The 144,179-nt window shown below is 41.2% G+C and overlaps 1 protein-coding gene across 2 annotated transcripts; it reads left to right on the top strand.

The window, feature by feature from the left end:
- Nucleotides 1–38,043: 38,043 nt before the first annotated feature.
- tle2b (TLE family member 2, transcriptional corepressor b) lies at nucleotides 38,044–143,006 on the top strand. Of its 2 annotated transcripts, none has more exons than XM_074667550.1 (20): nucleotides 38,044–38,915; nucleotides 52,547–52,644; nucleotides 55,712–55,775; nucleotides 78,618–78,662; nucleotides 105,614–105,676; nucleotides 109,428–109,502; nucleotides 112,365–112,542; nucleotides 115,098–115,114; nucleotides 120,325–120,465; nucleotides 122,450–122,503; nucleotides 128,152–128,319; nucleotides 128,618–128,768; nucleotides 129,274–129,443; nucleotides 129,956–130,032; nucleotides 131,239–131,488; nucleotides 131,592–131,839; nucleotides 132,281–132,428; nucleotides 133,072–133,222; nucleotides 133,316–133,392; nucleotides 138,420–143,006. In XM_074667550.1, exons 1-20 carry the CDS (start codon nucleotides 38,892–38,894, stop codon nucleotides 138,525–138,527), a joined length of 2,307 nt encoding a protein of 768 aa, XP_074523651.1. In that variant the 5' UTR covers nucleotides 38,044–38,891; the 3' UTR covers nucleotides 138,528–143,006. The 2 variants fall into 2 exon arrangements, with proteins under 2 accessions (XP_074523651.1, XP_074523650.1); XM_074667549.1 differs by having other exon boundaries at nucleotides 112,362–112,542.
- The last annotated feature ends 1,173 nt before the right edge of the window (nucleotides 143,007–144,179 follow it).

Genomic DNA, 144,179 nt, shown 5'->3' with positions numbered 1-144,179 from the left:
TGTGTACTGACTGTCTTCTTTTCTGTCCGTCCTTCCTTCTTTCCTTCTTTTCACCTTTCTTTTCTCCTTCCCTTCTATATATCTATCTTTCTTTGTTCATCACTCATTGCCTTAGTACCTGCTAACTAGAGTTTCGGTTTTGCAGAATGTTTGCCTCTTTGCCTAAACAAGATAGGGATAATACCACCGGCTACAGTATGTCTCAGGCCCCGTTTACATAACAACATTTAATCTGAAAACGCTAAAACGCAGTGAAAAAAATCTGTGTTTACACAGAAACACAGAGAAACTGAAAACTCTGTAGTAAGCATGCCAGGCCTATAGTTGGCGCCATAACTGTATTGTCCAGAAGCCGCTTTCAACCAAAGTAGAGTTGAGCTGATCATCTTGTGTATTGGGGAAGTGCAGAAGTAGAGCAACAGGTTCACATTTTGTTGAAAGACAGTCAGCAGATACAGCTGCAGATTGAGCAGCACAAGCACAAACGCTATACAAGCACAGACTGTAAAAAAAAAAAAAGGACGTCATATTGCTTGGCTCGAAGTGAGGTCGCCACAAAAGCTGCTCCCCCTGGTGACCAGATGCAGTATAGGTAAAAAATAATCCAGCTCTCCTGTCATTCCAGATGCGCTGTGGTCAAACTTGAAAAAATTAATACACCTCATAGAAATGTTTCTCAAGTCCGATTGTTGAGGTGATTTGAAGATACTATTTGGCTGCCTTGTATTCAGGTCCCCTTTTTTTCTCTCAAAAGTTTCATTTTCATTAGTTATAAGAGGTAAAAAACGAGGCTTTACGTCACGTTTAATGATGATTGACAGCTGACATCCTTGTGTTTTTTTTGGAGGATTGTAAAATATGTCAGGAGGTAGAGCCAAAAAGTGATTAAGATTATTAAACTCCACTCAGAGTCTCCCAGAATCACTCAGGCTGTTTTCCAAACCACCTACTACATACTACACGTAAACGTAGTATGTAGTAGGCACTACATACTACCTACTGATTTTGCTTGCAGTATTAAGTTTGACTGATCTGTTGGGTCTGATTTGTAGTAAACTACTCTGGTTTCCAGTTTCAGAAGCGGAGCTACAGATGTTGTTTATTTGCCTTCACTATAAATGTAAAAAAAAAGGCAGATATGGGCAGATCTCTGCCTTTAAGTTATTTTATTAATCACATCACACAGAATCACCATACTTAATTTGTAATCTTACACCAAAAGTTAGATTGTTTACTGAAAATAAATCTGAAAGGAGTTTTTATGTTTTACAGCTGATGGAAAAACACTTCTTTATAGTCCACTTATGGTTTAAAAAGTGAATTAGTGGTTTATATGGGCTAATGAGTTTGTAAAAGTAAACACCTCTTTTACATCTGGAAGTGACAAGATTTACTGATGTTTCTTCACATTATTTAACTTCTATCTCACAAACTAGCATTAGTGTTAGTCGTAGTTATAATATCGACTCATTCCAGTAGATGGCAGTAATTCACCAAAGCCTGTTTCCCACATAGACAAACAATGTTAGCGCCGTGCATTGTGAGAAATAGTATGCCATATAGACTGGTCTGTTGCATACTGAGAAATTTTCCTGGATTAGTAGGACATCTGGGGATATTTAGTGCAGATTTTCCAAGTTTTCGCATACTGACTACTACATATGGAATATCAGCCAAAATAGTAGGCACTTCTAGTTTGCAAAACAGCCTCAGTCTCTACTGGGCAGACTCTGGCTTCACAACTGCTACCAATGGCAGCGCCTGTGACGGGGGTATTTTGGCTTCAGACCAGTACAATGGGAAAAGGTGGAGCCACGCTGTCCATTCTATATACAGTCAATGACCATGACCTCTAACACTGATGTATTTTTAGGACACAGTGTGAGTCCAGCAAGATAAAGTGCGACTAGTGTTTAATTTGCCATCACCACTCACCGTGACATCAGTGTGGGTGTAGTGGGATGAAGAAACAGATGATGAGTGTGATGATGGCGAGGCTTCACAACTGCTCTGTTGCAGAGTCAGTGTAAAGACTTATTGATTCACAACTTCTGCAGCTTCTTTAACTGCACACTCCATTTAAGTTATTTTTGTGTCAGCAAAACACAAACTGCCTTTTTACTCCTCTTCTTTTCTTTGTCTTTCATTTCCCTCTTGATTTCTCCCTCCTCTCTTCCCCCTCTGCAGTCTCCCTCTGTAGTCTCTCTACCTCTCTGGTAATGTTGTTCAGCGTGCAGCACTCCCCTGTGTGGTTAGTGGGCTGTTACCCAGCTGCCTCTGATACTTCCTGCCTGTCACTTCCAATCCTGGTGACAGTGTGCCTAATACACACACTCACACACTCACTTACTCAACACACTAACATGTGAAAACACACACACACACACACCTCTTTTCCTGAAACACCAGCGTTAAGGAACATTACTCAGTCGTCTGTCCAAGAGATATGCATAAACAAGCATGATAATGTTTTTCACACACATCCTTGGAAAATCATTTGTGTGCAAAGTTACACACACACAAATATACACACAGAGAGGTACTAAGAAACACACTGACACAAACGTACAGACACACTTTCTGCTGATACACACATGCAAGAGACACACACCCAGGCAACACTTTAACACACACACACACACATCACACATGTTTATATGAGGACATCAGAGTACAAGCAAATACGCTGGCACACACAAACACACTCTCTGTCACACACACGCACTCACACACACTACGGACACAGTAGTGGAGTGGACTCCCTGTTGCTGAAAGCCAAATTCATTTAGTGAGTGCCCTCGCTCTGTCTCTTTTCTTTTCCTCCAGCTCTTTTTCCGGCCACACTGCTCCTCCGCCTCTTTCTCTTCATCTCATGGCCGGCACGGGAGAACGCATGATTTTTTTCGGCATGTGTATTTCTTCTTCTCTGTATTTTATTGTGGATTACAGGCTGCCACCTCTGACAGAAAAAAGTCTATTTATAAAAGTGAACATAAAAGAAACCGATAAGGCTGTATTATCGCAGTTAAACAATTATAAAATGTCAATAAGAAAAAAATCCATTGTCAGACTGACATTCTATGGAGGTCCTGAAGGAAAACTGCATTAATATTTCTAAAAACTCAACTAACTTACAAATGTGTTTCATTTTGTTTTTATGTTTTGTAATTATTTGATGGGTCTGTGATATTTTTGCCTAGTGTGAAATACCTTCCCATTAAATGATATGATTTTCTTGTTTGTAGCGATGGGAATAAATAAGATTTTGTCAATACCGATGCCCTTATCAATTCTGCTTATTGATCTGATTCTTTATCGATTACCTTATCAATTCCTGTTGTGAATTTTTTTGGTACAGAAAGTAGCTTTACAGGTTTTCTGTGTCAACAAAATTTAATTGAGTTTATACTGTAAGTGAATAAAATGTAATTGGTTCCTGAGTCTGGATATTTCTGGACATAATTATACAGAAACAGGTAAAAATCACACACAATGTGACGTTAATGTACTGTGTTGTAACATATCAATAATTAAAGTTGGCCATCTAGTGTCTCAAAGTGGTTATAGCAATGGTATAAGTTGTTTGGAAGCTTTCCGTAGTTATGAAGTCAGCCATGAGCCTTTCAACTGCCTGTTAGCTTTTGATAGTTGAAATTCTCAGTATTTTTTACATAGAGTTGATGTGATATGTTTCTGTGATGAAAGTTGAAATTCTATTCTGAAGTTGAAGTTATATTGATGTATGCAAACTGCTAGCATATCAATGCAGTTTCCCATATATGTTAGCATCAGGCTTGCGCTATTTTGTTATTTTGGTAAATAAGGTGATTTATTCCATTTCAAATGTACTGAATTCATGAGAGAGAGTAATGTACATTTTTTATGAAGTCAGTTCTTCAGTAAAACTTCAAGCTGAAAATCCTGAATCAGAGTTTTCTTGGGAAACGTAATCTAACTGCTAAGCTAAGAAAGCTGCAGCAGACTCGTCGACGTAAGTTCCGGCAGCTCTGGCACGATGTAGAGAATTGATAAGGGAATCGTTAAGCACAAAGGCTAACGACATCGATGGATTGAAACATTTCTTATCGATTCTCAACAGGAACGGGGTTTCGATTCCCATCCCTAGTTGTTGGTAATGTTTTTTTTGTGACTGAGGAATATTTGTGCCGGGCCCCATAGGATCTTGCATCTCAGAAGGAAATTAATTCTCCATTGAAGTACCTTGTCTGTCTTTTGCAAATCAAATCTATCAAAAAAATATCCTTAAATAAGAGTAGGACAAAGCCCATCAGTGTGTAAGATATTGAACAATTATACTGAGAGAATTATTTAGATAATAGGAAAGCTTTACATCATTTTCCCACGAGCAGTGGCTACTGTGTAGCTACATACACTTTGTTTTCTTGGAGGGGTTTAGTTAGTCAGAGAGTTTCTTTGAGACACCTTTAGACTACATCTGTCTGTGACTCACATTTTCCTTCTTTTGTAACCCTATGCCTCTGGTCCAGCGTTTGATGCTCAGAACAGCCACTTCCACAGGGGGTTACAGTGATACTGCATGGACTCTGAAAGACTGATAACTGAATCTGAAGATCAAAAAACACTTTTCCCCTGGTGCCCTGTGACATTTAAGCCACCAGGTTGAGGAGTTTGACTGGATTATGGATTTTTAAACCTTTTCAGAAAATTAAATTTGTGTGAGTTTAACTTCAATATACCTACAACAAGGTTTCTAAAACACTTGCTCTTGATTTAGTCAGGATTTATGTTTTTACTTTTATCATCTTTCAGCAGTTCTGATTTATGTTTCTCTTATGTTTCACTCAACAAGCTTCCTGATTATTTCTCTATTCCTGTTTTTTTCATCTGCTGTTAGTCTTCCATTTTTAAAATGTTGTATGAATTTTTGCTACCATCGCCAAACTGCAACTGTCAAGCTAAAACTGAATAGAAGCTAAAAAACACTAATGATGGTTAATAGTCGGCCGTTCATGGTGACAGCTCTACATAAAGCACTGAAGAGTTGTTGCCAAATGTAATGTGTCTGGACAGTTCATAGGTTTGCGGTTGACCCCGTCCCGTCTATCATCCCATCCTCGCACCCAGGGCGCACCTACTTCTCCCATGTGCCTCGGCTCTGTCTGCTTGACCCTGTTGTTTCTGGAAAGCACTTTCTTCCTGATCCTCATCACTAATTCATCCGCTTACGACCTCCATCCATCAGTGCCAACTCGAGTATGAAAACACCTTGGGCTAACTCACTACAATAGTGGCCTCACTTCCTTTTTCACGCCTAAAACCCACTCCACTTTTTTATAGCTTTAAAGAATATCCATCTTCTGCCCTCACCAGACTTTTTTCTTCTGTGTCTCTCAGCTGATGTTTTTCTGCCTTTTATTTTCTCTGTTTATGATGTTCTTTAAACATTTTTCCTTTTCTCCTCTCTTTTCTGCTGCATTCAATTGCACTCGCCCCTAAAAGCACATTACAGTGAGTGCCAATGACAAGGTAATGGTCTGTTTGTAGTTACTGTCCTCAACACGATAACGCTAATGCCAGATCCTCTCGTTCTGTCTTGTGTGCTTTACAGATAGATTCCTGTCAACATGCACTTAAGTATTATAATCCTGCTTTTTTTCCCCATTCATTATTCTTTTTTTTGTGTACAAAATGTACGTGAGTCTTCTCCTGTCGCTAAAACATTAAGTCTACAAACAGTCTGAGCTGCAGCACGTTCGGATAGATATTTTCAGAAAAATCAGTTTTTTTCAATGTTTTTGAAAGAGACATATTTTCGCCAACGCTGGTCTCTGTTGGATGCATTCGGAGTCTTCTCAATGACTTTGTGAATGCATGGTTGTCAGGACGTAAAATGTTAGGATTGCTCAATTGCTGGAATACTGATTCTTCTGTAATATAAGTGTTTTCAGCTGTCATCTGGGGTACGCTACCCAGAGTTAGCCTGCCAGCCCACATCCCAACATTTAGAAATCAGTTTGAATCTCTGCTCACTGGTTTTTATCCACAGCAGGACCATCTAGCCAGAGATTACAGCTTCTGTCTTTTAGTTGATCATTAGATTAAACCTGAAAAATACTATGTTGGTGCATGTGACACAACAGAAAGGCCATTGTGACAGGTCATGCTTTTCTCCACATTCCTGACTGTGGAGGAGTAGAAGGATAATCAGAGAGTGCTGGAATAGACTGAACTGTTTCTTTTTTTAACTCTGCCAAAATGTGAACACACTATACACTACCAGAATGAAGAAATTATCTCATTGGTTCCACAGCAATTGATTATTTGCTTCTTTGTAATGCTTTTGGTTTTTGGTGTTAAATAAATGATTTATGTACAGTATTAATAAAAGTTTTAAGCTGTAATATTGTTTTGTGCAAGGGGATGTCAACCCTCCCCCACAGTTTCAAAAACACCTGGAGGAAACCCTGGTGGTATGATATAATGTAACATAACATGAAGTAACATAAAGTATGGTAACAAGAAGTAATAGAATAGAATAGAACTTTATTGTCATTGTAACAAGTTCAAAAAAATTGAAGTCACAGCAGCAATCAAGAAAACAAAAGTAAGAAAGTGTATAGAAAGTGCAAAAAGGTCCATAAGAAAATAAATGATGACAGCTTGTCCATCATTCTCCAGTTCAGCCAGCCTCCACCTCCACAGGGTCCAGGACTGAGCTTCTTCAGCAGTCATGCTCCATTTTTGTCTCCTGGATCCTGTCTGCTCACAGCAGGTGAAGCTCTTCCAATGTGGCGTTGGTGTCTGATGTTAGCTCCGTTAGCCATGTCTATGAATAGCATGATGCTACTCTGCCCTCTGGTATTCCCTCTGATGCTGGGTTAGCACAGCTAGTTCATCAATCTTATTGGAGATAGATCTTATGTTCCCAATAACCATGGATGGAAGGACAGGTCCATGTCGTCACTTCTTAGCTCACACCTGAGAACCAACACGCTGTCCTCACCTCTTTCTCCTCACCTTGTGGGGAAACATCAGGCCTCGCACCAGTTAGCATTGACATGCTACAGGCTGCTAACAGCTACTTTCACATGTTAACAATGCAGCCATGGTTACATGTAGGATCTCCAGACAAACACAGGAGAAAAAGTAGTAAAAATATCACTGAAGACACAAAAAGTTTGGTGTCCATGACCAACAATAAGCCATACAAAGTAATGATCCACTCCAAATACAAAGATGACGAAAAAGAGACAGAAAAAATTACAAGAGACAGACAAAGAAGAGAGAGCTGCTGCAAAAGGCAGCCATAGCCAACAGGGTGGCGCCTAGCAACCATGATGTAATGAAATGTAATATGATGGAACAAAATTAGGGCTGGGATGATGAGCTATTCTCATGATTTGATTCTATCACGATTTTTGGCTTGCCAATCCCATTTAAAATGTGATTCTTTGATATTCTCGTTTTTTGTGATTTTTAGTTTGCTATTTCAACACCAGACTATATGAAAAAGTGAAACCACATCTACAGACTATATCAAGAGGCATATTTTCCCATAAAATGCACATCACCGGAGTCAGAAAAAAAACATTTCACCCTCTGCTGGAGAAAAGTGGTCACTTTTTTCCAATCCAGTTTATCAACAAAGACTGAAATGAAGAATATGAATTTGGAAAAAAAAAGATTTTTTGACAAAGACTCCTAAATTTTGACATTGCCAAATAAAAAATCCCCATATATTAATTTACGTTTTTTTTTTCTCTAACTCTTTTCTCTTTTTTCTTCTAACTGTTGATTGCAATCAGTTAAAGTTTTATGTTGGCTTCATACTGATATGGTGTCTGCCTTTGGAGTAATCTTGGGAAACTTGACAGGTTCAGTAACACCGTGCTAACCAACAACACATTTTTGGATCCATGTGAAACTGAGTGCAAACAAATTATGTCCGTCAAAACCCATATTCTACACAAGAGTGGGACATAAATCTGAAATGAATGCACTAGTAGCTTACTCATATAGCTCTGTATCTTACCTGTGAAATATAACAGCCAGAACTGCATGTAGGTGGCTATTAAAATAAATCGTTATTCCTCGGTCAATTCGCTGTCAGCTGAATTACTCAGTTGTCAGGCGTAAATATAGCAGCCTTCACACAGGATGTACATGCAGGGCTACATGTTATGAAAATGCTTAAATTGAGCTTTCTGTCTGTGTTAATGCCTGTGTCCTTCGTCTTTATGTCCCTGCTTGTCTTTCCTCCTCTTTCCTCCCCTGACAGTCTTCAGACAGCAGCACTTCATCCTTCTGGCCTACTCTCCTCCCCTTTGCACCCCTCACTTCCTAACAACCTTGCTTCCTTCTCTTTTCACTTTTGCTCCTTTAAACCCACTACCTGCCATCCCACCTGTCCTCCCTCCCTTCAAACCTGCAATCTCTTCCATTGTTCCTCCGTCCTCTGCTGCTCTCTTTTCTCTGCAGACGTCTGTGTGCAGTGCTGTAAATGGCAGGCTGCTGTGTGGTTGTGATGTGGTCTGACTGGTCTGTTTGCACTGCCACTGAGGTTCTTTTTTGCTTACAAGGCTGCCATTTCACCCTGTCTGGACCCGGTTGGCTGCCTGGCTTGCTGGCCATATGCTTGACTGACTGCTGGGTAATTGAGGCAGCGGCATAAATGCACACATATGCACATTTATACACACTCCCACCACCACAAGCCTGTCATAAACTATCCTCGTGTGTCAGCAGAGACACAGACCAGCCATCAGTGTCCTGATGCTGCTGTGTGCCTGGTTTAATGCTCCCTGCTGTCTAAATATTCTGACAGAAACACCAGACAGCATTTATCATCTGATTACTGGGACCTGCAGAAAGCGAGGCTGTGATAAAGTTGAACATTTTTTTTCATGATGACTTTAAAGTAGAGCTGTCCCAGACGATTACTTTTCAAACACTTAATCTAGTGACTATTTTTTCCATTAATCTAGCTATTATGTTTTTTTATTAAAAGCTTTTTTAGCAGTACTTGATCAGTGTAACTATTCACACAATAAGGATGTCACATTGCGCTTATCATGATAGAAACTCTGGACCACGTTGTAGGACCCTCTTGCACCCAGAGCTGCCTTAATTCTTGGTGGCATAGATTCAACATGGAACTTAAAACATTTCTCTAAGTTCTTTCTTCGTATTGGCATGATAGCATTAGGGATGCACCGATCCAACTTTTCTGGTCCCGATAGTGATACCAACTGATACCGGTACTGATACCGATACCTAGGCTATGAGCATCGACTGATACCAATCCTGATCTGATACCAGTGTTATATAATAACCTTCATGCCCTACTGTGGAGTAAGACTGGTAATGTTTTGAGCAAAAGACATCAAATGGGTACATATAGAATTACTGAGGTTGATATTTGTTTAAACTATAAGTGTTTACATTTTTAACAGTAGTTTGGTAAAAAAAAAAAAAAAAAAAAGCTTTAGAACTTACAGAAATGACAATTCAACTTCGTACCCCGTAGACTAAAATCATAGTTCAGCCTTAGTGTCAAATCTGGACCGATCCTTTCCCATTGATACCTGATCCAGCTATAAGGGTTTTTTTCGGGGCCGATACCGATACCAATACCGGGATCTGATTAGTGCATCCCTAGATAACATCACACAGTTGCAGTAGCAGATTTGTTGACTGCTCATCCATGATGAGAATCTCCCGTTCCACCACATCCCAGAGGAGCTCTACCGGATTGAGATCTGGTGACTGTGAAGATCATTGGAGTTCAGGGAAACCATGTTAAAGGAAGCAGTTTGAGAGGATCTGATCTTTGTGACATAAAGTTATCCTGCTGGAAGTAGCCATCAGAAGATGGGTACACTGTGGTTAGAAAGTGATGGACATGGTCAGAAACAGTACTCTGGTATACTGTGAAGTTCAAACCATGTTCAACTGGTACTAATGTGTGACAAGAAAATATCCCACACTCCATTTCACCAGCAGCAGCCTGATCCACTGATACAAGGCAGGATGGATCCATGTTTTCATGTTGTTGACGCCAAATTCTGACCCTACCATCTGAATGTGGAGCAGAAATCCAGACTCATCAGACCAGGCGATTTTTTCAGATCTTCTGTTGTCCAATTTTGGAGAGCCTGTGTGAATTGTAGCCTCAGTTTCCTGTTCTTAGCTGACAGGACTGTCACCTGGTGTAGTTTTCCGCTGCTGTAGCCCATATGCTTTAAGGCTTGACATGCTGTGTGTTCAGAGATGCTCTCTTGTATAACTTGGTCTAATAAGTGTTTTTTTGAGTTACTTTTGCCTCTCTATCAACCAGTCTGTTTGTTCTCCTTTGACCTCTGGCATCAACCAGGCATTTCAGTCCAAAGAACTGCCATTCACTGGAGATTCTCCCTTTTTCAGAACAATTTCTGTAAACCCTGAAGACGGTTGAGGGTGAAAGTCCCGGTAGATCGGCAGTTTGTGAATACTCAGACCAGCTCACCTGGCAACAACCATCCCTATGTTAAAGGTATGGTTGTTGGTATGCTTAAATCACCTTTTCTCCTCCATTCTGATGCTCAAACTGAATGCAGTTTAACAGGTGTAACTAATAGAGTATCTAATACAAATGTGCTCAGTCTTTCATTGTTAGAAAGTAGCCAAAAAGATTAAAACCATTTCTTGTACCAGATTTTGGAAGTTGGGCGTGCTAATGAGGCCTAAGGAGGTTTAACTTGCTTTTGAAGCCAGCCCTAAGTGGACATGTGAGGAACTGCAGTTTTCTCTCCTACTTTCCATGGAGGTCATAACTCTTGTAGGTTTCTACTTGGTCTAGCTCCATGTCACTAGTAGACAGGCAGTGGTTGAGTGGTTAATAATTAACAAGTAGTGATATGAACGTGTGACAGACACAGAGGGTGACACAAAAGAAAGAAACAGTTAAACACAGAAAGAAAGAGTAAAAGGAGCAGAGTGTTGGAGTTTTTGGGTCAGACAGAGAGGTGGAGTAATACGGTAATGTTTTGTGCTTCAGTGTGTTTCACTGTCTGCGAGGAGGAAGGAGAGGGAAACAGAGTGAGACAGAGACGGAGAGAGGGAGAGGAAGCAGGAGGAGGGGGTGCTGCCAGGGGGTGAATGTAGGAACATAGAGCATGCTGTGTTGATTTGATTAAATTCAGTTCTGTTCTATTTGCAGTAAGCCTAGTTACTCAGCTATATTTGTACAGTGCTGTCTGCTGAGTTTTAACAACACAGACACAGATCTGTATGAGAACAGGAGGCCAGGGATTAAGCTCTAAAAAGCACTTTTAAAAAAGGTACTCTATGTTTTTTTAAGAGATTAGCCCTGTTTGTCAGTTTTATGGTTTAGCCTTTGCCACACGTACTGAATAAATCCACATGTGGCAGGGTGATGCTGCTCACACCTAGACATACACCCTGTAGTAAAAAAGGTAAGTGATATTATTACAATAGGGAAAGATGCATGGAGAAATATGTGATACATAGAGATCATATCATTTTTGAAATAAAATGGATATTATCCCTAATTGGAGATGCTAAGCCTGAACAAGACAGGTGACAAAACTCCTTAGGTGATATTTTGTTTCTGACCTGAAATCCTTTTATGTTGTTTACATCTGAAATTACTGGGAGTCATATTGACAAATATGTCGAACAACAAGATGGTAAGGAAAATATTCAATGTTCAAACCATACAAACATGTTTGAAAAAGGTAAAGGGGTACCTATTAGGGTTGTCAAAAGTATCAATACTTAAAAAAGTATCGATACTAAAATGTTGTATCCAGATACGATACTCACTTTCAAAAGTATCGATACTAACAACCTTGTTGTCCAACCTTTTCTTGTAGAAGCTGAGGGATTTTCTTTTAAGGTGTCTTAAACTTAGTAATTCTTTACTTTGCTTTTCACTTTGGCGCTTTCTGTTCGTGAGGCCATTATTATTTGCATTTCTGAACTGGTTTCAGGAAGAAGGTTCTTGGTTTGAATCCCAGGCTCAACAGGTGCCTTTCTGAGTGAATTTTGTAAGTTCTCCTTGTGCATGTGTAGGTTATTTCCAAGACCTCCAGCTTACTCCACAGTCCAAAAACATGCTTGTTAGTTTGACAGGTAACACTTGCTCATAGTTTTGGTTGTGCATGAATGGTTGTTTGTCTCTAATGTTGGCCCTGTGCTAGGCTGTCCAGTCCAGGGTGTGCCCTGCTTCTTGCCCACAGCTGGGATAGACTGTGACAGCCAAAGCCACAATGGACAGCTGTGACGTCTCACTCCTCCTGTTGTGTCAGACACCTCACATAGGATGATGACATTTGTCAGATGCATCTACAGGTGAAGGATTTGTTTGGTAGCCTATGCAGGGACAATGGGAGCCTAGAGAGTATAGACATCCTTTTAAGCTCTGTTTGTAAAAAGCTTCATCATCCTGACCACTCATTCGTGCATAATATTCAAGGCTACACCTGCATCCCCACTTCACACTACTTTTTTGACTTTCAAGAAAAAAGTCTGCACAAAGTGACATTGGGCAGATTTGGCCGTTTACATTAACTCATCCACCCCTCCTCATTAGTGACAGGAGTTTTTCAGCAGTGCATGTGGGCGCAACAGCTGCTCACAGAATCAGTATCCAGGATGAAACTTGAGAGCAGGAGACGTTTGTTAATGGTAAGTGTTAGCAGCACAAAATTACAAGCCAGTCAGTATCTGAGTCATATAACATTACCTGTCCTCTAAAGCTGCAGTGATTCAGTATATGGAGACAGAGGCAGCAGTGCTGCAGCAGTGAAACTAAAACCTTAATAGAACCAAATGCTTCCTGCTAGAAAGTTCAATAAGCAAATATTTCCCAAAAACAAATCCAATTCCAGACATAACAAGTAACAGATTTGAAAAATATTGCTTTCCAACATAATTCAGTTGAGGGAGCTGAAAAACCAATTTAATTCAGCCCAGTGTGCGATGCAGACTTCCTGAGAGTGTGTTTACGTTTATTTTTTATTTTTTGATGGATGGATGGCTGGAGTTTGGTGAGTCAGTGTGTCGATGCTGAGTGTATAACGGTCTGAGTCAATGTCTGGTGACAGCTTGGGAGCAGTCAGCCAGCCAGCTCCAGTCCCAGAGGACGTTCAGACTAGGTCAGACGCACACACACACACATACACACACACACACACACTGGCATGATGCTCGCTCAATGTCACTTTGACATTTACTCTCCCAGGGAACGCCGTTGTCACTGAGGATGATGTGTCAGAAAAATGAAGGCAAATTTTTTACAAGTTTACTCTGTCGTTAACGCACACAAGTGCACCAAAAACACCTTTTAGATGATCTGTTCATTGTTTTGTTCTCAGATTTAGTGTTTTCCTGTATGTTTGATGCAAAGTTAAAGTTTACGTGTCCTCTACAATCTGTTAATAGTTTCCTTTGGAAGTGATGGATGTGGAACATATTGCAAAAACATATTTAGATGTCCCATGTTTGCTGCCAAAAACTCTTCCAAGCAGACACAGAGCATCTCTTTCCATCAACACACACACACACACACACACACACACACACACACACACACACACACACACACACACACACACACACACACACACACATACACATTATTCATGTTTCTCTAAAAGTTTTTTCAGAGATGCACCTAAAATATTGCTTTTTGTTCCAGTTTAGAAACATAGAGAACCTCTTAATGTCACAGACATACACATTTTTGACACACACTACACACACACACACACACCTCCTGGCTGACCATGGTGTCCCTGCTTCCTGCCAGATGGTGTCATTTGGCCAGACATGGTTGCTGGGCTCCTCTTGTCTGCAGAACACATCCGTCCTCACAAGTTCTTCAAAGGGTCACTGAACCCACATTATCAAAACTATTTAGACCTTTAAGCTGCGGAAAACGCTCGTTAAGAATCTCCTGATATCTCACATTTCTAACTGCCTGCATCTCCTCGACAGACATATTAATTTTGGTTCACACACACAGCACAGAGCCATTTCCTTTCACTTTGCTCTTTTATGATAGAGATGCAGAGGAGATGAGGAGTGATGAAGGAGAGATGCATGTCGAGGAAACTAGGGTAATGTTTGAGGAGGGAGCATGAGTTTGGAGACTAATTTGCATTGTCTGTGTGTGTGTGTCTGTCTCACATGGTTAGCGTTACTGAGGTCACACTGTTTTCAGGTTATGGCGTGTGTGTGTGTGTGTGTGTGTGTGTGTGTGTGTGTGTGTGTGTGTGTGTGTGTGTGTGTGTGTGTGTGTGTGTGTGTGTGTGTGTGTGTGTGTGTGTGTGCCTGTTTGGTCTCAGTTCAGGACAAGGTTAATAATGTGGGCGGGGGTGGAAATCCCAGGTGGAACGCTTTTAGTTTCTGAACTTAATTGGCATGACATAGCCCAGGCACTGTGCCAAATGTGTGTGTGTGTGTGTGTGTGTGTGTGTGTGTGTGTGTGTGTGTGTGTGTGTGTGTGTGTGTGTGTGTGTGTGTGTGTGTGTTTGTGTGTGTGTGTTTGTGTGTTCATGTGTGTGTGTGGGTGTGTGCTCATGTGTGTAATGATGTGTGCACCTGTTTTGATATGTGTGCAAATTCCCCTGCAGTGACAGTGCTCATGCCTACATGTATGTGTACATGTCTGCTCTTCCATTTGCACATGAAAAGTGCATTTCTGTGTGCGTGTTTGTGTTAGTGTGTGTGTGTGTGTGGGTTTGCTCACAGACGCTTGTGTGTGAAGTTTGTGTAAAGATCATTTGTATGTGCAGACATGCGTAACAGGGTATATCGAGGTAAGTCAAGACAGTGTCTGATGTATTTATCTCTGCATGTGCTCAGTTCAAAGCTGAGCCGCAGCAGGGGTTGGTGCGTAAAGCAAATGTAAAGAGGAGCTGATGAAAACTGCTTCAGAGATGACTAAAGGCTGTAACATTCAGGGATGTTCTTACAGCTGTTTGCTTTTATTTTTGTACATATTTAATGTGTCAACGCTTTTGTCTTTACTACAGCAAAATTCTCAGACATTTGTGTTCCTTTATTTTTTTTTCTTTGTTTAAGTTTGCAAAACATCTGCTTCAAAGGTGTACACTGTCTGCATCTGCATAAGGACGTAGCTGTTTTTTACTCTTCTGATGCTGTAGACTAACTTTCTTTTTTTAAAGACAATTTCCTATCATTTATCCTTTGTGATTGAGAAAGGTCATGATAAGGGCTGCAAGATTAGTTGACATAATCAATTAGGTCAACAATAAACATTTCTCATCACAGAATTTGAATAGTCAATACATCGTATTATTATTGTTTTTGTTGTCATATGTTGAAATCCAATACTGGTTGGTTAATGCTCATCTGTGACTTCAGTTCACTGCATGAGGGGCTGTGTTGTTGCATACTTTTATGAAGAAAGGTAGTTAAATTCATACATGGGATAGATTGGTTAGGACCTTGGACAACCTGACAGCTCCTGGTGTTTAGCGCCTAATAACGTGACTCAAAGGAAAACAAGTTAACTCAGGTATTCTCTGCTATCCGTTGTAGACATTAATCTGTTGGACCGCTGTAATTGATTCCTGTTAGTACAACGCTATCTGTCAGTCATATTATATAGTATGTAATTTACTGAGTCATCTGTTTAATTATTTGACAATTTAAAAAAAGATAAATGTTGTTGACATGCACCACCATGTGGTGAGTTTCACAGGTTGAATTATACAGGTGATCACTCTTAAGCCACTGAAGTAAAACTGAGTCCAAACTATATACAAAAATTAATCGTGATTTATTTTATTAAATAGACTGAGGAATGTGGTCGGCCTCTCTGGTACTGTTCTTAACTGGTTCACGTCCTACCTGACTGATCGAAGTTTCTTTGTAAGTATGGATACATGTTCCTCAGGAACCCATAAGATAGAGTGTGGGGTTCCCCAAGGGTCAATTTTAGGTCCAACTCTTTTTAATCTATACATGCTACCCCTTGGGGACATCATCAGGAGGCACGGCATCAGCTTCCATAGCTATGCTGATGATACGCAACTGTACATTGCCGTGTCTCCTGATGATACAGGGCCAATTGATGCCCTTTTTAACTGCATTTTAGACATCAAGTCATGGATGGCAGCTAATTTCCTACAGCTCAACCAGGACAAAACAGAGGTTTTAGTTATTGGTCCTGAAGGCCAGAGAGAGAAACTCTTACCTAAGTTACAGGATTTTAAATCCTCAAAATCTGTAAAAAACTTAGGCGTGATTTTGGACTCTGAGCTCACTTTTATTCCACACATTAAAAACATAACGAAGATAGGTTTCTACCATCTTAAGAATATAGCCAGAGTCCGCCCGTTTCTCTCTCAGGCCAGCATGGAGGTGCTAATGCATGCTTTTATCTCCTGTCGTTTAGACTATTGTAATGCCCTGCTCTCTGGTCTTCCCAAAAAGAACATACACAATTTACAATTATTGCAAAACTCAGCCGCACGAGTGCTGACGAGGACCAGAGGGCGGGAGCACATTACGCCTGTTTTAAAATCGCTGCATTGGCTCCCAGTGCGTTTCAGGATCGATTTTAAGGTTCTCTTATTAGTTTTTAAGTGTCTTAACGGTCTTGGCCCATCTTATCTATCTGAAATACTTTTACCCTATCAACCCTCGCGGACCCTGAGGTCCTCCGGTGCTGGCCTTTTAACAATACCACAAGTAAGAACTAAAACTCACGGGGAGGCGGCATTCTATTATTATGGTCCCCGATTGTGGAATAGCCTCCCGGAGAGCCTCAGGGGCGCAGAGAATGTTGATATTTTTAAAAAGAGGCTCAAGACCCATCTTTTTAATCAGGCTTTTAACTGACTAGATTAACCTCTTTTTATGCTTACCCCTATCTTTACACTTTTTTATTATTACTCTACTTTTTACTATTATTATTAATTCTGTTTTGTTTATTTATTTATTTATTTATTTATCTATTTATTAGATTAGTTTATCCTGTTCTATTATGTTGTTTCATTTCAATGTTGTTTGATGTTTATGTTAGGATAAAGATTTATTTAATCTCTACTGTTTTATTCCTTCAGTTTTAGCTTCTAGACCTTTTATCTCAATCTACTATTTTAGTCCCTCGGTTCTCCAGTGTTTCCTCCTGGGGGTCTGCCACACCGGGAGCTGTTTTTGGCCCACTGATTGGGGCGCTGTCCCATGGATGGCTCCGGCCCTGGTGGCTAGTGAGCTCTACACCTTGGTGTGGAGCCACCTGTCTGCCTGGGCTGGGGTGGTCCCTGGGGTGGCGCCCCTTTCAGCCACGGGCCATGGCCCCTCCCTGTGTGCGCAGCCCCCAAAGGTAGCTTTTTCCTCACCTCAGATCTTGGTGCCCAGCCATGTCTCCTCATCAACAGCCTGTCTATGTGTGTGTGTGTGTGTGTGCGTGTGTGTGTGTGTGCGCGTGTGTGTGTGTGTGCGTGTATGTTTGTGTGTGCCGGTATGTATGTCTATGTATGTGCATGGGTGTTACCGTGTTCAGTGGGTATATTTGTGGGGGTGGGAGGTTTGGGGTTTTAATGGTATTCCTTTGTCTTTGTTTGTTTTGTTTTTTTGGTCTTCCCTTTTGTTTTTATCCTCTGTGAGGCACTTTGTGTTGCAGAAGCATGAAAAGTGCCATACAAATAAAATAAAGTTGAAAGTTGAAGTTGAAAGTTATCGACTAACCAAAAAAAAAAAAAGAAAATTGATAGATTAATCGACAAAAATAATCATTAATTGCAGCTTAAGCTGTGATTTTCAAATGTTCAGATATGCATTAACTTATTGAAAAAATTCAGCAAATTTAATGCAAATATTATCTTAATTTTTCATCACTTTTTTTAAGGAACCCGGTTATAATGCTGCATTTCTGCCAGTGAGGGCTATAGTGCATCTCATAGTTGTTTGCTAACTGCATAAGATAGCAAACAAAATTGCGTTATGAACACAGACTGCATAAAAAATGAATGTAACCTCTGTGACGTCACCCGTCTGTTTCTTTAACCGTGAAATGAAGCCAATCCACGGACGCAGATTTGCTATGACAAATGATTTGCTGTGAGTTTTCTTTCGTAACGCTACTCAACTAAGCTGTGTCTCTGATTGGACAATCAAACGATCCTAATAACTTCTAAACCGCAGAGTTAGAAAAAAATTCACCTACCATACAGTGTGTGCCGATTATGAAATCAGTGTTTAGGACCCAGGCTGTAAATATGCTTTTTAATGCCGTAAAAGTCCATTTTTATGGCTGGGTGTGTACGTGACTTCCGGTCTTTCTGCAGCCAGCCTCGAGCAGATTCTCAATGAACAGCAACTTTTCGCACTTCCTCATAGGCTTCATTTTTACTGACCGGATGTTGCCCCTTGGTTATTAGTAAAAATGCTGGACATATGGGTAAAGTAACTGAAAAGTTTGCAGACTGATAATGACAGTAAAAATCTACACATACACACTATACTTTTGCATCACACTGACACCCCTGTAGTGTTAACTGCGTTGACCACACCTGCAATGTAGACCGTTGAGTGTTCTGTGAGTCGCTGCTGTCTCCAATTCCCTTTTTAAACCAGCTGTCAGATGGCTAAGAAAACAAACTGACTCAAAAACCCAGATCATTACAATTTTGATAGCAGGATCAATCTCAAGAAAAAAAAATATTGAAATTCCAGTTTTATTTAATGTTGATTATTCCTACTCTGCCTGAGTTTGCACAGGGGTGGGTCAATTATGAATAATCACTGACGCCAGTGACCATAGAATAGTATTTTAGTTAAAAATGCCAATTCTTACTTGATGTTTAGGTAAAAAAAAATCCTGTATATGAATGTTACATGTAGAAAAATGAACTTCAACAATAAGCTGGCTGAATAAGCCATACAAATAAAAACATGCAGGACTGATGGCACAAAAAACAGGTGCTTGACCAATAGGAATAAAATATGTTATGTCTTCTCACTCACCTGTCTAAAATGTGTGTTTTAAACAGATGCTTTAAATGTCAATAGATTAGATAGATTGCAGGAATGTGGGCAGAGCGTTCCTGAGTTGACGTGCTATGGCCTGAAGCTTGATCACCGCAGGTCTCAAGGTGTGTGTGTGTGTGTGTGTGGAAAAGGTGGGAAGTATAGCATGTTTGACCTCAGGCAGTGAGTTGACAGGTAAGACTGAATATATTGGAGAGTGAATGTGTAGGTGTTAGTTAGTGATGTAGAAAATGTTTAACTGGATTCATCAGGGAGCCGGTCAAGGGAGAGTGTAGAGCTGTTTGTTTGGCCTGGTCAGGTTTGCAGCATTTTGAAAACAGACTGTATTATCAAAGCCTCTAATTAAAGGAGAGGGATGGAAGGTATGAGTATCTGATGGTCAGCTGTTAAAACAAAAGAGGAGACAGCTGAGGAGAGACCAGAACTGTGCTGAGTGTGGGGATGGCATGCAGCTTCAGGGCTGGATTTGGACTGGGGAGCCACAGCCTCTCTACATGTGACACATACTAAAGATAACTTCATCATCAATACGAAGGCCCATGTCATGCTAGTATTCAAACATGGACTCCAGAATTTAGCTTCAGTTCCAGCTGTTTCCTACATGAGCAGTGATGGTTTGGAACAGGAGCAGTTCATCAGGTTTTGGACCTGATTTGTCTCTTGAGCCTCTTTTTGGCTTTTTAAAACTTGGTTACTAAAAACTCAGAGAAGAAAAAATGAACCAGCTTAGTGTAACTTCTCTCTAAATCATTGCACCAAGCACCCAAACAAAGAAGTCCTCAGGACAGAAAAATAGATCCAAAGCTAAAAACAGTGTATTGACTTTTGGTATAATTGAGCCAACTCTGACTAAGCACACAAAGCTGCAGCGGCTGACTGCAAAAGTAGAACTAGAGTGTAAAATGGGTCTGTAATGAGAACTTGGGCTCATATTCAGCTCTGTGTGAGGCTCTTGGTTTGTCATGCAGGTTGCTGCCAGTTTCCATTACCATGAGCAGAGTCCAAACCTGCTCTGCTCGTGCTTCAGAGTGCTTTGTTCGCTCATATAGCTTTGGTGCTCTATGTGAAGAGCACTTCACTCTGTAAACACTGTAACACTGTGTTACACGGAGTTGGGGTCACGTTGCATCAATACATTATTTAGTCTGCTTTCATAAAGATTCACCAGCAGTGTAACATGAGGGATGGGAGTTTCTGCCTCTTCACTCCATGCAGAAATATTTTCATAAGTGTGATAGGCTGATACTAACAAATGTTGCATGATCATTCATAAAGTGTAAACACCAACTCCAAGAAAGAGGTGCTAGACAGGCGATAGATGTTAAAGTGATACTCCAGGATGGAACAAGTTGGGTCTTATCACAAGGTTTAGGGCAGAAATTACCCCTACAGCATTGTTTTTGTGCAGCAGAAGCCCAGGGCGCTCGCACCAAACACCCCCTCCCTGCTCCTCTGCCGGTTTCCTCTGCACTCAGACGGGGCCATATTTTACTTGACCAAAAACACAAATAAACGGACTCCCACCGAAAAAAGCTGATATCGCTCTGCATTCACGCTTTATTTAGAGAATTTTCAGCGTGTTACTTTCACAAAAAAACACCGCTAAATAAGGCTCTAGTTCTCATCGTGTCGTAAAACGGCGCTACCTCCGCTGCAGAGCCACAGCTGGCTACGAGGCGCTCGCTGCTTAATGTATCAGTCCGCGCGCGGCGTGCCAGATAAATTTATAAACAAACGCAGGTAGTCTGCCAGGACGAAGAGACACGATGAGAACTAGAGTCTTATTTAGCTGTGTTTTTGTGTGAAAGTAACGCACTGAAAATTCTGTAAATAAAGCGTGAATGCAGACCCATATCAGATTTTTTCGGTAGGAGTCCGTTTATTTGTGTTTTTGGTCAAGTAAAAATTGGCGCCGTCTGACTGCAGAGGAAACTTGCAGAGGAGCAGGGAGGGGGTCTTTGGTGCGAGCGCCCTGGGCTTCTGCTGCACAAAAACACTGCTGTAGGGGTAATTTCTGCCCTAAACCTTGTGATAGGACCCAACTTGTTCCATCCCGGAGTATCACTTTAAGGTCAAATCAAATCAAATCTTACTAAACTAACAACAAAACTAACTTTGGTTTACACTCTTATAACTGCTCTAAACATACTAACTGCATTATTTATCATAACTTCCATTCTAAGTCTATGTCATAAAGTTAATATTAATAACCACGCTGGTTGATTTGCTGATCAGTAAGGGCCTGTGTACACTGAAAGTTTTTACACTTGCAGTGACTCTTTTCTCTGCAGTTTTATTTTTTTATCGTCCAGTACCATTGGAGACAAAATGTCCTTGGCATCAGCTGTTATCTGTGCTTCTCATGGTGCATATCCAGTGAAAGGGAACAGAGGGGACTGTGTATTACAATTTTCTACTGAAGCATGCTGGGATATCTAGCTACCAGACCAAGCTACAGAACCACTTTTTAACAGCTTTTCTTCTTTTTTATGTTATACATACTAAAAATTAGGACATGTATCATCTGTGCTTTTTGTGTTAAAGAAATTACATCAACAACAACAAAATTCTGTCAGTGGGGACAGGCCCTATCTCTAGGGTATATTAATCTTTTAACTCATCTGTAAATTCCCACTCTAAAATATGCTTTGAATGTTATGAAATGTAAAAGATCAACTACCACAAATGCAGAACTGTACAAAAGCCCACATACTATTCTCCTGAGCATTTTATGATCCATTCACTTGAAAGTTTCAGTAGATTCTGGCAACTTTGTCAAACAAAGAAACCCCAGAGAGACTCACAAACACATCCCCACAAAGAATAAAACAGAGTGAGGATCAACATAACAAAAAGACTGTTCATTTCTCTTTGTCTGGATTCTGTCTCTTCACATCTTTCCATTTGTTTGACTCCATATCTTTTTTCATACACACACACGCACACACATGGTTGTCCAGAGTGTGTGTATGTGTGTGTTTGTTTGCATGGCATGCTTTCTCTGTAAGGCCACTTGAACAAGAAGATATCCCAGAGGAATCTCCAAACATGGCATCATGAATTTTTCAACACTGACATCCGCCATCTGTACTTCAGCCAACACACACACACACACACACACACACACACACACACACACACACACACACACACACACACACACACATACACACACACACACCGACACACACACACCTAAACTGATCCAGCATTCCTTGCACGCACACATGCATCTGCTCTCCCTCAGTGTGTCTTACCTCTTTCTCTCTCCAGCACGCACGGTGTGTTTTTGAATGCTCTGCATCTGGACACAAAAACTTCTGCCAGAACATTTTACACTTACAAAAAGCATTCGACTGTCAAAACATTTGAAAAACAGAAACTGGTAGAGAGAGGAGGAGGAGGAGGAGGAGGAGGACGGAGTGAAAATGAGTCAAATCCTGTGACGAGCTGAGGTAGACAAAGATAGTGATATCCCAGATTGATTAGCAGTGTTGATGATGCTGTTTTTCCAGTCCAATGAGGCATGATGAAGTTTAATAGAGACCAAACAAAGAGTTTGTGTCAGGGAGATGGAGAGAGAGTGTTGTGTATGCAGGATGTTCAGAGAAACATGCAGAGAGGAAAAACAAAACACTGCTGTGCTGCTGCAGGATGAACAAGCAGTTATCACAAAGTAAAAAGCTGCATGCATTTGTTTGCACCGTGTCGCTGGAAATTATCACAAAAGAAGAAGACAGGGGTACCAATGAAGAAGCTCACACACACACACACACACACACACACACACACACACACACACACACACACTAAGACAATTAGCTTGAAAGGGAATGTTAGCTTTTAATATTCCTCCCTATTAAGAAAAGAAAAAGGTTCATGCATTTTTTGTATGTTTAAGAGACTCCTGAAGTTTCGAGTTTGAGTGTGATGTGATGAAAATGGAGAAATTAAATTTTACCCAATCCTCTTAGAAAAAGAGAATGGGGTGAGTGAGAGGTGGTGAAAGTAATGATTGAAGAAGATATATTTATTCACTGCAGACTGCCTCACTCCCTATTAGTCACACTGTTGGCTTGTGCCAAGCAGCCGATCACAACACAGTCTACTAAAGCCTGGAGTGATTATACACACACACACACACACACACACACACACACACACACACACACACACACACACACACACACACACACACACACACACACACACACACACACATATTTCATACTTCCAGATCCACTTACACAGGCATATGTTGCATTGTTACTCAAAAGGATGAAGTGACTATAAGCATACAAAGAAACAGACCCTCAACACATGACATTCAACCTGAATTTTGGAGTTTTTGCTGCCATACAGGATGGGCCAGAAAGATTCACCCATTGTTTTTTTCCGCACTATCCAAAAATACTTGCAGACAAACATAACAAACACTGAACACAGTTTCTATACTTTATTCTCTGTCACCAAAAAGATTTACATCTCAATATGGCCGCCCTTTGCCTTTATCATAGCCTGGAGACGACCTGGCACTGCCTGGCATGAGCGCTGCACTGTCTCTGCATCAAGTTTTGACCATGACTTCATCAGAGCTGTCTTCAAAGTGGTGACACTGCTGTGAGATACTCTTTAGACCTCCCTCTCAAGGACAGACCAGATCACAAAGTCCATTGGATTAATGTCGGGACTTGACGGAGGCCACATGTTCTTGTCCCAGAAGCCAGGAAAGTGCTGCTTGCACCACGCCTGTGTGACATTGGATGTGTGAGCTGCTGCTCCATCTTGTGTGAAGACATACTGGTTTCCAAACGCATTGGTTCAACAAGGCAACACTTTTTCTTCAAGCATTTGAGGGTACACCTGGCTGTTCACTTTCACACCCTCCTGAATGAAGACCAAAGGAGACTTTGAGCCATCAGATGAAACAGCAGCTCACACCATAACTCCAGCTGGCTTCTGACGACAAAAATGAGCTCTGCAGCCTTCGGGTAGGTGCTGTGCACTCTGTGCATAAAGCCTGTCATTCTGGGAACTGACCACTACCTGAACGGTGAGGATCTTCTCATCAGACCAAACTCTGGATCTCCTGCAGCATCATTTCCCCTGTCAAGCTGGTTTTTCTTAGAAGCGGCTGAAATCAGTTTTCTGTGTTGCATTTTTAGTGCTTTCAGTCTGAGATCCTGTTTGACGATTCTTCTCAGTGAAGTTCTTGAGATGTTTCACTTCCTTTGCTGTTGCCCTCATGCTCCTGCAAGGATTCCTTTGGATTCTCTTCCTCACCATCTCAACCATCCTTTTGGTCCAGACTGAACATTTTCTTCCAGGGATTGGCTTGCTGGTGGTATTTCCAGTCTCCTTGTATTGTTTCATGACATTGTAGACAGTCTTACGACAAACATTCACCTTTTTCATGATTTACATTGTTGTCAGTCCAGCCTCCTTCAAGGCCACAATCTGGTCTCGCTTACCCTTCGATGCCGTACTCAACAATCATTAGGAGTAAACAAATGAACTCAGGTACATCAAAAGCTATGCTTTTTAAGAGAAACTACCAAAATTTTAAGTTTCTAGGACAAAAGCTAAGCAAACAAAATAGAGATATATGATGGGTAAATCTTCCTGGCCCACCCTGTACATGTATACACATGTTTAACAAACCATGCCATTATACTAATCCACTTCACACACAAATACATCTACCTATAAAACTATTTACATTATCTTTCGACATACTGAGGACCAATGCATCACAGGGAAAGGCGGGAATGTAATTCAAACTCAAACTCAGGACATCTGTGAAAACACAGACCGCACATTTATTGGACACAGCCCAGAGATTTATTCTTGATGTTACACTATTATGAAACAGTCTGAAATCAACACTGATGTCTCTGTATGAGCTACCAACACAAACAAGAACATTAGCATGAATACTGATTATTGCTATATAGTTTTTTTTAATGCCTGTAAACACTGCTTAGGGATATGTGTCAGATTGGAGGATTAACAGTGCACTGTAAAAACAGACTTATTTATATATTTGACAGCAAACATTGTACTTAGTGTGGAGAACAAAGCTGAATCTGAGGCACATTATCAGTTAAGATGTGTAATGATGACTATCTACAGGCTGTAAATACTAGCTAATATGCTGGCATGCAAACATCCAATGTAAGATCTTTTTAGAGCTGACTGTATTTCACTTTACATGGCCACAAAATAACAGCACAGTTAAGATTTTAAAAAATCTTTAGGTGGCAAAGGTTGATGTGTCCAAAATTTTGCTCACACTACTAAGATAGATGAGTACAAGTCATACAGTTCATATAGTGGTGTTGTTGATAGGGCTCAAATGAAGCTCCGTCTGTAACAAGGGGTTTAGTTTGGTTCATCTTGTGCATCATGCATTTTGTAGCGTTTTCACAGACTAATCCCAGGACAGAACCTCAAATTACCGAGACGAGTCATTCTACTTTCTGGGACCCTTCTGCTGGGATGCTGGACTTAACCAATGCAATCCAAGAAGGTGGAGCTTCAACACTGCAGACTGTTGATTGGTTGAAAGAATCGCCACTTACCATGTGACAGTGGCTGTATTTCTCCTCGCAGCACACAGCCTTCTCTGAAACAAAGCTTGATTGTGCTTTGTAACAAAAAGCCACATGGAAATCACAGAGATGACAAATCGCTGGATGTCCCCGATCATTGCTCTTTGTTTGCTGTGTTGCGTTTTCTTCTTCATTGGATTTATTAGCGGGGTAAACTGTGTCGCGCTGCTATGGGATCATACTATTATGTAACTGACGCAGCTATTGGCATCCAGCTTTCAAGTCACCTACCACCAGGAGGCACAGTTGGCTGTGGGAACGCAAACAGAATCAGACTTAAAGGGCAACTCCGGTTTTTTGACACCTGGACCTTATTTATAGGTGTGTGCATGCTCATATACTCACTCAGACAAACATCGTGCAGCTCGGAGTCATTCAGGAGTTATTTAGATCCAACCGATTTTAGCAGCACTTAGCGGGGGCCACGGCAAAGGAGCTTAAGCGCGGGACATATCTCTGCAAAATCGCTCATTTCAGCTATATTTTGTCATCCATTGCCAGTGTTATCACAAACACACTCCTCTTCTGTTGCGCACCACCAGTTCGCATTGGGTCGTGGACGTGCTCCTGTTTGTTGTTCTCTCCCTGCATCTTTCTTTCATGGAGCTCCTCGTCCGTGTACTCAGGCTCAAACCGGTAAGGACAACCGTCAAACGTAAGTTTGCCAGGTCAGCTCTGGGTCAGCTGACCCACCTGAAGACGGTAGACGAGCTGACTTTGTGATAACACTGGCGATGGATGAAAAAATCTAGCCGAAATGAGCGATTTTGCAGAGATTATGTCCCGCGCTGAAGCTCCCTTGCCGTGGCCCCCGCTAAGTGCGGCTAAAATCGGTTGGATCTAAATAACTTCTGAAGGACTCTGAGCTGCACGATGTTTGTCTGAGTGAGTATATGAGCATGCACACACCTATGAATAAGGTCCAGGTGTCAAAAAAACAGAGTTACCCTTTAACCCATCAAACCCGTGCCAAACTGTTCTGATCCAAACCGGCATCCCTGGTGGAAACATTGCTTTAGTTGATAAAATATTACAAAATTCTCTGGTGCCCTTAGTGTGGGAAACCCATTCTGCAAAAACTCATTACTAAGCAAGTGTTTCCCTCATTTTTAGTAAAAAATATTGTCCCATTACACTTAAATTGCTTCACATTCACCTGACAAATCCAGGGAAAATGTCTTATTTTCATGACTTTGAAAGAAAAATATTGCCTGAATTGCTTGAAAAATAATTGGGGAGAAATAGAATTTGCTGATCAAATTTCTTGATGAAAAAAGATATCTTGATACAAGAATCTCCTTACCATGTCCTGATAAAATGCTCACAGGGATAGTTTCTATGTTCCCACCACTCCATCACTCCCTGCTTTCACCTGCTAATCAAAACGTATTCTTGCACTTACCCAGCCTTGCTCACCACACTGGTTTTCTGGTGAAGGTTGATTAATAACACCTGTGTGAGTAAACAAAAGATCCAGAAGCTTCAAAGGAGAACTATGCTGCAAGTGACACTTCCATTGGTGTTTTCAGAAAGTTAGCGAGAGTGGGTCCACATCTCGTTTATTCACACATCCTTTTTGAAAATCTGCAGAAAATCAACCATTTGCTCTAGCTCAATTCTGTACAAAACAGATAATTTTACACTCTTTACTGCATTAAACAAGCCCTGGATGATCGATATATGTTCTGTATTTAAATCTTAAGAATTCTTTGAACAGTTCCTTCCATCTTCCTTGTGTCTTGTTTTAGCTTGGGGCTGCTCTGCACCGATGAGCAGTTTGTGTGTTCAGAGCATGTAAAACTGAAAATACTTCACTTCTCTTTGATCCAAGACTTGAATTAAGTGTTTTTTACATAGTTCCTCACAGTTTTTAGCCTTTAGCCCTGGTTTTCCTGACCTCACAGAGGTATAGAAGTTCATAAAGCAGTGACAGTTGAGTCCACATCGAGTAAAAATGGGACAGAAGCAAAAACCGTCCTAAAAGTCAAATCAGCTTATCTTAGATGCAGGACGGTGTAGATTTTGTAAAGATAGAACCATAAAACTTTTTTCATTTGTTCCTTATGCCTTAGGGTACCTAAAAATGTGTTATATATATTCCCACCTTATTTTTTAAATGTTTTTTTAATGTCTTTTAATGTAATTTTAATGTCTTGGAATTCAAATTCTTTATTTTGGGACCTTAAGCAGATATGAGATTAAAATGCGATTAATTAGATTAATTAATTACAAATCCTGTAATTAATTAGATTTTTTTTTAATCACCTGACAGCACTAGTTAAAACGTAAAGATTTTATTGTTTCACAGGTGTTGTTTGATGATTTTCAATAAAATAAGATTGGAACATTGAAGGTATATCCTGTCAGTTATAAAAAATAAAAATCAGTATCGGCTCAAATTGGTATTGGCAGGTCAGGCTTTTTAAAGATCGGTGATCAGCCAGAAAGTTGTGATCAGTGCACCCCTACTATCCTCCCTTTCACAAGCATGCAGTATCACAACCCCAAGGAAGCCTTTGGATCTCACTGGACTATACAATGTCATCAGGCATTTCAAAGCTGTCTACTGCCCCTGTTCTTGGATTTGCTAATCCCAAACAACCTGTGTCTTAAAAGAAAAGCTCCTACCAGGGGGCTCCCATCACCTCACACCGGCCTCAGCCAAGATTTCTTAGGTCTTCTAAACCTCGATATTTGAAAACTTTTGGAATCAGCACTGGTAGCATCATCTGCTACAGAAATCTCCTTTAAAGCTTCTGGGTCTCTCGCTTCCTCACACAGGTGGTATTAATCAACCTTCACCAGAGAACCAGTAAGTCGAGGAGAGTGAGGCAGGACAACATTTTGATTGACAGATGAAAGCAGGAATTAAATGGAGTGGTGGGACCGCATAAACTATCCAAGAGTCACCATTTCATTGGTATTACAATACCCTATTGACAGTTTTTCCTTTTTTACAAGCAATTCAAGCATGATTCTTGTCCTTTTCCTAAAATAAGGCATTTTTCTGGACTTGTCAGGGGGATGTTGCTCAGTTAAAGTTTAAGAAAAAGTTTTACTAAAAGAAGATAAAAAACACTAGCTTAGCTCCTTTAAAGATGGCCAAAGTTAGAAAAGTATGCACAAAAGACAGCCTAAAAAAAAAATCTCACTTTGGCTTGTGGATTTCTCAATCTTTTTTTTGGATGATGGCGATCTGTAACAACTGTTTCAAGGCTCTTATCAGATGGTACAGATCTAGAAGTTACTTTTGGTAATATTATAAAAATTATAAGGACCCTACTTTTAAGTATATTCCTGAGGCCATTTAGATCAAACCTTACTCTTTTGCAATCATCAAAAGTTGACTCTTTTGCAATCATTAAAGTCGTTAGGAAAGCCACACCACATGTGCCAGTATAGTAAAAATTTGTCACTGTCTGCATGTGCACACACACACACACACACACACACACACACACACACACGCACACACACACACACACACACACACACACACACACACACACACACACACACACACACACACACACAAAATAAGTTAGATGAAGCTCATTATTGCTCGGAGTGTTGCAGCACATGTCCCACACCAATGGACCTTCTGCACACGCAGACAGGAAGTCACACAGCTCTTTCAAAAACATATGTAACCTCACTCAGACACGTCAAGCACGCACCAGCAGACACGTAAAGGAAAACACACACACGCACATATATCCATACACAGAATAACCAAATGTTTGCGCTTCAAGGTCAGAGGACCACATGTGTTTGCAGGCTCTCAGGGACTTGTAACACACCTCAGGTACACACACATGGCAGCTTTATTTGCCCCATGTGTGCCTGTGTCTGTGTGCGTGCACATGTTGAGCTTTTCTATTTGAGTGTGTGTCTACCAGTGTGTGAATAGGCGTCTATTTATCCAGCATTAAAACAGGCCAGAGTTTATACAGAGTCCCACATCACAGGGTTAGGGTTTCTCTTCCTGCTGATTCCTATTACTGCATGGATTAGTCACTGCAGATTTGCAGACTGTTACATGACCGACAACTTTGTGTGTGTGAGTTTGAAGTATTTCATTGCTCCTCTCTAAAGATTTATTATTTTAGTAATGAACGCTATAACAGTAAAGAAAACTCGACAGAAAAGCTGGACAAGATAAAATACATAACACACATAAGAAAACACAAGAATTGCGTAAGATGTTCATTACTGCTTATTTCAGTTTTTGAACAGTCATACTTTTTTTTCCATCATTTTCTTTACTTTGCTGTCCTGAAAGCCCATCTGTCTTTGCACTATTCTTGGATGCAACTCATGTTCTCCTTCCTGCATCACATCAAATCAACAATGTACAAAGCACTGATATATGAAATTTGATATCAGCATCTGAGTTTGTATCCAGGATGATACTGACATGCTGCACTTTATCAGGCTACACACTCAGAATTTTAAACAGCGGGCACTTTTTAGGACATTCTACCAAATGCTCATTACTTTAATAGTTCAAATAGTGATGCAAGTATGAAATTTGGCCCTATCTTCCCACAAGAATTTTTGGAAGCACCTTTTTGAAAATGAATGAATAAATGAGTTATTTATCTCAATCAGCAGCAGCAAAATCAGAATCATTACAAGAAAAAATAAAATAAAATTGGCTGATTAAAGAGGGTTTCACCTGAAGCAGAGCTCAGTGATGCCAAACCCTTGATATCATTTACTCAAGTCAGACAAGTAAAACTTCATTTTGGAAAAAAAGTCTTAGAAACATGGGAACATAGGGCTGTACTAACAAAGGCAGGGTCCCCCAAGTCCAGTCGGGACAGCAGCCTCACAGTTTACATGTCTTTGCCATCAGGTAATTTAGAATCTCTCTGTCTGTCAGTTGACAGAGAAGTTTCTTTCCTCTTTCCTTCAGTGAACACTTTTTCATTTTCTGTAAACTTTAGTTATAAGTTTGTCCCCTTGTTTTATTGTCACTGACTGATAACTCACCCTTTTAGGCTGGTAATAATTTGTCTCTTTTGAAGCCTGCAGACTAGACATGCACCGGTCGATCGGTGTGGGGATCGGTGATCAGAGATCAGTGATCGGCCCATCCTTACATATGAAACTGATCTTATATACCTCCAGGAAGGTCTGACAGCCAGCCTTTGTTGCTTTTTGGTCTGAAACCTAAAACTCAGGACACTTTATTGGTTGTTTAAGTTAAAACATAAAGATTTTATTGTTTCACAGGTACTCTACAACGATTTTCAATATAATAAGATTGGGACATTTAAGGTATATCCTGTCAGTTATAGAAAATAAAAAAAGTAAAAATCAGTTTCGGTTTTTAAAAGATTGGTGATTGGTGATTGGTGATCGTCTAGAAAATTGTGATCGGTACACCCCTACTGCAGACCCAATCAAAATGTTCACTTAGACTGACCAGTTTAGCAAAAAAATCATGAGGTAGAGTTGGTCCCAACTGCAGTGTTTGTTAGCCTAGCTCCTTTGTTCGTTCTTCAGTTGGTTTCTCAAACAAAGGGGTCGATATGAAGCTCCATAGATCGAATGGATCAGAATACCCTGAGTGACCTACAATTAACAAGAACCTCATCAACTCCTAAAAAAATAAACAAATAAGCTACCCCTGTTACAGAAGCTGAGAATGGCCATGGATTTTTCTTTCCTTTTTTTAATGCACTGTTATCTCGTGATAGCAGCTCATTATTTTGTTATCTCAACACAAAAAAAAATGTTTTCTCATGATAAAAAATGTAGCAAAACTGTATTTGTCTTGATTTCAACCTACAAAAGCTGCCACGAACGGCTTCCAGCCACTGGTTGTCGCTGTAGCCTCCCGGTAAGTCACACTTCATGTTGGTTTGTTTAGGGCTGCCGGTTAGCAGATGAGAGGCTGACAAAGTCAACAAAGGTATTTTGTTATTCTGTTATTTTGCTGCATTTTTTAAGATTTAAAGGATAAGTTCGGTTTATACAGTTTTTACACTGTTTATAGAATGAAGTAGAACAAAATACTCACCCAGAAGGCTTTCCTGATCCAAGCAGTGCTTTGGGAGATATTTAGATCCAAAATCGTGCAGCGGACGTCAGTATAATGGGATCCATCAGGGCATAGACAGCGCCGCTCCTAAAACTGCATTAATTGTCCAAAAACTCGTGTTTTTCACCAATATTCCATCATGGTCCGCTCCGGGTTAAATATCAATGATCTGCTGAAGTCTGTGTCACTCCAGACAGCGCTGTGTGGTTGTAATGACCTCTGAACTGACGAAGACTTTGTTTACGTTTGTCCCTCAAAGAAAGGACTGCGCATGCGCAGTACTCTCTGGAGAGCCGACTGCTTTCTTTGAGGGACAAACGTAAACAAAGTCTTCGTCAGTTCAGAGGTCATTACAGCCACACAGCGCTGTCTGACTGCAGCAGATGACAAACCCCGAGCGGACTATGCTGGAATATTGGTGAAAAACACGAGTTTTTGGACGATTAATGCAGTTTTAGGAGCGGCGCTGTCTATGCCCCGATGGATCCCATTATACGGACGTCCCCTGCACGATTTCGGATCTAAATATCTCCCGAAGCACTGCTTGGATCAGGAAAGCCTTCTGGGTGAGTATTTTGTTCTACTTCATTCTATAAACAATGTAAAAACTGTATAAACCGAACTTATCCTTTAAAGGGTACAGAAGCAGAGATCGGCCATGTTCAATACCAACATCACTCTTATTTTTAGTTACCCAAACAGCAATCTTAAAAACCAAGTTCTGTTTTTGTTAGACACAGACAGTCAAAGTGATGGTTTCCAGACATCAGTCACAGCACGCGGATGATTAAGAAAGAAAAGGTGACAGTTTCTTCATGAGCAGCAGCTCTAACAGACCTCCTGGTCAACGCACCACATGCAGCTTATTGTTCTTTTCCCACACAGAAAAAGACGTCTCCTCAGGAGAAAAACTCTGTTGCTCACTTTTACCATCACTTAAGTTGCCTACTGAGGAAGACGCACAGTAGTTAAGGCAGGAAGATACCAAAAATACCGATGACATTCATACATTGAACTGTATGAGAGATGACAATGGAGATGTTCCCTTTCAAAGGTCTATGCTCTTTCCCATACATACATGCATATTGCATTTCAATGAAAGGACAGTATGCTCTTTAAGAGGAAATGACCAACATGTTCTTTGTCTTTACTGCTTTATGTCAGCCTCCTAAACAAGTAAAGACAAGATAGTAAGAAAAACGGGGGCTTATTCTATTCCACTGTTGAAGTGCTATAAAATGTGGTCTGTGATGGAAGTCATGAGCAAGAAGAAATGTCACAAAGATTTTATATCTAATACAAGCGCCTACCTCCGGTCTAAAAATATGAGGCAACGCAGAAGTGCTTAAATTTGCTGTTCGTCAAGTGTCTTCTCAACCACATACATACCAAGCCAAAAAAAGAGCTGTTTTTTACTGCAGAAATCAACATGTTAACTGCCTGGTACAAAACATGTCTTCCATCTGAATAGCTAATTTCACTGACAACACACACTGTAGGGGGTGATGATTTTTTCTTTCCTTGGATGGTAAGAAGATATTAAGATGACATTCAGAGGCACAGCTCAGCAGATTGACAGTCCAGTGCCCTATGGCTGTTGATGATTTGCTTCAAAACTCTGTTTAAGAAACAGAGGAGTGGCGCTACAGAGACTGTGTAATACATTTATTATGCAGTATGGTGTGATATAGCCTGCTGGAACAGGAAGAGAGGGGGTAATGTGTGCTGGAATCAGGCACTGCTTGTCTTTGTGTTTCACTGCAATTTCTATTCATGTAAGTAAAAACAGAGCTTCTTATCAGAAAAGAAATAACTTAGGAAAAAACAGTAAAGCGCCTGCAGCATTAGAGAGCACAGACTGAGACTGCAGGTTGTAAGTCACAGTTGACTTCTTATATTCTTATATGCTGTGATTTATGTTGTTCCATATGCCTCATTATTTAATGCTGCCATTGGAAGGCCAACCATTTGCTTATTTTGATTTCAGTGTTTGAAGTGGAATAAAGAAAATTGGCTTTAAAAAATCTTTTGATCTGGACTTCTCTCTCAAGTCTCTCTCTCTCTTTTTCTGTATGTGCGTGTGTGTGCGAGCGCGCGTATGTGTGTGTCCGTATTATGTAGCCTGCGTGTGTGAGCAGCACAAATAGCGGGATTGAAATTAACGGCGGAATTTACTGAGCATTTATGTAGCGTGACTGACAGCGTGCGTAGGCGAGTGCGTGTGTGCGCGCGTGTGTTAAAACTAGTGTGTTTGTGTGTATGTGTGCAGAATAATTGGGACTTCAATGCCCACAATCCCCACAGACTCCTCAGCTACCCCACCGCCCCCCACCCCGCCCACACCCATTCAGCGGCTGGATCGGCTCGCGATAGGCACGGTTGCTTCATGAGATCAGGACCCAACGTGGGGTACTCGTGGAGTGATTGGCCAAGGCGAGCCTTTCCCTTAGCCAATCAAAACGCGAAGACAGCTCTCAGACAGGGAAGAGCTTTTAAGGTGGAACAGACGAGTTGCTGGCATCGTCTCCTTCAGTCTAAATTGAGACGTGTACGAATTAAACTTCTCTCCTTGCCTTTAGAGCTTATTGTTGGCGTGAGAGAAAGTACATGGCACAGGTAGTTACCAAATTTATATGTGACCTGCTTAAAAAGTGAGTTTAACCGTCTTTAGCAACACTTACCAATTTTCTGGTTTTAAGGGCACAGTTAATGTTTGTGTGGCTGGCTTTTGCTATTCCCCTGGCTTAATAAATAAATTATATATATATATATATATATATATATATATATATATATATATATATATATATATATATATATATATATATAAGCTGGCAATTGTTTTATAAGTACCTTGTGGTGTAGCACTTTATCGGAGCTACATGTCATATGACCTGACATTAATGACTTATCTGAGGGCTGTGCTTTTGATGTCATCACCTTCACTAACATAACTCTTTGTTTAGGGTGTTGACCATCGCTCTGAAGAGGCTGCTTCTCATGAAGGGACTTCCTCAGCACTGTATCCCTGATGTCTTTATGTATCAGCAAGGCACAGGTGAATAGCTTGCACTTTTTTTTTAGCACTAACTCGAAATTTAATAGCATGCAAAAAATTACTTATTGATTGCTTTTTCACCATCTTAAGTTACATGAGAAGAACTTTCCCCCTTCTTGTTGCTGTAGCATATCAAATTGTGTGGTCCCTTTAACTCAACAATTTAACAGAGTTAAGTCCTAAACTTCATCATCGTTTATATATTTATATTAAAACCAATTATAACATAACATCCAGTGCTGTGAATGGTTTTCCTTGTAGCTGTGGGTCCAAAAATAAACATAATTGATGGCCCAGACGTTGATTTGACAGTTGCCACATTATCTCCTTAAGAGATAGAGTTAGTTGGCATTCACATTGACCACTTGTGCAGGTGGAACCCGTCAAACATGCTTAGCATGCATTATGTGCTGCGGATACATGGATCAAGGCAACTTTATGGAGTTCTCTTTTGAGTATATTTGTACACTCTGAACTGAGCTTATGGGCGGTAATAATGTTTGCGCCTGTTTATGTGTTTGTACTTCCGCCTGTCTATCTCTCTAAGTAAGGAATCAGGGGACGTATTACCTGCATAATTCATTATACAATTAGAATAATGCTGATTAGTACAATGAGCTACATGGGGAATGATGGTGGGGCATCACTGAATGACGTGGTTAGTTGTAATGTGTGGCTCTGATGGAGAGGTTTGGGATCAAAGCAGACTGGTAGAGGAGCAGGAGGGAGAAAAGAGGAGGTTTGTGGTAAGTACACATAGAAAGCTCAAACTTGAAAGAGGCTCATCTTCTTAGTCTTTTTGGGGGTTTTCATAGTTGAACATATTGTGCTTTTCTTTAAGTAAGCACGTTCAATGTGTGATGACAAGAAGCATAGCAGTGTGAAGACGTGCAGGTTTAGAGGCAACAGATTGTATTGTTGTTGTTGTTATGAGTGGGTGTTTGACTCAGCACAGCAGCTTCAAGTCTGCAGCTCTGTGTCAGCTACTGTAAAGGCATCACTTTCAGGTGACACAAATAACAATGAGTACTAACAAGTCTCCTGGTGAGACATACTGTGTTCTGTTTTTTTTTTTTGACTCTGAAGTAATGATATGGTTTCTTATGAGCTGAATTCTTAAGTAGTTGAGATCAGACTTTGTGGAAGATTTTATGAAGCTGAAAAGACCCAGTAAACGGGCAGTTACTGCTTTTAATGGTAATAATTTTAAACCAAACATTGACTCAAGATCAGTGGGCAATGTTGCTTTTAATATAAAAAAAATCTTTTCATTGTTGATTATTTGGATTCAGAACAATTTTAGTTCCTGTGAGTTTCTTTTAGCTGGTTATGAAACAGACCTTAAAACCCAAACAAGACCATCAGTGAGAAGAATAATTGTATCCTTATTGTTGTTTTAAAAACCTGAAACCTAGAAAAATACATTTGTGTACATTTTACTGAGCAGATGTTGTCAATTAGTAAGACGTTTGACGGTCAAAAGGTGGCAGAATTATGTTTGTAGGTTGGTTTTGAAGGTAATTTCTGAAACATATACAGGACAAAACTGCAAAGAGAAAGAGGTTCCAAAATATCATAAACAAAAAGATTTTTACTGAGGCTTTAAGTGGCGCTAATTAATGAAACCTTTTTAATAAAATGTAACTTCCAAATGTTTACATGTTTTAATAGATGAGGATGAAAAAAAATATTTTTATACATTTATACATTTTATTTACACAAAGATGTACTTGTTGCTTTACCTGTATCAGTAATCTTATGGCTGTCACTGCAACAGTATGATACAAGTCATGTTTCCTCGACATGACAGGACATATCATGGAACAGTCACACAGATATGTGCTTCCATCACTTTCCTTTTCTCCTTTATTCTGGCAAATTTTTACAGAAATATGGTTTGTTCCTTTGAAATCTCACCCCACCTTTGAACCATCAGGTCAAATATCAGGAAAGGCACTGAAGTGGCAGTCACAGAGAGTTCCCCAAAAGGGATCCATAGTGTCTGTTATTAGACTGCATTGGATAATAGGATGTCTCTATGTGACCTTAATTGAAGCTTTGGGACTGCCCTCTGGCTCACCCTCTTGTTATCAAATGCTGTTTCTGTCTTACTGGAAACCCTTCACGGATGCCAAGAGCGACTGTGTCCGATTTTTTACAGTGTCGGATTAATGGCTGTTTGATCAAGTTCAAAGGCAGAGCTGCCCCGGATAAACTCATTATATACAGCGCCAGAAGACGGCTGGGCCAGTCTGTTGTGCTGTACATAGAAAGGCTTTAAATACCAGGTCTTATAGGTCCATTCTGGGCAGTCCTGTAAATAACACGAGCACCAGAGCCAGCAGTCAAAAGTAGGCAGGTGGACATTTATAACCTGCTGTTGCAGAGATATTTGTGGAGTGTTGGAGCAGTAGTCCTCAAGATACCTGTCTCACTGACATATTTGGAGGTGAGTAGATGTTGTTGTGGTGTTTCTGCTCCGTAGTTTGTCTCAATATCATTACACAATGTGAGATTTTGAATTTACTCCACATATTGGTGGAATTTCAGATGAAATTGAAGCTGGCTCTTAAAAGTTAAAATAAAAATGTTTCAAAGGACTTTCTCCACAAAAGACCACCCAGCACTGCGTAGCTTCACTTGTAACCAGTTTGTTTTTGACATGTTAGAGATGTTAGAGCTCATATATACTGATCTCTACATGAACATACTGTTCTGATGCTCTTAAGATGAAGTTTCTCAGCTCAGGAGTTCATGTATGTGGTCTGACATGAGGATGCATTCACATCTGGATCCAGTGCGTCTCACACCACATCCAGCGGTGGTTTATGAGGTCAGATAAAAGGCATACTCCAGTAGATCTAAAGTGTGTTTACACCTGGATTTATCTGGAATCAGATAGTCCAACAATCTGAAATGCATTTCAACGCAATGTGTAAACTGTGTAATAAACTTATCACTCTGAGTAGCTGTTATGTCTGTATCTGCAGCTCTGTATGTGCGTGTGCGTGTGTGTGTGTGTGCTGAGTAAGTGTGTCCACAGAGCTGTCATAAATTTGTGTATGAGTGCCGGAGCGTTTGTGTGCATGAATCTCGATTCATATCACTTTGAGCCTAAGTCTTTGTGCATGACTGATTGCTTTGTCTGTCTGACCACAACTGAAAAGAGATCCATCTCCCTCTCTTTGCCTGTCTCCCCCTCCTCCCTCCTCCCCTCTCTGTGTTACTCGGTGTCTCTATCTGCTCAGTTCCACCTTAAGAGGAGCTTTAGCAGCCTGTCGTGTTTGTGTTGAAGCCAACAGGCACAATATATTACAGTCTAGGGCTTGCTGCTGAAAAGCCCGCTGGATCCTCCACTGACCTGCTGTTCTTTCCTGCTTTCTTCTCGTGTTTTTCCACATTTAGATTAAAAACAAAGCTCTCTCTCCCTCTCTGCCTCTTCCTCTCTTCCATCTCCCCTCCCTGCCTCCTTATTCTTCATCTTCTCCTCCTTCATATCCTTCTTCTTTTCTGCGGCTGCAGTCAAGTCTTCAACGTGTCAGAGAGAGGGTGAAGAGGAGGAAAGAGCAGAGGAAGACTATTTGGACCGAGCTGAGTGTGTGTTTACATTTGTGTGTTTCGCCATTGGACAGCCGGGTAAAGGGGCACAAGAAGGAGGAGGAGGAGGAGGAGAGAGGAGCCCAGAGAGGAGCCTGCTTGGATGAAATTCTCTGTGTCATGTCACTGCGTGTGGACCTTGACTGATCATAGGCTGAGGAAAAGAAGAGAGACATCAGAGGAAGACAAGGAGACAGAGAAAGTGGAAGAGAGGAGGAGAAACTGAGACTTTAAAGAGGAGAGGAAGAAGGAGAAGGGGAAGGGGAAGGAGGCAAAGTCTGGAGCTCAGTTTTATCATGACACTGTTGGATAAACAAGGCACGGATTGAGCACTCTTCAGTTGTGTGTCAACAGGAATTCTCACAAGAAGGGAGAAAGTGAGGAAGAAAAGAAAAAGACTGTGAGGAGCAAAACATTGCTGTGGACTTTCTGAGAGTGTGAGAGTGTGTGTGTGTGTGTGTGTTCGTGTGTGTGAGTGGGCGTGTAACCAGTGGAGGGCAGAGGAGTGGAGGGCCAGGGGACTAACCTGGCCATCAAACGGACTGGCAGCCTCTCCTCTCCTGGGATCATGTACCCTCAGGGAAGGCATCCTGTAAGTACCCCCTCACGTCTCTTACTCCTCCTCCTCTTTCTCTGTCCCTCCATTTCTTTTCTGTTTGGCTTTCCATTCTGTCACTTTTTGTCTCTGTTTCACCTTGTCACCTCATTTTCCCTCTGTCCTCTTGTTCTCACTGCCTCTGCCTGTCTTGTCCCATGTCTTTCCTCCTTTTCCTCCTCTCTTTCTCTTATTTTTCCTCGCAGGTCTTTCCTCTGTCCATCATGTCTGAGCCTATCTCTGCTGCCCCTCTTTCTCCTGTAGTTATAGGAACTGTACTGTAACATGAGCTGTGAGACATGAGGGGAGGGGGGAGTGTTTGGACTAAGATATTCCCCGTTATATACACACACACACACACAAACACACACACACACAGACACACACACACAGAGAAGCACACACACTCTGTCAGCTGCAGCCAGGTGCCATTGAGATCTTGTTGATGGTCCGCTCTGTAGGTGGCATTTAAGAGAATCTGCACCTCTCTACTTGTATGTTGTCTCTAGGTGTGTGCTCCTGTGACAGTGTGTGCGGGAAAGCATGTGTGTTTGACTGTTGAAATGTGTGTGTGCATATGTGCAAATTGGTCAGCACAACTGTCAGCTCTTCATTCTCTTAGTTCAGCTGCCAAGCCAACGCTTGCACACACATGCACACACACGCAGGCTGTTTAATTGATAGTTTAATTCCACTTAATTCGTTTCCATTAAAGCTAAAAAAGGTCATGAGTGCACCCAAAGTACATCCCCTCTAATTCCTCCTCAAAGTCCCTTTCCCTCCTTGAGTTTCAGCCTCCGTCAGCAGCGAGAGTTTGCTGTTAATTTACCTGCCAGGCAGAAATAAAGGTTAAACACACAGAGTCAAAAAAGGCCCAGAAGGATGAATGACAGCTTAGGCTCAGTTTGGCTTAGGCCATTCGTTTCACAAGGGCCCCGGTTTGGTTGCTATAATCAGATTTGGTTGTCAGTCTCTTTGTATCTGCTACAAATGGGTCAGTGGCCACTTTGCCTCGCAGCCAGCTAGCCAGCCAGCCAGCCAGCAACTCAGTCATCCAGCCAGCAAGCCAGCCAGCTAGCTATCACACAGAATTATGAATGACATTTTCACAAGAGGAAGGCATGAGGAATCAATTATATGTACAGAGAGAATGTTAATAAGCCAGCCGCTGGAAGAGATGGTGGAGAGACACAAGAGAGGAGTGAAAAACAAAGGAGAGAAAGTGGAAGATGTAAGAGCCAAAAAAGGAAAAAAAAGGGAGAAAAGAATTCTTTTAAAAGGCACGGCCGGGGGTGGAGAGAGAAATGAAAATGAATGAGAAATGCAAAGGAAGAATAAAGTGTGAAAATTCCTCTGTTCTCTCCTTTACAGGCGAATCAGAGAGCTTCCTGCTGCGAAGCTCTGCGTTTTTGATAAAGTTCAATCCCAGATCGAGCCAACTCTTACCGATCGATAGCCTCTCTCTTTTTTCTTCTTTCTGCAATCTTTCAGTGAAACTTTATTTCTGGTGTTTCTGTGAAATATGATCTGCTGAGAGGTGTGAGGGTGCAAGAACGGTTGTGTAAGTGCATACATGTGTGCTCGGGGTTCCAAAGCCATGTGTCTGCAAGTTTGTGTGTGTGTGTGTGTGTGTGTGTGTGTGTGTGTGTGTGTGTGTGTGTTAGTCATCAGTATTTCAGAACTGGGTTACATGTTAGGTATGTAGTCCATCCAGTTTTTTTTCCTCATCAGCCTGTCTGCTTTCCCACAGACAGAATGCAACTCCTGTCAAAATTCAGAGGTCAGATCAAAATTCATCAAGTTGCTTTATGACTTAACAGAAGTTTTCGTTTTACTCAATTTATTTAGCCGCGTTTCCACCAAGCAGACCAGTTCAGTTCGTCTCGGTACGGCGTGCATTTTGTGGAGTTTTAACAGACTTATCCCGGGCTAGATCCACAAATAACCGAGACGAGCCGTCCCACTTTTTTGGGACCCTTTCATATGGGTGCCAGACTGAACTGATCCGCTCTCGGAAGGTGGAGCAACACACTGCAGACCATTGATTGGTCGGTAGAATCGTTACTTACCCCGACAGCGGCAGCATTTCTCCTGGCGGCACACAGACTTCTCTGAAACAAAGCTTGATCGCACTTTGTATCAAAGAGCTACATGCCAATCACAGAGAGGACAAAATGCTGCATGTCTTCCATCTCTGCTCTTTGTTTACTGTGTCACGTTTTTCTTCTTCATTGGATTTATAAGCGGGGTAAACTGTGTTGCACTGCTATGGCATCACGCAATGTTTAACAGCTGCGGCTTTCGGCATCCTGCTTACACACCACCTACCACGAGAGGGCACAGTTTGCTGTGGAAACACAAACAGGATCAGACTTAACTGTACCAAACCATGCCAAACCATACTGAACTAAACCGGACTGCTTGGTGGAAACACAGCGTTTGATTTATATAACGTTATTAGAAATATGGGTGATTCCATTGACCTGTTAAGTTCTGGGCAGATGCTCAACAAATGATGGCTTATTGAGCCAACTTCAGGATGTGCCAAACAAAAACTAAAAGACGTTTCACCACAGCATAATTCATCATTGACATGCAGTTGGATTACAGAACTCACCGTTTACAGGTTGTTCAGTGAAAGACAATTGGAGTTTATCTCCATGAACTTAAATAACAGACAGAGCAACAGCTGTCCTGGCTGAGGCCAGACCTTTGAGAGCTCCCTCAGTGACAGGCTGCAGTATCAGTCTCAGGGTCTGCCTCCGACACTACAACAGATGAAACATGGGTCAAATAAGAAAAAAAATAAAGCACACATCCAATAAATGGTGTCTGCTCCAGATCAATGCAGGAAGCTGTTCAACTGTGGACTGGAAACCTGCACTTTCTAAAAAAAAAAGTTCTGTGAAAAGTGTTGAAAAGTGTTGAAAAGTGTAGTGTAGATGTCTGCTAGACGCACAAAGCACGTTACCTTGAGAAGTCTAGAAAAATGTCCTATTCCAATCTATTAAAAACAGAGAAGGCACCTGAATTGCTGAAACATAATCAAGTACTTTATTCTTATCCCCATTGGCAGACTGGCACATTTTTCTGGTCGTCTCAGGTGAATGTGGCTCATATAAAGTCTAATGAGACTTTTTTTTGCCAAAATTAATTCCTAACACTTGCTTGGACTCCCTTATTTTTAGTCTAAGGGATCTTTGACATTTTCTCTGTTGGTTAAATGGGCTTTTTGGTCACTGGAAGGGGTGTGATGCCAGCCCCACGGCTCCACCAATCAGGTTGCTTCTCTGTGTGTATTGGCTCCATCACTGGCATATGGCAGCAAAACCACTCAGGCAATATTTTGGCTTCACATCTCACAATGGGAGGAGATGGGGTGTGGTGTCCATTTAATACACAGTCATTTGTTAGGTCCAGATCAGTCTTACATGATTATAAAGATAACCTAATTATTTGATGAGTATAGTCGCACATCATACGTTTCTTTGGTAACCACCTTGATAAGAGCTTGCGTAGAGCAGCTGGAAAACAGAGAAATACCAGAAACAGTTTTATCCACAACGGATGATTCACTTTGACCAGAATCCCTAAATAAATTATTTGACTTATAAGTCACTGGGTAAACTGTATGTCTTCTCTGCACTTCTCAACACTTAGAAATGACTCAGACATATGTGAAACGTCACGGCAATGACCGTCAGCACTGCAGTGTGGTTGTAAGTGACCCCCCAGTAAACAGACTTCAGCTCTGTTCACTCAGTATAATTGTCTGTTCCTGTCATTTAAACATTACAGTCCACTTCCTGTCAGTGACACACGCCTGGGAGGGAAAGTGCAGCCTTGAAAATCTCTCCCCTGAACCTGTTGTATCTCTGTGGAAATGATAAGAAAGGTGTTTCCAGCTTACAAAGAGGAAATATACATCCACAGCCTGAGCAGTAGTCGTTTTTTATGTCAGTGCAGGAGACTTTGTTCTCTCTGCTCCCCGGCAGGAAAAGGTTAAAACCTAGGGCTGATTTGCCAAGCGAGCGAGCTGTAATTGGTTCCACTGGATTTTTGTGGCAAGCGTTATCAGAACTGTGTAAATGTGTGTGTGTTTGTGTGTGTATGAGAGAGAGAGTTTATAGTGTGTGATTTGCTTTCATGTTGCCCTGTCTCTTTAGTGCTATGTGAGTGTATACATCTTTGTATTTATGGTGTGTTGCTGTGCTTGTTTGGTTAGATATGTGTAGAAGTGTGTGTAATGGTGTGTGTTTGCTGTTGTGTGCCTCTCCTGTGTGAGGTCCATGCGTGCATTTGCATGAAAGTGTTATATGTTGCTGTAAGTAATGTGTGTGTGTGTGTGTGTGTGTGTTTATGTGTGAGTGCACCATGTCAGTGTTTGTGTTCGTCCTTGCATTCCTGTTCATGCACTTACGTGTATGTGTGCACTTAGCTTTTAATGTGAGTGTGTATGTATGTGTGTGTGTGTGTGTGAGCCAGCAACAATAACAATAATGTTGCAGTTTGTCCTTCACTGCAGCTGTGAATGTTTAGATAGACTCTTGGTTTTCTGCCAGAGAGAGATAATTTACTCTCTGTTTTCAGGGTTAAGAAAGATATTGCTTATGTCTGGCCTGCTAACAGCTCTGATAACATCTGACTCATACAGTCAGGCTCACGCATTCAAATTAACCATCACTCAAAACATCAATTTACTTTGGTACCACAACATTTACACTTCATATCCCAAATATCTGGACTTAAAAGTTGTCACCATGGTTCTTTGTGTATAAACCAGAGTCCTTCAGAGTTTACAGACCAGTCAGAAAGAAGAGGGGAAGTTGTTTCATTCAATAACGGCTCTGATCCAACTTTTTTTGGTCCTGATACCGATACTGATCCTCATCCGATACCAGTGTTAAATAATAACCTGCATGCCCTACTGTGGGATAAGACTGGTAATGTTTTGAGTAAAAGACAAAAAATAAGTGCATATGGAATTACTGAAGTTAATATTTATTTAAACCACAAGTGTTAAAATGTTTGACAGCAATTTTGTTAAAATGCTTCAGAATTTACAGAAATGACTATTTGATTGTAAAATTTTATACCTAGTAGACTAAATTACTTAATAGTAGACAACTTACAATTGTCATTGTAACAAGTACAACAAAATTGAAGTCACAGCAGCAATCAAGAAAACAAAAGTAAGAAAGTGTATAGAAAGTGCAAAAAGGTCCATAAGAACATAGATGATGACAGCTTGCCCATCATTCTCCAGTTCAGCCAGCCTCCACCTCCACAGGGTCCAGGACTGAGCTTCTTCAGTCATGCTCCATCTCTGTCAGCAGGTGAAGCTCTTCCAATGTGGCGTTGGTGTCTGGTGTTTGCCCCATTAGCCATGTCTGTGAATAGCATGATGCTACTCTGCCCTCTGGTATTCCCTCTGTTGCTGGGTTAGCACAGCTAGCTCGTCCATCTTATTGGAGATAGATCTTACGTTCCCAATAACGATGGATGAAAGGACAGGTCCATGTCGTTACTTCTTAGCTCACACCTGAGAACCAGTACATCGTCCTCACCTCCTTCTCCTCATCTTGTGGGAAGACATCAGGCCTTGCACCAGTTAGCATTGACATGCTACAAACTGCTAACAGCTGAGTTCACATGTCAACAATGCAGCCATGGTTACATGTAGGATCTCCAGACAAACACAGGAGAAACAGTAGTAAAAATATCACTGAAGCCACAAAAAGTTTGGTGTCCATGACCAACAAATGAGCCACACAAACTGATGATCCACTCCAAATTCAAAGATTACGAAAAAGAGATGAAAAAATAACAAGAAATGGACAAAGAAGAGAGAGCTGCTGCAAAAGGCGCCTAGCAAAGGGCTAGATCAGACGCCGATACTCGATACCAGGATCCGATCAGTGCATCCCTAGTTGTTTCCAGTTTGATATAGTGTCCATAAATATAGAATATAATAAATAATATCTTCGACTTATTAAGCTACTTTCAAGGAACCCAAGGTCGTTTTACAAGGGAAAAAGAAACACCAACACAGTTATGTTGGATGTGTAAGAAAACACATTTCTTTTGTTCCCATTAGTGGAGCTGTTTTCATTGTGATACCTTTACTTCAAGTCTAACTCATTTCAGTTCCAGGGTCACACACAGCCTACTTTGATCTAAAGTGGACCGGACCAGTTAAACCATGATTAAATAACGACAAGTCAAAGTTTTTCCCCTTGTTTTTTGTCCAAAGGAATACAAGTGTGCTTTATGACCGATCACAGTGATTGGACAGACACAAAACATTAAATCACAGGTATTTGGAACTACCAAAACTCAGTCTTGCATGAACATATTCTACATTTTTAAGGAGTAAAACATCTATTGAATGATTTTCTGAAGTGTTTTTGACTTCGAAAAGGATAAAGAGTAAGACATGAGAAGCAAAGTGTGCCTGTCTGTGAGGTTCAATTTAAGTGTTGAAAAATAGTTTAAACCATGATGTAAAACCATGTCTGTGTGTGCTTTGGGAAGGCTTCCTCTCCTCTGGCCATGAGCAGGGTAACACTTTAGTTTTACAGCCAAGTAAACAAACTTGTGCCAAATATGTGGCCACAGGAACACATATGCTCCATTTATGGGGCAGAGCTACATCAAGTGTGTTTTTAAGTTGGATTTCATGTGGTGGTGTATGTTTCACTGTGCAAGAGATTGCAGCTGTAGTTAATCATTAGCGCATGTTGTGTTGTGCAAGTGCTGGCTAATATGTGTAGAGAAATTTTGGATATGCAACTTTGTGCTATTAATTTTTGGCACACTGGTCTTTTTCTTTTTTGTACCAGGCAGTTTGTTTTACCCTAACATTTGTGGCTCTAATGGAAGCCATGTAGGATAAACAGCACAGCAGATTTCTGTCACCTCCCACGGATGACATTCTCCCCTCCTTTTCTTTGTCCTCTTCTTGTTTACATTTAATTTCATCCAGCATTTCAGAGGCGGTCTCTGTTGAATGGCAAAAAGTCAAGCAACAACAATACAGCTGCGGCGAGATGGCCAGCAGAACAAGCAGAAAGTTGTAAAAGCAACCGAGAACTTCATCCTCAGCCTCACAGATTAAGTCTGCACCCTGATTAAAAAATACAAAAAAACAGGCCATTTCCTACCCTCAAATCCTGAGTTCTGTGTTCTTTGTCATTAAATGAAATGATCAGAGAGAGGCTTGGATGAAGTCCAGAGTCTCTTTTGGCTGCCAATCTTTGCCTGATTTGTAATCCACCGCTGGCTTAGTAACTGGCTGGTGAGCTGCAGTATTAACAGACTTGCTCTTTGAAGGACTAAATAACCAGTAGACTGACTGGCTGTTTGACTCCAAGCCTACTGATTTGTTTGGTACGACACGACAGCCTCTAACAAATCTTTTTTTTTTTTGGTCACGATGCTAGCAGCGAGTCTCTCTCGACATATCAAAGCCTCAAAGTTGTCTCTGTTTTGAAAAAATCTGCCACCAAGTGAAAGAAAAATGCGAGGGCTTCATGGGAAAGATGGCTGAAATGTAAGTTATATTCCCTCTTTTCCCTGCAGCTCTTCCTCAGTCTGCTGTCCTCACTCAGTCCAAACCAATGAGCTGTTGCTTATGTTCTCTGCTGCTCACTTCAGCAGACACACACACACACACACACACACAAACACACACAGACGTGTACACATGAGGGGCTCTAACACTCCTCTGCTACACTTGGTATTTCTCATCTATTCATGTGCTTTTTCCTAAATATTTCACCAGCCAATTATTATTTCATGTGCTATCTGAATGTGTCTCTGCTTGTCTCAGAGACACTTAGGCGAAAGAAAGAACAAAGGGTCTAAGGAGGAAAAGTAAAGAATGAAAGGAGAGAAAAACGGGAGGGTGGAATGAGATGAAGCAGTGAGAGAAAGAGCACCTAAAAAAAAAGAAAACGTTTTGTTTGCAGGCGCTTTGTTCAAACAAATGTGTCCATGCATAGGCATGCCTGCTTATACCGTGTGAAAGCTCATGTGTTGGTAGGAAGTGTGCCAGAGGCTTAAGGGAGAGACAGGAGACGAGCAGACAGACAGAAACATCTCTTTCAACATCAGGCTGAATAACTTTGTTTTTATTCTTCAGTAGAACTTAAAAAGGAAACAATCTCCATAGCTAATGTGTTTCTGTCTACACAAAAACTCAGATTCATGATGCATAACCATTAGTGCAAAGTGGACATATGAATGCAGTGTTGATGAGTATATGAGGCTCACACTATTACACTGCAGATACACGCCTCTTGTACTCTGGGTTGTAGTCAGCACATCATTCAAGAGTCATCCTAGTTGGCTCGTATGTTAACATCCGCTTTAGTCCAAGAAGAAAAAGCATCAACAGTAGTGATTGACCCATATCGGTTTTTCATTGGCCACTGCTGATAATTATAGAGCAGGTGGGCTTATGGCTGAAATACGATGTCAAATAAAGGGATTAAAAGTACATCTTATACCTCAAATATACCTGGCTGGCTATGGCTGCCTTTTGCAGCAGCTCTCTCTTCTTTGTCCGTTTCTTGTAATTTTTTTGTCTCTTTTTCATAATCTTTGTATTTGGAGTGGATCATTACTTTGTATGGTTCATTTGTTGGTCATGGACACCAAACTTTTTGTGGCTTCAGTGATATTTTTACTACGTTTTCTCCTGTGTTTGTCTGGAGATCCTACATGTAACCATGGCTGCATTGTTTACATGTGAACTCAGCTGTTAGCAGCCTGTAGCATGTCAATGCTAACTAGTGTAAGGCCTGATGTCTCCCCACAAGGTGAGGAGAAGGAGGTGAGGACAACGTGCTGGTTCTCAGGTGTGAGCTAAGAAGTGACAACATGGACCTGTCCTTCCATCCATCTTTATTGGGAACATAAGATCTATCTCCAATAAGATGGACAAGCTAGCTGTGCTAACCCAGTAACAGAGGGAAAACCAGAGGGCAGAGTAGCATCATGCTATTCACAGACATGGCTAACGGAGACACCAACGCCATGTTGGAAGAGCTTCACCTGCTGTGAGCAGACAGGATCCAGGAGACAGAGATGGAGCATGACTGAAGAAGCTCAGTCCTGGACCCTGTGGAGGTGGAGGCTGGCTGAACTGGAGAATGATGGACAAGCTGTCATCATCTATTTTCTTATGGACCTTTTTACACTTTCTATACACTTTCTTACTTTTGTTTTCTTATTTGCTGCTGTGACTTCAATTTCGTTGCACTTGTTACAATGACAATAAAGTTCTATTCTTTTCTATTCAAGTTTTATTGAAGGGCTGGAAGTCTTAATGTTCTCTGAACAGTTTTCCTGGCCCCTCTTCATTGTGCAGTTATGTAAGCAGACCTTAAAAAAAATGCTGCTTCTCACTTCCAAAAATGCAGCATTGTATGTATGATTGTTAATGCAGCTGAACATGAAACTGGCACAAACAACATCTCGTCTCTTACACATGTTGGTAAAAGTGGTGTTGAAAAAATACTTAAAAATTTGCTGAGCCACAGCTGTCAGAACAGAAAACAAGTTAGCAGCACCTGTGATTTGTTATTCAAGCCAACAAGTCGAGGCGTTTGCTTTCTTTGGAGGGTGTCTGCGTCATTAATTCCAATGGCCTCACTTTCGGCGCCTCACACCAACATGCGACCTCTGTATTTTGGAAATCAAACGTGGCTCACAGCTTTTTCAAAAGCCCGAGTTTTGAGAACTGTTGTATCCTGGGTAAAAGTAGCAAGGAAGGGGACCTGCATCTAATTCACACTTAATGTCTCATTCATGCAGCTCTTTGCCGGTGGTGGAAAAACAGGCAGCTGCTCTCATAGAAAACATTACTGTGATGTTCAGACAGACAGGCAAAGAAACTGACAGAGAGACACAGATGGAGCCAGACTGACCTAATACTCAGACTGGGTGTTGAAAAGAGAGAGAGGAAAAAAGTAAACTAAATTTAAGTCACAGGAAGACATCCAACAGCTAGATAGCTGAAAAGTCTTTGGGGGGATGCTAATTGGGGCGAGGAGGGTGTGAGGTAACTTAAAAAATATGGGATAAGGAGGATAAATGAAAGCAGGACAAAGTACAGGACTTCAAATTTTCTCCATGTGATGGACAGGCTGACAGGTGATGATCACAGCCAGCGTGTCCGCCTCCATCCTGTTATGTGATACAGCACGATGGGCTTTAACCGCCACTCCTCTCCCACCCCCCACCCACCACCAGCACCATAGATAATCCCTCCTAATTCTCTGCTGGCTCTTGCGAGCTCGACCAAATTGTGATTGACTTCTGTCCCACATGGTGTCCATGGTGTGTGTGTGTATTTGTTTGTGCACAAGTGACCCCCTCCCCTTTCCTATCCTCCCACCCCATTCCATCTCCCCCCCACCCTCCTTCTCCACCTCCACCTCTTAGATTAACCGGATCAGTTTAGGGTTTCAGGATCCCCTCTGCTGGCTGCTATGGTGCTTACACTCACACACGCAGACACACGCTTATACACATGTATCCATGAAAACACAGGCTGTAGGCTGTTTTTTTGGCTCTTAGTGATGCGCTATTGGACCCCTAACGATCTGAGCCGCCATCTGTCACGATACAGGAGAGACCAAAAACATACACAAGCTCAAACAACTCATGTTTGGCCTGGTGTGCATACGGCTACACACAAAGATACATCCTTCATTCTAGACACTGGGGAAAGATTGACACCTATCCTTTGAATAACTTCTGAGTTAACTTTAGCTTTAGAGGGAAATAGGCCTTCCCCTTTATTTGAAACAGGTCTGACTTCATTCTAACAGCTCTGATTATTTGACAGGCAGAGCTCAGCACAAAGACAGAATATTTATTTTTTGCTAGAAGACCTTTAAACTTTGTCTGTGTGTATGCGCCTTTTAATTTCTTTCCTGCTCATAAGAAGTTTTGTTGCTCCAGGTTCCTTATAGCTCATTCAGGAAAGTGAATCTTGCGAATCAAAAGACAGACATTCTTGAGTCCAGCAGATGAAAGACATTCAGATCTCTCTCATCAGCGCAGCGCAGAGGTCGCCATGTTGACACTGAGGGCTGCCACGCGCAGATCTCTTGTATAATCCTGATCTGTGACTATGGGCTTTGTTATATGACTTAGTGCTGCTGATGTAAGCGGCCAGCAGCCCTGTGTTAGTGCGCGTGTGTGTCTGCATGTGTCTGTGTGTGCATGTGTTCACGGCAGCAGATGGTGGGAGCAGTATTAGCGCAGAGCGATGGACGGCGCACAGTGTGGAGAGACCACGCTGTGTCGACTACAGCTAGACCGTCTCTCCCTTCGTATCTTGCTCCTTCTTTATCTCTCCCTCCCCCTTTTTCCCTCTCCACGTCTTCTCCCCGTCCCCTCGGTGTCAGACGGATGAATGGCTGGCTATCTCTCTCAGTCAGCAGCCACGCCGCTCTTTCATCATCTGTCTCTCTGCTCGTTCTTTCATTCCTCTGTAAGGATGTCAGAGTAGTCTATCACTTCCTCCATCCCTCGGTCCATCCATCCTTCTGTCTGACAGACGACTATCTATCTCCCTTCCACCTCTTTTCCGCCCTCGTCAATCCCCCCATCTCTCCCTCCCATTCTCTGTTTGTGTGCTCTCTGTGTGCTTGTGTATGCGCAGCAGCGGTGTGTGTTTGTTTGTGTGTTTTTGCAATACGCTCATGGCTCTGTTGGTGTGTGCTTGGGTGTCTGCATGTGCCAGATCACTGTCCTCCCCTCCCCCTGCTGAGTGTGTGTGGTGTGAATCAAGGTCAGCAGGGATCTGTTGGCAGACACCCACCCATCCCATCCATCCCACACTACACACCCCCTTCCTCACATAAACACACACATACACACACACACAGGAAGGGTTTGTGTTCTGTCCATCCAGCCATCTAGATGTCCCTGCTCTGCCTGCCTCAGCTCAGTTTAGCTCGGCTCGGCTCGTGGATTAATTACCGGGAACCCACCGCGTCTCTGACCTCCACCGTTGGACTAATTGAAATCTAATTGAATTGTGCTTGTCTAGACTAATGAAACCCTGCCACTGAAACCGCCAATCTTTTAGCCGTAGCTGTGGGCCGATAGCCATCCTGTAGCATCCATCAGTTGACGTGGATAGAGTGGATGAATGAGAAAACAGAAGAGCACATGGGCAGATGGGTGGATCCCTGGTTGGTTTTGTTGGTGAAACAACTTATTAAGATAGACAAACTCCATATGCTTACAGATTTTAGGTACTTGATTAAAGGTACTTAGTATTACTGGTCAAATATTTCTTCTTGTGTGAGAAATTTCCTATTAAATGAAAAATAAAATTCAAAATAAACTTTATTTTGAGAGTTACAGCTGCCAAAATTATGAAATGATACAAGTTACATTTACAGTTTCCTCTGCTCCTGTCTCTTTTTTATTTAATGAGGCTTAAAAGATGGGTTCTAGGTTGTCACCCATGACTTAAGGGTTGAACTTTCAGTGGTCCAGCATATCAGATTGCCTGGTTACACTTATGTAAACTTCATGCATCATTTGCAGCGTGTGATGGCAGCAGGATGTCCTTGTTTGTGCACCAGCAGCATCAGAGTGCTCTTGCAGCGGGGAGGGAGGAAGGGAGGGAGGGAGGTAAGGGGATCCAGGCAGGATAGTGTGAACCTCAATACTCCTGTTGCGGCTGATTTCTGACAGGTGAGAAGAAGTGGCTAGGAAGAAGTGTCAGATGACATCTGGCAGTCTGAATCTTCCCCAGGGTATCAGCAGGAGATGCATGTGGCAGGGTAAACCAGACAGTCAAAACTAGGAGACAAAAAGAAGAAGAATTCAGAAACCGTAGCATCGCCTTGCGCTGAAATCTGTGCTGAAAATCCACAACCATTTTTTTTATGTAGATTTCTCTGACAACAGACATTAACTACTACAACATCCAGAAACATCCACTGAACCCTTGTTTCTAAAACTTTGTGAGGACCACAGAGGAGGAAGATGGATGTCATACGTGCTTTAACTAGACACGGGGAGATAGTGGGTGGTGGTGCACCCCAGGGAGCTGCTTGTTTTGTTGGGCTCTCTTTAGCTTTTAGCAGGTGAGAGACGCTGCCGTGATTCCCCATAAGTTATTCATTTGACGTTTCCTCCCTTCTCAGCTCTTTGTAGGCTGGAATACATTAGCAACCTGGCAGAGTGGAGAGGATGCTAATGTGGAAGAGAGGGAGAGGAGAGAAGAGGAAGAAAGGATGGGGCAGAGGAGGGAAGGAGGCAGAGTCATTAGAGGAGGAGGAGGAGGAGAAAAAGAGAGGGGGAGAGGACACGGCTTTATGATGTGTGGGAAGAGGAAGTGACCTTCCCTCTCACTTTCATCTTGGCTTTTTTCTCCATCGCTTTGCTCCCGGACACACACAAAAACACACACACTCACACATGTGCACACATGTGCACACTGCTTGCACACACACACACACACACACACTCCAATGTTGAAAACATGAGAGTGCACATGAGTCTCCCTTTCCTCACATACACACACTCCTGCACACACTTCCCTGTGCCCGTGTTTCATCCTTCTCTTCTCTCCTCTCTCTCTATCTCCTGTGCAGGTCCCCTTGCAGCCTGGCCAGTCTTTTAAGTTCACAGTCCTGGAAACTCTGGACCGAATCAAGGAGGAATTCCAGTTCCTCCAGGCTCAGTATCACAGGTAAACACAATATGATATCACAGAATACGACACATGCTGTATGCCCACAAGCTTGCATTAAAGGAGCATGTCATACATCACGATAAACAAGCTTGTGTTTCACAGAGTTGTCTTTAGGTTGTTAGACTCAATAAATAAGTTCCATTCAATTAAAAGGAACCCCGACTGTAAGGATTAATTGGCATAAAAATGCTTAAATGCTTGTCTCAAACAAGAATTTGTTGTTAAAAGACATAAAGAATTGTTTTGTTTTGTTTTTAAATACAGTTTAAAACACCGTTTCTATCCTTGGGGCGCAGCCATTGTTTTATTCTTGGTTGATGGCGTAGATTGGTTGCTTGGTGCCGAGCGTCTGGATTTCGCTGTTTACTCACTACTAGTCGCCGTAAGTCACTAGGTTTCAGGAGCGAAAAAAACTATTATAATGCCACATTGCGCTGCTTTTGGGTGCACTTTTCAGTCGAAAGGAAACAAGAAGACTGATGTTAGTCTGCACAGCTTCCCAAAAGACAAGAAAAAAAGGAAGTTGTTGGAAATCGCTTGTGGGCGTGAACAACTTCCATTGGACAACATCAAGTCGTCGGTCATACTCATGTAAAAAACACAACAGTGGAGGATTCTAGTGACTGAAATTATTTTTGATAGCATTAATTTAATCAATGGACAGTTAGATATTGTTACCTTGAACGGCTGATGACAGAAAGTGAACCTCCTTACAGCAGACGCTCTCCCTCTCCGTTGACATAGCTACGCAGCAGCCGCAAGCACACCAGCGACTTTGGCCGGCTCTCGCCTCTTCGCGTCCTCGTTCGTCTTCATTTTTAAGTTTGTTTGATTGTCTGTTTTCAGTATTATCATTTTCACTTACGTCTCCCTCGGGTTCAAACTGAAATGGTTGAACAGACAACATGACTTTGCATCGTGAGGTTAAATCCTATATGAGATTGAGACCGTGGCAACCATATGGCGTCACTACCCAGACGTCATTGCGGCGTGAACAACAATGGCGACCTACGAGTGAAATTAAAAAAAAAAAAATTATACAAACTAAGATACTTTGAGAGATTTTATTATCGTTCTTATGTAGCTGGTAAAAACACTGATCATTTAGGAAAATGACGTTCTGGTAGCCAGGGTTCCCTTTAACACAAAGAGCAGAGTCACAACACAGCTGAAAACGTGGCCCAGCTGATAAGGGGCCAATCAGCTCACCCATTTGCATGACTCATACCGTGAGGGCCAATGAGAAGTCACAACCGAGTTTAACTTTCACGACATAACAATAGAAGTAAAACTAACTTTAATCCATTCCTCTTCTTCTTGATGAACAACAGCAGAAAGAAACAGACTTATCTGTGATTATGGAGCTCCAGGTGAACTTATGGATGTCTCACACTCAAGCGTCGTTTAAGTCTGGTGGGGTCCGGCTGAGTGCTGCAGTATTTACAAATGATATGCAAAATGCACCCTCCTAACCACTCCCCTTCACACCAAAAGAGTTACCAAAAGCTGTTTTTGAATGGAAATCATTTTGGGTTTTTTTTTAATGTTGCTGTCACTTTTTTTCTTGTTTGCTGTGTTTGTTAGGTTTCAGCTTCATTTCGTATATGAAATGAAATGAAATGAAGCTGAAACCTAACAAACACAGCAAACAAGAAAAAAAGTGACAGCAACATTAAAAAAAAACCCCAAAATGATTTCCATTCAAAAACATCAGATTGCAAAAATGTGTCAGAGTAAAATAGTATAATATTTAATGTCTATTCGATGACTTCAGCCAAATGTTTTCATTGCCATTACCTGTTTTGATCCCATTACTTTTTTTTTATAACACACGTCTGTCAATGCCAATGTTTCTTTTTTCAGTTTCAATGCCAAATTATATTTTTAATACCAAACATTAAAGTCATCATTTTGGCTCCATAAGTGTTGGTTTGTCAGATGTACGTTTGGCAATTAATAAGTCCTTGGATTGGACATTACAAGCCAAACATCTTATGTGACATGTAAGTGTTTGTTTATTGTGATGTGAGCCAAATAAACTTGTTGAATGTATGTTTTTTTGTCCTCCTTGGTTTTGGATCTGAGATGTAAATGTCTTTTTTACGGCATTGAACACTTTTGGAACTTGACCCAATACTCTACTAAGTAGCTTGATTGGTAAAGTACAACCTACTCCTGCAACTGACTTTAGACATTTACTGAAGATTTAGATGACGGTTATCATTTTTCAACATATCAAGCAAGAAGTTTGAGGTTAAGGATAGTCATGTTTACATACAACTGACCAGAAATGACTGTAACTCAGGGAGATACACGCCTGCATGTTTAAGCATCCAGCCACTTGCTCACATCTCAGTGGGCAGACTGAACAGCCTGCTGAGGTACAGCAGCACCACTTCGTTACCAGGCACTGGGCGAGTGGAGCACACATGCAAATACAAGCATTATAAGCTATTTATTAAATGCACTACACACACAGACTGTTAACTACATGTGCCAAAGCTCTGCCCTTCACCAGCCTGACCTTAGAGTTCGTTGTATTTGAAAACCATCTAATGTGTTGTAAGTACTGCTTTGAGGAGTAGTTGGTAAACTTATAAACTCTCAACTTGGCAGTAAAGGTAGAGTCATAAAAAAAGCATGTAAACCCTTTTAAGAAGATGTATTAAAAAGAAAATGTCCTTATCCCCTCTTTTATTAACTTTTTAATACTAACCAAACCTGCACAACCTAACATATGCCACAATTTTCCCTTCAAGTTTAAGCCCATTTATATAGCCAGACCTACTCCCACACATGGAGATGTGATGAATTGTGAAGGGGAATAAGACACACCACGTGTTCAGCTGCTACCATGAAGGTGATATCTTAAAGTGTCGCTCTCAGCAGTAATAGGTAGCCCGACTGTGTGGCAAAGAACACATTTTTTTGGTTCCCTCATGCAGCCTTAAACTTAGTTTGACCTCTGCAAAATCCAAGTGCTGTGGAAATTATAATTCATTTCAGTCAGATGCAAATACACCATTTAATCCAGGGCTGTGTGTCCTTTTTCGTCCTTGTGCAGCCTGAAGCTGGAGTGTGAGAAGCTGGCGAGTGAGAAGACTGAGATGCAGAGGCACTACATCATGGTGAGTCCGGTCAGATATTTACAAACCACAGCTGTGTGATCAAGCTGGAAATCTGAGAAGAGTTTTTTTATGAGAGTTACACTCTGAGAGAATTCAGCTCTTACTCAGTGTGTCCTCATTTCTCATTTCATCAAGCTTTTTAGGCCACACATGAGACATTTCACATTCAAAAAAACCTGCAATCACTTTACATCATATTGAAGTATCCAGTGTCCATTACATCCCATTATTACATGAAAATCACTTGTACCTTACTGAAATCTTGATCTTTGCTGTTTTATGACATTTTAAGTTTTTGTAGTATTCGAATACTGCTGAAAACTTGTACAAGTTGACCCGAGACCATGACTAAATATCCGTTATATTTTTTTCCATGTGTTTATCTTTCACACTCATACCTTGCTCTTCTCTTCCGCATATCCTCCTTATTTTTCCCCCCAACCTCAGTCTTCCTCTCTCCCTCAGTCTGCTTCTCTGTCTCCTCTTCATCTCTCTGTTGTCTCTCGTGCGCTAACAGCCTGAGCTCCCTCTGTGTCGGTGTGTCTGTGTGACTAAAGGCTCACATGTATCGTAAGCCTTCGTCTGTGGTACAAAACCCACAAAGAGCCGACCAGAATACGATATGCACCATCTGCTAAGCTGCTCGCATTTCATAAACCTGGGAGAGCGGGCAGGATCAGGGCCGTAAGCTAGATAGACACACAGATGGATAGACAGGGAGAGAAAAGGAAAGAAAGTGAGGGAAAGGGAGGGAAAGACACAGATAGACTGTCAACTAGAGTGAGAGCGAAAAGCAGGCAGGCAGGCAGACGGGGAAACGGACATAGAAGCACACAGAAAGACGGGCAGAGGATAAACAAATAATACGCACAGGAGCTACAGCACATTTTCATTCATTCATTCAGTTTACACAGTGGCACACATTCTTCTGTTCTTATAGGGGCCTTTTATAATAGATTTCTGGTCCTCCTACCTCAGCTTATACTTCTTTTACTGATGTTATTACTGTTAGTGTAAGTCCTATGAGATGAAAATCCTCTCGAACGACTTCTCCAAAAAGTATAATTTTGTAAGTATTGGTGGGAACCGCTTCACATGGGGTACTCAGTAAATTTCACTGACACAGGAATAGCACTGCTTAATACTGAAACATTTTAACTTCAAGCTGTTAAAAATGAGAGAAACAAATGAAGCATTTTTCCACCTGCAAGTCGTGACAGCTCTTTGTTCATCTACTTAAACACAGATATTTGACTCAGCACATTTTAAAATACTGTCATTTATTTTAATCCCTGGAACTACAGCTTCTAAAGGAGGTTAGATCTTTTGATTATTTTTCCTGAATCCTCACAGAATATCAACTCAGTATTTATTATGGGGTTACTGCAATGATACTGGGTCTGGCACAGTAATATCCAAAATGATACAGTTAACTCACCGCCCATGTGACCCAGTGGATACACCACATCTTTCCCACACAGAGTGATATATAACCTTCATCCAGGGTAGGGTTGTCAAACATATGACCCACAGGCCAAAATCAGTTCAATCCTGCAGAATGACTTTGCAAAGTGTAAAAATCAAGAAGAGCAGCTTCAGTACTGTAGGGTTTGGTTTTTTCATGCAATGAGACTCGTTTAATGTTTTTTTTTTTCTTTTGTATAATTTTTTTTTTTTACAGTTATGGTTCCCTCTTAAGTTTGTATGGTTTGTGTGTCAGGTCGTCATCTGTTCCACTGCACAAAATTGGAAGTGAATCTAACTTTAAAAAAACTCATAGATCTTAACAAGTTGTTTTGATCATAAAGTAAATTCTATATTGTTACATTTAAGGCACCTGCAACGAAGGGGCCGTTTACACGACAATGGTTTTAGGGTGAACGCAAAAGTGTTGTTGTGTTTCGGCCTCGCGTTTACACGAAATCAGCGTTTCAGCCGACCTTAAACGCAAACTTTTGAAAACCGCCTCCAGAGTGGAATTTTTCTGAAACTCTGCCCACACCGTTGTCATGTAAACATTAAGACAGAGTTTGTAGTAGAAACGCTTACATCACGCTCTGCTTTGAGCAAACACATACAGCAGCACAAATGACCATTTTTAAGATTGTCATGGACTACTATATTATGCTTGTGTTGCTCAATCTGCTGAATCTGCTGACTGCCTTTCAACAAAATATGCTTCCGTTGCTCCATTTCTGCACTGAGTATTCACCAATACACCAGATGATCGGCTCAACTCTACTTCGGTGGAGATCTGTCAAAAGCAGCCCCTGCACAAGATAGCTATAGCACCACCTACAGGCTTGGCATACTTAGTACAGCGTCTTCGGTGTCTCGGCTTTTCCGTGTAAGAGCAGATTCTTTTCTTCCACATCGTTTTTACTGCATTTTAGGGTGAAACATTGTCCTGTAAACAGGGCCTAAAAATATGTGCCTTTGTTGACATACTGTGATCTGTAAGTTGTAAAGCGCACATGTAAATGATAAACTTCTGCAAAACAACATTGAAATCGTGCTTTTTTTCTTTCTGGCGTTTTATCCAGTCAGAACAAGACAGCAAGAGAGTGTGTAAAGAGAGCGCAGGTTTGATTTGAACTCAGGCCAATTGCTAAAGGGCTAGCCCCACACGGCACGGGACCTAATCACTGGGTTATACTGACACCCTGACATAGTTGAAAGAATACTTGTGTTTTTTGCACTAAAACAAAGGGACAACATTCATTATTATTTATAGGTCATTAAGCAATAATTTTACTACTCTGGCCCAAATGAGATCAGATGGGCTGAATGTGGCCCCTGAAACTCCCCTGATCTTGGGGATGTGATGTAGTGGGACAAACAAAGCATATTCAAGTCACTTTGAATAATGCTTCTTAATGGCAGACACCATATTGGTACTTGCAAGATCCTGAGTGGTTTATCTATTAATTGCCATTCATGTTGCTACAATATTTAACTTGAACTGTTTGTGTCATGCTAATAAGATCTTGTTGTACATTGTATACATTTTGAATATAGCTCCTCATTGTAGCGGTAACACTTCTTTCCCCAAGAAAAAAATGTATTGGGGGCCCACTCTTTTTCCCAAGCCATCACTCAAATTACCAACCATTGGTTCCTGGGGCTTGCTACAATGAAAAACTGTCAACATTACAGGGTTGGCGTTGTGCAGCGTGAGTGTGAGGTTACACAAAGGAAGGCTGAGTTGTTAGGTCTCCCTGTGACTAACATGTTCTTGCTTTAAACATTGACAAAGTGGGATTAATAACAATATAAAGTGCATTTGTACCACCAGCTGGCGTATAGTGGAGCAGAGAGTGGATGTAGGATATGAAATAAAAATTGGTTTAAATGTGAAAGAACAGTGTTTAACATGACTCAGTTTGGTTGGCTTGAAGCTGAACGCTTTAAAAAGAATCCCTTTGTTTTACGTTTGCTATCACAGCTCAGGTAATTGCTGCTATTAACTGGCAGTCTTTGACTGTAAGACTCTTCTGTGCCAGACGATAAGATAAACATTTTGTTGGCTTTATTGTTAAAGAGATATATTTGTTTTGTATGTGAGTAATCTCTTTCTGTTAACTCTTAATTCATTAACATTATGATTGCATCCCTAAAGCAACTGACTGAAGGGCATCTTGGGGTGAGAAGGGAAGTTTTGTGTGTTGTTTGTCCACAACTCGTTGTCTCTGACTTTAGTGTCTATTTACAAAATTGACAAAAATAACTTTAAAGGAGCTGTGAGGAGTTTGGAAGTGATCTTGAAAGTCTCCCTTCTTGATATATGCCTGATTGTAATAAAAGGCTAAAGGCTAATTAGCCTTTAGCTCAGGCTGTATCACTCTATAACACAGGGGCTAAGCTGTTTGTGATAATGTTCATTCCAACCCACAGTCAGCAGTTATTCTGCAGTAGTCTGTTCAAACTTGAGAGTCTATCAATAAAATGAAGAGTGAGGTTACTTTAGCTCTGCTTGGTAGATATAACCAGGATTTACTTGCGTTACACATTACAGACATGTCTTAGAGCACCAAGGTGCCAGCTACGCTAGATATAAATGCTACTAAACTACTTAAAAACTGACAGTGTTTACTTGTTGTCACGTTAGCCTACAGATACATCAGAGCACCTGGCCGCCAATGTCGCTGATATATAGCCAGCTGCTACAACGTTTGTAACTGTACTGGACAACTACCTTACCTCGGCATGTTGTATCCAGTAAAAAGTTGTCCTGAACAAAGAAAATTAGTTTCTATCAGATCTCCTTTTAATTCCAAAACAAACACACGCCTTGCTAAAAGTAATTTACGGCAGTGTGCAGAGACTTCAGGCCAGAAGGTGGCGAGGGAGTGCAATCAAAACAGATCCTCCTCATAGCATCTTCAGATCTTAGGATGAAAAAGAGTGAAGTTATTGCATTTTGTGGTTGAATTTGAAATAAAATCTCAAACTGTTTGATAACAAGTAAACTGCAAACAATTGCAAAGTCACCAACTTGTTGAGGTTTGTTTGGGATCTTATATTACTCAAAAAGATCCATAGCAGGTCCTTAAAAAACACAGACTTGTCAAACTGACCTCATTTCATTAAAAATATCCTCAATATGTTTTTCTAAGTGGTCAAAAAGAACAAGAACAAACTTATACACAAATATGATCCAGTGCAGAACACCCATAAAGAAATAGCTGCAGAAAACCACAGCCTTTAAAACACCCACTGCCCTAATCTCAGGCACTCCCTGGCTTTACCTGTGGTTTCACAGAATTACTGTGTGGAACAAACAGCACAGACAAACATCCACCTTCTCTACTGTAAATCCTCGCCTCCTAGTCTTACACAATGGGAGTGGTGGCATGCCAGCATAGATGTCGTTCCCTTTCTAAGACAAGGGCAGTGCATGACATTTGATCAAACTTTGTGCATATTAAATGTCACGGCCTTTGTGACCACCGAGTGATCCCAAACAGAGGGAGGAAGAACACAAGCGCAAGAGTACTGTCTGCTCTATTCCTAAGTTCAAAACCTGACCACAGCAGTTTTATAAAGCTGTAAATGCATACGACATGTTCATATACATGGGTTAGTAGAGGGTTAGCTCTCCAGGCTGTAGTATTTGAACTGCGGCTCCTCGTGCTGGCGAACAGAGTGCCATGCTGCTTCATAGACATGGCTTCAAAATGAGAGGGAGGGAAAGAGGGAGAGAAAATGAGAGGGAGGGGAGTGAAAGAGAGGCTCAAAGGGAAAGATCGCTTGAGAGAAAAAAAAAGGCTCAGAGAGAGTCAGCCTGAAAAAAAAAAACAGGGAGCTGCTGAGGGAGGGAATGATACAAACGGAGGCAGAGATAAAGAGAATAAAAGAGGAGAGGGAGAGAGTGATTGAGCCAGGAGAGAGATACAGAGGGAAGGAGAGAATGAAAAAATGAGATGAAATGAGAGAGATACCAAGGGACAGAATTGCAGAGAGGAGAGATGGAGGGTGAAAAAAAGCTGGGAAGGGATGAAGTGAAGAGAGAGGGAGAGAAAAGAGAGTTTGCAACACAGAGAGCAAGAGACAGAGATAGTGATGTGTTTGTGTGGGGGGGCGTGAAATGAAAGAAAGAGAGATAGAGAGGAAGAGAGGGTGCACGCACAGACACGTAAATAATGTGAAGCAACAACGGACTCGCTGCGCCCACAGAGGAGATAACCCAGAAGGCTATATTTAGCTCGTTAGGCCTGTCATCCACACTGAGGCCTGTTTCCACAGGCTGGGGCTCTGCTCACCACGCTGCACTGCTCCTGCCTTTACTATTCATCACGCCTAAGCTCTTTAAATACTCGGGTGAGGGGTTGGAAAGTACAAAGATGGTTACACAGGGTGATGCATGCAGAGTTTTTAGTGAGCTTTTACGCTTTAACACCCAAGAAGACATGACAATATGATGAATCGCAATGCAGAGTTTAGCGATTGTTTGGTAGAAGTGTAGAAGAAACAGCAAAGAATTTCAGTTTATGATTAAGTTACAATGACAAACAGCTAAATAAATGAGCCAGGGTTTTGACTTGTGATTGGCAACTCTTATGGTCACTTGCAAGCAGTTAGTTTCTTTTACTAATTTCCCAAAATTTAACCAACTGGTCATGAAAACTAGAGCTGCACTAATAATGAAAACCAGGGAAGATTTTAATACTCAGCGTGGACTTGACTAACATGATCTTTCCAGTTGTCCCCAAGCTGCTATCTCCAGGATAAGAATATGAGACAATGTTGAAGTGCTTAAATCTGCTGTTTCTCAAGTGTTTACATGAGGCTGGCTCCAGAAGGACTGGACACCACACCAAGCCAAAAAAAGCCATTTTCAAAGCAGAAATTAACCTATTTACAGCCTGGTTCAAAAAACGTCTCCTGTCTGAATTGCTAAATTTACTATCGGCACACACTGTACAAGGGGTGAATTTTTTTTCTTACTCAGCAGTTCAGAGGATATTAAGATTGCAAGCTTGCCCAATCAGAGGTTCAACTCAGGTCACGTGACTGACGGGCGACTTAAAGCTGTACACAAAGCCCTTGCCACTACCAATATGGCCGCTTTAGCTGATGAGCTTCATTTTTGGTTCAGAAACAGACTGGTGACGTCAGGGAGACTACATTCATGTTTATACAGTCTAAGGTTGTCCCACCATTTAAAACGTCACTTAAACTTGTCTTACAGACTACATGTCATTTATCTGTCTCAGAGGAAGTGAAATTTTTCCACACTGCTGACATTTTACTTTTTGTTTGGTGATAAAATCATTTTAGTGGTAAGCTTTTCTGCCTTCTAAAACCCTCCTCCCTGAATAAGCATTAATTTACTAGCTTTACAACATTTAATGTAGGCCGATAAATACTTGCCACTGACTTTAGTTTAGAGCACTTTTTGGCTCAGCCGATATCTGTCAACCAGTACATTTACATGTGAACTAAGATCATAGCTTGAGCCACAGCAAGGGATCTAGTCTCGTCTGTGTATACATGCAGAAAACAGAAACAGACTTCTGACTGAGAACATCTCACTCCGCTTCGATAGGAGGAGCTGTGTCCTTTTGATAAGCCAAGCTGCGTTCTTGTCAAACCAATTTCAGTTCACTCGAAGAGGAAGCAACATTCCAACGATGATATCTTCTTCCTCTCCTGGATGACATTTGTTCATGCTGAACACTGAGGCGTACCAAGAGACCTGCCAAGTCCTGCTGAACCCAACCCCAGTCCGATAGGAATCACATTATCTACAAGAGTCGATCATGAGTCCGTTCTCAGTCTGACTGAGCTGTTTACGTGCATTTTAATAGTCTGATCTCATGCTGACTAAGCTCATAGTCTGATTTCTCAAGCTACATGTGAGCATACCAAGAATGTTCGATTAAACCACAAACAAACTTTTTCCTTTGACGTACTCCCCTCTGTTTGTCTAATATCTTAATTTTTCAGCCAGACATTACCAAAAAATGTTTATTTTTTTGGTTTAAAGACATCAGAAAACTCTTTCATGCAACATACTGAAAGAAAAGCTTGAACCAAACTGTCTTTTCCTTTTTGAAGACTTGTCTTTAGCATGATCTTTGTATGTATTTGAATGTAGGTAGCTCCTCACTACATGGACTGGCAGTGTGTTTCATTTGTGGTAGCTGCGAACACACAAACATCCTGTCACACACACTGAGAGTGTCTGTAGGCGTCTTGCTTTTCTCCTCCTGTTGTATTTATAATTCATGGCTCTCAGATTTCACTGCTCTCCTGGAATTCCTCTGTGTATTTTTAAATAAGGTTGCATTGTAGCCCCGGCTAATCAGAGGGCGTAGAAGTGTTGGTCGCATGCCTACACAAAGTGCAATAAAAACCCTCGCCTGGAGAGCTGTGTTCACCCCCCGACGGCCTGGGGGAGAATCTTGCAAAGTGCAGATTACACAAGCACCAGTCTCAGAGAAAGGAGAGGAGATAGAAGTTTCTTGCATCATGAAGAAACTCCAAAAGTCAACATTTGAATCCAAATAGACTTTGTGTCATTCTTGTCTTTCTGTGTTTCCTCATAGATGTTGTGGACTGTGTAACCCTTTTTGGTCTCAAATGAAGACACATCGATGGCTTTATGAGTCAAAGTTTTCTGTTGAATATGTATTAGAGTTCAGTCGTTGACCTGGTTTCTGATTTTTATTCCATCTTTTGAAATCTTTTTTGCATGCAAACTCTTAGATGCTCTGCAGCCTTTCTCTCATTTCCCCCCGTCAAACACAAGACAAAACTCTTACAGAGGAATGGAGTCTTTTAACCCTTTAATATAAAGTTTTCAGCGTGAAGTTTGGAATCAAACAAGGTTGCCTCTCCATAGTGTGTTGTCTCTCTCCCTGTATGTGTGTGTGTGTGTGTGTGTGTTCATTACGGTATAAAGTGGTCTGGTACAATACCATACAGTACGAAAAGATATAATACAGTACAAAATGATATGATACAACATTGCAATGATACCTATGATACAATACCGCAACAAAAAAAAGGGACATGATACAAGACAACACAGCTTGTCATAATACAATACGACATGACACTTCATGCTGTGATACAATACAGCTTGATGACGTATGCTTTAAAACAGTGGGATAGGATAGGATAGGACAATATAGAAAAACATAGGATATGATAATGAAAAGACATGATACAATACAAAGTGGTAAAATGGGTCACAAAAAAATAACAATACCGTACAATATTTTAAGCCATGAAATGAATTATGTATATGATATGGTATGATATGATATGATATGATATGATATGATATGATATGATATGATATGATATGATATGATATGATATGATATGATATGATATGATATGAAATGAAATGATATGAAATGATATGATATGATATGATATCATATGATATGATGTGAAATGATATATGATATAATATGATGTCATATTGAATTGTATAGTATTGCATCCTATTATATCTTTTGGTATTGTATTATCTCATATCATAGGATACCAAAACGTGTCATGTCATTTTTATTTCATATCTCTTCAACGATATATGATATAATACCACAGGATATGCTGTCGTACAATATGATATGATATCATACCATAAGATAAATTTCAGTATGATATGATATGATATGATATGATATGATATGATATGATATGATACCATAAGAGGATTAGATGATTAGTACATGATATGATATAATAAGATATAATATGATATGATATGACACGGCAAGCTATCATAAAATACTATATGATTCAAATGAGTGCGACTGGTTACAATACCAGAATGACAGCATTATAATTAAAAAGGATATGATACGATATAATATGATATGGCTTGATATATAGTATGATATAGTTGGATAGGACATGAAACATTGTGATAAAAATCTTTGCTACTGTTACCTTGGGGAGTTTTTTTAAACCTCTATCTACATACTACCACGCTTGGTAATTTTGTGCCTCACTGAGCAGGTGGAACATGTGGATGAAAGGTTTGAGGTTCACAGAATCGTCTTGTTACATCCATAATAATAGACAGTTTAATGTATGTGAATAATCACAGGCTGATCAGCAGAGAAAGCCTGTAAAGAGTGATGTTAAGTTTACTTGATTAGTTAAACATGTTGGTTTACCAAACTGGACTTTTAACACTGTGATTTGGAGTCTTGCAGGCTAACTTAGCTAGCATAAGTGACTGTAATGTTACAGTTCCCTGCCTCTACTACATAAATATTGTTTCCTGAAAAAATCCAGATTCTCTTATAATGTTGTTTTAGAGGTCACACTTGGGATAAAAAGCAATTAGTCCCAGGTAAACAAAGACAATTTTGATGGTCATTGTTGATATGATACAGCTTAGAATTTTATTTCAGTGATTTATATTTCATATGACCATACTCTGGCAAGAACAAATGATCTTAAGCCTTAATCTTGGATTTTGTGATAATGTACTGTTGGATTGTATCATGGCTCCAGTGTTTTGTCTCATGCTGACCATACGGTCAATGTTGAAGGATTGCGAGTATGTGTGTGTCGTCTGTTCAGTACATCCCCTCAGGCAGAGATGAAGTGTGTGTGTGTGTGTGTGTGTGTGTGTGTGTGTGTGTGTGTGTGTGTGTGTGTGTGTGTGTGTGTGTGTGTGTGTGTGTGTGTGTGTGTGTGTGTGTGTGTGTGTGTGTGTTTGTGTGTGTGTGTGTGTGTGTGTGTGTGTGTGTGTGTGTGTGTGTGTGTGTGGGTGTGTGTGTGTGTGTGGATGGATTAATGCGGTGCTCTCAGCCTCTTACTCCGCTCCCAGCTCATCCGTCTGATTCAGGCTGACACACTGTGTTCTCCTCAGCAACATTACAGTCACAGACTTCTGGAGAGGAGGGAGGGTTAGAAAGAAACAGAAGAGAAAGAAAGAGGGGAAGAAAAAAGGAAGAAGAGAATGAAGGTAATAAGGGAAGTGGAGACAGAGATGAGGGCAGATTGGGAGAGAGGGAGAGAGGGAGTGAAACCAGCAGATGAAAGAGGGCACAGGGGCACTGGCAGGAAGATCATGAAAAAAAGAACAAGGGCATGGGCAAAGAGAGGGATGAAAGAAAGGTGGAACAAACACATCAGTGATGCAAAAAAAAGTCCTTTTTTGTATACAGGATTTAAAGAAGAGGAATTTGGGGTTGAATAGACAAAAGATGAAGAGACACCCAACAATGGTAGAGAAGAAGAAATGAGACCAATGATGGATAGCATGGAGGCAGAGGGCAGCATCCGAGGAGACACTGCTCCTCTTCGAGCTAAACTTTGCTGGGAGTAGTCTTGAGGGATTTAAGTGGGGCCAGATGTAGGGAAGGATTGAGACTGTTTTAAGAGTCTTAAACCTGTCTGAACTGCCTGGAGCTGGGGGGAGCAAATAGGACGGGTGTGTTAGCAAAGATGGATCTGCCTCTTGGTACACACTGTACACATGTTTTTATAGATACAAACCCCCTCAGATTCAAGGTCAGTGCCATCCAGCGGTTTCTCCAGCTCTCCCTCTGATGAAACACGCTGCAAGAGAAGCCGTGGCGAGGCTGAATGTCTGCCGTGACTGATTTAGTCATCACCCGCTGACAGGACACGAGAAGTCAGAGCCTGCTAAACTAACCTCTGATGTGGGTTAGCGCAGTGTGCTAATAAATGTTTTAACATCTACCGTATTTGTGTGACTATGTGTGTGTGTCTGTGTGTGTGTGTGGGTGGGCAGATGAAAGAGACAAGCTCACCCCAGAGACACCGACGAACAATGCTTTTGTTAAGGTTTTCTAACGCGCATCCACACCCCCGCACTTGCAAATAATGCATGCAGGAGTAAACACAAGCTGCTGGCACACACTTGTAAGAAGCACATACACATTCTCTATAAGTACTTGCTGTAAAGCCACACATGCACAGGAACAGTTTTGCACTCGCATACAAGAATGTCCCATTTAGATAAATCACCTTGGATTAGACCCACTTCCTAAAGCTCATTTTTAAAGTCTGCCAGCGTTCTTCGCTGAATGCACAGAAGAGAGAGAGAGCAACCCCTCCCAGAAAAATGGAAGAGTGGAAAGAGGAGGGAAACACCGGAGCAGAGAAAGACTGAGACAGAGCAAGAGGAGAGAGCAGTTCATTGATAGAAATGCTGGGACGCTTCTTGTCTGTCCTGCCTGGATGATGTCGGTGCAGTGTGTATGTTATTAGCTGAAGATTAATGTTAGAATGGGTGATGTTCAGAGGAGCGGAAAGATACAGTAGTACGTACAGATAAACACTGCACCTCTTCTATCTTAAGTAACCTGACTGCTGAGCTGACACAACAAGCTTAGAAACAAGTACAAGATTTCAGAACTCCAGGGATTTGACTCTCATTTACCCATACAGATATACCTATGAGTCTGTCGTAGAGTTCAGCACAAAAAACCTTTTGGTTCTGCAATAAATGACTGTAAATGTTTCAAAAAAGAAAGTATGTTTCCAGAGGAGACTTTTTATTTCAACACTTATCTCAGGCATGTAAGCAATGCAGTTTGTATGGCAGGCTTGTCAGTTCCCTGAAAGGTTACCTTTTTGTTGTTTGAAATAAAGCAAGATGGCAACACCTTTGAATCTCATTAAATGTTGGTACTTTAAAACGTTTCAGCAAAAAGAAGAAGCAGTCTCCACCACATTCAACAATGTCCTTAATGTGCGTTCACACCAAAAAAGGCAAAAGAGGCGAAAGCAGCAAGCACGCCGGAAGTTAATCCATTTTCAATGAGAGCCCAGCGTCCTGAGTAGCCAAAGCGTCCTGAGCGTCCTGAGCAGCTTAAGCGGCTGGGGCGTCAAAAAAGGCACCAGAGTTGAGCCTCTGTCAACTTAATGGTAATAAGCTATGATGCAGTTCAGTGGCAAGCGGTGGCAACCAATCAGAGTAGAGATGTCCTTTGACCAAGCGGGCCCTAAACAACAACGCATGTAACTTCAGCTCCCAGTTCCATCATGGATACCAAAAAGCTCATTAATTGTGTTCGGGCTCATCCGATTCTTTTTAATGTCCGAATTTTTGGCTGCTACGACCAACAACAAAAAAATATTGCCTGAGATCGTGTCGCGGAGGTGGTAGGTTGCTCTGGGGAGTTAAAAAAAAATGTGCAGCAATAGCAGAAAATAGCGAAGTGAAGTGTAGTCTGTGGCAAAGACGTAGCCTAGCCTAGCATGAAAGCATTTCTTGCTACATCGGACTGAGATGACACCAGGGCTCCAGACTTACTTTTTTCAGCAACGATCTGAGGTTTACGCCAGGGGGCGCAGGTTACTTTTATTATCAAACAGTCTCCATCTGGATCCTTCTGGATCCTTCCGTGGATGGCTTCGTACCGGACTGTGCGCCAGGATCTGAATGGACCCCGGTGAACTGGTTTTCACTTGCTCTGACTGATTAGATGGTGATTTTACACCATGTTCATGCTATGCCTTAAACTGAAGTTGAAAAACAGCAAGCAGCTGCCTTTGTGAAGAAGTTCACTGTGCAGCTCCTTTAAATGACAAGAGCAAGTTTACTTTGACGTCGGTCACATGACGAGCGGCCAAAGCGGCTAAAATATTTTGCCACTTTGTCCGCTGTCTGCTGTCTCGCGTGGGCTTGCCACCTATGTCTCTTTTGCCTCTTTTGGTGTGAACGCACAGTTAGAGATGCAGTGCTATTTGGTAGTCACTGGGATCGACCAGGAACTGAGAACCATCTGAAGGACTGAACAATAGTAAAAAAAAAAAAAGACATTGTTATACTTTGTCCTCCTGCAATCTATAATGTGATAGCAACAAATGAGGAAGTATCATTCTTTAACATATTTTAGACATGAGTAAGAGGTAACGATGCTGGCTGTCCATACAAAAAGTATAAATTTTTAAACCCCTTCAGAGTCACATTTTACAGAAATCCCTGAATCTCTCTGTAAACTGCTCAAACGGGCTGTTTTGGAAGCAGCACAAGATGATGAGGTCATAAGCATTAAGATATCTGAACTGGTTCATGACACATTGGCAGGGCAGGCTCAAAAAATAAAATAAACAAGGACTGCCAATAGTTCTGTCAGAGACAGGCCTTCAGTTGGCTGGCCAATCAGAAAGACGAGGGTTTGTGATGCAAGGAGCTTTCAAGAGACAGGAGGGTTTCAGACAGAGGCTAAAATATGTTTTTTTCAAAAGACCAGGGAGGGAGTAATCGTGATTGTCTTTTAACTTTAACTAACTAGAAAGACAGCATAAAGCCAAAACAAAATAAAATAATAATAAGAACAATATCTTATTTGTAACTTGAGATACTAACCATTCATCTTCAGTTCAGCGTAAGCTTCTTCAAGTCATGAACTCAGATCAACCCATGTGCATGTTTTATCACATCTATATCATCAAATCATTGAGGATGACATTTACCTTCTTATATTTGAGTAGTATTTAAAAGTATGTTTTTTTTTTTTTTAAAATAAATACTACAAACGTTTGTCACTCAAACTCACACAGACCGTGTTGTCTGTTTGTTGTGAGTGACTTCAGCTGGTTGCCTTCTTGCTCCTCTGTCAGGCTCAGCAACACACACTCAGACACACAAACATTATATACCTCACAAACAGATTCTGTATTACTGCAATCTAAAATTATTGGTATGTTGAAGTTGTTAAACATGTTATTGTGCTCAAGTTTACTGTAATAAATTGAAATACTTGCATACTGAAAAGCAGTTGTTGATATACTACAGTCCAGACCAGCATATGTAGAGTGTTGTCACCAGAGTGCTGTACAGGCAGCACAAATAGGACAATAGTCACTTCACTGCTGTCTAGCCTACACCCACAGGACAACTGCTACTACATTTCACTCTCTTAGTGTTCTCCTTTGCCTCTTCAGAGGAAACCCTGACTGGACCAGTTCATCTCTGGATTGAATTGGTTGTACTGGTAAAAGAAAAATGTAAAAGAAAATCCTTGCCGGGCCAGCTTTTTCTACTATAACAGAGTGATGTTCAAACTGAGCTAGCAACTCCTGGCTTTTAGCAACCATCCTCCACAGCTCTCAGCTTATTGGTGTCCAAAGATCTAAGGGTGTAAAGCTGATTTCAGCCTGAGAAGCACTGTTTTAAATGACCACATAAACACTTTCGAGCTTTCCTGAAGGTGAAGCTCTTTTTCTCCTTACCGCAAGGAAGCGAGTGTGGGGGGAAACGATGCCGCAGAGACCAATAAACCATCACAATTTAATATTGTTATCAGTGGTAGTTCTGCACTTCTGTTGTGGCATCACAATGAGGGGCACTGGAGCATAAAGAGGTGAATAACCTCCTGCTACTGGGAGGATGATTTGAAAAAAAAATTGCTTTTGCTTGTGAAGTGCCCAAACATGTAAGGGTACTTCATCCGTGCTCATGGCCTATATGAGAGCAGGCTTACAGCGAGGGACAGTTTAAAAGTCCCATATTATGATGAACACATTTTCTATAGATGCTGTTGCAGTATGTTTTAGTCATCCTCCATCCTTGTAACCCTGGAAGTTAAAAAGCCTCTGCAGCCTCCAACCCCATGACAGGAAATACAGTCAAAAATATTCTTTGCAACAAAAATCCACTGAAAATATAGAGGGGAAAGTCCAAAAATTCACACAGCAAAACACAAAGTATTGTAGAAGACAAGACTCAGGTACAACTCAACACTCAACCTGGCTCTGTTGAAAATAGCAGGTAGACGCCTTTGAGATGAAGCTGCTCCCTATGGAAGCAAGAGCATTGATGAGAGTGGGCACGGATCGGCTTCAGAGTGCTCAGCACTGACGACACACGGCGCACATACTTGCTGTGAAACCTAGAATAGCACTCATATTTTGAATGTACCATTCACAAACACACTGCCGCAACCATAGACTGTATATAGAGTGGACAGTGTGGCTCCGTCATTTACCATTGTACGGTATTGAAGCCAAAATAGCCCTGTCACAGGCGCAGCCATTGAAGAAGTTGTGCAGCTAGAGTGTGCGCAGTAAAGACTGTGGGGAATTCTGGAAGAATCTAAGTGAAGCCGGATGACAAAAATAATAATAATTTTTATCTTTTGAGAGTCTAATCACTTCTTGACTCTCTCTCCCGACATATTTTACAATCCCCCCAAAAATACACAAGAACGGCAGCTGTCGATCATCGTTAAAGGTGATGTATACCTTGTTTTTAACCTCTTATAACTGAGGACTTGAATACAAGGCAGCCAAATGATATCTTCAGATCAACACAACAGTTGGATGTGAGTAACACTTCTACAATGTGTATAAATTTTTTAAAGTTTGACCACAGCCCATCTGGAAAGGCTGGAGAGCCTTTTGACCTATGCTGCAGCCAATCGCTAACCTTGCAGAGCAGACGGACCTGCCTGATTCAGTTTCTGAACTCCTGCAGGTCCATCTTGTCGGGCTCCAATGACCAACGATTTCACTCCGCTAAATTCTGACCGGCCCAATCAGGGAAGAGAGGCGGGAGCAGTGGGAGCAGACGTGACGTCAGCAGACTTTCGTACTTGTCAGCGTTCCTTTGATTCTTAAGTTGAATTTATAAAAACGGAAGCTGTCGTCTAACGCCTTTTTCACAGCTGTTTCTCGTTATTCAGTTGTTGTTCATCTATTGTTTCTTAGAAGCATTGGCTCACATAAGCTACGTCATACCGTGGCTTGATGTGGATTGGTCCGTGGTGAGTGTGTTAATCAGAACGGTCGTCCAATCACTAGCTGCAGATTTTTTTTAAGGTCCCGCCTCTGAAAACAAATCGGAAGAGCTGCTACCCAGATGGACTTGTGAAATAATTCCGTGGCGGATATATGAAACTGTCCGTCTGGGATGTCAGGTTAGCCAATCGCAGGTTTTGTGGCAACCTCACTTCAAGCCAACTAAGATGACGTCTTTTTTTTTTTTACAGTCTGTGGCCACAACACTGCACATGAACAGGGCAGGCCGAAGCAACATAACTGACCCAGGCTTAAGTCTGCCAGATCCTCATATTTTACAAACTAAGATATCATGACACATGAGCAAGACTAAAATCAACACAGCTGTGTGTGCAAAAAGAAAGAAGAGCTGGCAGATATGAAAACAAGCCATGAGTCAGTGAGCAAATTAAGACTTATTATATCACTATCCCCTCAGCACTGCTGCATGTTAGAGCTGACTAAAATAACTCCTGTTTATTTTCTGAAACTAGTTTTTTCTCCAATTTATTCATTTGCTATATCTGATAGAGCCAGATGTAATATTTTAGCTGTAACAGTAACATGACATTGAAAGGAATATGAAAACACGGTTCATAAGAACTCATAATTTTACATCTAATCAGTACACAGCCTAAAGGCTCTGGTGTTAGCATAATCTTGTATCTGTTGAAGTATGATGTTGGGAAGGCACAATCAATAACTTCCATTGATATTTTTCACATGAAAAATCAGAGAAGTGTCCGACTGGCCTGTCTTCCTGATTTGTTCCAAGAGCTCCATGTTCAAAGAAATTGATTTGTGGGCAGCTTAAGTTTTCTGAAAAATTTTGTGCTCTGCTTTTATCTCCAGTGATCTGCATCCTCTCCTGTTAGGCAACTTTCAGGCAGCCAATAAGCAAAATGTTTTCAATATTACTATTATTATTATTATTACTATTATTTCATCCTGTCAACTGAAATCAGTGCAGGGATAACAAGGTTAGAAACTGAGAGGCTGCGCATCCTCCAGAAAGGCTGAATTTCAGATATTTGCAACTTATTTGTTAATTACTTATCTGGAACACAGGTGTTAAATTTCCTTATTGCACATTGTCATATTTATCAAACTAATTATTGATTCCCACCACAGTTTTTTGCCCTCGAAACAAACAAGACAATTTAAAAAAAGGGAAAAATACATATTCCTTGAAGACTATTTGTCACCTCATGCATACTAACCTGTGGTTTAACTGCTGCTGTTTTCAGGTGTAAAAAGCATTTAATTGGCTGAGGAAGTTATCTTTTCATAAACTTATTGTTATTATTCTTAATCTTTAAAGTAGAATACAGCTGTTGGATAAATGCAGAGCCGCAAAACTTTTATGTTTCTCTGTTGAATTTATTTGAAAAGTAAAGTGAAAAGATGCTTTATATAGGTGTGAAGTCCGGGAAAGTTTAGAAAAGTTATGAACTCACAAGTGATGCAGCGATCTGCTCCTGGTTTTGGTCTGATACAGACTCAGAAAGTAAGATGGGATATCTATAACAAAAAGCCAATCCATCGGACAGATCTTTTCAATGCAGTTCTGTGCTTTCCTGTGTTTTTTCTAACAACAAAACACATGTATTAAAGCTTCCATATTATGCAAAAATCACTTTATTAAGTCTTTTAGTGAAGTTTGTGGGTCTTTGGCTTTCCTCCCAGCCCACAAAATGTGATATTTAATGACAAAACCTGTACTTAGTAGTGCTTGTGGAAGTAAAATCCTGAACTAACACGAGCTGTTTGGATTTTAAGGATTTGCCGGTGTCAGCGATTCCCTTTTTTGACCAATCAGGAGCAAGTCTGACCTGATTGATCCACCGAAGCAGATACCCCTAAACCCCTTCCCGCCCACTTCCCTCCCTGCTGCTGGAGAGATTTCTCTCCAGCAGCAGGGAGGAGAATGCCAAAGTTGAAGAGCCATCACTGCTCTGTTTTTGGCTGTAAACAGCCACATAGTTCCATGCACAAGCTTCCCAACTCGGAAGAAGACAAGACTAAGCGGCTAGAGTTCATTTACCAAGGAAATGTGCCAGCTACACTCAGTAAAACTGTGCATGTGTGTGCTAGTCACTTTACGGCTGACTGCTTTTCCAACTTTGGACAGTACAACAGAGGGCTAGAGAACAGACTGGTCCTGAATCCAGGCGCATTACCAACCATCCACCAACAAACCTCAGACCCTGGAAATGTGAGTATTTTAAATGCTGTGTGCTGTGGAGCAGATGTAAGAGCTTTTCCTCAGTGTCCCCCTGTCTCTGTGTTAGCTTCAGGATGCTAACTGTAGCTGCAGTTAGCCTGTTGTTTTAGCCTGTAATGTTGCGGTAAACAAGCTTCGCTGTTTTCTAAACATTGTGCACTCGGAGCTCGTGGCGCCGCTCTCAGTGACGCTGAAGAGCGGGGTGGTATCAGCGGTGGCTCATTTACATATGAAGGTCACGCCCACTAAATCAGAGCGTTCTGAACAGAGGGGCTATGAGAGCCTGGAAACAATGCTGCTGTGCTTGATTTAATGGCTTTTTGGACCAAAACATGTTACTACCATTTCATGAAGACATCAATTATCCATGTTAAACTGCAGAAAAGGAGCAGAATATGGGCTTTTAACAGTGTCATCAGCATTGATAGATCTGTGCATTAGTGCTAGGCAGAGTTAAATTATCATTAAGATAGATAACCATGACAGCTGCAAACTGCTTGTTTCGCTAACTACTCTGAAGGAAACTTTGTGAAAGTTGAATTAATTGTGCACGTTTCTCAATCTCATCTTCAAAGAGGGACCAGAAAATTTGAATTGATATTAGTATTGGATCAAATCAGTATCCGCATCTGCTGATACTGATGCTGAGGTAGTATCAGGGCTAAAAAATTTGGATTGGTTCATCCCTGAAATGCACTTTTCAAAGGAGTATGACTGGGTTTAACTGAGTAAAATATTTGTTTGTATTTTCTCAAGAATGTCTAGAATCTTCTGTAGTTTTCTCTTTCATTTAACTCTAGTTTTATACCAGCTTTTGGACACATCACTGAACAAAAAACACTTATTTTTCAATGACTATGAAATCCATTGTTATAAATGCATGTTTTCCTTTTAGCAGTCTCAATACAACTTTTCCATTGAGTCCACCGACTCAAAAATGCACAGTGGCAGCATCAAAGCTGCTCAACCTTCGCTGCTGGTACAGAGCATCAAACCGTACCGTTTCCTTTCATAACGTTGTTCTAGGTGTTCGTAGTCAGTCGCTTCATTACAGCAGGTCTGTGGCTGCTGAAGTGTGCTCTGTTGTTACTTATGAGGTTGTAGGGCTGTGGTTGCTGCACTTAGCTGTTAGTTTAGTGGATGAAAAGTGGGATTTGAAATGAAAAAGAGAGAAGAGAGACTGAAAGGGTAGCGAGTGAAAGGAAAGAGGTATGTAATGATGGAGGGGTGAAAGGGCTGATGGGAGAGACGGATGGAGGACTAATAAGGAAAGGAAGACAGGAATTGAGTTAAAGGTGGAGGAGGAAAGAGGTGTAAGGATGGAGAGGTGATGAGAGAGGCTGATGAGAGATGGAGGGAAGGAGGAAGAACAAAGAGAGATGTCATGTCTTTCATGTGGAGAGGGCTGTTGGAGAGGCTGACATGGAAACACAAAGAGCCAGCCATGGTACATATGTTCATGTTTCAGGTGTGTACATACTTCTGTGAAGTGTGTGTGTTTTTCCTCTTATGAAAGAGACTCTGTGCCATGTATGTGTATGTTTTTTCCAGAGCGTGAAAATACCTTTTTTCACATCCATCTGTGAGAGGAACCGTAAGACCGAAGAGCAAAATACTCAGTGGAGATGAGCTCAGGACACGAGGATAGAAAGGGGAAAATAGAGATGTAGCTCTTGACAAGGACAAAAGAGAAAGATCAAGAGAGGAAGAGTAAAAGAGAGCAAATAAATAGAGCGAGCAAACCAGGAAGGAAATGGTGAGACAGAGAGAGAACATAAAGGAGACAGATGATTGATGGAAATGACTGGAGTAAAAAGAATGAAGAAAGAATGAGAGCACAAGAGAGAGCCATGAGTGTGCCGTAAAAGACGGGTGAGATGATACAGCAGGTAGACAAAACCAAGGTGAGATAAAAGAGAGAAAAGAAAGACTGAAAAGAAGTAAAAGGATAATTGGCAAGAAAGTCAACGAGGATGTTGACAGGAGGGAGAGCACATATAGTTTTGTATAATCAGAAATATGTCCGACTTGACTGACAGGAGGGGACACTGCAGCTGTTCGCAAAGAGCCAAAAAACCCCACCTCTACCACACATCTTTGCCTCTTGTCAGGTCATCTGATTCTTCATATTTTTAATAGGGTAGACCTAACTACTAATAAAACAGTTATTTTCTAGTAGACAATTCAGAATCTTCCTTTCCTTTATCTGAGTCCAAATGCAGTCAATGCTCGAGTCCAAGTCTGAGTCACCAGTGCTCCAGCCTCAGATGAGTTATGATGTCAAAATGCATGGCTTTGTGTTGCCTCCCACTTCAGCCCACATCACAAGAAGCCTCTGAAGGTTCAGACACAAAGCAGTGTTACTGTATCTCCCATGTCAGAGCGATGTTAAAGGGTAAGATCATGGCATATCTATCCTAGCATCTGTCTGACATTTTTTCTGACAAATAAATGAGTTTATTAAAACATCAGCAGCATTATCTGGCTCTCAAAATAAAAATAAGTAGTCTCCACTCCTAAGAATCATTTTGATTGATGTAAATGACAATAAAGTACAAAAGCAACGACACTTTAGTGTTAAAACCCCAGACTAAAATCAGATTTTTTAAGAATATTTAATTTGTACATGAAGCAAGTCCCAGATTATCACTGAAGCAGCATAGTTCATGTTACACCCTCAGGGGGGAACAGTGAAACAACAAATAAATATTGCACTGAAACCCTCATTCACTCCTTTTTTTAATGTGATTTCTTCTCTTTCGTCTTTATTTCACATGGTTTAATAATAATAATGTTTTCGGTTAGAGTGGAGAATGTTCGTTGCATTTCATATCACACAGTCTTCATGGGAGCTGTTGGTTTTCTTATTAAATTCACAATTATAACTCTCAATGTTTAAACCTAATACAGTGTAATCTGGCAGTACTGTACCAAATCATGTACAGGGGGAAAAAGCAGAATTGAATTCAGTCAGCAGACAAAGATAGCCAGTGAGTCAAATGAGATGGGAACAGAAAGATAGACCGAAATGGAGAGTGAGGGAACATCTGACAGCTGGAAAAAGGAGAGAAATAACCAGAGGGAGGAGTGATAGAAACGACAGACTGACAGCCTCTAAAAGATAGAGATAGTCGAGAGAGGGAGAGGGGCTGAATGAGGCGGGGAATAAATGAAAAAGAGAGGAGAGAGCGATGGAGTGAAAATGAGCAGGAGAATACAGAGAGGAAGAGAGGGGGAGCAGTGTCTCGCTCTCATCAGTCAGAGCGTTGCTCATCTGGCGGCAGACGCTGTCTTTGTCACCGTGACGGATCCTCGCTGTCTGTGCGCCACTCACCACCAACACCATTACAGCACATTACTGATGTACACACACAGGCAAACAAACACAGAGGAGGGGGAACAACACATTAAGTAAGCACTCACACACATGCGAAAGTGCTTGCGCAAGGTTTTTAGCAAACACACGCACACATGCACCTAGAGGTGTGTTTGCTCTGATGTTTGCAAATCAAAAGGGACACAGATTACAGCAGATGTCAGACAGGAGAATGACACAGGATTGAAGTTTGTTGTTTGGGTTACAAGTAATGATTTATCACATTATTCACAAGTATTTACTTACTAACCTACTTATTTCTTTTTCAATTATGTTTTTATTTTTTATTTAGGGCAGAACAGATCAGAAATACAAATGCTTAAAGCTCATTTGTTGTGTCTGACTAACTCTTCGGAAGTAAAATATTTTGTAATAACTATATGAAAAGGAAATTATAATATAATATAATATAATATAATATAATATAATATAATATAATATAATATAATATAATATAATATAATATAATATAATATGTTGTTTTATAGACTTATATAAAGAAGCTCTGGTATGTTTCATTGGCTTAGTGGTAATCCCAGATGTTAAGACTATGAACCAGTAAACCAGCAATAAGGCTAATCTGTACAGATTGTGTTTACACCTGTTTGAATTCTGATCACAATGCCAGCTCGACCAATTCCAGATGTGTTCAGGCATGTTGATAGCATTCAGATTGCAGTGAGTCCTGCAAGAGCTTCATCCTACATTACCATCTGTTTTCCTGTGCATCCACAGTGTCGTTATTTTGATGGCCACCATACACAGCCCCCCCCCTTCCCCTCCACACACAGAGACACACACACACACACACACACACACACACACACACACTGGCCCTCCACTCCAATCTTTCCTCTCTTTCTTGCTTTCATTAAAACCACACTGACTAACAGCAACATATGCAGCAGTGCTGAGCAACAGATGTTCAATGGGACATATTGTGGAAGACTGAATGCTAATGTGTGCTGTGCATACGATGCTAACAAAGCTGTGTCACTTGTGTTTGTCTCCACAGTACTATGAGATGTCCTACGGTCTCAACATTGAGATGCACAAACAGGTAAGAAACTCTCCCTCCTGTACTTTTTGGACTGATTGTAGTCTTTGCACATCTCCGTCTGTGTAGAAGTTTCATTTATTGAGTAGGCGGAGGTGAATGTGTTATTTTACACTCACAAACATTATATGGAAGTGTTAGTCTGTGTAGGTGGGTTTGTACTATATTCCCTTATTCCCACTTAATATTTTGTGTCTCACCCAAAGGACACCGATCTGTGTGAATAAGGAAGACGAATCATTTGAAAGACAACATCACAACAGTGTACTATTTTAAAACTTAGGTTTATAATTTTGCTTATTTACACCCTGCGCAAGATGACTAGGTTTTACTTTCTCATGCAAAATACTGATTTATTGCATTCATCCATGTGCAGGCATGTGTGACATAAATCATCCTATGACTGGTGCCAATTATAAAACTTTTGATTTAAATCCTGAGCGTTTGTGGAGGGCATGCTGTGTTTAGTTAAATGGATACCACAGTGTGTCATTAATTGATTGACCTGCAGTTATTGCAGACCCGCTGTATCATGATGTTATTGGCATCAAAGGCAGCATATTGAGCGTCATGTTGTATTGTATTGTATTGTGAGTTCCACACTTTATGTTGAATATCAGTTGTTATGTACAATATAGCGTGACTGCAATCAAAATCACATACTAATTTCAATTATTTGTCATTAGCAAAACCGACAGCAGGGGAAATCTGATCAAACCCATCACATCAAATCAACTGGTACGAGTAGGGAGTAAAGAGTATGGTACATTTCATCTCTGCCTGTTACCTCCCAAGGGTTACTTTTGGTTAGCGTTCAAAACCTGTGCACTTTATGGCTCGTTTCAGGCTGGTTTTGAAAGTCAGGACATGATGATAACTCAGACAAGAGCGCTGCAGTCCTGCTCACCCTGTCAGGATTCTAATATGCACCTATCTACAAATCTGTTTTTCCTATCACATCTCATTATACTGCCAATACAGTTGTCATTGTATTTGCCATTACCACATTTTCAGCTAAATTTACATATCTTTTAAACTTATACATACTTTACTTTGGAACTTTTTTGCTGTATTTAATACTTAAACACCCAGGATCTGATTCACTAAGGATTGTGATGCTTAAACCAGTGCTATTCACAATGCATGCAGAAAGGGGTTAGATGCTGCACAAACTGTACTGCAGAGTAAATTGCATCACTGTGTTGTCATACATTTAAATGAACCATTATGCATTGATCTGGAACAAAATCTACCCTTTTTAATGCAAATGAGCCTCATGGCACATAACATGATAATTTAGCACAGTCAGGATGAGCACATAAGGCGGAGCAGGTGCAAAACTGGAACAAACTGCACAGGAATACAGTATTTTAAAGGCATTATTGCACTTTAATACCATAAAATATCTATTTTTTTAATGCATGCAAATTTTGAAAGTGTAATCTAAAGTAAAATGTACTTTAGGAGTATTGATGTTCTAGCTTAGTTTATGTCATCTTGTCTTACAATATGTCAAGTAAGTGTGGAGTATGTACTGAACCGTGCTTTTTATGTGTTTCCATTTTTGTGTTCCAGTTTTTAACTATTACAGGATCAATCAGAATAGTTTCTGTTTGATTTGCAAAGACAACGAGAAGAGAAAAAGTGACTTCAAACTGTTATAAAGGGATTAGAACCAGGACAGGGGAATCAGTAATACTCTTATATTTACTGAGCAAATATTAATGAGTCAGCAGGAGCAGTAAATGGTTTCGACATTAAGCAATGCATGGCTGACTCCACTAATGTTACTGAGAGTCACTGCACAGCTCTGTGCTGCTCTGTGCACCTCTGTACCAGTGATATGGAGTAAAATGCAGATACTGGTGCATGACTGTGAATGAGAGCGAAGAACAAACAGTTGTGGGGTTTTTTCATAATGGTTTATCTTTGGTCATTATCAAGCAAAATAAGTGATACTGCTGTGAGCGAGGGGGTGAAATTATCACTGCTGTGAAAATGATGTGAAAGTAGAGAACACTGAGACTATTTAACTTGCTGACAAAGATTGAAAAGGCTTATGTGTTTGACTTAACTATCAGTGACCTGACACAACTGTCAATGGGAATTAGCTGTAATTCAAAGCGTATTATGGTGAGGAATGGTGTGTCAACTCACCTTCCTGTTATCTCAAAACAAAGACGGACAGAAGAGCAGGGAAACTTTGAAAGAAGGTCAGCATGTGTTATATATCAATTCTATTTCTCCTTTCTGAAATCTGTTATTGAATAAAAGACATGTCTGATGAACAGTGTGCACTCTCTGGGGCTGGTGACTGCTCTTCAGCTCACACACTTCCTCTAATTCACTGTCTGGGTCACAGGAAAGACAGACCATCAATTTTAAATTTCACACACACACACACACACACACACACACACACACACACACACACACACACACACACACACACACACACACACACACACACACACACACACACACACATACTCACTCACACTAACTGATGAATAGAAAGACATAAAGTCTATTACTATGTGTAGATGGGCACCTGCATATTTGGATGCATAAAATCATTATTATAAGAAGGCATCCTCTATATTTTAGAACAAACTCCCAGCAGACGCTTTCAGAAAGAGACAATTGTTTGAAGTTATATGCCAAACTGGATCAAATGCCTCAAACAAAACCTAAACTCTATGAACATTGTAATTTCATGTGCACAGTTGCACACGATCATCAGACATAAAATTAGACCTGTCAGACGTGTCACACTCTGTTTTTATGTTAGTATGTAACAGTGAAGATGAAGCTGCTGTTAGCCTGATTACCATAAAGTCTGATAAAATATGACACCTGATACCTCACAGCAGCACACAAAAACACACAAAACCTCTTTTTTTGTTATTGTAACAAATTCTCCATCCAGCTTCTTTTTATCATATTAATGCGGTTTTTGAGCTGTAGTGGCAACAGTGTGAAGACAAAACACCGTACAGAACTAAAGATCACCTCGCTGCATCTGCGTAACAGCCTGAACCAAAGAGTCATGTCTGTTGAAATAGTCACAAGTGAAGGTGGGGACATTGTTTTTATACAATTTTTCAGACTTTAAAAAACCTGTTTAAATTCAAACCAGCTTCTTGTTAGTGGAATAATTATGATTACGAGGCACCTGCCGGCATAGGTGGGACTAATCAATGTGTACTGCAGAGGAGGCAACATCTGCTTATCTGCATAGAGATGAATGTCTGCCATTTTCAGGGGTTTTCCTGTGCTCATGTGGTTCACATTTTGCTGTGCCTTGATACTATATAAGATTTGACTTAAAGCAGAATAAGAGCTTTAAAACCTGTTTTAGGAATATGCCAGGATAACCGTAATTGTTTCAGATTATCTTTGGTTTCATCTTTTTGCCTCAGATTGAATCTTTGTCTTAGAGCCAGTTTTCTATGGTGGCATTTGTGTTGCAGCTTTTGCATTTGTGTTGTAGCTTTTGCAAATCATATGACATCCATCAGGCACCTTAAATCTCAGCTTCTTTTGGTAGGCTCAGTTTTGTACTACTGGTAAAGCTGCTCACAACAGTACATCCTGTTTTAACTCAGCCACTTGTTGGCTTGAAAGACAAAAATAGACAAAAAAAGGCTCAGTGAGCAAGTGCAAAAGAGATTTTTTGGAAACTGAACTCAGACTGCTTGAAATAAATATATTTCTCACATTTTATTTGGATTTAGTTTGAAAAAAGTAATGCTGTTGTATTTAATACAGGGAGCTGTACTCTTGTTGCTGGCCTGTTGGCCAAGTAGAAATATTATAGTGTTAATTATTACAATTATACTCTTTTATCCCATTAAAAAAACAGATAAAAGTTGATTTCTAAAAACTACAGGATGAAGCCCATTAGATAGAGTTATACAAGCTGCTGTTAAACTTAGAAAACAGAACAAGTGTAGCCACAGTGAGGGGATGAGAAAGCAAAAATGACTGGTGAATAAGTTTTTCACAGTTTCACTTGAGGATACCTCGACTGCAACTTGCAAAACATGTGCTGTCAATTTTCTGAGAGGAAAGAAAAAAAAGTACTCAAGTTTTAACCTCAACAAACCTTTTGAGTAATGGGAAAAGTCTTTATCCGAAAAAATATTTGGTGAGTGCTCACAAAATAGAAATTTCTGTTGCGTGTATTTGAGAACTGCAGGACATTCACTGCTGACATCCCAAAGTCAAAGCAGTCACCGCATTTGCTGGGACACTTTGAGCGATGTAGACAAGGATTCAGACAGATAACTTTGTACCACTCAGCAGACATTTCTCTTTCTGCTCTGTGTGATCTGTTCTCCACACACATTCACAGGTTGCTTGACAACAATGTCATTAACATAAGTGTTATCACAGTCAGACAGACGTCTGATGTTAGACCAGTGAGGATTCTTGGATATATCGACTGGTGACTGGATGAGGACTTGATCTAGAAACCTTATTTTTACATTTTGTTAAGCTAAACCAACAAATAAAACACAGAAAATGCTGCGCTTTCGGGAAAGAAGAAGAGTGACTATAACCTCAGTGTGAAGAGAAAAAAAAACTGAGATAAAGAGTGGAGCAAGAAGTGACTTGGGGGAGCGAAAAACAGAGAAGGAAGGCTGGCAACAATATGGGCCAGAACTGGCCTGTCAGCTCCTGTCGCCAAAACGAAGAAATGGACTGGGGTGCTGGCTGCACCTCTGAGGGATAGACAGAGAAGGAGGAGGAGAGGGGGATAGGTTTGGAAGATGACAGAGAGAAAGGGAGAGTATGGGGTGAGAATGACAAGAAGGAAACCAAAGAGCCACTGTTAGAAGAACAAAGGCACAAAAAGGAGAAATAAACGAAGAGAAGAAAGGGTGTGTGAGGAACAAGCTTGGGGAATTTAAGAAAATACAGGAAGGAAAAGTATATGTCTGAACATATGTGAGAGAAATTGGCTCAGAGAGCTGGTAAAGCAAAAAAAGGTTTCACAGGCGAGGTGGAGAGAGACATACGAGGAAGATAGTAAAAGAGAACTTATGGAGAGAAAAATGAAACAGAGTGGGGTAAATTGACAGAAATAGAATAAAAAGAAGGATGGGAGGGAGCGAGACGGAATTTAAAATGAAGAAACTGGTATAAAAAAGCATATCAAAAGGCAGCAGTGATGGAAGACAGAGATAGAGTGAGGAATTTGAGAGAAAAAGAGTGGACAAGGATAAAGCACAAAGGAAGAGGCTGTAGAGCCGAGGGTCTTTTTGAAAGGAGAGAGGACGGAGGAACGAGTGGGATAGTTTGAAAAAGTGAGAGCAAGATCATTCAGAAGAGGGGAGGACTTAGAAGATATGAAGCTGTAAGAAGGAGGGAGAGAGCATGGTATGCAGCGGAGGGAGGAAGAGATATAGAGAAACAGGAAAGAAAAGTGAGCGCAGAGAGCTGATGTTGGGGGAAAAAGTGCGAGAGCAGGACGGGAGGGAGGGAGAAAAACGAAGGGAGAGATTAATTGAACGGATGAAAGAGGAGAGGGTAAACAGGAAGGATGAAGCCTTTGGAAGAGACAGATAAAGACCTCAGAGAACAGATGAGGGGGGAGAAAAAAAGACGAAAATTAAAGCCAAGAAAAGAAAAAAAACAGAAGAGGGAAAAGGGGAAGAAGGAGGGAGGGCTGTCTGAGGAAAGATGGAGAGAGAGGGAGACATCAAGGGAGGGAGGGAGCTTTGAGCCGCAGTGAGAAATAATGAATCATGAATAGATTTAACAGTATCTGCTCTTATTTCCTCTCCTCCTACTCTTTCTCCCCCTCCAGCTTCCTCCTAACATCCTGTCGAGATCACAGCTATCGCCCCCCTCCCTCTTCTCTCTCTTGCTGTCATTATCAGTGGCGGGGCCGTCTCATGTCCTGGCATTAATTGAGCTGTAACAGTCAATCCGTGCCTCCCGACTCTTCCTTTTAGCCTCTTTCTCTTCTTATCCCCATCTCTCTGTCTCTCCCCCCTTTCTCTATATTTCCTCCTCCCTCGTTATCTGCACCCACCTCCCTCACCTCTCTCTTTCACAATCTCTTTCTCCCTCATTTCCTCCTGATTTCTCCCCCTTCTTCTCTTGGATGATTCTATCTGAACTATATGAAAAGATAACATCGTAGCCTCTCCATCTTTAAGCAGTGTGAATACATTCACAGGCACGCACACACAGGCACGTACACGTCATCACATTATCTCTCTTGGTTCGCTTCCATTATCGTTTCATATCGTATATACATATATATACTCGCTGTATCCCCTGGAGGAGCGGGGCAGGCTATAAGGACTGTACGCTGCTCTCTGTGGTTGTTCTATATTCATTGATATAGCACTTCTGGGGCTTGGATATCATTGCCTGTATCCCCCGCTATGTGCAGACGCACAACATGTATATTCACTGACTTTGTAATTCAGTCTTATACTGAGAGCTCTCCGTGGCTGGCACAGCATGGTTTACAGATATGATGATGTGTTGTCAGGTGTGGGGTGAATGTAAGAAGCAGGTTCTTTATGTCGAAAACTGATGCTAACAGCAGGATGACAACACGATGATGTGAGATGAAGAAACACCCAGGCTTTGTTGGACTTTGCAACAAGAACATGTGAGTAGACCATAGCAGGAAAATGGTGAAAATATGGATGGCAGGAAGTAAATGAGGGCATCAGCAGCTGACTTCAAAGGGCCAGTAAGAAACACACTGAGCCCACACTGCTAAGTGGGAGTGCGATGACAACAAGAGCCGTACACAACAGCCGCAGAAATTTCTTGTGATGATGTTTTTTACTATGATCTTCAGAACCAGAAAGTAAAGCAAACATAACAAAAACATAACTTTGGTTTAATCCAACAAGTTTAATTAGACTAGATCCACATCAGTGGCGATTGCTCTAAGACTGCAAGGGAAGCTCAGCTTCCCCTAAAATGTCCCCAAAAAGTGGTGATATGTTCTGCTGTGTGTACATTTCATTGACAAAATATGAGCTAGAATTCCTTCATCTTTTGTCCAGAATCAGCTACCTATCACAGGTAACTGGTTCGACCTCCTCATTCATCCCCGCAGCGTCTCAGCGCTTTAACACAGTCGGACGCTGAGCATCTTCTGACTTCAGTGGGGAAGCGTAGAGTGGGTTGTTCCACTGTGGAAAGTGGACGGTCATTGGATAAACGCTGGGCTTTGTCCCGCCCATCGAACGCTCAGCGTCTGGGGGTCTATGAGGCAGTGGGCTGGCCTGGACGCTGGGCTTCTGCGCGATGATTGGATGAGCTGTCTGAGGCCGAATCCCTTTTTGATTGACAGAGAAATGAGCCAGCCAGCGATCTTGAAGTTTAACCCCCAACCGGAGCATCTTCTGTAGAGAGGAGCTTCTCCTTTTTAAAGCAGCTCAAGTCTTACACCCGCAACACAGTGGGCCAAGGCCGTTTAAGCAGTCTAGCTCTGCTGGCCGTTGAGAGAACACTGGTAAAATCCCTGGAAAAACACCTGGTTGGTACGACAGGGTCACAGATCATTTTCTTGTAAAGGAACGGAGGGTAGAATTTACGTTTAAATATTGTTTAATAATAAAGTAGTAGGATCACCTTGCTAATAGCTGAAATTATTGGGATTTTTTGTTTTTTCACTCACAGCATTTTTAAGCCAACATGTTAATTATGATAGTTCTACACAAAGCAGATACAATCTCCATGATGATGATGCCCAGTGCTACTGATGGTTACACCTGCCTGGTCTTTTCCTTTACCTCCAAATCTGCTCATTTAAGTTCACACCTTACAGTTAGATATACTGTGGTGTGCAGGGAACCTTGAGTTACCTTGAAGACCGTCATGATGTAAGCCTGTTTCTTTCTCCCATCTTTTGTTTACTCCTAAGTCATGTTTGATTGTGAGAGCTTTATAAGATTGCAAGTTTAGAGGGTTGGGACTGTGACTGTTTGTGAATAGGAGTTTCTAGTGATCACACTATGGGAACATAGCTGTTAAATCACTCAGTGTTTCTTGTTTTCACTTTTCTGTGTCCTCTCTTCTTTTGACATTTTTTAGATAATTTTTTATTTTGTTTTTTTTTTATGTCTTTTTTTAGACAGGACAGTGGATGGAGAAGGACAGTCATTGCCTTTTAACAATAACAGTGCCTCTGCAGTGTCACTTCTATCTATGTTTATCTATGTTTGGAATAAATATGGTGGATAGCCCCAACAAGTACTGATACTGGTCATAAGGAGAGTTTGTAGAGTAGAGTTTGATGTGAAGAAAGCCTTGCCATCTAAAGAAGAGAACATCTTTGGCAATCATACTCAGTTATCTCAGATGGTCAACAGGCTCCATTAACTGTGTACAGTTTAATACACACTTAGTTTCTTTCTAGCCTCACAAACAAAAGCGAACCTGGAGATTTAAATAGAGCTTTTTGGCCTTGATGGATATATGCTTTTAGTAGTAGGGTCTATGAGTGTATATATTGCTACATAACTGGTTCGGGATCCTGCAACATGTCACAGTAACTTTTAATTGCAATGTGTCAGAAACACACATCACTTATTAGTGTCTTCATTTGGCTGATGTTACATCATTCACTTATTCTCATATCACTTCAGATGGGGATATCCTGTTTACCACACACATTCAGATGACTGTGGGTTTGAATCATAATAAATATGCATGTACATCTATTAGCAGTTAAAGGTGTGTATAAATGTCTCCTTGATTTATATAGAAATCCATACCCTGAGGAGCTAAGTAACAGCCTGCATGAGTCACGCCAGCTTTGTCAGTGATTGAAACACAGATGACGCAAAGGTTACATTCCTTCAAACAAGATGTGCTTTTTTACGTAAGGTTTTGCATTCAGCTGTGACTCTGATTAAGGATTTAAAAGGAAATTCTTGATGTTAATAAGATGGAATTGTTGCATAGCTTGTTTGTGTTTTAGTAGCCTCATACAGCAGGATGCTAGGCAGTACGGCTCGCGGGCTGCGAGGGTGCTTAATTACAGATTAGACAGCGAGGACCTTGAGGGGGCTGTGGAGTTGAAAGCTGGGTCACCATTGAAATTTTACAATAGTTCATGTGATGCTCGACTTCTAGGCTGTCAGGACACAACTATTTGTCAAAGATATTTTAGTTCTGTGATTACACTTTCAAAAGAAGAATCCATAATGGTTACTTAATAACTTAGCTGTGTGTAACATATACCCACATCAATTTTCACAAACTCACAATACTTTATCGACTAATGCTCACTGAAGAAACTTCGTCCTAAACTCTGACAGCATTGTGGTTTTCAGTCTTTCATGGCTCTTTTTTAGACTTTACAACAAATATGCAAACGCCTTTCTCAGCCTTTCTCACAGAAAGACATTGTGAGGACTAATGTGTGGTTTCAAAGGTCAAGTTTAGCTCATGACAGCGGTGCCCCTGCACTCTTCAGCATTTACACATACAGTATCTGCACATTCTGTTTCCTCATTTTCAATAAATCCTTTAGACATACTTATGGTAAGATGGAAGTCATTTGATCATTCTTGTCACAAATACTCTACATATCTCACAAATAAGGCCGAGTTCTTTTTTAAATGATGTGCACATTTTACTTCTAATTCCATATTTTGCCAGTGAAAAACATTTTATTCTGAGAGCTAAGATCTTTAAAAGAAATATTTGAGCATTGCATAAAAAGCTCAGAATTTAAATTCTAACACTTTTTGGAGTTCAACATGTTTTTATTGGGTATCTTTTACAATTTAGCAGGCACATTTTTAGCATTATTCTTGGTGATCTTGTTTCAAAACCAGGAACTCCAAGGTCACGTCGCTGCAACATGTGTCCTATCCAGTGACTGTACATAGTGATGGACAATGTGTCTCTGCCTCCTTCAGTTGTACAAAAATGATGACAAAATTTCTCAGCAAAAACACTGAATTAAGGGTATTTGGAGTCAGAGTCTGTGTAGATTGGCTGGTGGGACTGCAGTATTGAAATTAAGACACACATGTAAGGTAGACATAACTTGGATAAAGTCCTTTGAGCAGGTTCAGTTTACAGCAGAGGCTCATCTTTTGTGAGTTTGAAGCAGACGCTCATCCTTACGGAAAGCTAAATCATACCTGTGTTAGTGTGTGTTACGTTTTGTTGTGCTTTCTCTCTACTCTGACAGCATCCCATGTGTGAATAAAACTGTTGCTTACAGTGTGATACTGCTATTTATAGCATCTAAAAACTTTGTAAAACTAAATTCTCAGAAATAAACACCAGGGCTTAAATCATCATGAACAAAACTAACTTCAGCAACAGAAAACATAAAGTCTGTAAAGAGAAACTCTAAATATGTTGGCTTCACTTTTGAACTGCCATGACTTCCATCCGTCTTTGGACATTTTACACGTGATGTCACTCTGTCCACCTGCCTCGCCTGAGTCTAAAAGAGATATGTTACTTACTGGAAGTTAGTGACAAATGAAGGAGTCTCGTCAACAAATTCTCCTGATGTTGCTGATGTTGACTGCACACATTCACAAATGTATGAACAGCAACTGGTAGTGAAAGTAAGCAGTCTGAGTTACTGTTTCAAAGGTTAAATGTGTGAAAACAGAGTATTTGCAAACAGGAGTGGTGTTGGATTTTATCTTATGAGTGAACAAATCTTGTAACTGACACAAAAGACAACTCATGTGCTTGGGAAAACACAAAAGCTGAAATACAGGGGCGGTTTACACGACAACGGTTTTAGGGTGAAATGCAAAAGTTTTGTTACGTTTCAGCATCGTGTTTACACGGAAACGGCGTTTCAGCGGACCTACAACACAAACTTTTGAAAACAGCCTCCAGAGTGGGATTTTTCTGAAACCGACACCGTTGCCGTGTAAACAGTAAGCCGGCGTGTTCGGTGGAAACGCTGACGTTACACTCTGCTCCTCACAAGCACATACAGCAGGACAACAGTACCGTTGTTACAATCATCGCGAACTACCGTGTTGTGCTTGTTCTTCTCAATCTACTGTATCTGCGGACTGTCTTCGTACACAATGTGCATCTGTTGCTCCACTTTTTAACTTAGTATTCCCCAATACACCAGATGATTGGAGAAGACTAGCTCGGTGGAGATCTCCCAAAAACCGCTTCTGGACAAGACAGTTATAGCACCACCTACAGGCCTGGCATGTTTACTGCAGCATTTTCAGTCCATCAGCGTTTCCGTGTAAACGCAGATTTTTTTTCACTGTGTTTCAGCGTTTTCAGATGAAACGTTCTCGTGTAAACAGGGCCACAGAAACTGGGCAGTGAAGAAACCAGTTGTGTGTAAACTGGGCAGTAACCTTTGGTCTTTGTAGGTCTGTCTATGTTTGACTGTGATTCACCTCATTGACAGTCACTGAGGTTTGTGTTAAGTAGGCTCAACCTATTATTCTACTTCCTGCTACTTTTATGACTCCCAGAAACACCTCAAACTTAATTATTGACCCAATTGTATTGTAGCTTAATGCCCCCATTCACTGTAGCGATTATCACCACCTTAGACACATGACCTAAAATGGCTGATGCAGTCTTTAGTCCAAACATCAATGTTAGCTTATTTAGATTGATGCTAATCTGGATTTATCAATGTCACGGTTCAGCCTCACCTTGTACTTTTTCCATTCTACAACAATAAGAACTATTCTATAAATGCCTGGTTCATACACTATAGACAGACTATTATAGTATCAGTGTTAGCATATATATAGTCTGCACACAGTGTATCACAATGCTGTATACAGAAATGGCATGGTTCACAGAGCAGGCAGGATATTATAGGAAGCTGTGTTTGATAGTCAGGATGCTCAGCAGCCAGACTGTTTCCCCTGTGGACTCCTGAGGACAGATGAAGCAGCTGGCTGTCCTTCCTTCCTGCTCCCTCCTTTCATTTCACCAGCACACATGTGAGGGCTGTGGGTGTAGGAGTGTGGGTGTGCGTGCTTTTTTTTGTGTGACTGAAAAGAGAGAGCAGCCCAGTCTTTTCTTTCTCTGCACTCTCGGATGCAAGATTGCAAATAAAATCCTTGTTTTTAGCAGTCAAACAATTACAATGCATCAGTGAAATGAGCTGGAAGTTGGAGAGAAGAAAAGCCAGAGTGAAAAACAAACTGAGAAAATAAATAAAACAGAAACAGGGACTGGGGAAGATCTATACAGAGTACAAACAAGCCAGAGAGGGCGATCACATGAGAGGAGTGTGGATGTTTATCTGTTTGTGTTTTTCTGAAAAAGTGTGTGTGTGTGTGTGTGTGTGTGTGTGTGTGTGTGTGTGTGTGTGTGTGTGTGTGTGTGTGTGTGTGTGTGTGCATGTGCTTATCCTCCAGCCTAATTAGCTGGAGCTGTCTAGCTTTTTTATTTCTTTTTATGCATGTGTTTGTGCATATGTGTAAGCGTGCATGTGTTGGTATATTTGGCTGAAGTTGTGACCTGAATCCTGATTTCATTTGGGAATGAGCATGAGAGGAAAAAAAGAGGGTGAGGGAGAGAGTGCAGCGAGACCTGCCTTCATTTTAACTCACCACTTTGGTTCCTAATAGGATTGGGCTTCTCTCTTCCCCTTTTTACATTCTCCATCTCACTCTTTCCATCCCCTCTGCCTCATCTTTTTTCTCTTTGTCGTTCCCACCACCCAGTCACTCGATAATCCCACGGTTGTGTTTGGAGTTTTTCACTGATTGTAGTTAAAGGGCTGGATTAAGACGAGCCTTCGTATGTGGGTCACCTGGTTTCTGCTTTCTAGAGGTCAAATGACTTATATGCACGTTTGTGTTTGTGGTATATGTTTGTTCTCTCTTTGATCATGGGTGTTTGCGTTCCCTCTTTGCATGTGTTGTGGCATCTGTGCATGTGCAGCTTTGATGTCTCTTCCTCTATTACTTTGTGTGAATGTCTGTGCGTACATGTGTAACACAGCTCATTTGTGAATAATGAGGCAAAGAGAGTGGGAAAGAGTGTGATACAACCCTTTAGGAATGATAGAAAATAGGGTGAGAAAAGGAAGAAAAAAGAGGAAAGGAAAAGAGAGAAGGATGAGATGAGAGGGAAAATGAGTGATTGAATTCCCAGGGAGCTAGCCTTTTAGCGTAATGGCTCTGTCATTGGTAGAGGAGCTGGGAGAAGCTATGTAGACTGTATTGGCTTATCTTTGTGTGTGTGTGTGTGTGTGTGTGTGTGTAGCTATCAAATGTATGTGACAGCAGCTGCATGTCTGGCCATGTTCTGTGACCGGTGAATGGTACCCTGATGGAGCAGCTGCATCTTGTGTGGCTTTTTATGTGAGAATAACCGCTGCACTTGTGTTGTGAAATCTATACCTCGATAAAAACTCCAGGATAACTTCATGAAGAGGATATCCTCTCATAATTTAACGACTGAATGTTGAAAAAAAAGGAATGCGAGTTTGAGATTTGATGTCTAAAACGCTGTATGGTGAGCACAGTTTCAGCTGTACAGCATTTCAGTATTTGTTGAAAGATACTCTGAACAGATTTCCAAGGAGCTGACTTTGTCGACTTTTCAATCCGTGGCAACTTTTCACCTGTTCCTTAAAACGCCCATGCTAGATTTGAATAAATATTCAGTGCACGCAAGGTTGGGAAACTGTGAATTATTTCTACTTTGGTGCCCACATCTCCATGCTGGAGAAGAACTCACAGCCTGCCTCGGTGCGCCATGAGTGCAGCTTCTCGCCATCAGCTCCTAATCTTCACTTCTAGTGTACACAAATACACAAGCAGCCCTGTGAGACCATTTGAAAATGCACATCATCATGGATTTAGGGCTTAATTACCATGAGAACCACTGCCCCTATAGTAGAAGCCATTACAGGCCGGTCAAGTTTCCAACCATGAAGGCAAATGAAATGTCATGTTAAAAAATAGTGGGTGAGCATGATGAGGGGAGGCTCAGTGTTACCACAGATTGTACCACCTGTGTCTATGGTCAGATTTACACTGTAGAGAGCAACTGAGGTTAGAAATGGGCTGCTGAATTTGATTAAGATCTCTCAAGTGTTAAAACTGTAAAAGTAAAGTATTACTTGTAAATCATTTCCTTTTAAGTTCGAGTCCTAATGTGAGCAGAACTTTGGATCCAATATCAGGTGGTTATAAGTAGGGATGGGAATCGAGAACTGGTTCCTGGTTCTTCGATAAGAAATGTTTCAAACAATGGTCATCGTTAGCCTTTGTGCTTAATGATTCCCTTATCAATTCTTTACATTGTGCTGGCGCATACACTGTAAAATATTGGACGTCCGCTTGCTCGGCTTGAAGTGAGGTCTCCACAAAAACTGCTCCCCCTGGTGGCTGGCTGCAGTATAGGTTAAAAAATACGGCTTTCCAGCCATTCCAGATGGGCTGTGGTCATACTTTAAAAAATGTATACACCTCGTAGAAATGTTTCTCACGTCCGATTGTTGTGATATCATTTGGCTATCTTGTATTCAAGTCCTCTTTTCTCTGAAAAGTTTTGTTTTCATTAGATATACGAGGTTTTACGTAACATTTAACAATGATTGACAGATGCTGTTCTCGTGTATTTTTTTGGGTGAATGTAAAATATGTTGGGAGGTAGAGTCAGGAAGTGATTAGACTCTCGAAAGAAAAAAGAAATATTATTTTTGTTATCCAGCTCCGCTCAGATTCTCCCAGAATCCCTCATTGTCTCTACTGCGCAGACTCTGGCTGCAAACTGCTACAATGGTGGCACCTATGACAGGGGGTATTTTTGGCTTCAACACCGTACAATGATAAATGGCGGAGCCACACTGTCCAGAGCCAGTGGGCCTTACGTCAACCAGTCTGCTGCAGCTATCTTAGCTTAGCAGTTAGATAACGTTTCCCAAGAAAACTCTGATTCAGGGTTTTCAGCTTGAAGTTTTACTGAAGAACTGACTTAATAAAGAAATGTACATTACTCTCTCTCAGGAGATTCATATTCAGTTCATTTGATATGGTATCAATCACCTTATTTACCAAAATAACAAAATAGCGCAAGCTTGATGCTAACGTATATGGGAAACTGCATTGATATGCTAGCAGTTAGCATACATCAGTATAACTTCAGCTTCTGAATAGAATTTCAACTTTCATCACAGAAACATATCACATCAACTCTTTGTAAAAAATACTGAGAATTTCAAATGTCAAAAGCTATCAGGCAGTTGAAAGGCTCATGGCTAGCTTCAGAACTACGGAAAGGTTCCAAACAACTTAAACCATTGCTATAACCACTTTGAGACACTAGATGGCCAACTTGAATTATTGATATATTACAACACAGTACATCAACGTCACATTGTGTGCGATTTTTACCTGTTTCTGTATAATTATGTCCAGAAATATCCAGACTCAGGGACCAATTACATTTTATTCACTTACAGTATAAACTCAATTAAATGTTGTTGACACAGAAAACCTGTAAAGCTACTTTTTGTACCAAGAAAATTCACAACAGGAATTGATAAGGGAATCGATAAAGAATCAGATAGATTAGCAGAATCGATAAGGGCATCCGTACTGACAAAATTGTTTTAATTCCAATCCCTAGTTATAAGCTCTATTCAAGTACCTGTGTTGTTCTGAACTATACTTTGTAAAGTCTCCATCACAAAAAGCAAAAGATATGTGTGTAATGATCCAAATAAAATAAATGAATGTTATTGTGTGTGTGTGAATAGAGAAGGGGTGAGTGCTTTTGTGTGATGTGCACTTTTTTTGCGTGCCTTTACATGCATACAAACTCTGCAGGCAGCTTTGCTACTATTGCTACTTGGAGTCTTATTGCACTGCGGACGACACGAGTTTGAAGCCGTATGCAGTCTGTCAATGCAAGCTGGTGAGCTGGCACAGTGTGAAGATGACTAATGGCTCAGTGTATTATATATCCAGATAGAGAGGAACAGAGTGAAAGAGAGAGAGAGCACATGGGGAGGATATCTGGGTGTATGAGGAACTACAACTATGACAATAAGCTACCAATAATGTGTCCTGTAGTGACCTGCTCTTTCGGAAAGCCCTGTTTGTTTGTGTGGCTGTGTGTATGTGTGTGTGTGTGTTAATGCTCAAGTTCCTCTTCATATTAAGTCACATACGTATCTTTACATTTTTCTTATATTCTGTTCTTTACAGCCGTATACAAACTTTTTTTAGGTCATTTCCTGAATATGTTATTGACTGTACCTGATGTCCTCTACTGTGTGTGTGTGTGTGTGTGTCAGAGCAGTAGAAGTGAGCTGTCTGTCTAAATTTTTCATTTTAAATGTTTCTGCTGCCTGGTCCGCTGCCTATCTTGTATTGTTACCGCTCTGAAGGTTGAATCTGTGTCTTTTGTGTGTGTGTGTGTGTGTGTGTGTGTGTGTGTGTGTGTGTGTGTGTGTGTGTGTGTGTGTCTGAGTAAATGTGTGTATGAGTGTGTAAGTGTGTGCCGGTGCTTGTTGGTCCCATGCTGTGAGGCTCTGCTTGCTCTGCACACAGCTCATTGTATGTGTGCTCTCTTCTGCTCTGTTTGGATTGCTTTTCTGTGTGCCCTTGTTGCTTTTGTGTGTGTGTGTGTGTGTGTGTGTGTGTGTGTGTGTGTGTGTGTGTGTGTGTGTGTGTGTGTGTGTGTGTGTGTGTGTGCAAGACTGTTTGTGGTGGCTTTTGTGTGTGTAGTTGTGTTTGAGTGTGCACAATTCTCAGAGTGCATCTGTGCACGTGTGTGTGTGTGTGTGTTCGCCTTTCACTGTTTCTGTGTGTGAGTGGTGTGTGTTTTTGGGTGTTCGTGTGCGCTCCCTGTTCCTCTCCGTCTCTCTCTCTTTCTCTGTTTCCCTTCCTCTCCTTCCAGAATAGAGGGGCCATCAATCAGAGGCAAGGGGGATAGAGGAAGGGAGGGATGGAGGAGGAGAGGAGTTGGCTCAGCGCCAGGGAAGAGGAGCTGGCATGCTGCCCAGAGGAGAGAAAGAGCAAGCTAAAGAAACAGAGAGAGGAGAGGAAAACAAGACTGAGCAAGAAAATAAAAGCGAGGGAAGGTGGAGGCAGGGAGATTCTGGGAGAGAAGGAGGGCAGAGACAGAGCAAGGAGGAGAAAGAATGAAAGAGAATGAGAAGGAGGGTCGAGTGAGAGAAAGCAAAAGAGCACAGCCAAGAGCACTGAGGGAAAACGTAGCAAGAGAAAGAGGGAGAGAGGATGGAGGTGGGAAAAAATGAGCCGGCACAATGGAGAGAGGAAGAGAAGAAAGGCTGATTAGGGAGGTAGAGAGGAGGCCTTGGGGTTGTGGGTGGGAAGAGAGGAAGCAGGGGAAGCTGTTTTCATTCACAGCTCTGTGCCTGCAAAACCCAATCAGTGTCTGATTAGTGCGTCACCAGCTACAAATATTTACCTTTAACTGTTCACAGAGGGCTGAGCGGTCCTATTAGAAAGCAGGAGACAGAGGTACGCTCCAGGAGTGTTTGTGTGTGTGTGTGTGTGTGTGTGTGTGTGTGTGTGTGTGTGTGTGTGTGTGTGTGTGTGTGTGTGTGTGTGTGTGTGTGTGTGTGTGTGTGTGTGTGTGTGTGATATGCACACATCCTCTGACACTTGAAATAAATGAGGGGATTTTCCAACGTGTGCTGTATAGACTATGAGGCACTGTGACAAACAGTATGGCTGTGTCCACTCCAGAGCATGTGCGCTGTTTTTCTGGGGTCGTACTCTGTGTTTCTAGATGTTAAGCTTTGATACAAGAGGCTGCAGCTGAAGAGACGGCAAATGAGGATGATTCAATATATACATAACTTTCTTTCTTTCTTTCTTTCTTTCTTTCTTTCTTTCTTTCTTTCTTTCTTTTTTAAAGAAAGTACAATGAATATTATTAATCAGCATGGCATCAATGTAAATATGCATTAAGTCTTATTTTCATCTGTAGTGTGTAATCTGACATTGTATTAATTAACCAATTTGCCTGTAATTTTTAAATAAGTAAAAAAAAAAATTAGTGCCTTTTTTCATTTCCTTTAGGTTAAGAAAATGTTAAAAATGAGCCATTTTGAGGCACATGGATGCTGTGGTCTAGGTCAGGCCCCATGAGGTTAGCCTTCAAGTGGGGGGCCCGGTTTGGATCCAGCCTGTGGCCTGTTTCCTGCATGTTATTCCCTCCTCTCACCCTGTTTCCTGTTTTATCCACTGTCGTCTCCTATCTCATTTAAGCCCCAAAAAACATAAAAATAAATAAATAAATTAATTAATTAATTAAAAAGAAAAAAGAAAAAAAATTGCAAAATATTGATAAAAAATATTTTGAAAGATTTTTAGACGATTTATTGATACATAAATAATGATAGTTATAATGGTTAATAAATCAATTATAAGAAACAACAACAACTTGCAATTCAACAGGTTGAAAACTTTCTGTGTCCATACAGTCTGTGTCATGGTTAAGATACAACCTAAGTGTTCTTATTTGTTTTGCTTCTCTTAAAAAAACATTTTCAGTGAAGGTATCATAAGACAAGGTGTAGAGATTTTCTGCAGAAACATCTGTGTTGATGATTCAGATTTACTTTGTCTCTGAGCATTGCTGTTGACCACCTGTTAAATCTGACTGTGTTTTTGCCACAGTGTCAACAGACTGAGGTTGAATGTATTGGATTAATTCAATATGTCGTGTGATCAAGGTGCCCCTGGTTTCACTTTTGGGGTGAAGAATGAATAAATGTTTATAAGGAGTTTGGACCAGTAAGCATAAAATATAACTCAACCAAGTAACAAGTTTTTAATTTTTTTTTTTTAGTTTTTTTTTTGTCCTTTTCAAAAACAGCATGCATGTCTGGTATTTTTATCAAGGGAAACCTGAGGTTATTTATTTCTGGATGACTAATTGGAAAAAAAGAAAGTCTCCCAGGTAATAATTTGATACAAATTCTGATATAATTATATCCTTTAAATATTTTTATCAAGGTGGAGTTGGTTTGAATCAATCAATTCTGGTGTCAGTCTTCTTGTTGCAACAAAATTCTTCTGCAGCTGGAGGTTGAGAGCTCTTTAAAGCTATAAACCAGAATCAAACTACAAATAAAAAAAAACAACATATTTCTGTTGAGAGCAGTTATCGTAGACAGAGGAGTGAGTTATTACTCTCAGACACACACACGGCTGCCCTCCCCCATAAAGCTGGCTCCTGGCTCGCTCCGCCGTAGTGGGACTCAGAGGCTGGCACAGCTGGCAGTGGCCGAGCACACTGGGCACCGGCTCCCTCCTCCTGTGCCAACCCCAACCCACACTCATCGCATTCAAATTCACCCAGCTTTATTGGCAAGATGAACGCGGTCACTGTTGCTTGCCCGTCATGCAGGGAGACCAAATACAGTGGTGATCTTTCACAGGAGGGTTTGATCACCTTTGTGTTCCAGTTCAAGATCACTGTAGAGTCATGAGTGAAAGGCGTGCAAAGATGAATGTGAGCTTATTTTTTCTCTGTTCATCTCTTTTTGCTCTTTTTTTCCTGTCTTTTTTCACAGCTTGATGAAAAGGCATTGAAACAGCCATACATCACATTCTGCCTCTTAAAGCACAAGCCTGTGGGTGTGCTGCGGTTGCACAACGCTGCACGTCTTGTCATTCCAAGCATATGAAAGAAAATAGCCAGGGGGCAGATCTTACTCTGATAGACCCCCCTCCCTCTGAAACAAGCTTTGTCTTTGTCAGAACAGTCAGACGCCGGCTCATTATCTAAAGAATATTTCCTCACACAGATTCGCTCTTACACCATCAGTCTGTGCAGGCTGATTGTGTGTGAGTGTTATTGTTTTCTTTTCCTAGTGTACCCATCGCCCCGTCTACCCACCTGTCTCATCTATTTCTCCCTCACTTAGTCATTTACTACATTTCCTAGAATGCCTTTTGACAGCCTTCACGGAGCAGGCAGGAGCTTGTTGCGCTTGTGCTGTGGGTTAAACACGTGATTGGAGAGAGAGCAGGAGCGATGAGTTTTTGTGGGTAAGAAAAATTGAAGCTACAAAAGGAGAAACTCTTTCAATGCGGTCTGGTTTCTGAGCTGAGCACTGATTTGGAGAATGGATTCAGCTCTTCTTCGTTACTTTAGTTGATTTTTTTTTTTTACCAACAATTTTGTAGTCGTGCCAAAATTCTTGGTTATGGAGGGATTTTTCACTATGACACAGAATGGTGAGAATTAGTTTGTGAGTTAGGATTTTCATGATGTGTCATATTTCTCTCATATTTCTGTTAAATTAGGTACAAAAAAGCACTTAACATATTTCTTCACAGTTAAGTCCCTATTCAGTATTCAGCTGGCCCCTTGAACCTGGAAAAGAAAGACAGAGAGAGAAACAGAGCAGTGGTGGGGGAGTGTCAAAGGGAGTGGGTTAAAAAAGCAAGAGCTGCTTATGAAAACAACAGTGAATCAAACAAATGAGGCATTATTTGGGATTTCTTTCCAAATAACTAATATTCACATTCATTGCTGCAAACAGCTGCTCTTCCTACTGCCCACTGTGTGTCAGTGTGTGTGTGTGTGTGTGTGTGTGTGTGTGTGTGTGTGTGTGTGTGTGTGTGTGTGTGTGTGTGTGTGTGTGTGTGTGTGTGTGTGTCTACACTGCTCTCTGTTAGACCTGCAGCTCTTTCACAGAGATTATCACTGGATTATAAGTGGTACGTATGACGAAACGAAATTGAATAGGTTTTTATATATGTGTGTATGTATGTATTGCATAAACAGAAGCAGATGCATATATGTGAGTGTGTGTATTAGAGAGTGACACAGGAGTGGATTTTCACCCCTGTCCCATCCCGTTCCCGGTAAAACGACTCCTACTCCCATCTCACTCCCATTCAGAATAACTCCCACTCCTGTAGCGGTCACAATTTTTTCCCTTCTTTTAATTTCAGGCAATAGACTGAATTTGATTTTCTCCCCAATTTGTTCTATTACTTCACGTTATGCAGCTTCATTTCAAAACATATGGCAACAGGTACAGCTCATCTGTGGTAAAATTAGGAGGAGCCATTTATTGCCTCAATGCCTACCTTAGTGTAACAAACCAAAACATATGAAGTTTAAATTGACTGATTTATGGAGCCATTGTCACCATTAAGCATTGACAATATGTTTATGTTTTAATTATTTAAAAAACAAAAACTGCAACAATAGTTCTGTTCTGTTCTGTCAGCTTAACATATCAGTCCTTACTTCTTACTTTGCGTTTGTCAGTTTTTAGCACCGGATTCTATGCCAGTGTTTACACCCACCAATGCTGTTCTTTTTTTAATTTTGGCAGAAGACAGCAGCCGGGAGCACTGTTGGCTTGTGGGAAGTGTAGTTTTTTTCACTTGCATTACAGCGTAGGCTTGTAGGAAAAAAAATACAAAATGGTGGCACGTAGAATCGAATAGAATAGAACTTTATTGTCATTGGAACAAGTACAAAGAAATTGGAGTCACAGCAGCAATCAAGAAAACAAAAGTAAGAAAGTGTATAGAAAGTGCAAAAAGGTCCATAAGAAAATAGATCATGACAGCTCATCCTCACCTCCTTCTCCTCACCTTGTGGGAAGACATCAGGCCTTACACCGGTTAGCATTGACATGCTACAGGCTGCTAACAACTGAGTTCACATGTGAAAAATGAGGATATGGTTACATGTAGGATCTCCAGACAAACACAGGAGAAAAAGTCGTAAACTTTTTATCGCTGAAGCCATAAAACGTTTGGTGTCCATGACCAACAAATGAACCATACAAAGTAACCAATACAAAGATTATGAAAAAGTGACGAAAAAATTACATGAAACAGAGAAGAAACAAAGAAGAGAGAGCTGCTGCAAAAGGCAGCCATAGCCAACAGGGCGGCGCCTAGCAAGTTGTTACACATGTTACATATTATATTTTATCTTCCTGATTGGTTCCCGCTCCCGTCTGCTCCCATCAACTTTTAGTCCTGTACCGTCTCAAACCTGTGATTGATACTTAAGTTTACTCCCATCTCGTGGGATTCCTGAAAAAATGTCAGCCTCTAGTGTGCATGTGTTTATTATGCAAATATGTTTCCTGGTTAGTAAAACTTTTTGAATGTTTAAATAATTACTTTTTGAAAACTTGCTCCTGCACACTGTAAATAAAGATCAGGTACATGTACTCGCTTGGTTTTTATTAATTAATAATAATATATCTTGGATCAAGTAGTTTTAATATAATTAAGCAATTTAATCAGCTACAAGTTGTTTGGTTTGCTTCCCACTTTACATTCAGTAAACTATTTAGGGTATTACACATGGTCAAAATTGCAAACCATGGTAGTTCATGTATTGTTATATGAACTGTGTCGTGATCATCTGGTTTCATAATGTTTTGTGTCAAATCGTGTTGTTCTATTTCCGAACAAATTATATCATACAATAACATATCGTTTCCCATATCATTCCGTTCATTTTCTTATCATATCATATCTCATCTTATCAGTACCTACAGTTTCTTATCGTATCAAGGTGTTTTTCATTGCCCAGCCCTTATGATCGGGTAAAAATAATCAGCACAGTTTTGGTTGACTTCATTTGACTTGAATATCCAAGAAATTTATTCAGCATGTCTGTTACCTTTCCAAATTCTTCAGGTAGTGTCATTTTGCTCAAACAAAGCACTGGGATTGTGTAAACATTTGCTAGTGGTGATTATCATTCTGTCAGTGATATGACGAGATGACAGGTCTATGTGTGTGTGTGTGTGTGTGTGTGTGTGTGTGTGTGTGTGTGTGTGTGTGTGTGTGTGTGTGTGTGTTCACGTTTCTTGAGCTCTGACAGGCTAATATGCCTCTCAGCCTCTGGGACAGATTGTCCTTTTCCTGCAGTTCATTCCTTCATCTTCTCCTCTACCTCTACCTCCAGTAACCATCCCTCCGTCTTTTCGACGGTTTCAAAGAAAACTCAAGATTTTCACATTTTGCAGATAAAAAGCTGATTTGTCCCACCTTCTCACCCCACTTCTTTAATCTCTGTTTTACTCAGAACCTCTCTTTATCTCTCCGTCTCTGTGTCCACATGCCAGTTGGCAGCTTATCTGCCCTCAGGTGTTTATTGACCAGCCCTCTCTCCTTCTTTGTATCTTCCCATCCAACCATTGGTCCATCCATCCATCCATCCATCCCTTCATCCCTCCATCTATTCATCTCTATCCGGCCACTCTCTGCCACTTCTCCCTGGTGGCTGCGCTCTGGCAGGGCTGTGGAAAGAGACCGTGCCGTGTTGTCTCTGACACCTGGCTGAGCTCAGAGTGCTCCAGCCTCGCTCAGTTTCCCTCTGTTGTCAACCCATCAGCTGATCGGCATCTTTCTCTTACAACACCCCATGCTGCTTCTCAGCCAGAGCAGGCAATTTGTGAGATGATGGTGTGTAGCAGAAGTTCTTTGACAGTGTCATCTCAAGTTTAAATGGTAAATGGACTGTGTTTATAGATCCTTTCTCTGGTCTTCAGACTAAGTTGAGTGCTTTTACATAGCAAGTCACATTCACTCATTCGATCCCATTTACACACCCACGGCACAACCCTGGGAGGCATTCAGGGTTGACAGTCTTCATCATGTGGATAGCAGGACCCAGGATCAAATCTGAGAGCCCAACCACTCTTCCACTGAGCCACAGCCACCCAAGGTTACATGGTTTAACTTTTATGTCCTGAAATTCTCTTATTAAGATTTATATAAAAGGGTAACTGGTTAATTAAAAGCAAATGTATCAAAGGATGATAATCCTGTAATTTAGAAGCTTATTTTCAATGACTTTAACTGGTCACATCGACCTAACAATGAAAACACATTACAACCCCGCTGTGTTGAATACGGATTGGTCAACGAACACCCTTAACAATGGTAGCTAACCCTCATCCAGGGACATACTTATCACACAGATCACACTAAATCAGCAGGCAGAGTCTGCTTTGTCCTACTCACCCTGTTGGAATTTTGAGTAGTTTAACCATCCTTTCATTGTACATTATATTTCACCTTCAGAGGTATTTTTCTTCTGCTGTTACAGATTTGAGGAGTGTTGACTGCACAGGAGTGAGAAAATGTCTTCCACTGAATGTTTATTTTTCTGTATGAACCCCAGCATGACAAGGTGTTTTCTTTAAACTGTCAAAAGGACACTGAAGACCATCACATGAAATTTTTGCGATTGAGAATATATTGGCTTACACTTCATCTTTCATTGCTCCTTCTGGTTGTAAGTCTCTCCAGTTTTCTTGTAAGCTCTTCCACCTGTGAGGACGTTGACACGACAACGGTTTTCGGTTGAAACGAAAATTTTTTGTTGCGTTTTAGCCTCACGTGTACACGAAAACGGCGTTTCAGCCGACCTAAAACGCAAACTTTTGAAACATCCCCCAGAGTGAGGTTTTTTCTGAAACGCTGTCGACCCCATTGCCGTGTAAACAGTAAGCCAGTGTATTCAGTAGAGACGCTGACGTCATGCTCTGCTTCGCGTGTGTGCATACAACAGGAAAATAGTAATGTTGTTATGATCGGCATGAACTACCTTGTCTTGCTTGTGCTGCTTAATCTGCAGTATCTGCTGACTGTATTTATACAAAATGTGCATCCGTTGCTCCACTTCTGCACTCGGTATTTACCATAGACTGTTTATAGAGTGGACAGCGTGGCTCCGCTACTTATCATTTTACGGTTTTGAAGCCAAAATTCCCCGTCACATGCACGAATGAAACGAAACTTTTCAGAAAAAAGAGGACTTGGATACAAGACAGCCAAATATCTTCAAATCACCACAACAATCGGACGTGACAAACATTTCTACAAGGTGTAATAATTTTTTTAAGTTTGACCACAGCCCATCTGGGATGGCTGGAAAGCCGTATGTTTTAACCTATACTGCAGCCAGTCACCAGGGGGACCAGTTTTTTGGAGACCTCACTTCGAGCCAAGGAAGATGACGTCCATTTTTTTACAGTCTATGGTATTTACCAATACACCAGATGATCAGCTCAACTCTACTTCGGTGGAGATCTCACAAAAGCAGCTTCTGGACAAGGCAGTTATAGCGCCACTTACAGGCCTGGCATGCAAACTACAGCGCTTTCAGCCCCTCAGTGTTTCTGTGTAGATGCAGTTTTTTTTTTTACTGCGTTTTAATGTTTTTGTGTCGAAACGTTTAATCTCTGGAGCTTACAGAAAACTGTTCCTAGTGCAGGTTTCATGACAACAGGTGATGTATCAAACAACATGGCTCTTCTAAATATTTATTTCAGTTTACAAAGTTGCTGCTTGTATAACTGAAAACTTCTATTAGCTTTGTGCATTTTGGGACGAAAATGAAACTAGATTAGTCTTTTTTTTTTAATTGTCTTTAGACTTTCCAAAGCTTTGTTACTCAGCTTTGTTAAAACAAACTTCAGAGTGATGGTTGGCATCCATGGCAGCTCATTCAGCCTTTATTTAACTGCATGTCTAAATGTTAGTGGCTTATATTTTCGTGTAAAATAAAACTCTTTTTTTTGAGTGGAGTCAAGCAAAAATTGGACACATTTTAAAAAACTTAAATGAACACAGACACCCAAGTACACCAGCAAGAATACAAAAATGAACTCATCTATTGACACGTGTGAAATGACAAAACTGTCTGTCCTTGGAACAGAGCTGTGAGTCTGCTGATAGCTACTTTATGAGGCCATGATGACACACGCTGTAACTGACAGGATGGGGTGTGTGTGCCTGTGTGTGTGTGTGTGTGTGTGCATGCGCGCATGCATCTGTCGTGATAGTGTATACAGCCCTGTCAGTCACTGCACTGCTTTCCATCACCCTTTTGCTATCTTTCTCCCTCTGTAGTGTCTTCAAGTGCCTGAAACATGTGTTAGAAAGGATAGATGAACGCAGGGAGAAGGGGCGAGAAACGCAAAATAGGATGAGCGGAGGAAAATGAAAAGTCTATAAATGTAGTATGGCTGTGGAAATGTGTGGCAGCAAAGTAACAAAGACAAAACAGGCGAGAGCAACTGATGTAAGAGGAAGAAAAAGGGCAGCGGGGAGAAAAGAAAGAGGATAAATTAAAATGGGGAGAAAGGAAATAATGTAGAAAAATAGAAAGATGGGAGAAAATGAGACAGGGTGAGCCGAGGATGAGAGAAAGAGACGGAGAGAGGGAATGGAGGAAGAGGATGAATAGGGTAATAATGGCTCAGTGTGAGAGCTGTTGTAGAAAAAGAGAGAACGGCTGAGTGAAGAAGAGAACAAAATGAGGCTGAGGGCACTCAGACAGATAGAATTAGACACACCGCAGAGGTTCAGTGTGTCCGTGGGTGTGTGTTTGTGTATACATGTGACATACTGAGTGTGTGCTTGTGCTTTTATGTGTTTGAGTGCATGTGCTTGTGTGTGTGTGCAGGAGGCTTTATTCTGAGGATGCTGTACTGGGTTTGCTACATTGTGTGCGTGTGTGTGTGTGTGTGTGTGTGTGTGTGCGCCCATATCTTTGTGTAAAAACGAACATTTCTCTGTTTTTTTGAGTTTTAGGAAATGGACAAATGTAATGGTGGCGAAAAGAACCTGCAGAGTGCTTCAGAGAATATTTTAAGGAGGATAATGGTCGAGTGTTTTCTCTGCTCATATGTTTGTGTGTGTGAGAAAGACTAAAGAAGTGTCTTTGGACGAGTGTGTGATGGTGCTAAAAGACCAGTGCTGACTCGAGCTCTAATGCTGCCTCCATCTTTCTTCATTTTACTCTCTCATTCTTGCACAGTTGTCACTGACAGACCTCCCTGCTCATTAGAAAGGTGTTTTAATGCAGCGGAGGCTTAATGTGCTGTCGAGGTGCATCATAACCTCTGTTCAGTGTGCACTCACAATCTTACACTACAAGAAATGATCATATATATCTCTGTCCCTCTTTCTCTCCGTCTGTCTCTTGCTCCTCTTCTTTTTCCATCCCAGGCAGAGATTGTCAAGCGTCTCAGTGCCATCTGCGCTCAGATCATCCCTTTCCTCTCTCAAGAGGTGAGTGTCACCGCTGCCAAACACATTACACACAATATGCACAGGCATGAACAGGACACAGTTATTTGCATATTTTCTTTGCATTCTGACCCCAAAATCAAACAGGGTTGATGAAGTTTATCATGGTAAGAAAACAGAGTAAAGAGAACATTTTAATTCCAGTAGTTTTGAATATTTTTAATTATTTATTTTTTCCTGATGTCATTTAATTACATGCATTGCCTTACAAAAGTGATCATCCTAATTTGCAAAAAAAAAAAGTCAATAGACAGATCTCATTAATTCTTTATTAAACCCTTATTCAAAACAATGCTTCCCTAGTCATGAAATCAAGCAATTTTATTGTAAGCATGATATTGAAAACAGAAGCTTTTTTGGCCCTGGCCCGACGAAGCACAGATTTGTACTTGACCTCTAAAGTTGGTATCTGACACCAAGAAGTTAGCAGCAGCTGCTTTAATTCCTGAAAGCTGCAAGGAGCGTCCTCCAAGTAACAGACGGGGTTGTCCACAACATGTAACTGACACTTGGTTGATTTGAAATCTGGGGAATCTGGAGGTAAATATCTTGGATCTCTTTTCCTGTTCCTGACTACCCTCTTTCATTGCTCCATGGTTTAGTCCTCTGCGATTCAGTTACACAGCCTCACATGCATCAAAGGGCCATGCACTTTGTGTTCTGAAACCTTTCTATCAGAACCAGCATTACCTTTTGTAACAACAAGCTCAAGAAGCACTCTTTTTGTATCCGACCACATGTGCCGAGCGCTCTCCTGCTTTTAACATTTTGGGCTCTAATTTCATGGCGCAGCGCAGGGGCACCCTGTGCAGTGTTAACTTAGTGCTGCGCACTGCCATGCGCTGCCAATTTGTCAATTTGGTAGACCGTCTGCACAGAGATGGGTGTGATGGCACGCCAGGGGAAGTTGACGGCATATTCATGTTGGCGCAGTGACAATTTCGTGCCAAAAACACTGCAGAAAGTACGCTGAAAGCTCGCCAGCTCCAACCTGGTCTACTCTCGGCGCAAAGCGGAGCGCACCCTCCGCAGCTGTAATTTGGTGACAGGTGCACATGTGCGCACATGTCAACAAAGCCTCAGAGGCAGGTTTCCAGAGTGTCAGGCACATTTTAATGCAGTAAACAATCACAGCAATCGCTATTTAATGTAACGGGGGATCACTCAGACCAATCAGACGCTGCGCCTCGGCCGCAGGGCATTTAAAGGCGAGGAGAGGCACTCATTTGATTGGTGAAAACAGCGCTGAGCTGTGTTAAACCTCTCTGCCATTTGCGCTGAGGGAGGCGTGGACACGCACCTCTGCGTTCCTCTGCGCCTTGACTGTGCCTCTCTTGGCACTGCAGGAAACTTGCAAAGTGCGCTGGTCACGCCCTGCCCGCGCGGCGAAGGCCGGCGCAGGGCAGGTGCGCCTGTGCATGCGCCTGGTCTACGAAATTAGAGCCCATACTCCCAAAGTCAAAGTATTATACCACATTTAGAGATGTACACATCAACAAGTTTTATAGCATCAAAACATAATACTTTCATGTCCACTCCCCCACTGTCAATTATTGAGGAAACTGTGATTAATAATTTGAGAGGTAAAAAACATGTATCTAGAATCTATAACCTTTTAGCCGATTATTCAACTGAATCAGCAGCACATAAATTAAATGCTTGGATAATAGATACAAAAGAAAATATCAGCGAAGAAGACTGGGGAAGAGCATGTTTAAAAGCACAAAATAACTCAATTAACACAAGATTAAAACTGATTCAGTATAAGTGGTTAATGAGAGTTTATATGACCCCTGCTAAACTCCATCATATCTCTCCTAACATCCCTGATGTTTGTGTTAATTGTCTGACTGAAAAGGGAACTCTGATTCACTGCCTATGGGAATGCTCTAAGATTTTGTTTTTTTGGAGAAATGTAGTCAAAAGTTTATCACAGACGGTCGGGTTTAACATTCCTTTGACCTCAACAATTTGCATACTTGGATTATATCCCAAAAACCTCATCAGAACAAAGAAGCAATCTGAAATTGTTGACTTTGGTCTTCTCCATGCAAAAAGAGTGATTGCACTATATTGGAAAAATGTCGAACCACCTTCACTGGCAATATGGAAGAAGGAGTTGATAACTTGTCTTGGACTTGAAAGATTGACATATATTGTAAAAGGAAAAAAAGAGGAGTTTGCTTTTGTTTTGGACTCATTCATGTCATTCTTGACTAATGAAAAAGATAACACTAACTGAATAACACTATGTAATGATCCTGCCTTTTTTTTTTTTTTTTTTTGATTTATTTATTTATTTAGCTTTTCTCTTTATTATCATTTTATATTATTATTATTAATTCTATTATTATAATTATTTTTTCGATACTATTATTTTTATTATTATTATTTATTTTTTGTGTATTTTCATTATTTATTTATTATTATTATTATTAATTTTATTATTATTATTATTGTTATTATTAGTAGTAGTATTATTATTTGTGTGTGTGTGTGTGTGTGTGTGTGTGTGTGTGTGTGTGTGTGTGTGTGTGTGTGTGTGTGTGTGTGTGTGTGTGTGAATGAGCACTTGTTTGAGGGGACATAAATGAAAATGAAAATGTTTGTACATTTGATACAAAGTTTGATATGTATCTAAAACTTTAATAAAAATATTGTTAAAAAAAAAAGAGATGTACACATCTGATTGAATGAAAAGTGCCTTAGTGAGAAGATAATCCTCACCTGTCAGTGGTCCCAGTGTCATCATGGCTGTACCTACATTCTACTGGAAAAGTTACATTAAGCTGAGTCGTCATTAATTCTTTTGCTGGTCCTTAAATTTCTATTTGCTTATAATAAATCTTGGGCTCAAAGAAAATCAGAAACAAACAGAAAACTGTGAACTTTGCAATACTTCAACACTTTCAACATTTGTTGTAAGCGTTGGGTTTTTTTTCTTAACCTAATTCAACATAAACAAGAAAAGCAGCAACGTTATCATATTTATGTTATTATAGATTTGTGTGAGTGCACGTGTGTGTGGGTTTACTCTTCTCTAGTGAGCACTGATAGTTATGTGTGTGTTATCTGTCACACACACACACACACATACACACACACACACACACACACACACACACACACACACACACACACACACACACACACACACACACACACACACACACACACACACACAGTGTCAATATTAATCAAACTGACAGAGCTGTGACCATCCTGCCTCCGGGGAACAGACTCATCAGTGCACACTCACACGCCCAGACAAAAAGAAGTGTGTCTGCAAGTGTGTGTGTGTGTGTGTGTGTGTGTGTGTGTGTGTGTGTGTGTGTGTGTGTGTGTGTGTGTGTGTGTGTGTGTGTGTGCGAGCACAGTCACTGATGCAAACATGCGTATTTACATATTGGGTACTGAAAACTTGGGGATTTTGTGCAAATAAAGTCGAGTTTTTTTTGGTTAATGTTTCTTGAAGCAGGTTTGTACGTGCCTGGCTGTATGCTCAGTACAGGTGTTGTCAGTTTATGTGCAGACATTTAAAGCTAGTAATATACATGCACAAGAAGAGATCAGATGTTTTAACCTTTTTTTCCCAAGTTTTTACCTTGTCTTGCTGTGTTCTTGTAATTAAACATTAAAAACTTCATGGTGTAACATGGTGCATTGTTGATTCTGTCTTTTTTTGAAAATGATTATAATTGTGTGAATTAATGTTCTGTTTCTGTGTGTGTAGCACCAGCAACAGGTGGTCCAAGCAGTGGAGAGGGCAAAGCAGGTCACCATGGCTGAACTCAACGCCATTATCGGGGTGAGACACCTCTTTTCACCACAACACCACGAATACACACATCTACACATAGACCTATAAAACACATAAAATAACAATGTTTTGACAAATCTGCATCTCTTTTAGCGTGTGGGGCTGATTCCTGTCATACAGAGTTTAATGAATAAGTCGTGGCAGGACTCCTGTTTAAAAACTCTTACCAGGTGCTGTTACCAATTTTGAGATTGCAACAGATATTGTACATCACTTCTCTGAGTGACAGCTTTGAAGCAGACAGTTGTACAGCTGCATCTTGCTCGGAGTTCAAATTCACATCTTTAAGTATAGAGAAAGTAGTTTTGTTTTTTGGTGCCCAATCCAACTCTAAATGACAAGAAAAGAGCTCAAATTAAGTGACTTTTGTTTAATGTCTTGGCATATTATTAGTGATGTATTGTTTGTAAACGTGTCCAAAGCTACGTAAAACGTTGAGCAGTTGGGAGTAGGGATGTTCGATACCACTTTTTATGCAAACCGATACCAGTACGAGTACTCATTCTTGAGTACTCACCGATACCGAGTACTGATACTACTAGTACTCTTGATACATAAAGTTTCATAAACAGTGACAGATCATTTTGATCAAAGACAGCACGGTCACTCTGACATTAAGTCTAAACAAAACTCAAATAACTCTGAGTTTAGAATTTTTTTTTATCAACATAAAAAAAAACAATATCAAATGTTCACAATAAAACTAACAACTGCCAGATTTTAAGTATTTTTTAAAGTAAACTAAAGTGCAAAATATAAAAAGCTTAACTGCTAACTCTCCCATATTGTCTGAAAAGGACCTGACGCACATTTGCAGTGGTGTTAAACTGCAGCAATTAGCAGCATCTAGTGGCGAGGAGGACTTGCTTGACGCAAGATTTTTCTTGCCTAGAGTATCTGCTACTAGTATCTGCAACCTTATCGAGTACCGATACCTTGAAAAAAGGGTGGTATGGCCCGATATCGAGACCTGGTATCGGTATCTGGCCATCCTTTGTTGGGAGGTATTAGTGCCTCGCTCAAGGGCACTTTGACAGTGAATTTTGCTGACACCTCTCCAGCTATCAATCCAATTCCCAATCTTGGTCCATGCTGGGACTTAAACCAGCGACCTTCCAGTTATCCCAAGTCCCTATAGACTGATCTACTGCTGCCCACCACTTCATTTCATCTCAGTGTTACACAAGAACATGAAATTCAGTTGTTGAGTTTTTGTCTTCCTTAATCAGTGTTAACACCAGGAACTTCTGCTCTCATGACACAGATTAGGAAAGATATGCAGCGAGAGCTCACCACATCTCGGGGAGGGTCCAAAGCTAGCTCCTGCAACCCGGATTTATTCCATCTCCATGCCAACTCATTATGGACAAAAAAACATTTAGGCTGTAGCATGTCTCTGCTGGGTTGTGCTGTACGCGATATCTCCCCCTGCTGGCGTGTTGTAAACTGTAACGAGTGGAGCAAAAGAGAGTAGAATAGAAAATTAAATAGATGTAAAGGCAGAGGACAGAGAAAACAGAGCAGAGGTGAAAAGCCTGTCGGGGATACAGCTCACCTCTGCTTGGTAATGACGTTTGACTGATGTCATCTGAACAATATACATTTGGTCTTTAGATTAAATCGGTGCCAAATTACAGACTTACACACAACAATGTCAGAAAAAACAGACCTTAACTCCAGAGTTTCACCAGCACATGACATTTAATAAAGTATGATCAGCTGACTTTGAGCTGAATTGTCCTGTCTACACATGTATGTGTTTATATGTACACAAACACACCTCCACACACAGACACAGCCCTAAGTGCTGAGGTAGACGGGGCTTTCCAAAGCTTGTCGGAGCACTGATCACATTACTGTCTACTTGGAGCCCTTTGTTCTTCACAGAACTACAAAAACTGATGTTTCTTAGGTGTGTGTGTGTGTGTGTCTGACAAAACAGCCAAACACAAAAAACACACACATCATAACGCTCCCTTCAGGATAATAGCTTTTCTTTATCTGTAGCTGCTCTTCTCTTGTCCTCCTTTTTTGTTTTTCTCTTTTTTTTCTTTTGGATTTCATCCATCGCTTTATTTGTCATCTTTATTCTCCTTTTACTATGGCCCTGTCCTCATTTCTCCCCTTTTTCTCTTTTTTTACGCTGTCTTATCTCTTCCTCCCTCCACTGCATACTTTCCCTCCCCTCTTCCTGTGCTCATTTACCGTCTCCTCCTATCTTCCCCCTCCTGCTCGTTAAATTGTCTTTCACTTTTCACTGCTTCCCTTTGTTCCTCCCCATCACTTATTCTGTGACTTAAACATTTTCTTTTCTCTCTTTCACCCTTTCTCTGTGTTTTTCCTTGGCCTCTTTCTGTCGTCTTTCCCCTGCTTTTCCTTCATAATAAATCCCATTCTTTGCCCCTCTCTTTTCCTTTTTTTCCCTTCTCGCTTTCCATCTCCATTTCCCTGTGTGTCATGAGCATTTAATTTCCCTCTCCCTTTCTATCCTTTTCCTTCTTTTCGTCCTTGGTGTCCATCTTTCTCACCTCTTAATCCACTAATCTCTTTAACATCCAATCTTTCCTCATCTTATTTTCCTCTCTCGCCGTTGAGCTGTCCACGTGGATTTGATTTCATTTCACTTTCTTCTTCTCTCCTTGCTATCAAACATCTGCCTTTCCAAACACAACCTCTACCTCATGCAATGTTTTTTATCTGTCTTCTCCTTGGGTATTTGTCACTTTCTCCTGTCTTTTTTTTTTCTTTCCTTTCCTCTAAATCCTGTTTTTTTCTCTCTTTATAATGCCAACCCTCCTTCCCTGTTCCTCTCTGTTTCCCCGCTCCCTCCTTTCCCTGTGGCCACAGCAGCAGCAGCTCCAGCACCTGTCCCACCACGGCCCTGGCATCCCCCTGACACCTCACCCATCGGGCCTGTCGCTGGGTGCGGGGGGCTCAGGGCTTCTTGCACTGACCGGGGCTCTTGGTGTCTCCGCTCACCTCGCCTCCAAAGACGAACGAAACCACCTTGACCCTGAACATCTCAGAGGTAAAGACAAAGGAGCTCTGTGTCTTTTATTTTGACTCCAAACACAAATTTGAATGTTAGAAGACATGGACATTTAAACAATCAAACATAGGCCCATGAGAGCAAGTACATGCATTGATGGAATCTAAAACTTTGCTGTCCATAAACAGCAGATACAGTTCTAGGATCCAGAGTTCATCAGAAGATTTTTCTTTATGAAATGAAATTTTGGACTCATTATGGGATTTAGAGCAAGATGTTAAGATTTGGGTTTAGATTTGCCAGAAACTGAAGAAGCTTGGTAGTGAAACTTCGTGTATGCTGCAAAAACTCAAATCTCAGGTGTATACGTCAAAACTGACTGTACTGGCAACTTTTTAAATCATTGAATTTGTTTGAGCCCTAACCTTTGGCTTGTAATACCTTAACCTCTTAAGATCCAGCGTCCACATATGTGGACATTACATTTCTGCCTCTCAGACCCATGTTACTTTATTTTTTTGACCTATTAGCCTTATCAGAGACACTGCCCACATCATCTTTTGGTGAAATCACAACATTACACCCATTTCAGTGAAAAAAACCCCCAAAAACAACGTATTTGAGTAAAATAACACTACTAAAAAACAATAAACAGAGAACTCGTAATACAAATAATCAAACTTCCTGTAAAAAAAACAAGTTCAGTTTTATACTTATTAGGTCTTACTTATCCCAAATAGCAAGGTGGATTTAAAATTGCATTTAATTTTGATAATTACAACCTTAGGCTAAATGAAAACAAATCTCAAAATATTAGAATATTTAAATGGGGGTTTATGCCAGTAGTCTTCTTTAGTACAAGGACTGAGACAATGTCAGAAGTGTCTTACCTGAGCGAAGGAGAAAAAGAACTTAACTGCACATCAGTGGTCCAAAGTCATCTTTTTAGATAGAGATACATTTGGAAATCAACTTCCAGGAGACTGGAGGAAGAGTGTAGAGGCACAGAATCCAATGTGCTTGAAGTCTGACATCAAGTTCCAGCAGTCTGTGATGATTTGGCGTCCCATGTCACCTACTCATGTCAATCCACTTTGTTTTATCAAGCCTGAAGTCAACCCCGTCATTTAACAGAAGATGTTAGAACACTTAATGCTTAATCTGCTAAAAAGCTTTATGTCAGTGCTGACTTCCTCTTTCAGCTGACTGTGGTATCTGCCCACAGCGCCAAAACTACTACCATGTGTTTCTGTCATGATATGACTTTGGCCAGGCGACTTGTCTGTCCTGGTGAATCAATGCGGTATTTGTCAAGAAGATGAGAAACACCCAACCCAGAAACACAACAGAGGAGCTGAAGCTGAGGCGCTGAGCTACAATAATACTTAAACTATGCTACAGGTCACCTCCATGTGAGGCAGTGTTGATGCAGAAATTTGTTATAAAAGATTCAGGTGTATATATGAAAACAGTCTTTTAGAAGCCCAAACTGTCAAAATGATGTTATAAATATAAACATGTGTCAGAGTTAACCTTCTTAAAATACATCTTACTAAACCTTTTTGATGGCATTCTTATGTGTTGAGATTCTCCTGTGTAAGTAGAATGAGATATTTGGGTTTGAGTTTTTGTAGTATATATGCTACGAATAGGGCAGGCACAGATAAAGAGTCAAGGAAACCATTGAGAATATTGCTGTGAGTATGTGTGCATGAATTATCCTTTTGAGGAACAGTCATATGTTTTGAGTGTAAGTGTGTGTGTGCAGCGTTTATCTAAATTAATTTGATAAGAAACAACTCTGGGACCCCGACAACAGCTGCAAAATAAGAAATAGTTTTATCATTTCAGAGGAGATAAAATGCAGAACAATGTTATACATCATTTCTGACAGGCAGCGTCTGCGTCAGCTGTTCACCAAGTCACCTTTTGGACTGAATTTGAACTTCCTTGTTTAGACTGCTGTCATTATATGGACAGACGTATTCAAGCCACTTGTGTAAATGCAGGAGAGACGCTTTCTCCCTGCGAACTCGCGTTCACCCTGATACAATATCTTATCTTTTCTCTGTGTATCAGGCACCGAGCCAAGAGAGACTTTCTCATGAATAAAGCCAGAGTTAGAGAGGAAAATGAAGAAAAGGGTGAGGGAAGAAGGGGAGGGGGGGACAGAGGGATCAATGTGTTCATATTGAAGTGTTAAGCATCTGTGTGAGAGCGTATGCATGTCTGCAGCTGTGTGTTAATGTGAGTGTGTGTGTGTGTGTTCTTCTATATGAGAAGAAAAATGAGTGTAGAGATAGTGAATGTTGAAAGAAGCAGCAAGAGGAGACAGCGAGCTTTGTCTGGTGGAGAACAGAGAGAAGGAAAGATGGAGGGCAGACTGGGATCAGGCACAATGGCAGGTCTGTATCTCTATCAGAGAGGAGCAGTCATAGTTCAGTCTAACCTTGGCTGACTGAGGAGGACTTGTTATTATTATTATCAAGACTGACGTCAAACTTTCTCTCTTTTCCTCTTTCCTCCTCTCTTTCACTCTCTCATTTCCCTCTCTACTTTGTTCTCTTTCTTTACCTCTCTCCGCCCCGTCCCAGAGGGAGCGCCCAGCAGGGTGAGTAACCGTAGTGTGTTCAGTTTGTGTGTGTGTGTGTGTGTGTGTGTGTGTGTGTGTGTGTGTGTGTGTGTGTGTGTGTGTGTGTGTGTGTGTGTGTGTGTGTGTGTGTGTGTGTGTGTGACAGTGATAAACGGATGGAAATGGAGACACACAGTAAAGTGGCTACTAAAAAAAAAACTGTGCTACTGGAGCTCAGCCAGGAGTAGCACAGCTCCACGCCAGCACAATAGCCGCTCAGCGCTATCAACCTTGAGCTTCTCAAGGTTTTCTGCATCACACCAACATCCGAGCTCACAGCGTTTCACTGTTATCTGCAGGAAAGGACAAATCGACTGGATGGATGAACAAGCAACTGTTTTGTTTATCGGCACCACAAATGTTGTTGTAATCTACAAGACCAACAGAACAAGTAAAAGGATTAAAACACAGCACAGTGGCTTACTGCACAAAACTACCACTTAATGTCAGTTTAAATGCTTACTTAAAAACACCAAACATCCAGTATAAGATTTCTAACACAGGGCCTGTTTTGGTGCCTCTGAATCCACTGATATCATATCAAAAGAAATTTCTCAATCAAAACCTGTTATTCTGTATCTTTGGTTAATAACTAGTGTAAAATTGCACAAGTGACACTACAAAAAGGAGGGAAATCATTTGGAAGAGTGTAACTGTGTAACTCTTTGTCATTGAAACCAACTGTACCAGAACATTAAAAAAAAACATGAATAAACATTTTAAAAACCTGCTGATACCGATTTGGGCCGATACTGATTTTTATTTCTTATAACTGACAGCATATACCTTCAATGTTCCAATCTTAGTTTTTTGAAAATCATTGAACAATACCTGTGAAACAATACAGTCTTTATGTTTTGACTTAAACAACCAATAATGTGTCCTGAGTTTTAGGTCTCAGAGCAAAAAGCAACAATGGCTGGCTGTCAGACCTTCCTGGAGGTATATAAGATCAGTTTCATATGTAAGGATGGGCTGAACACCAATCCCCCAAAATTTAGGAAATCTGCACCGATCGATCGGTGCATGTCAAAAAAAACCCCACACACAGCTACGTGTAAGTGAGATAGACGGATATGGATTTTTCCGGGCCGATACTGATACCAATTATTTGTATTCAAGGAGGCTGATAACCGATATTTGAAGCCGATATTAATTTGCAGTCAAAGTGTAAATATTGGTGTCAAAATTTTGAACAATACAAACTCCAACACTTAACTTTATTCAAATACCTTTAAGCATGAGTTTATTAAACAGCTCCCAGGCTTAGCAGCATGTTTTATAAAGTTAAATTAAAACTTTAGAATATAAATAGCTAAAGTTTTCTTCAGTGAATAAATTTTTCCAAAATTTCAGTGTAAAAGCAACAACTGTAATAACTGCACTGCTGATTGGCTGTTACCCAAGCCATGGCTCTGCTTTTAACCAATCAGATGGTACTGTTGGTGGGACAGTGCTGGGGACTGAGTCGTGACTGCAGACAGTGGAGCGGCTTCATCAGAGCCATAACAACACACTTTTAGATTTGTTTCTTCTTGGCCGTCGGATTAAAAAAAAGGCTGATGCCATTATACCTCAAAATGCCAAATATCGGCCCCAATAACCGGCCCACCCGGTACTCGGTCTATCCCTAACATGTAACACTGCCACCACAATGCTGCAAAGGACTAAATGCCCATATGTTGTGTAAGGACTTTTTAGGATTTAGTGCAGCAGCAAAATAGAATGAATGTGTCTTCAATGAGCAGTCTTCTTTGCATCCCAGTTGATGAACGTGTATAGCTTCCTGCTCAGAAGTTCATAGAGATGTGGATAAAAAAAGGGTGAAACGCTGTGAGATAACGCTCCAACAGGAAAAGGCCACATGAAGTCCGACATCAGAGCACACTGTTTACTCAGTCTGATTATCTGAATTATTTTGACATGATGTGAAATCTTAATCAGTTCAGTTTTTTCTTGTGTTTTACAGTCTGACTGAGTTGTCTGTTCATCTTAAATCCTCTGCCATGTTGGCATAATCTGCCTTTATCTGTGGTTTTTAAACTTAACATCTCTCACATTGCATATGCAGCTGTTGAAGAAAATTAAATGTTTCATGTCTTCTTAGTTTGCATTAAAGATGAATGTTCAACTGTCCCAAATGTAATATGGCAAACTGTTTACTTAACAAAAGAAGTAGGCCTGTTGGTTGCTTGTTCGTTCATGATAACACCCCCCTCTGTTTGTTTGTTTTTTTTGTTGTTGTTTTTTTTTTTTTTTTTGTGAAATCACAGCCTGAGGAGGGGATAATACAGTGAGCAGCTCACTGTAAGGTAAAACATACTTACGAGGTCAAATGTGGAGCATTAGGGTTTTATTTCACTCGGCAACCGCTCCCCATATTATCCGACTCACAATCAACTTAATACACAGAAAAGTTAACTTAAAGTATTTCGTTAACTTAAAGTATTCAGTTAAAGTAATGATTTTTTTCCAGCTGGATAGCAACAATTTTATTTAAAATGATAAAAACTACTTGGCTCATTTAGAGACTTAGACTTAGACTTCCTTTATTGTCATTGCATACACAGCAGTGCATATGGAATGAAATGTTGTTGCACCGCTTCCTGAGTGTTGTCAAACAATGTATACAATGAGAATAGTATAAAGAAATATAAATATATGGTGTATAAAAGGAAAAAATACAAATAATATGAACATAAATATTTACATGGAATATTGCACAAAAAAGCAGCAGTCCAACAAAGAATAAGCAGTGAGTTAAGTTTGAGTTAAAAATCAAATAATATAATAATTTTGCTTAATTTAAATAATATGGGTATATACAAGGAGATATGGCAGATATAGATAATCTGAAAAGAAAGAAAGTGTCTAATCATATCAAACTTAATGTTTTGGTTTGGAAGAAAAAAAAACAGCAGCACCATTTAAGGTGCTTTTTCTTGTAACTTTTCTGCTTCCGTTTTCTTCTCTCTCAGCTTGTCCTGTATCAACACATAACCCTCATAACATGCTGTGCTTGTGGTTACCTCATGTGTATTTCTTTCAGTTTGGTTATCATCCTATTGTTAACTCAGCTGGTTTTATGTTTTCATATCCCTCACAAGTTTCTATGCTCTTTTCCTCCTCTCATCTTCTTTGCTCTGCTGGTTACTAGTCAGACATCAAAAACTCATCTTAAGTTTTGTGCTCCCCTAATAAGTGGAAGTACTATTTAAAATATCTTCCATGTTGTCAACCTGTATGTTTGGAAACTAGTGTTTTTGCCACATTTCCAAGGAAAAGAAGTTGATTTAATGTGTGGGGTGTCTGATCTAGGTGGCATCACTCTTGCTTTGCAGAATGAAAATCTTTTGTTCTGGGTTTTTGATCAGAATTAGAATTTTTTACACATATGGGTTATGATAGTGTATGAGTTCCCAGACAAGTGTTTATAGAAGTCTGCGTTTTAAAGCTACAACTAGTGCTAGCTTTTTTGCCTCAGGACTAAAGAAGAAGAGTGATGAGTGAATTTTTTTTGAAAGGAATAGACAGTGACATTATGTTTAATTGATTCATTTCATCAGTGACAATAACAAAAAAAAGCCAAGTCAGGCAGAAAATTTATTGACCCCATTAAATAATCCTCATGTTTCTTTTTGGTGTCTTGCAACTATGTTGTCCATCTGTCGTCCACAGTCTGCGTGAAACTGTGTGAATGCAACATCAGTGTTCAGTAACATGACCAGATTCAACTATCATTTAATTATGTGTGAAGGTGTCATGTGACAAGATGGACAAAATCCATCCTTTCTAAACATGAAATAAATATAACATGTAGTCAATCATGATGTGTATACAAGTGCTCATCTGGACTCACAGGTTTTTCACTCTTTTTTATGTCACTGTAGTTAAAAGTCCCGTTAATTGCCTGGGGAATTAATGCAGTGCAAATGGGCTGATTGAAATTCAGAGGATGTCTACGGTTTATTCTGCTCTCCCTTTGGCTGCTGCTGTATGAAACACTCCCTTACTGTACGGCTGCAGTGGACAGCTGGCCTTCATCAGTGAGACTGTTGATAACACAGGAAGGAAGAGAGGGGAGAGGGGAGAGGGGGGAGGTTAGAGGGAGATGGAGAGTGAAATTGGAAAAGAAAAAAGAAAAGAGAGAGTGAATAGGGAAGGAAAAAGGAGGGCGGGGAAGGTTGTTAAAAAAAGTACCAGTATGTCTTTATTCTTGGCTTTATTGGGAAATTAAAATGAGTTAAGAACGCTACTGACTTAACTTTCCCTCCCTCTTTTTCTACCCCCAATGAAACCCTTAGTGTAATTTAATTAGTAAACACAATGCTGCTTGGCATTGTTAAACACCAGCAAAGTATTTCTCCTATGAGCTGGTGCTGAACATCCTTTGAGAAGGGAGGGGAGAAAATGGAGGGAAGGCGCAGGGAGGGACACATTAATCGAGAGCCCTGCACGAGTCAAATGAAGGAATTTTAAACAGCGGGGCAAAAGGGACAGTGAGAGGAAGTGAGGAGCAGAGGAAGTGAGGAGAAGAGAGGAAAGTTTGTTGAGCGGCACTGTGTGATTTCTTCTCTGCTCTGTGCGGGGCTCCTTCCTGTGTGACTCATTGCTGTGTTGAAACTGTTCTTGTCCGCCCCACAGTGGGGACTGGGAATGACAAGTGGCCCTCATCGAACCCCTGGCCCCTGCCCTAAATCTGAAACAACACAAAGCTCTGACCGTCTCCTCTGAGCTGTGGGCTCGGCTGTATTGTAAATATGCCTGCACAGCTTTATAGTCCAATAATGAGAGTCATATTTTACATGAGGACGGGTGTGTCCAGGGGAGAGCACTAATTAGCTGTATAGGCTATTTTATTTGTGCCTCTATGGCGACGTCTTTACCTGTGCTTACGTCTGCTGTTAACGTGTGTGTGATTGTGTTTTTATGTCTTCCCCTCCTGTTTGTTATTGCCTCATGAGTTTTTTCTTTATTCAACCTAACCTTATGTCTGAACAGCAGCTTGACTGTGTGTGCATGTTTTTGTTTTATGTGTTTTATGTGTTTGCATACTGCTGACTTTGTATGAAGACTTTCTTTAATTATCCATCAGATGTGTCTTTTATCACCTGTCTTTACTGTTGCAGCATGAAAGCATGAAGCGTCGCTGTGTTCATTCTTATACTTGTGTGCTTTTGTCTCCACAGAGTAAGTCAGTGTCATCAACAGACAGTCAGCCCAACGAGGAGCGCCAGGGCCCATCGGGAGGTTACTCCTCCTCGCAGGGAGGAGCAGAGGCAAAGAGGAGGCGCTGTGACGACAAAGAGTCCCTTCCCCCACACTCCTATGTATGTGTTAGTCTTCCTTGTCCTTTAGCTACGACAGGTTAAGGGTTAAATGATGTAATGTTAAAGTGAACATCAATGTGCAGCTGTTGATTTAAGGTGAATGGTTGGTCTGCTTTGAAATCTGTGTACATCCTTCTGATTAAACAGTTTACAGAGAGACACGTAAACACAACAAAGATGTCTCAAACTGCAGGCCCATCTGTGTAGTTACGTGTGTGCGTGTGTGTGTGTGTTTACTTATGATGAGTGACACAAAAGGCCACCCAGAGGTAAGGGGGCCCCTGGCCAATCAGAGCTGTGTTTGTTTTGGATGGATCCAAAGTGAGGAAGAGCGGACAGCCATAGGCGCTGTAACGCCAGAAGAGAGACGGGAAAGGCAGATAGCCGTAATGAATGAGATAGCTGCGTGTTTGCAGTCTGGAGGATTGATTGACACTGGGAGGTCTGTCTGTGCAGGATGGCCTCCAGCTAAATCAGTTTGGCATCAACAACAACAACAGTCCAAATCTCGCCATTAGTTCAGAGCGGCAACAGGCACAGATAGTTTCCACCTTCTGAATGTTTTTGCTCTCCTTCCGTCTGTCGGGGAGCATTACAGCCTCCATTTCTCTCTGTTTGCTTTTTGCTCATCTTTTTCTCTCTGTCTCTGGAGCGTCATCGCTCCATTTCCTCATTTCTTTCCCTCACTTCTCTTCTTTTATTGTTAGATTTCCAACATTTATTCCCAACTTTACCACTTTTTTTTACTTTTCTTTATTACCTCTGCAAAGGAGGTTATGTTTTTGGGAGAGTTTGTCTGTTTGTTTGTGTGTTCGTATGTGAACAACATGACTTCATAACTAAGGAATAGATCTGGATGAAATGTTCAGGAAGTGTTCAGAATGGGATAAGGAAGAAGTGATTAAATTTTGGAGGTAATCTGGATCACCATCTTGATCCGGGACTTTTTTTAAAGGATTCTTTATCATTGTGAGATAGGGCCATTTTCATTATATGTGTTTTTAACTTCACGATAAATGGTTGGATTGCTTTGCAAAACAATACAAGACAAGGTCACCATAATTTTTGACAGATGTAAAAGTACGATCCAGATCCTGGCAATATTCTGAATACTGAGATCCAGAATATGAAATATGAACTGGGTCATCATAATTTTCAACACTGTCAGGAAACAAATTATCGTACAAACCTGCAACTAACACCAAATTGTAGCAGACAATCTGCTGAAAGGGAGTATAACATTAAAGTAGGACTAAAGTGTAGGTGACAATCATGATATGTTTGGTGGAGGTCTGCGCTTTCTGAGTTTTTCTTCTTTTCTTTTTTATCTTGAAGAAAGTGCTCATCCGATGGCTTTCCTTTTCTTTCTTTCTTTCTTTCTTTCTTTCTTTCTTTCTTTCTTTCTTTCTTTCTTTCTTTCTTTCTTTCTTTCCTTTTATAGTTTTTTCCTCTTTCTGTCTGTCCCCCCAAACACACACACACCTTTATTTCTGCTCTAGAAACAGACAGTTGATGCAGCCTTGTTTTGGCTCTGTATCGTTACATACTGATGTCATTCCACACTGATGTCAATAGAAATATCAGACCATGATCACATCAAAGCTCTGTTGCCATGGTGACTAAGTGCCATCATTCTCACCCCAGAAAAAAGGGCGAGCGGTGTGGAGATGTGTAGATGACTAGACAAAGAGTGAAAATGTGCCGTGGATAAAGAAAGAACAGCAGTGTTAGTGAGAGGAGTAGAAAGAGGGAGTGGTGGTGGTGGAGCTGTTAAAGAGAATATGGGGTGTAGTGTCTCTGTTGGTAAATGTTGCATGGTGGAGAGCCAGTGAAAGGAAGCAAAGAGCAGCGAGTGATATTGATGTATTGATCTGTGTGGGTTCTCATCTGTATTATTCAAGTTCCTCATGTACACATACAGTGTGCATGTACTGTGTGTCTGTGTGGGTTATCTTACCTTTCATATGTCTTCTTTTATCACCAGGACAGTGATGGAGACAAGAGTGAAGACAATCTTGTGGTTGATGTCTCCAATGAAGTAAGTTTCCTATTTGTATTTGGTGTCTTCATCCTTCAAGCTCCTGAGAGGAACTTTCCATTTCTGTAGCTTTTGGCGCCCCCTGTGGACAAAACAGTCTGATCGCTTATATAATCTTGTCAATTACTCGCACATGTAGTGACTTTAAATTAAAAATGTTATCCTGCTGTCTCTTACTTCTAAACTTTTTGTGAGAAATGTGGGAAAAAAGCTGTTCCTGCATCTGTCTGTTTTTATCTCATCCTCCACCTACGCCATAGAAGAGTTTTTAGGCATGAAAAACAGAAATACTGCTTCTTTACTGAGTCATGTCGTGGCATCAGAGAGAACTTCAGTTTCATTATCAACTAAAAAATCTTCTCAGAAGCTTTCAAGTGCCTGTGAGAATATTTGTGTGCTGATTTCTGGACTCTTTGCCTACAAATAGAGTTTGACTCACTCTGTTGTCACTACAATCTGCTCTTTGTAGTCTGGCCACTTTTAATGATTGTTCCCTTCTTCACTCTATCTTCTCTAGTAACCCAATTTTATGCTGCTGCTGCTGCTGGGAGATGTTTAAGTAAACACTTCTGATAAACCTTTGTTCACCTATTGCTTAACATCAAATACCAGGGGTACAAAATAAATAAGTAACTAACAGCAAGGATTTGGTTTACATCACAGCTTTCTAGAGAAAGTTGGTTTTTGTGGGTTTCTGAATAGAGTTTAACCACTAGCATATCTTATGTACACTCACCTGCCACTTTATAGGGGACACCTTGCTAGTACCAGGTTGGACCCCCTTTTGCCTTCAGAACTGCCTCAATCCTTGGTGGCAGAGATTCAACAAGGTACTGGAAACATTCCTCAGAGAGTTTGGTCCATGTTGACATGATAGCATCACACAGTTGCTGCAGATTTGTTGGCTGAACATCCATGATGAGAACCCCACGTTCCACCACATCCCAAAGGTGCTCTATTGGATTGAGATCTGGGGAATTGTAGCCTCAGTTTCCTGTTCTTAGCTGACAGGAGGGTCACCTGGTGTGGTCTTCTGCTGCTGTAGCCCATCTGCCTCAAGGTTGGACATGTTGTGCGTTCAGAGATGCTCTTCTGCAGACCTCGGTTGTAACCAGTGGTTATTTGAGTTACTGTTGTCTTTCTATCAGCTCCAACCAGTCTGTCTATTCCTCTGACCTCTGGCATCAACAAGGCATTTTGTCCCACAGAACTGCTGCTCACTGGATATTTTCTCTTTTTGGGACCATTCTCTGTAAACCCTAGAGATGGTTGTGGGTTAAAATCCCAGTAGATCAGCAGTTTCTGAAATACTCAGACCAGCCCGTCTGGCACCAACAACCATGCCACGTTCAAAGTCCCTTAAATCACCTTTCTTCCCCATTCTGATGCTCATGAACTGAGTTGCTGCCATGTGATTGGCTGATTAGACATTTGCATTAACAAGAAGTTGGACAGGTGTGCCTTATAAAGTGGCTGGTCAGTATGTTATACATTTCAGGACAGATTTAAGATTACTTTGTGGGTTGCATCCAAGTGATAGCCACTTACCCAACGTTTCCTTTTAAATCATGTGGAAGAGCGTACTCTGGCTGCTCAACACACTTTTGGTTTCCAGTCGTCAGATCCCTTTTTCAATTTGGCCTGTAAATATATTCAAGAAGTGTTAACAACTGAAAATCTTTAAGGATCTTTACAAATGTGTTTTTAGAGATTATAAAACAATTGTTGCTTATCACAGAGTGTTTTCCTCCCTAAATTTACTTCAAAGGTCTTCTGAAAACAATCACTTGTAGAGTTAAAATATTTTTCTCTGAACTCTTCCAAAAACTTCTCTCTCATTTTTAGTGTTTTCTTACAATTTTCCATCTTCACTTTTAAAAATCTCTAGCTCACACACAGGACTCAAACTTCCCTCTCTATCCCCTATTACTCCTCACAGCTACATCCATCTGTCAGAGCTGAACATCCCTGCTACAGAAAATATCTTTGATGTCCTCACAAAGCCACAAGTTACAAGCTTCCTTTATCCAACAGCAGCTCTCTGGCTCTGGGTTACAGCCCACACATGAATAAATCATTAGTCCAACAGTAGGAAGAACAGTTCTGCTCACAGGGAATAACTATAGCTGTCCCTTTGCAGCTTGGATCCACCCCCTGTACTCTGCGTAACCCCGCCAGTCCAGCTGTCAATACTTCCATACTTCCATCTGCAGGAGTGTGTGTTTGAGAAAGAGAGAAAGAGGCCAGAGTTGCATTTTTTCTTTTTTGTGCGTCAGTTACTGTTCAAGTCTTTCTATAGGTTGAGGCTGGATTTGGGTCATTTTTTTTTATTAAGTGTCCTGAAGTCACTATCTATGTAAATGACAGGTTTTGCAGAAAGACATATATGATATAACTTTGTAATATTGATAAGTTTCTGCACCCATAGGGCTAAAGGTAGTTATATAAGGCAGTGTTTCCCAAACTTTTTTTCAGGTGACCCACTTTTTGGGGGGAACAAGCCACGGCGACCCAATCCAAAATATGTCCAATCTGTAAACCAATCAACAAAATAACTGTGCAAAGATAAAAAAAAAAAGGCTTCTTTAATCTTGTTTCTGCATCATCTTACATCTTTTCTACCAGCTAACAGACCTGACATATCTGACAAATGCATTTCAGCTTTGTTCACTCTGAAAATACTTGCATTTTTTGCAGTGACGTGTTAGCCTGCTTGCTTGTCAGAATTGGATCCTAGTTATGTGATATTCGGGACAATATATTAAGTTGCAATCTTCATCCAGAATGAAGGTAACAGCATCCGTCCATGCCTTCTTTTCAGTGTGACATCACGATACAACTGTAACAAGCTGTAACAGTTCAGTTTCTGCAGCTGGTGCCTGTTCAAGATCCAGCAGTGACTTTGGACCTTCAAACTCGAAGAAGTTTTGAATCTGAGGGGCTGTTTACACGACACCGCTTTTGGGATGAAACGCAAACGTTTTGTTGCAAACTTTTGAAAACTGCCCCCAGAGTGAGATTTTTCTGAAACGCTCCCGACACCGTTGCTGTGTAAACAGTAAGCCGGCGTTTTCAGTGGAAACGGTGACGTCACATTCCGCCTCGCGCGCCCATACAACAGGACAACAGTAACGTTGTTACGATCATCGTGAACTACCGTGTTGTGCTTGTGCTGCTCAATCTGCTGTATCTGCTGACTGTCTTCATACAAAATGTGCATCTTTTGCTCCACTTTTTAACTTAGTATTCCCCAATACACCAGATGATCGGCTCAACTCTAGTTCTGTGGAGATCTCCCAAAAACGGCTTCTGACTTCAGTTATAGCACCACCTACAGGCCTGGCATGCTTTCTACAGCGTTTTCAGTTCATCAGCGTTTCCGTGTATACTCAGATTTTTTTCACTGCATTTTAGCGTTTTCAGATGAAACGTTGTCGTGTAAACGGGGCCTGACTTCAAATCTTTCTTTTGGAAACTAATGATCAAAGCAATCAATGGGTCAGCTCTTTCATATGTGTGATGGTGACACAGTGACAGTGTTTTCCCATGAGTGCTGTAAAACAGTGGGAAACATGCGTTGGTTTGGCTTTGGTTGTTTGAGTAGCGCCAACTCGTGGCTTCAGGCTTTTGAAAAACAGTAACATATTTCCAGTTACAGTAAACATTGTGGTGATGACCTTTCAACATGAAAACATAACCAGCTATGACAGTGTGAGGAGCCAATCATCAGTCCGCGAGGGGAGACTTCTTCTGGTTAAGGAAAGCATGAATTTTGTGTTAACATTTTGAAAACTAATTTGGTGACCCATAACAAATCTCTGGCGACCCACGTTTGGGTCAGGACCCAGACTTCAGGAATAACTGATATAAGGGGCCATGTAAAGTGAATAGGTGGTTATGTAAAGTAGAACTCTGTCAGGGTGAGCGGGTCCCCGACATGAGTTAGAGGGATCTTGTGTCACTTTATTTCTTATTTTACAACAGGTTACTCAAGCAATCTTGGTTTGTAGTATTTGCTTGTGTGCGTTGGTGTGTGTATTTTTTGCGTGGTTGTGTGTGTAACTACTTCAGCTCTCTGCTGCTGTTTCCTCGTAAATAGAGGAGCTCCTATGTAAGCTCATTATCAGCCTCTGCTGTTTGTGTTCTCGACTCGTGAAAGTGCTCCTCGCCACACACACACACACAAACACACTCACACACACACAAATTCACAGATATTTTGTCTGCAAGTCTCCTCGTAAATCAAATCTACGTGTAGTGACTTTCTCTCTCTGACCTCTTAAGGCTTCTCTTCTTCCATCTCTCCACTGTCTCTGTTTCTTTTCTATCTGTCTTTACTACACCTTCCTCTCTTTCATTAGATAACTACACTCTGCTTCGTTCAATATATGCAAAGTCATTTATGCCCCTGGAATATTTAAGTTCTTTAAATACTTCACACAGTGTACCAAAATATGTTTTATCTGAGCCTGCTGTATTTTGATATTGCACATAAAAGCAAAACTGGTCTCTTGTGTGATTTCAAAACTGGAACAAAAGCAGAAAGAGTACAGAAAGACAAATGTGGGTAATGGCAGAAAAAGGGAGGGAAATTCTCTAGTGAATGATGTGCATGAGTGTGTGTGTGCATGTGTGTGTGTATATGCTCATCTATATGCATTTGCAAGTTTTAGAGTCAATGCAATTGCAAGCAACCCTGTGCATATGTATATGTGTGTGTGTGTGTGTGTGTGTGTGTGTGTGTGTGTGTGTGTGTGTGTGTGTGTGTGTGTGTGTGTGTGTGTGTGTGTGTGTGTGTGTGTGTGTGTGTGTGTGTGTGTGTGTGTGTGTGTGTCTAAGCTCTTAAATGTGTGTGCTGATCACTGTGACCCAGTGAGAAGCGCTTACTGCAGCACTTTGTTCTGGGGGAGGCAGCGCCGGCTTGACAGTATCTCCAGTGATGAAAGCAGCTGTAACAGCGACACGATCTGCGGCTCCACACACCGCTGTAACAGTGACAGTGACAATCTCCGCTGTTTCATGTAACGTGTCATCATGAAGCAGACTGTGACACAAAAGATCATGATGAATCCGCAGAGTAAGACCTTACTTCTCCTTGATAGAAATCCAACACTTTCAATTCAGAGCATGTGTATATTTTAAACCTGTTGATTTTATAATAAGAAAAAAAAGAATTAAAACATTTATCATGAGAAGGCATAGACCAAACACACAAATATTCTAATTGAAGTACTGTTAAAAAAAAGGAGCTGCTTTTGTTTTTGTTTTGGGCAAGTTGCGTCAGGTGCGTACACAGCGGTAATAACCCAGGAATTCCTGCTGGAGTCAAAGACGTATGGCTTTGAAGTTTTATCAGTCACCAGAAACGCTGCACAGTGGTTTTTAACTTTGCTGGAGGGAAAATTACAACGTCACAGCAAATAATTTCAAAGCAGGGCCCAATGCCAGCATTACATACTGGTGTACTTCATTTAGTCTATAAAATGTTGCACAGAATTACTTCATAAAACCCCATGATATCAAAAAATGACCAAAAAAGCGAAAACTACAAAACAATAAACTAGGAAACAACACTCACTGAGGCTGAAAAGATGGAAATAAGCTCCTTTTTTTAACGTGGGACATCACTTTTTATCTGTGTCACTCAGGAGCCAAACTCTCCTGCTGGCAGCCCGCCTCACTCCCCTCACGGAAACGGGTTGGACCGGGCTCCCACTCTGAGGAAAGAGCTCCCGGGTTCTTCGAGCACAGGAGAGGCCCCCTCCACCCCAAACCCCCGCAGCCCCACCCCAGGGAAGGCCAAGGACCCTGCACAGGTCAGATCCATGGACAGATTGAATAAAATAAGCTGGTCTTAAATCTCTGGGCTAGCCAAAATGTAAAGAGACTGACAGTCTATTAGCCTTTGCTGCACAAAAAAAAGAAGAAGGTTTTCCATCCGTGCTACATGTTAGACCATCCTTTATGGAGGAATAAAACCACCTCAAACTTTTACCCCCCATGTTCAATACACTCTGAACAGATTACATTCTCATCTCCTGTAATGGCAGAGGCTTCAATGCTCTGAGTCATGTGTTGTTTCTCTTTTTGTTTCTTGGTTAACCTGTCTAACAGATGGATAAGTCCCAGTCCCCCCTCTCAAAGTCTGGTACCCCATCCCCGTCCCACCGTGACGCCCTCACCCCTGGAGCACCAGGAGCACCTGGACCCAGCACTTCCTGCCTTCGCCTGGTCAGCAAAGCAGCATCCAGTGCTGACCCTCTTGGTGAGCCTTCAACAAGTTTGATTATTAAACTTTTAAAGAAGTTTGATTTGGTAACTTTTGATTGAGCAGCAATGATAGTACACGTCATAGCATTAATCTTCTCCCAACATTTATAGTTCTGATATAAAAAAAAATAGATCATAATCTTTGCTGGAAACATTGGCCCCTACCTGGATTAGATTTGCCCACAGTCCTCCTCTGCCCTTCTCACCATCCTCATGTCCCTGGGTTTATCCATTTCCTAATTTGTTTTTGCCTGATGTCAAGTGAAACTTAAAAAACACAAGTTTTGTATATCACAACAGGATGTCATGTGTTGAACTTTTAAGCGTTTGAACAAAAATAAGTTAAATTCAACAGGAAGTTTTCCATTTTTCTCAGCCCCTCTGTGATTGTGTTTGTGCTTGTGTGTTATCCACCCCCACCCCTCACACACCCACACAAACACACACACCTCTATACATCCATCCTTCAACCCCTCCTTCCTTTATCCCTCCCTCCCCAGCTCTCCGCAGTCCCATGTCTTTGCCCCCCGGTTCATACCCGGCTCACTTTGGCGTGGTGTCCCACGCAGGACTGAATGGGGAGCTGGCCAGTCCAGGAGGTTTCGGAGGCGCTCTCACTCTCTCCCCACAGATCAGCGCAGCAGCAAACGCCTACTCCCGGAGCCCCATGGTGAGTAAAGGCCGAATTATCCTCCTCTGTTCAAGTTTGATTTATGGTTCAGCATCAGATACGACCTGCTGTCAGAGCTCTGAGGGAAAATAAATGAATGTGTTCGGTGTTATCAGGTAGTGTTGTGCATTCATTATGTACTCAAAGCTGCCATTTGACACTCTCTTTTGTAGAGAGGGAAAGTAGGGAAGTTTTGTGCTTAAAATCACTTACAGTATCTGAATCCTAACATCATAGATCAGTGTCAGTACAACCACACACTTCTCACAGGTTTACATGTGACTGTTCTTTTCTTTTTAATTGTTTTAGTTTTATTTTACTGTACACAAACAGATTTGATCCTCCTACAACTATTTTATCTGGCGAACACACTTAAGTTTGCCTATTTTATTTTTTATTTTCCCCCACTTCCTGTCTTAAATCTTATTTTGAACAGTTTGTCCAGTATTTCAGTTTTCCAGTTTGTCATGATCAAGCCGTCAATTGCCTCTCTGCTTACTTCTTCCCACCAGGTGGCGTATGACTCTCGGTCTCACCTGAGGGCCCCAGGGCTCTCTTCCTCTCTGCCTGGCTCTTCGGGTGGCAAACCGTGAGTTTGGTTTTCTATAACACACGGACGTATTCACAGCAGCTCTACAACAATGACAAGGATTAACAAAACTCAGTTCATCTGAAACGCTTAAAACATCTAAAAAGTTACTGGATCAGCTTCTGAAGTGAACAGCCGTTTTTGTCCTTGTCATTAAAACATTTAATTTTTCTGCAGAATGCTCTCAGTTTACTAAGCTTACCTATGTTTTAAAGGAGTTAAAAGGTAATGGTTGAAAGCTAAGCAGGATGATTAGCTGAGACTGAAAACAGGAGTTGTTACAGACAGTGGAAATACCTCAGCCTTGCTCACAGAAATGAAAAGTATTTTGATTGAAAAAGATCCAGATATGTGGATAGTAGCTGCTGCTAGCTGCTCAGTTTTTTTAAACTTTACAAGGTTTCATAGTGCTGCTCATGACCTTGTCTCACAGCTGAAAGCCGCTCAGTGTTGATATCGTTGAGTGTCCAGGACTTTTGCTCACAGCCCATTCAGCTTTTCTGACTGAGAAATTGTGTTGTTTTTGTCATTTGCTGCAGAGCAGCAATTCATGCTTGTGGTGCTAATTTGGAATCATAAAACAGCCTCAGCTTCAGTCTGCTCCAGTATTGATCGGCCATTAGCAATGCCACACTGACTCTGCCCTGTAATACAATCTGCTATTATGCATTCCCACCCACAGCAACAGTCGGCCGAGTAATTGCTGAATTTAGGCAAATATCACCGGACAAAAAGCTTCACCTGGTGTGACAGCTTATATTAAAGTAAGGCAGTTCTTGTAACCGGACCATTGTAATGTCTTTTTTTACCTCTACATGTTTTGACAACAAACCTCCTGCGGTCTCAGAAGGGTTATACGACTCTTTTGAGGACAGATGATCAAAGTTGGAAAGAAATCATACTGGTTTAGTGGCAAAAACTGTCTCACTGAAATGTTACTGAGTTATGAGGTTGTTATAGTTTGGTCAGACTTCATAACTTGCTCACTTTGTGTTGTGAATTGTATATTTCTCCGTGGCGTCTCTGCTTCCACTAGCTCATTGATTGATTAATTGATTCTGTCTTGTCTGTCTTGTCTTTGGCCCATTTCTCAAGTCCTTCAATCTCCTTTTTGGAACAAACAAGTCAAAACTGTTTATTTGCAGCCATAGCTGTTCAGTTCCATATTGATTTGTTACTGTTTTCCTCTCTTTGTTTTCTCTGCAGCGCCTACTCTTTCCATGTGAGCGCAGACGGACAGATGCAGCCAGTACCTTTCCCCCCTGACGCCCTGCTGGGCCCAGGAATCCCTCGCCATGCCCGTCAGATCCACAGCCTCAACCACGGGGAGGTGGTGTGTGCTGTCACCATCAGCACCTCCACACGTCACGTCTACACTGGAGGTAAAGGCTGCGTCAAGGTGTGGGACATCAGCCAGCCAGGAACCAAGAGCCCCATGGCCCAGCTGGACTGTCTGGTGAGGCCTGAGAAAAGTGTGAAACAGACGGGAGCAAGAGTGCAGCATGTTTCCAAAACCAAAATGTCACTTTAATATCATTTTATCTGTTCTGTCCAATCAGAACAGGGATAACTACATTCGCTCTTGTAAAATCCTCCCTGACGGACGGACTTTAATCGTCGGCGGTGAGGCCAGCACACTGTCAATCTGGGATTTGGCCACGCCCACTCCTCGCATCAAGGCTGAGCTGACGTCGTCTGCTCCTGCCTGCTATGCCCTGGCTATCTCTCCTGACAACAAGGTGTGCTTCTCCTGCTGCAGCGACGGCAACATCGTCGTCTGGGACCTTCACAACCAGACTCTGGTCAGGTAAGAGGACGATAGAAAGTGTGAATAATTTTCTCTACTAAAATAATTCCAGACAGGAGAGAGCACAGAGAGGAGGGGAGGGAGAAAAGGCTGAATGATGCAAAAACATTTCATGAACTTCCCTAGGAGAAGAGAGAAAAAAGATATAAAAAATCGCTGCTGTCTGGGGGTTCCTTTTCTCACCCTGTAGTCAGGTGAGTAGAGCCTGAAGGGATTTGGATAAAACCTCCAAACTCTGGTTTGGAAGTAGTTTGGAAAGGGAGAAGAAGACAATTCAGGTGTGGATGAGGTGGGGGCAGTAGGTGCTACATGGAGGAAAGGATTAAAATATATCTGCTCTGACACGTCAAGAAGACATGGAGCAAACAAACATGCAGCATGCCAAGAGTGTGTAGAGTGTTTGTGTTCATCTATGAGCCTCGGTGTGTTTCCTCCCTGTAGGCAGTTCCAGGGCCACACAGACGGAGCGAGCTGCATCGACATCTCCAACGACGGCACCAAGCTGTGGACAGGAGGGCTCGACAACACGGTGCGCTGCTGGGACCTGAGAGAGGGACGCCAGCTCCAGCAGCACGACTTCACCTCACAGGTACACACACACACACACACACACACACACACATGCAAGAAAAATCTAAAAAAATCTCTTATAAAATGAAATTACCTGATTCAGCACACAGCACTTAAAAAGATAACAGCAGAAAGGACTGACAGGTATTTACAGCGATACACACAACAACAAACATCACAGAGATCACCTCACACAGCCTCACACACACACACACACCGACTCCCTTATTCACTCCTCACTGCCACAACAGAGCTATAGAGTTGACCACTGTTGTCAGATGAGTTTCGATCCACCGTGTAATGACTTTCTCTCTCCTTTGCCGTCTCTCTCAGTCTGCCACTTCCCGTCACTCTGCTCCCAGTTTCTCTCTTTTTCCCCATTTATTAATTCACTCCTTGTTCAACTCTATTACATCATTTCACTCTTTCATTCTGTCTTTTCACTCTCTCCTCTTTTCTATTCCCAATCATTATATTTTTCTTTTCTCTCCTTCCTCCTTGATTTCTTAATCTGTCATCACATCTTCCTTCAACTGTCTTCTTCCTTTCATCAACCTTATCTCTTTTCCTCCCTCATCCAACACTTCATCACATCTTTTTTTTCCTGTCTCCATTTTTCTGTCTCTCTGATTCCTCATTCTCCTCCGTGTCTCTCTTCCCAGATCTTCTCTCTGGGTTACTGTCCGACAGGCGAGTGGCTGGCTGTGGGGATGGAGAGCAGTAATGTGGAAGTCCTTCATGTCTCCAAACCTGACAAGTACCAGCTGCACCTTCACGAGAGCTGTGTCCTCTCCCTAAAGTTTGCCTACTGCGGTACGCTCACACACACACACACAAAACAAGTTTTTTTATGTCAAGTCATGTCGTCATTACTCTCTTACGAGTTTTGTGTGTGTGCCATTTCAGGGAAGTGGTTCGTGAGTACAGGAAAAGACAATCTGTTGAATGCATGGAGGACACCGTATGGAGCCAGTATCTTTCAGGTGAGGCAGCAGTGCTGTGTTTCCAGGATGTTTACACCATGGGCGAGTGCAACTGTGTGTGTGTGTGTGTACATATCAGAGCCAGAGACATAAATATGTCTATTGAGTGTACTATTTCTGCTTCCTGCCCCTTCACACAAACATACACACCGAGCCCTGAAGGCTAAAGGAAAGGAAAGATGAAAAACGCTTAACATTTTTTTTTTTTACCTTCCTGGTGTGTTGATCCATGGTGACTTGCAGAGGTTTATCAGTGAATGCAGGCTGCAACACACACACACCACACATACACACGCACACACACAGAATGTACGCACACAACACAAAACAAATGTAATAAATGTGTCGTGTTCAAACACTATATTCGAGCAAATGTTGAATTTGTGAGGATGGAATATTTTTAGCTGAGCCAGTTCACCTGGGTGTGAATGAATCTAGCAAGGGTATGAAGGAAGGTTTAAGCTTGGTGTTTGTTGTATGTGTGTGTGTGTGTGTGTGTGTGTGTGTGTGTGTGTGTGTGTGTGTGTGTGTGTGTGTGTGTGTGTGTGGCTGTCATGTTTTTATAAGCTACAGTGGGCAGCAGGGTTGGCGGCTCCTGTCTCCCCCGGTGGACTAAAGGGAGAATGCTGGCTATCTGCTTTGTTATCCAAATGCCAAACGCTTCTCCTGCCAAACAGCTCCCTCCTGTCACCCTGTTATACAGAGCTGCTCTCCCTCTTTTTTCTCTTTTTTTTTTTGCTCCCTCCTCTTTTTCCTCTTTGGTTTATCACTGTCCTCTCCAGCCTCTTTTCCTTCTCCTGTTTACTGTTGTCCTTTCTCCCTCACTGTGCGCTCTCTTTTTTATCTAACTCTCCTGATCTATGTGTACCTCTCTCCCCTCGCTGTGTTTTCTCTCTGTCCTTGTCCTTTGGTTTATTCCTGTCCTTGCTTTCTTCCATTTTTTTCCCTGCCCTACCCCTTCACTTTTTGTCCTCTCTTGTTCAGATTCTCCCCTGTGGCTGATCTGTTGCACACTTTCTCTTTGTCTTTCTTTCCATTTTGTATTCAAATAAGCTTTTTGGCATGAATATCATGGAAAAGTGACATGTTACTGATTAACAGATAACTTAAAAATTAAAAGGAGAATTTAGACAGATTCCCCAAACATTAAAACAGCAGAGCAGTGGAGGGACAAAGTCAAACAAAATAATACTATTCATGAGTTTTTTTCTCTGTAGTTGAGGTTTTCAGCTACATGTTTTGTGGACGAGACATTTCTTAACAAATAAATCTGTATATCAGTATCTGTATATGAACCTGGCTTTGTGCAAAATCCCTAGCTTGCTGCATACAAAGGGAACTTTACCCATCAGTCTGATTGTTTACATTTTAGCTTTGAGTTAAGAAAGTAGCGACCAAGCTTTTTTGCTGGCTTTCCTCTGACAACATTCTGCATGCCTAATGTGTCATCCACGCTAAAAGACTATGTCAGACATTCACGACACTGACACATTTCTGTATCTTAAGAATAATTTCACACATGCAAGAAACAGAAATGTAAACTTAGCAAGTGACTTTAACTGTGATTCTGCCGGGGAGTGTTATCACTGAAACCCTGTCATGCAAAGCTGTTTTTTTTCTGTTTATCACAGTTTTGTGTCTCGTCAAACCCCTTAAAAATTGTTTTCATTTTTGTTTTTTTCCTTCTTTAAAACTCATAATACTTCTATACATTGTGAAATAGTTCTTAAAACGCTCAGGAATTGAGTGATTCAGACCGTTTTACAGCCATAATAACATAATCTGTTTAGCCTCAGTAGGTAAAGGGTTAACACTGAACAACCAACAAACCACTTTTACAAAAGGAGCCATCAGAAAAACACTGCAACACCCAGCTTCTACATTAACTATGTTATGCTTTAGTGGTCATAACAAAGCATTGAACATTTACACACTTGTTTTAGTTTGCAGGTGTGTGATGGAGGACACAGACAGGCTGTAACTCTTAGACATTACTCACTTCGAGACTTGGAAAAAAAGTTTCAAGCTTAAAAAAAAACTTTAGAGTCCAAATATTTTAAAGATTGTGCACAAACTCACACCATGTCTCTTATCATGTAAGAAGAGGATGTGAATTATTTGAGCATACCGTTCAATAATACAATCATTTGATAAAGCAGAAAATCAACACTCCATAAATAACGTGGTTTCTTCAAAATAAGATAAGTCCTCACTGTTTTATTATCTTAGGGTGTATTCTCACCTGTGGCACGTTTGCTTTGTTCTGATTCAGGGGCAAAAATGATACAATTGTAGTGGTTGTCACTTGGTTTGTTTGTGTTCACAAAGCAAAAGTCTGTTGTGGTCCAAAGTTGTAAACAAATGCCACGTGTGATTGATTTTTTTCTCTCATTGCTAGGGATGGAAATTGAAAACTGGTTCCTAATGAGAATAAAGTGTTTCAATCCATCGATATCGTTAGCCTTTTTGCATCACGATTCCCTTATCAATTCTTTACATTGTGCCGGAGCCGCTGGGACTTGCGTCGACTTGTCTGCTGCAGCTATCTTAGCTTAGCAGTTAGATAACGTTTCCCAAGAAAACTCTGATTCAGGATTTTCAGCTTGAACTTTTACTGAAGAACTGACTTCATAAAGAAATGTACATTACTCTCTCTCAGGAGATTCATATTCAGTACATTCGATATGGTATAAATCACCTTATTTACCAAAATAACAAAATAAAGCAACCGTGACGCTAACGTATATGAGAAACTACATTGATATGCTAGCAATTAGCATACATCAGTATAACTTCAGCTTCAGAACAGAATTTCAACTTTCATCACAGAAACATATCACATCAACTCTTTGTAAGAAATACAGAGAATTCCAAATGCCAAAAGCTAACAGGCAATTGAAAGGCTCATGACTGACTTCATAACTACGGAAAGCTTCCAAACAACTTAAACCATTGCTATAACCACTTTGAGACACTAGAAGGCCTACTTGAATTATTAATATACTACGACACAGTACATCACCGTCAAATTGTGTGTAATTTTTTACCTGTTTCTGTATAATTATGCCTAGAAATATCCAGACTCAGGGACCAATTACATTTTATTCACTTACAGTATAAACTCAATTAAATTTTGTTGACACAGAAAACCTGTAAAGCTACTTTTTGTACCAAGAAAATTCACAACAGGAATTGATAAGGCAATCAATAAAGAATCAGATCAATAAGCAGAATCTATAAGGGCATCCGTACTGACAAAATCTTATCAATTCCCATCCCTACTCATTGGTCAGAATCAAAGCCGGAAGACAGGAAGTTTCCTTATCCTCATTCATTTATTCATGTTCTTACCTGCTTTTCACAGAACAGCCATGGAACATCAACAACGTGTGTGTGGCTAGTTAGCGTTATAGCGTTTATCTGGCTCATGTAGTAGTGTGCGCTATATGATCAACATATGTAGTCTTTAAGAGTCCCCACTGCATTAAGGCACTTCAATAAGGCACTTTATTTCTTTAATGGTCGACGTGAGCCCACGACTCGAGCTGAGTCCACCTATTTTTTGGCGATCTTGACCTGCTGGTTTAGTCCTGCATCTGAGCGCAATTGCTGTGTTCACATATGCCCAAACAGACCAAGGTTTGGGGGGGGGGCTGGTCATCATTTCGGAACAACTGCCCCAAACGATCCAGGTGTGATTACACCCTCAGTCCACAATGAGCTAAACTAACACTAAGATTAAAACAGTGATAAATACTTTCAGACTGATTTTAATAGTTGTAGGAGTCTGGCAGGCCCATCGTGGCAGACTGGCTGCAGCAACAATCCCACGACACAAGCAAACTCAAGAACTGGTCGGTTAAGCTCTAATGGGACATGACAATTTAAAAGCAGTGACATGCAGATGTATATAAATGAGAGAGAGGGGAGGACAGGAGCTCAGGTTAAGCAGTCTAAGCCTATAGAAGCATAGGAACGTGTCAAAGCCTCCCCCAGCCTTTACTTAAAGCCGTATCACAAAGGAAAGTTTTGAGCCGTCTCTTAAAGTAGAGATGGTGTCTGCCTCTTGGATCCTGGATGTTTCTAAAGGAGAGGGATCTGATAACTGAAGCCTTCCTCCCTATATGACCGAGCCTGACCGCTGCAGCTCAAAAGAGGAGTTTCAGTCTCTCCTCTGACAAGTGATGCTCTTGTTTGTGTGCTTATTTTTATTCCTTTTTCCCAAATCCATCTCTGGCCCTTTCCCAACTCACGTTTTGGCCTGTCACTGCACCCTCCCACCTGAACCCCTCCACTTTTTTATTTTGCTGTAGCCCGAGATATTCTGTGTGAAACGGCATCTCACTGCTGGCGTGATGATTGACAGCTCTGCTGTGCCTGTGGCAGCGAGGGAGGGAGGGGAGGAGAGGGTGAGTTTAGAAAGGGGAAGGAGGAGGAGGGGTCGATATGAGAATTGGGGGCAGAGTAAAATGGGGAACCTAAGAGGATGTAGAAGGGGGAGGAGGAGGAGGAGGAGAGTGTGGGAAGAAAGGAAGGAAGATAAATGATGATGGAGCGGTGGGAGGCAGAGGGGAAGGAGGAGGAGGGGCAGCGGCGGGAGCTTTAGATCATCTAAAGCCAGGTGCCCAGGTCTGCCTCTCACACACACACACACACACACACACAAACTCAGAGGAGGGACAAAGGAGGGAGGATGTGATGGAGAGAGAGGAAGATTGTACATTTTGCTACTTCATACAGACCATCTGACTCGTGCGGCCAGTGATGCTTAAACCTGCAGTTAATGAGGCTGCGCATCTCCAGAGAAAGAGGGAGGGAGAGCCGACGAGTGAGTCAGCATCCTGGAGCTGTGCTGTCGTCTGTTTGGAAATAATTGCAGACTGTTTTGAAATGCAAATATGTCTTGTATGATTGAGTATTAAGTGATGATTCATATCTTTTCTAACATCTTTCTCTTTGTGTTTGTTTCTCACCATCTGTCTCCACATATCTACTAACACTTATCTCTCTGCCTCTCTGGTTTGTAGTCCAAGGAGTCCTCGTCTGTGCTGAGCTGTGACGTCTCCCCGGACGACAAATACATAGTGACGGGCTCTGGGGACAAGAAGGCCACAGTGTACGAGGTGGTGTACTGAGATGGGAGGAGCCAGGATGGAGATTTCGGGGTGTTCCCTTTTTTTGTTTTTGGAGGAGGGGCCGCCACTTAACCAGTCGCCCTACTCTGTGATCCTGATCCTCATTACATCAGCAACAGCAGCACCCTTGTCTCAGTACTTCTGACCCTTACCCCTTCAGCATCAGCCCTTCTCCCCTTTACTTTTTGCTGTGATACAAGCTGCTGTGGAAGCTCCCAAATGCCCCCTCTCCTCCCCCTCCCTCCTTTTGTCTTTTAGCTCAAGGATGAAGCATGATAGTAAAGAGAGGGGAAGCAGCAAGATAAGGAGGACAAAGAAAAAGGGCGGTGGAGCAGAAAGATAAAGTCGGGAAGCAAAAGAGGAGGAGAGAAAAGGAGAAGGAAGAGAAATGACAGGGAGGAAGAGGAGGAGGAGGGGGAGTCTGGGTAATTAGGGCTGTTTCCTGATTAAGAGCTCAGTGGAAGGAAGGCCCCCAGAGGAGGCGCGGAGCGGCACTGTGGGAGCGCCAGCCAGGAGCACTGATACCACACAATCGATTCATTAGGCAGACAGTGGAAGCCTTAATGAGGCTGACGCCGCAGCTCGCTCTCCCCACAGAGAGGTGTCAGGAGCTGGGGAACGATGACGCTTCAGATATCCGCACACACCGACACGAAACATAGACGTGCTCACACACAGAGGAGGCACGTCATCGGCAGCAGTACACACAAACATACTCGAATACACCCCCCTGGAGGTAACGGTCGGAAGAGAGAAACACACACACACAACACACAGAGCACCCAATTAAACATTCATGGCACACTCGCCGTCTCACTGCTTAATATCTATTTTATTTTGGTCTGACAAAGGCAGCGTCTAATGAGCAGCCGAGTCAATGGGATTCTCCCAGGGCCCGCAGACACAAACACAGAACATCAGCTGAGCTGTTCCCTCTAATTCCTCCGGATTGTTCTCCTGACACCGGGCGCTGCTCTCACTCTCATTAAAGGCGCTGTCAGCTAGATGAAGAAGCAGCACGCCAACTTCACTGTAAGGCTGACAAGAGGGCAAATTAACAGCACGCAATTTAATATCACAAGCAGCTAACTAAGCCGTGTCTAATCTGAAGCCTTTCTGTCTTGGTTCAACTAGTTGCTGTTTGGTTTCACAAATCTGATGAGATGATGTATTTATCAGTCATATCTCCACCTCTGCCTGTCTGCCCGTGTCTTTAAGAGCTCTGGCTGATGTTTGCTGAGCTAACACGTGAGACGCTAAACTGCTCAAAGGAATGGTGTAACGTTTTGAGAAATATGTTCATGCGCTTTTTTCATAACACCCTTTTGTCTTTAGATTTTAAAGCCTGTTTCACGTGCACTCCTGAAAGTTTATGGGCACATGTTCGTCAGCATGAAGTTTCCCCTCTCGGAAAGTAGAGGATGTGGCAAACAATACAGAGCAGAGCGGAGGTCACTGTGCATTTATTACAAGATATCCAAGATGGCAGCAAAGCAGTCTGACAACACCGGGATAGTTTTTGCTCTTTTATCAACTGGTGGAACTTTCAGAATGAACAAATGAGGAGATGAAATGTATGAAGCAGCTTCACTATGTGCACAATGGTTGCATCAAAATGTGAATGTCCTCACCCCCTCCTTTTTGATTGTCTTGAATTTTTTCTAAATTGTACCTGCTGAGTCAGACATCTGTTCACCTTACGATTTTTGTTCAGGGACATACAATACCCAAAGAAAATTTGGTGAAAAACAAAGCTATTTGTGGTCACACATCCCAAAATATCCTGGAAAATTTTCAGGAGTGCAGTGCCAGAAGAAGGTATGGAGCTCCTAGTGTCCCAAAAAGATTTTTTTCCCCATCTTATGCGCCAAATGTATTATCTTGTGAGCACAAGATTATTATATTGTGTACGCAATATAAAACATTTGGCTTTTTTAGACTTCAGGGTCTCCATAAGAGGGAGACTTAAGGCCCTGTTACTTAGCAAAAAGATTTAAAACAAACAGCCAGCATGACTCCAATTAAAAAAATCAACAGAGATCACCTTACAGCAAATGTGGCACTCACTCATCAACCAAAAGTTTACTGGTAGATCAAAAACTCCCAGTTTTACGCTGGGTTCTGTTGAATTTGTCAGCGTCTGCAGCAACAACTTCTTGTGACATTCTGCTTTTTCACTTGTCAAGCAACCACTTTACTTTGACACTCCAGTTATACACTTCAAAAAATATGCAACTTGTGAAGCGTTGTTGCAGGCGGTCAGATTTTAAATTGGGGGAAATCAAACTACACTGCCTGGCCAAAAAAAAGTCACCACCAAAAGTAAAGATTGCACACTCTAATATTTTGTTGGAGTGCCTTTAGCTTTGATTACAGCACGTGTTCACTGTAGCATTGTTTCGATAAGCTTCTGCAATGTCACAAGATATATTTCCATCCAGTGTTGCATCAATTTTTCACCAAGATCTTTTATTGATGATGGTAGAATCTGGCCGCTGTACAAAGCCTTCTCCAGCACATCCCAAAGATTCTCTATGGGGTTTAGGTCTGGACTGTGGAGGCCAATCCATGTGTGAAAATGATGTCTCATGCTCCCTGAACCACTCTTTCACAATCTGAGCCCAATGAATCCTGGCATTGTCATCTTGGAATATGACCAGGGACGAAAAAGTCCATTGATGGACTAACCTGGTCATTCAGTAAATTCAGGTAGTCAACTGACCTCATTCTTTGAGCACAGACTGTTGCTGAACCTAGACCTGACCAACTGCAGCAACCCCAGGTCATAGCACTGCCCCCACAGGTTTAGACAGTAGGCACTAGGCATGATGGGTGATCACTTCACCTGCCTCTCTTCTTACCCTGATGGCCCATCACTCTGGAACAGGGTCAATCTGGACTCATCAGACCACATGACCTTCTTCTATTGCTCCAGAGTCCAATCTTTATGGTACCTACCTGGTAGCAAATTGAAGCCTTTTTTACGGTTAGACTCACTGATTGCTGAGTAACAGCGGTTAAACTCTACCATCATCAATGCAAGATCTTTGGGAAAAATTAATGCAACACTGGATGGAAATAAATCTTGTGACATTGTAGAAGCTTATCAAAACAATGCCACAGTGAATGTGGACCATACTCAAAGCTAAAGACAGTGCAACAAAATACAGACTGTGTGACCTTTTTCTTGGCTGGGCGGTGCAGTTTCCTGTTTTAATTTCATGCTAAGCTATGCTAAAAGGCAGCTTGCTGTAGTCTCAGAGTGGTATCAATCTTATCGTCTGCCATCCATGTTTCCAAACCTAAAAACTGTTCCTTACGTCCCACTCCTCCTTGTATTAAATACAATCTGATCAGAAAGTTGTACATCAAGCTCTCTGCTTTTATAGAGCATGAATTACAATGCGTAGATTCAAAGGGCACATTTTAAGCTTTTCTTTTGTTACCCATTTACTGCAGAATTTTTTAACAGTGTCTGCTCATCTTATATAATGATATGATTATGTATCTGGTTGCCAATGACTACGTGTTCTGGGAGGAAACAGCCCAGGATGCACTCACACCTGGTGACCCAAACAGAATACAGGCAGGACATGTGTTTCCCTTTTTTATGATGCAGTGTATTTTTTATCTTTAAGGGTGGCAGGCAGAAGGCAAACAGCAGCAGTCCAATGATAAAACTACAAAAAATGAAACCCTCCATGTGGGAGAAAAGTTCCTGTGTCTTCTGCTTGTTGCTTTTCTTTTATTCCCCAAATTTTCCAAAGTGGTAGTGAATGTAAAATAGTCTGTTTTCAGTCCCAGCTGTGCGACTAAACTGTGTTTCTGTTTCTGCGTCTGTGGACACAACAATGCAGATTTAGCCAACAAAGACGTCCAACTTTTTACTGCATGTTTGTTGCACTAAAGCTCCACTTCTGCAGGTACAGTGATCAGTTAAACAGCCACATTTTTACAGAGGGATGAATTTTACATTACCGTATGCAATTTAGTTCCACTGTATTAAACAGCAAGATTTGTTGATGTTCCTTGCAGAAGCTCTAGAAAATAATGAGGGACTTCTACAGCGGCTACTGTAGCAGCCAGGAGTCAGAGATCATCTGTACAGTTGAAATCCTCTCTCCCTGTCAGCAGCAGGCACACCTAAATGAAACTCTCATACACAAGCTTGTATAGTACACAGAATGATGCTGTATAATGGCTATGCATTCAGTGGTATAGCGTGAATATTTGGGACATTGTATTTGATACTCTTCTTTAACTGTCAGTAACGTCTCTCCCCCTGCCTCGGCTTTCTCTCTTTGAACATGATAAAATCTTTTCTTTCTGTTTAACAAACACATATTTAGTTCCCCCTTCAAAAGCCAAGGATTTTTTTTTTTTATAATGCACTGTCTTCTTCCCTCCTGATGCGTTTCTGATGTGCTGTACAAGAAATACTGTGTGTGAAAATAAACCAAACTTGTGTTCATCCTTTCAGGTCAGTCTTATCTTTTTATTTTATTTTATTTTTATTATTATTATTTTTTTTTTTTTTTTTGGGGGGGGGGGGGGGGGGGGGGGGGGCAGCAATCCTGAAGGTAAGATTAGAGTTTTCCACATCATTTACCTGCTTTGTCCATTTAAACATACCATACTTTCTACAGCCCAAGTGCACAAATAATTCTGAGTGAGAGGACATTATCCATCCTGTTACCATATAAAAAAAGGACCATATAATAATAAATTAATTGGGGTTACATTGCCTACTCCAGGAAATGGAAACAAAAAAACTTTGAAATTTGAATGATTTAACTTTATATCCTGCAGTTTGTATCGAGGGCTTATCAGTCTACGCCATTATAAAGATGCGCACGCATCTCGACCGCAGAAGAAGCGTTTAGCTCCATTCATTCAGACGAGTTAGCGTTTTTAAACACTAAATTCAACCTGTTAGCAGCATTAAAATGTACGGTTGTTCTGTGGCCAGTTTCTAGAAACAATATTAAACAACAGAGACAACGTCTTTCAAGTTTTGACCGTCACAGGGCAACTGGTGTTCTGGAGATAATAGCAACCATGCTAACTGGTGACCCTCAGTTGACGGTATGACTGATACTGTCAACTGAGGGTCACTGCACAGATGACTGATAATCAGTGATTACCTGGTGATTACCGGCCAAGAGTCGCCAGTTGACAGGGTCACACTTTACACTAAAACACCAGCGACGTCTGTGGTAAATAATTAACTCAGTTTCTGGTTCTTTTAATATGAACCGGGTCTTTGACTCAGTAGTCTGTGTGCTTTTTGGTCTGGGAGGGTTTCTGATTTATTGACACACGTTTACGTCCGAGTATGTCACAGTCCGGTGAGTGTCCACAGATAAAACAGTCGAGCATGTTTAAATAGCTGGGTACACTGATCTCTCCACTAAGTATGTCTGTCCACCTAATATCTGTCCATTTGCTTATCTCTTCTGTCCACTCACTACTTTTTCACAAACCTAGGAGCCGTTTACCATCCGTTTAAGTGCTGAAATTTAGTTTGAAAATGTGTTTTTTGGTGGTTAACTCCTCGCCTTGCCAGACCAGAATACTCCGAAGTGCTTCTGTGCCCAAGTTGCGTGAGCATCCGGCGTTGTTAACAAATAAGCCTTCTATAAATTAGATGGA

Source organism: Halichoeres trimaculatus, unplaced genomic scaffold, assembly GCF_033239565.1.
Source record: "Halichoeres trimaculatus isolate MK-OKI-2021-1 unplaced genomic scaffold, fHalTri1.1 fHalTri1_scaffold_4, whole genome shotgun sequence".
Classification (NCBI taxonomy): domain Eukaryota; kingdom Metazoa; phylum Chordata; class Actinopteri; order Labriformes; family Labridae; genus Halichoeres; species Halichoeres trimaculatus.
Note: the sequence above shows the minus strand (reverse complement) of the source record. Positions and strands in the feature narration are given on the sequence as shown.

Coding starts and splice junctions, on each gene's coding strand:
- tle2b (XM_074667549.1), top strand. CDS start 38,892: ATGTACCCTCAGGGAAGGCATCCT. Junction 78,663..105,613: donor ACATTGAGATGCACAAACAG/GTAAGAAACTCT, acceptor TTTCCATCCCAG/GCAGAGATTGTCAAGCGTCT. Junction 128,320..128,617: donor AGGCCAAGGACCCTGCACAG/GTCAGATCCATG, acceptor CCTGTCTAACAG/ATGGATAAGTCCCAGTCCCC.